The 132,736-nt window shown below is 36.3% G+C and overlaps 9 protein-coding genes and 1 long non-coding RNA gene across 21 annotated transcripts; 4 read left to right on the top strand and 6 right to left on the bottom strand.

Annotated features, from left to right (window-relative positions):
- Nucleotides 1–5,112: 5,112 nt before the first annotated feature.
- Nucleotides 5,113–9,302, bottom strand: Miox (Myo-inositol oxygenase). Of its 2 annotated transcripts, none has more exons than XM_070307280.1 (6): nucleotides 9,171–9,302; nucleotides 7,347–7,530; nucleotides 6,928–7,136; nucleotides 6,283–6,419; nucleotides 5,668–5,898; nucleotides 5,113–5,419 (listed from the first exon to the last, which is right to left on the bottom strand). In XM_070307280.1, exons 1-6 carry the CDS (start codon nucleotides 9,186–9,188, stop codon nucleotides 5,311–5,313), a joined length of 888 nt encoding a protein of 295 aa, XP_070163381.1. In that variant the 5' UTR covers nucleotides 9,189–9,302; the 3' UTR covers nucleotides 5,113–5,310. The 2 variants fall into 2 exon arrangements, with proteins under 2 accessions (XP_070163381.1, XP_070163371.1); XM_070307270.1 differs by having other exon boundaries at nucleotides 7,347–7,533.
- A 1,577-nt stretch (nucleotides 9,303–10,879) lies between these two features.
- On the bottom strand, nucleotides 10,880–16,400 carry Su(w[a]) (suppressor of white-apricot). 3 transcript variants are annotated; one of them, XM_070307306.1, is made up of 8 exons: nucleotides 16,096–16,400; nucleotides 14,958–15,127; nucleotides 14,664–14,866; nucleotides 14,360–14,582; nucleotides 13,987–14,066; nucleotides 12,868–13,035; nucleotides 11,443–12,743; nucleotides 10,880–11,354 (listed from the first exon to the last, which is right to left on the bottom strand). In XM_070307306.1, the coding sequence occupies exons 1-8, from the start codon at nucleotides 16,290–16,292 to the stop codon at nucleotides 11,195–11,197; spliced, it is 2,502 nt and encodes an 833-aa protein (XP_070163407.1). In that variant the 5' UTR covers nucleotides 16,293–16,400; the 3' UTR covers nucleotides 10,880–11,194. The 3 variants fall into 3 exon arrangements, with proteins under 3 accessions (XP_070163407.1, XP_070163396.1, XP_070163414.1); XM_070307295.1 differs by having other exon boundaries at nucleotides 10,880–11,351; nucleotides 16,096–16,369; XM_070307313.1 differs by lacking the exon at nucleotides 16,096–16,400 and adding an exon at nucleotides 15,702–15,798.
- A 419-nt stretch (nucleotides 16,401–16,819) lies between these two features.
- Nucleotides 16,820–21,708, top strand: Lin (protein lines homolog). The gene is made up of 2 exons (XM_070307328.1): nucleotides 16,820–17,728; nucleotides 18,038–21,708. The coding sequence occupies exon 2, from the start codon at nucleotides 18,214–18,216 to the stop codon at nucleotides 19,987–19,989; it is 1,776 nt and encodes a 591-aa protein (XP_070163429.1). The 5' UTR covers nucleotides 16,820–17,728; nucleotides 18,038–18,213; the 3' UTR covers nucleotides 19,990–21,708.
- A 1,512-nt stretch (nucleotides 21,709–23,220) lies between these two features.
- On the bottom strand, nucleotides 23,221–24,668 carry Rnf11 (Ring finger protein 11). Its single transcript, XM_070307336.1, has 2 exons — nucleotides 24,177–24,668; nucleotides 23,221–23,682 (listed from the first exon to the last, which is right to left on the bottom strand). Exons 1-2 carry the CDS (start codon nucleotides 24,306–24,308, stop codon nucleotides 23,299–23,301), a joined length of 516 nt encoding a protein of 171 aa, XP_070163437.1. The 5' UTR covers nucleotides 24,309–24,668; the 3' UTR covers nucleotides 23,221–23,298.
- A 625-nt stretch (nucleotides 24,669–25,293) lies between these two features.
- On the top strand, nucleotides 25,294–41,502 carry Nak (Numb-associated kinase). 5 transcript variants are annotated; one of them, XM_070307373.1, is made up of 15 exons: nucleotides 25,918–26,003; nucleotides 26,479–26,579; nucleotides 26,856–26,971; nucleotides 27,091–27,224; nucleotides 27,403–27,514; nucleotides 27,592–27,795; nucleotides 27,890–27,993; nucleotides 28,221–28,353; nucleotides 28,436–28,699; nucleotides 28,860–29,076; nucleotides 29,171–29,513; nucleotides 29,743–29,905; nucleotides 30,343–30,592; nucleotides 30,706–30,753; nucleotides 35,855–41,502. In XM_070307373.1, exons 3-15 carry the CDS (start codon nucleotides 26,915–26,917, stop codon nucleotides 38,101–38,103), a joined length of 4,278 nt encoding a protein of 1,425 aa, XP_070163474.1. In that variant the 5' UTR covers nucleotides 25,918–26,003; nucleotides 26,479–26,579; nucleotides 26,856–26,914; the 3' UTR covers nucleotides 38,104–41,502. The 5 variants fall into 5 exon arrangements, with proteins under 5 accessions (XP_070163446.1, XP_070163450.1, XP_070163456.1 ...); XM_070307345.1 differs by lacking the exon at nucleotides 26,479–26,579 and having other exon boundaries at nucleotides 25,294–26,003; XM_070307349.1 differs by lacking the exon at nucleotides 26,479–26,579 and having other exon boundaries at nucleotides 25,294–26,003; nucleotides 30,709–30,753.
- LOC138939540 (uncharacterized) lies at nucleotides 38,087–45,561 on the bottom strand. Of its 2 annotated transcripts, XM_070307415.1 has the most exons (5): nucleotides 45,355–45,561; nucleotides 42,500–43,025; nucleotides 41,988–42,195; nucleotides 41,622–41,868; nucleotides 38,087–38,150 (listed from the first exon to the last, which is right to left on the bottom strand). In XM_070307415.1, the coding sequence occupies exons 2-4, from the start codon at nucleotides 42,841–42,843 to the stop codon at nucleotides 41,635–41,637; spliced, it is 786 nt and encodes a 261-aa protein (XP_070163516.1). In that variant the 5' UTR covers nucleotides 42,844–43,025; nucleotides 45,355–45,561; the 3' UTR covers nucleotides 38,087–38,150; nucleotides 41,622–41,634. The 2 variants fall into 2 exon arrangements, with proteins under 2 accessions (XP_070163516.1, XP_070163511.1); XM_070307410.1 differs by lacking the exon at nucleotides 38,087–38,150 and having other exon boundaries at nucleotides 40,334–41,868; nucleotides 45,355–45,559.
- Nucleotides 45,562–46,802: 1,241 nt separating this feature from the next.
- On the bottom strand, nucleotides 46,803–49,843 carry Tim23 (translocase of inner mitochondrial membrane 23). Of its 2 annotated transcripts, none has more exons than XM_070307419.1 (5): nucleotides 49,695–49,843; nucleotides 48,925–49,174; nucleotides 48,682–48,851; nucleotides 48,485–48,602; nucleotides 46,803–46,974 (listed from the first exon to the last, which is right to left on the bottom strand). In XM_070307419.1, the coding sequence occupies exons 1-5, from the start codon at nucleotides 49,765–49,767 to the stop codon at nucleotides 46,965–46,967; spliced, it is 621 nt and encodes a 206-aa protein (XP_070163520.1). In that variant the 5' UTR covers nucleotides 49,768–49,843; the 3' UTR covers nucleotides 46,803–46,964. The 2 variants fall into 2 exon arrangements, with proteins under 2 accessions (XP_070163520.1, XP_070163521.1); XM_070307420.1 differs by having other exon boundaries at nucleotides 48,465–48,602.
- Nucleotides 49,844–50,576: 733 nt separating this feature from the next.
- Nucleotides 50,577–56,962, top strand: Rad50 (DNA repair protein rad50). Of its 3 annotated transcripts, none has more exons than XM_070307390.1 (18): nucleotides 50,577–50,668; nucleotides 50,815–51,050; nucleotides 51,412–51,555; nucleotides 51,651–52,092; nucleotides 52,153–52,307; nucleotides 52,387–52,585; nucleotides 52,682–52,905; nucleotides 52,993–53,358; nucleotides 53,427–53,547; nucleotides 53,647–54,028; nucleotides 54,158–54,363; nucleotides 54,458–54,795; nucleotides 54,893–55,312; nucleotides 55,410–55,535; nucleotides 55,618–55,896; nucleotides 55,985–56,118; nucleotides 56,226–56,357; nucleotides 56,436–56,962. In XM_070307390.1, exons 2-18 carry the CDS (start codon nucleotides 50,820–50,822, stop codon nucleotides 56,656–56,658), a joined length of 4,122 nt encoding a protein of 1,373 aa, XP_070163491.1. In that variant the 5' UTR covers nucleotides 50,577–50,668; nucleotides 50,815–50,819; the 3' UTR covers nucleotides 56,659–56,962. The 3 variants fall into 3 exon arrangements, with proteins under 3 accessions (XP_070163491.1, XP_070163499.1, XP_070163483.1); XM_070307398.1 differs by having other exon boundaries at nucleotides 50,820–51,050; XM_070307382.1 differs by lacking the exon at nucleotides 50,577–50,668 and having other exon boundaries at nucleotides 50,681–51,050.
- Nucleotides 56,963–73,606: 16,644 nt separating this feature from the next.
- LOC138942290 (uncharacterized) lies at nucleotides 73,607–120,026 on the bottom strand. The gene is made up of 3 exons (XR_011448286.1): nucleotides 119,574–120,026; nucleotides 119,020–119,047; nucleotides 73,607–73,700 (listed from the first exon to the last, which is right to left on the bottom strand). It is a non-coding gene; the product is annotated as an uncharacterized lncRNA (long non-coding RNA).
- Drgx (Dorsal root ganglia homeobox) lies at nucleotides 89,681–106,479 on the top strand. Its single transcript, XM_070312421.1, has 4 exons — nucleotides 89,681–89,775; nucleotides 95,060–95,265; nucleotides 99,990–100,435; nucleotides 105,580–106,479. Exons 1-4 carry the CDS (start codon nucleotides 89,691–89,693, stop codon nucleotides 106,085–106,087), a joined length of 1,245 nt encoding a protein of 414 aa, XP_070168522.1. The 5' UTR covers nucleotides 89,681–89,690; the 3' UTR covers nucleotides 106,088–106,479.
- Nucleotides 120,027–132,736: the final 12,710 nt, after the last annotated feature.

The following is a 132,736-nucleotide window of genomic DNA, read 5'->3' on the forward strand; positions in this document are numbered from 1 at the left end:
TAGTAGTAGTTTAATTTTTCTCATTATTCATTACTTAACTCAAACTGGAACTTAGATGCGAATCTGAATTTCTCCGCAACGAATTAAGATCCTACGAATCCCTGTTTCATGAACTTTGTCCTGCCAATTTCCATGAACTTTAATCCCCATGATAGCAAGCACCCGAGCATCTGTTACATTGCATCTCATTAGCATCTGCATCTCGTTGTACTTGAGACCTTCGCGATTTTCGGCGTGAGTCGACTATCTGGAGGTTGTTGGACACTGCGAGAAAGAAAGAGAGAGAAAAGACATGAGAGAATGTATCGAGAATCGAGCGCCCCGTGTGTGGGTCTCGGTTACGTGAGTTCGCGTGGGCGTCCATGTTTGCGCATGTAGACTCGATATTTCCCAGAAGTCGCAATCGCTTACGAGGTAAAGGTAAGGTTGCATGATTCATGAGCTACGTGACCTACAGTGCTTCCCCGCTCTTTCTTTTTCTATCATAAGCCACACACACACACACACACACACACAAACGCGCGGATAGGGCTCGATACGTACGTGGATGACGCGAGCTGATGCTGCCACAATAATGTCCCGTTAATGTTCCGTAATGCCCTGTAATGCGACCGCTGACTAAGCCAATTTCGTCGACACGCAGCTCCAACGTTACTTAGCGGGGGTTCCCTTCGCGATCGTAATCACGCGCGCCTCGCGTATTATGCGCACTCGCGGCCGCGCTCGCTCGTTCTCCGTTGCGGAATCGCCGCTAATTGGAGTTCCAGGTAAGTCACCTGCGTCCATAGGAGCGCCACGGGAACGATTTATCGCTTCGTCACGATTCCTATCTCCCTGCTCGCTTGATCAATTCCGAACGCGAATGTAAATTCCGGCGAAAGAGAGGCACGAGAGTTTAAAAGATTATATTTTTAAGCCCTGTTAACATTACGATAATTGTATATTTTTATCACTTGCAATTGGAATTACAAGTCAATATAATTATTAATACATGATAGTATAAAAAAAATATAGAAAATTAAAAATATTCTTTAATTATTATATATATAATTTTATCTTAATATATATAGTTTATATTATATATATATATATATATATATATATATATATATATATATATATATATATAGTATATATGATAAATTAATAGACATCATCAATATTTTAGATATCGCTACTTTTTTATAAGAATATTGTTTTAGGCGCATTTTAAAAACGAAACGATGGAAGAGTTGTTCGAGCTCGAACGAGATCAGGGTCGTCGAGAAATCTCGGAGAGGACGAATTACACCGGCGATCCTGACGAAAGGAAGTAACGCCGTGGCGAAGTCACGAGGCGGAAATTATACGGAGTTGCGTAAAGGCGAATATCGGAGTCACATGAGATGGAGAAGACGAGGAACGCCGGCAGCGAATGCCGATGGATCACTAAAAATAAAGAAGCCCCTTCTCGGCGAGGAACGGTAACGAACTCGACCGGCCTGATCGCATCTGCGAAGTAAGGGACCGCCGTGAGAAGACACGAGAATACATTTCGTTGAAACGAGCTTTGCATTCCTCCCTAATCGGAAAGATTACTTGAATATTTGAAAAAATTACACGCGTAAAATTGAAACTTCTAATTTCGTGTATATTATTTCTCTGTATTATGTTTACGTATACACATTTTCCTTTCGTTTATAAATTTATAAAATTTTTATTCTTCGATTAATTTCATCTCAGAATTTATTTTACTTTTGTATAAGTCTAGTTTCTTAATAAATTCTTCGTATTGTCAATCTTTTTTTCTCTCTCTCTTTCGCAAGGAAATAGAGACAAGCAATGAACAGTGATCACTTATTATACTAATTTTTTATAAAACATAAAGAGGGAGTATCTCTTTGCAAACGCGTTAATAATTATGTCACAGAATTATTTCAACTTTTGTTAAATTTCTACGCAATAAGAAAGTTTAACAAAATTAAAATTAAGGAAAAAAATTTAGATATGTACATAGTGATAGAGTAATATAGAAATATATATATATATATATATAGTAATACAAATTTGAAATTTAAAAAGATAGCGAAATATATAACCAAATGTGTCAACGCGATTCCAGGATTACACGCCTCCACGCATTGGAAGATCGATGTATTAACCTTATTTCAGGTTGAATAACTACATGGCTACATACGCAACTTATACACATGTCTCAGATTGGTGAAGGGACCCCATCCCTTCTCCCTTTGCGACCACTACGAAAGTGCACATCGCGATGCAGAACAGAAAACCGACAATTACTCTCGAGGCGGGTCGATTCATTAATAAGCGCCGCGATATACCGGAATAAATTCATCTCGTTAACGAGACACACAATCGTTAATTAGACAATATAACTGCCTTTCCGCAGCGACCAGAGATCGATGAGACTGTATAAGAATATCAGCAGAATCGAAATTCATAATTCTATAATATTACGCGCAATAAATATCAGAAGTGTCTTTAAAACGAAATCATTTTTCTCATTACTCCTATTATAATAGACGATTAACAAAGATAAACTTTTTAATTCGGGATTTTTTAAGCAAATTCATGAATCACATATCTCATCCAATTAATCAATAAATATAATTATTACGCCCACATAGCTAGATTTCTCACGATCAAATATTTCTGACATTTATTAATTACAGATTCGACATCCAAATAGGGCGATGACATTAAGATAGATGAAAATTTTACACACATACGTGTGTTAAACGGCTCGCGAGATCGGCAACGGCATATAATTGCGAAATAATAAAATTAGAATGCACGTTTCGCGTGTATCTCATGTGTGCACAACTCGCTTGTTAAACATAACCGACAATTATCCCATACAAAACAACGGTTTACGATCGATCAATTCGCTCGTTAACAAGATTCGCATACAGGTATCCTACGAAAGAATTCTTGGATTAACTCCTCTTATAACTTTTATCGAAAGGTTATCGTGCATTAAACCTATTTTTTACATAGAAAATCGTCCAATAAAGGTTATCTCATATAGATTTAAATGGATAGAATACTTATATGAATGATTCAAAGACATTTGCAAGAATTGTGCCTTGCAATTGGAGTGGCGCGTTTAATAAGGCTTCTCTCTTTCCCCTTCTCATCAAATAAAAATAAGTCTCAAAAATACGCACTTTAAAAAATTTAAAACTATATTGAGAAATAAACTAAACTAGTATAATAAAAATAATAAAAAAAGTAAATTAAAACTAAAAAAATAATACGAAGAGTTGATAATAAAAAATAAATAAAAGAATTGAATTAAACCGTTTAAACTATAAAACTAGAAATAACGGAATTACTAAAATTAAATTAACAAATTATATTATTTAACTAAATATTTATTTAAATAAATAATCAAAATTATCTTCCTTTAGGAAGTAGCGAGATGTAAGTTTCTTCGTAATATAAGGCCTTAAGTTATAGTTCTTTTAATTTATACGATAATTTCAACTTTATATAATTATCTCTGCAATCTCTTGGTATAAAACATTATCTACAAACTCCTTTACTTCTGCGTTATTGCTTTCATGCTATTCTCCATGTTGCTTTCACGCATTTTACAATTATGCGTGTACATACAAGGACATATCGCGCAATTCGAAAATTCCTCGAGTCTCAGTATGCGAAAGCAAATATCGCGAAAATATAACTGCAAGACGAGATGTTATTGTATGACCACGCGAAACATACAATAAAGAGGCTGCGCCCTATTATGGTAGCGCGCGACACTGTCAGTGGCGTCTAGCACAGTAGATTGTGTCCGGTTTATTGAAAACTTCCTAGGCACTTTCATACATCGATGGACGCGTATGCCAAAACTTTAGCTTCTATCGCATTCATAATATGTGATAAGTGTGACAACGCGGGGAGAAGCTCGTGTCACTAACTATGTACCACCCTTGAGCGAGACTTTACTAACTGTAACGCTCTAGATTACGCTCTCGTGATTGTAATTATAATAAGAATAAACTGTAAAATCGTATATAAATATTGCAAATAACGCATATATAATTATAAATAATGCAAATATTACAAAATATTATTTATAATAATATATTCAAAGAGAGAGTATAATATAATTAGCTCGTTTTTATACGCGGAAAATAAAACATAATTAAAGAGTTACTTAATTTAAAATCTAAAACTATAAAATATCTTATTATGAAAAAATATTATTTCACAGATTTTTCAAGATGTGTCATTATTTTCGCCAAATGCTTTTATTATGGCCACTATTAAAACAAACGATCAGTGTACTAATATACAATAAAACAATTTATATTGCCCCATATCGAATTAATTAATTATGTATTTTCAAATAAATTCGTTTAATTCACAAATCGTTTAATTATATGATAATGAACAAATTATGTTATATTCTACACACAAACACGTGTGTGTGTGTGTGACCTTACGCATAATTTATTTTCTGAGCGCGAATCTACTGATAAAAATTAATAAATCAGTCCTTGGAAAAAACGAATCCTTCGTTCGAAATAGAAATTGCTTGGCTCGCGTGAGTCAAGCTCCCCTTTGCACGTATCGTTTAACGGACGGATTACTCACCTAATCGAGACAACCGCGATCTTTATTATCGTGTTAGCCAGCGCGTAGGCCTAATCAATTTTATGCGCCTAAAAACTCGAACGTGTGTGTATTTTCGGAATGCGCGTGAGTTTTTCTGAGCGCTCCGCGAACTGCGTACCGGAATCTTGAAACTCATATCGCGCATGAAGAATTCCGCAGAAGAAAAATTAATTGTTATTGCACAATAACACATATACTCGCAATTAAAATATGTATCATGTTTCTTTGTAATCTCGCGCGCGCGCGCGCGAGTTATATATACATATATCGAGAAATTCAACAAACTCTATATTATTGAGAACTTTATTTTTATATATTCGTTTATATTTAATATTTGTTTAGATTTGCTTATATGTTTAACGTTGTTTACATTATACTTTAATTGCTCTTTCATTAAGAAAAATATTATATATATACAAATATATATATATATAACACCAGTATAATTAAATATATATATATATATATATATATATATATATATATATATATATTAATTTCTCATTAAAATATATTATAAAATTTATAAAGAGTTCTCTTCTCTTTTTATCATATATATTATATACACGCACATACCTATGCGTCCAACAATAAAATAATTATATCGTATGTGCATAACATCCTCATTTAAAATATTATATAAATGTTAAATATATAAAAATCGAAACAAGAAGCTCTAACTGTTTACCACTCGATCACACCGGGAATGTATTCATCGATTAATTTCTCATAGTATGGCCACAGTTTCTCAATGTCGGGTAAGGCGTCGCTCTTAGTATAAAGATCGAATTTGCTGCAAAATTTTTCATAACATTAAATTAATCATTCCAATATTTTTTTCAGATTTCGTATAATTATCTGTAATTTAAATTAAATATATAGATAAAGTAATTTTTAATTATAACAACCTCTTTTGTTTCCTATATTTCACTACATTTAAATCTATAATTATATATGTAGGTAGACATTTTTTAATTAATAACTTTTTTTATGTTTCTTATATTTTATTACGTTAAAATAGTCGTGATATTTGATACTTACTTAAATTCCACAATCCATTTTAACATCTGAATATCTTCCGGAGTACAGAAGTACATGTAGTCACCGCCGGCGTGCCAAGGATAAAAGGAATGATAACGGATCATAGTCAAAGCCTTTTTCGGTAATTTACTCTTGTTATGTACAAGTAATCGATACAAGTACTCGTCATGGCCCCACGACATCATTAAATTAGATATTCCGCATTTGGGTTTGTACATACCGTATTTCGTACTGCGCAATAAAAAATAATATCAATATAATAGTCGTGATATATATTTGCAATTATTAAATTTTTATATATTCAAATTATCCCATATTTCCCATATTTCCTACATTTTCTTTTGATACTTAAAAATCTGAATTCTGGAGTTATTTTGGTATCCAAAATTTTCATCTGAAACGCTCTATTATAAAAGTACAATATTTCTCTTACTCATATACGCCCTTTTTAATAAAAAAGAATATTTTAATAAATAAAAAGTAAATAAAAGAAACATTTCACAAATCATTTAACTATTTTTACTTTTCGCTATTTTTAACTAGATATGATTCGTGTTTGTGATTTTACCTTACACAATAAAGTTCAGAATTGACATATACATTATTGAGACATACTTATAACGAGAGTCTTTGCCGTCAGGATTATTGTCGAAACTCGTCGCTCTGTATACGATTGAATCACCCCAGGCGCAACCGACAGGGAACGTGTCACCCACTACAGCCCATTGAGGTTCTCCGTAAAACGCCATCACCTGCAATGCACGATCAACCTTGCTATCCGATTGTATGCTGATAGAATGGTAACCTGACGCATACGCGTATATTATTCTAAATTTATAAAACAGAGAAAGAGAGAGAGAGGGAGAGTGTGTGTTTCATTTTTCGCGCATTAATTTTTAATGATGAGACTCTTCAATCGATCTGAATTGTTCATCATTTATCGCAACTTTTCATAGTAATTATTTTTCAGATTAAAATTTAAAATTCTATTAATAAAATAAAATACACACCTGAGATTAGTTGAATAATATCATTTTGTTATTTATTTGCATCTCAAGAGAAAGAATTTGGTTCTTGAAACGATTTATCTTTTCAATCGTTTATAATTCAAAAACTTCAGCTAAGGAAAGATCGACTTCATATTTAAAAGTTGTCGTTAAAAGAATACTTTTTTGTGTCTTTTTAAGATATCTATTTTATTATGGCAAATTATATATTTGTCATAGAACGTGCATTCTCTAATTTTATATTCTACATTACTTTTCCAAGATCGTGAATTAAGCCGGTGAGATGAAACCAATCTAGATCTGGATGCGTCTTCCTGATAGACTCTGCAGTTTGAAACGCGTGGACGATATTAGGCATATTAGTATCTGGATCGCTTTCGTCAATGAGGTCGTTCAGTTTGAGCAAAGCGTCCTTTACCGTCATCTTGAATTTATTAAATTGCAGCCAATCTTTCATGCGAGCTGTAAAAGGAACAGCAATTTTGCCATTTTTCTACCTTGTGTCTTCGTTTTCATGACTATATTTGGAGCAATAAAGAATTACAAGACATTAATGCATTAATCAATTGTTCAAACTATTTAGAGGCGAGCATTCATTAATTAACATTCAAGGAAAATAAAGTGTGCAATTTATAATATAAAGATGATGTATATAATCTCTTTTTTACTAACATTTCACGAACTCGACGGTTTGGTTGGAATGCATCAGCTGGTAAGTTTTGCGAACGCGTTCCTTGATAGGATCTTCATAATCTTCCTCGTAATTGCGAAATTCTCTCTGCAATTTTCCAGCATATATCGGTTCGGGCCGCAATTTTTCCGATGGATCCAACAACATGGCATGATCACGGTTTTGCTGCTGCGGCAAATCAATCGCTCTTAATAATCCATCAAACAATTTGCATCTTTAATTATTTATTACATAAATTATTGCCCACTAAGAAATTATTCAAGAATTTGACACAAAATTTGTTTACACTTGTATTATTTATTCAACTCGTAATACGAAGAAATCCTTGAAATATGTGAATGTGAAATATATGTATATAATGACGGAATTTATATTATAAATTAATTTGTCATTTGTTCTGCAATATTTATATATACATTATACACATGTGTGTATATATAGTTTGGCTATTCGGCAAAATTTAAGTGTTAAAATGCAGGATACTTTATTATGACTTATAACAACATTTTTTTTCTTTTTTATGATTACATTTTAAAAATTGATTTTTCATGTATTTAGTTTATTTTTATATATGTAAAAAATAGATCTATATTTTAAAATCTATATTATAAAAAAATATACTGTAATTTATAACTATATTAGCTACTACAAACGAGAACTTATTTGCATACAACGTCATTTAAAGTATGTACTTTTCCTGTTCTTTAAACAAGATAATAAGCATTGATTAGACTAGAATTCGATAAACTGATAGCTGTCAAATATTTTCAAATGACATAAAACAAATATTCTTATCTTTCCCAAAGCTTTATAATCATTTAATAGTTTCGGTTTGCAACAAAAATCATAAAAATTATGTCGCAAAATCAAGTGTTATAATTTATGTAAATACAATAATTATATATAAATATGCAGAATAAAACGCGAAATTACCTTTCGCTTTGCTATGTGTGCTCATCCTATTCTATTCACAAATAAATAATTCAGAAAGCGAGACTCTTCTCGGATATTTTATGATCACTTCTTTTTTATCTTTAATTATGTAAAATTCTAAAATCTGACTTATTCAAAAACATTCCATATGTATCTGTATGTATCTAATTCTAATCTCAGCGAGGATCTGGCTTAACATACGATGAAAGGATCGAAAAAAAAGATCTGCTTAGATTAGATTATATACTGCGTCAGTACTTAGCTATTTACTACATACGTAATAAAATAAATATAGATATATGCGTTTAAATACTACGTATCTATGAAAATTTTACGTGCAATCAAATGTAGACGTAACGATTTGTGACGTCAACGAATGACGCGAGCGATGTTGAATAAAAATCATATTGTGCGTTGCATAATTAATATTATGAGCTTCTTCTTCTTTTTTATTATTAGAGCCATAAAGTATATGCTATATGAATTTCATGCGATGTTTATATAGATAAATTACATCCAAAAAAAGAGATAAATTTTATCAATCGATGTATTTTAAGAGAGCATCAAGTAATAGAGCCGTTCAAAGTCTTATAAATATTTAACAATAACTCCAATTAATTTTTATTCAAAATTTTTAGTGCAACATAAAATCTTTAGAAATGAAATAATAATTACGATAATTGTGTATAATAGTATATATATTCGTTATATACACATCGAAATTATTCAGAAAATCTAAAAAGTTAATTTATAAAATAATCAATATATCTAGAAGAAAGTAGTTTTTTTTTTTATATCGCGATATTACATAATTGCAATCTTGAATTTTTGTCGTAAAGTACCATCGAATGTGTAAGTGTTGGGGTACTTACAATTATCGTAGCGGACATCCTGTAGATGTTGATCGATTACTAATGAAAATACAACTGCCGCCTATTCTATCCTGCGTACAAGTGACTTATATAAAGTCGAAGACAGTTCACCCTTGATCCTCTTATCGTCTGACTGGTGGTCATACGCACAAATGTCGTATATACATACTATATCGTATATACACACAATTCTTCCCCTTTCCCATCTCTCTTTATGCCATAAATCCTAAAACTATTTACATATATTTTATCGTAGACGCAAATAAGATGACTTATTACAAAATTGTTATTAATTTTATCTGACATACAGAATTTTTGCAACTTATGTGTTATATAAATTAATTTTATGCATAAATGCAGCTTATATTTATAATATGCATATATATATATATATATATATATATATATATATATATTATGCGTAGTGAATAAAAAGACATCTTTTAAAATTTTTACAAAATTTTTTGTACAGTTCTTGGCCAATATAGCATGAAATTAAAATCGAAGTTAATTTTTTAAATAAGAAAAACATCATCATCATGTTAAAAGCAAAATAATGATAATTATTGTGATAATGCAGAAATTGCATTGGAATTGACACAAGAGGTTATCACATATATCGTTGCGTTATGAATGACACTCTCTTTATATAAAGAAAGAAATTGTGACGCGTATCTCTCTCTATGAGCGCTTTGAAAAAAATTTTCGATTGAAATTTTTTTGGATTTAGTGATCTATATCAATGAAAGCCTTGTGTATTCTCGTTCACTCATTCATTAATAGCGAAAAATCGCAAATCTCATACAATGATGAAACAATCTATTCTAAAAACAAAAATATTCTAATAAAAAATATTATCAAAAGCTTGATAATGTTGAAGGAACGATTGCAGTTATTTGTTTTTAAATGACTATAAAAGAAGATACAAATACAAATAGAGATGCCGAGAATAATAGCATATCCAAAAATAGGCTTCTAAATCGTCCATCCATAAATCTGCAATTTATTACAGCAATATTGTTCACTTAACTGTGTTAAATCGGATCAATTTGCTATGATGATCGATTGAGACTTAATACACGATAAAAACATGTGAAAAAAAATGATGTCAAATATATAATATAATTGACGTCGTTTCGCTGCAAATGGATTCAATTGCCACATATTGTGGGTTACGTATAGTACGCGCGTTGTAATGTTTAGAGATTTTGTTTTTGGCGATTTGATGCTGCTGCGATATCGCACATAAATATTACAGTAAATGCACACGTAAATAAAACGTTATTTGCATGATAAACATAACACTTACAGAGTGCGTGGAAATATCCAATTTGATAATTCTTTTGACATTGCATAATCGCTCTATACTATAATCAGAAAGCTTTTACATTTGTACGTGTACGATCGGAATTTCTGCAAAATTCATCTTTTAATACTTTTCCACACATATCAGATGCAGAACAGCAATTCTGAATACACATAATTTTTATTTTATTATATCTTTTTATCACAATCTCTCTTCTTATTCTAATAGATTAATTTACTCATGATATATCAATCATGTAAAGCGTTAAATATTAAAATCATTGATTTTGGAAAATAAATAAAATAAACAATCTCTGTACATATTAAGCAAATCAAAAATTTGGAGAAATTTGGAGATGGAAAATAGATAAAAAGTTGATTTAAGACATAGATAAATGCATTAATTGTTAAAATCGTTCGTATAATATCGAAAAATGATATTATCGTTAGAAGGGTACACTACAAAAGATATAACCGATGGAAAGATGTACATATGTATAAATGGCGTAAGAGATGTAATCTGTAACAAACACGATGAATGGCAATCAAGGAGCAATCAAGTAAATTTTCTTGTGTTACTTTGTGACAAAAACTGTATCAAATTTGTCGTCACACAATATACACACAATTATAATATATGTTACGTATATTCATTTTGTGTACGTATATACAACATTGCTTGACACAAATTTATTTGAATCAAACGAAAAAAAATGTCATTAAGGCGAGCTCGAATCCGAGTAGCTCGTATTGCTCCCTCTCCGTCGTGGATTGTGTCGGTGTCTATGCGAGGGACTACGCGAGCGCGATCTATGCAAGGACGATTTCTTGTTTTTCTTAGATCGATGCGAGCGTGAGGAGCTGGAGCTATCGTAACTGCTGAAATCATACACGCGTACACATTTCTATAAAATTAAAACATTTTTAAAAATATTTTAGAATAAAAAAATCAAACAATTTGAAATACCTTCGATGAGAACTTTTCTTTTTCTTGTGTTTTTTATGCAATTTGTGCCTGTCCGTGCGACTTCCGCTTCGACTCCTGGAACGTTGCCGCGATCTCTTGCCGCTCAAGTCTGCGCTCTTCAATCGATCCATCAAGGAATTTCCGCATGTTTTTGTATCTTGCGAGGATCTATCTTTATTTTCTTCAGCAAGAAGCGGCGATGGCACAGAGTGCACTTCATCTGAGTCATCTTTTCGGGAGTTTTGATTCACCGTGATAGTGGTAGAACCAGTCTTGGATATCGGTGCCTGGATATGACTGAGAAAGATGGCAGCTTTCTTTTTCCTCTCAAGTTGCAATTGCCGTTCCTTGGACAGTATCTTATCTCGTGCGGCCGCCATCAACTTGTCCTTGAGTCTGTTTTCTTGCGCCTGTTTGTGCCTGATCTCCTTCTGACAATCTTCGAGGATATCATCGGTCAAATCAACCAATTCTTTGTCGTCGCTCTTCGGTTTCTTGTCCGATTTCGGCGGATCCTTGTCCTCGATTACGGGAGTCGAAGAATTCGCGTCGGAAATGCTATTCTGAGGTGAACCGGGTTTAGAATTCGAGTCCTTTTTGTCGTCGTCCATCTCTTCGTCGCTCTCCTCCAACGGTAACGCGTTTCTCTTCTCGATCACCGTGCTCTCCCCGTCTTTCGGCTTTTTGATGGAGAACGATACGGTAGTGATCTGTTTTGCGGATCCCATACTCTGCTTCGTCTTTGTGTCACTACCATTCTTCTTCTTCGCCTGTATCATTTTCACCCTTTTCTGCACCTCCTCCATTCGCTGCTGCTTCTTCTGCAGTTCTTCTAGCTTTTTTTGTTTCTCCTCTTGCGGTTCTTGCTTCTGCAGTAGTTTTTCCTCTGTCAACACCTTCGGATTTATCGCACCCTCATATATTGTCAGTTTGTGCGCATAGTAACCGTGATACTGATGCGACAATTCCAAGAAGTTAAATCTCGGATCTCCCTTGTTTTTAACAATTGTCTCAAAATCACGACCGTTTTTCGCGACGTAACTTGCCATCTTATCAATGATGATTTGGACGTCCGCCGGTGGTACAATAAAGGAGGGTCTGCTAAGTGGCTTTTGCGCAGGTATCCCATAAGGTACCAAGGGCGATGGTGTTTCCTTAGGTGATGTGGTTTGCGTCATAGTCGCATCGTTTGACATGGTTGGCATGCTGACGAGTTGCGAAGACGATTGCATCTGTCCGTTTGGCCCATATATTACTGGACCGTGCGAATATTGCATGGGCGTAGGATAAGGAGGATAACTCTAGAAAAAAAATTTAATAATATAATGAAAAAATAACGATAAAAATAATAATAATTAATGAATAATTTCCGTTAAATTTTATCAATGTATTATGCTATTAAGATGATGTCAAAACTATATGTACCTGTAGTGGCATTGGATGATAGTATCCAGCGGACGGAATCGGCTGCATTGTCGAGTCTAATACCTGCGGTATCTTGGACGGCGGTGGTTTTCCCGTAATCTTATTCACGAGCATGGAGTACGCGCAATCCGCTGATGGTTTATATTGTATGCTCGGTATGCTAGGCGCCTATAAAAATGAAGAGTTTTTTTGTATTAACTCTGCATTTAGAGTTCTTAGGCTTTTATTTTCCTATATTTATCAAAATAAAAACTGTAAATACATAATTCACATTTTCAATTCACATTTTATATTTAAATTATACATTTATAAATATATATTTTTAGCTTTTAAAATAGTTTATATATAGACAGTAGAAGATAGCAAAACCTATTTTAAAAAACGCCTATTTCTAAATATACAAAATTACAAACGGTAATTACAATAATTATATTATTATAAACTATTAATAAATATTTTTCAGCTATATAAAGCTGAAAGTTAATCAAAAAATAAGTTGCCTATTTTACTTATATTATTAGTTTATATTTTAATACAATAATTCCAATTTGTGCATAAATTGTAAGTAAAGATCATAGTAAAATATTGAGAACCTAATTTTTATAATAATTATAATTATTAATATTACATACTGTATAAATAAAATCTTAATTTTGTTTGATTAAATTTTATTCGTTTTACTATTCCTTTGTTAAAACAACAGAATTACAAAATACTAATCATATATGCATTTACTGTATTTTTGATATATTGTCATTGACATATTATATGTGCACGAAATGAAAGGATTAACATTAAAAAAAATAGTATTATAAGTGAATAAATGAAAATGTATGAAAATACATATGTCCACAATGCATACCAGAATCAGCCCTGGAAGCAGAAATATTTGACACATAAATTAGTGTTGCAGAATACTATTAACATTTCATCCTATTTTGATCCATGAATTTCGAGAGCATCATTCTAAAAGTAATTCAGTGTGGTCCAGCAAAGGTTTTCCACATTTCGAACTACTCCGAACGCAAAATTCTTCTGCATGAGAGATTGCTTTTGCATTTTTAAGAACAGATTAATGTACAGCGTGCAAATAACCTGCGCATGTGTATAGAAACTTACCGCTTCAATCTTGGTAAATGATGGCGCAAGACTTGGATGCAGGTACGATTCGTCATCTTGGTCTGACTCTCCCTCAGATTCTACCAGTGAAAAAGAAAGATAGCAATAAGACATGTACATCTTTCAGAAATCATTAAAATACATTAATATATATATATATATATATATATATATATATATATATAGCGATTACCAATTAAAATATTAACAAAAATTTATGGCAATACTTACGGCAAGAAAAACTAAGTAGAATCAAAGTAGGTGTGGGTAATCAAATCCTGCTTTATGTCGCTTCAATTACTTCAACTCAATAATGTCAACTTCAATGTAATTACTATAAGACACTGCTTGTTATAAAAAATAAAATGCATACCGGTTTCTTCTTTCTCAGGTTGCTTTTCGGGATTATATTTTCCATTCTTGATTGCATCGAGAAGAAATTTGTAATATTGATGAAGCGGCTCGTCTATCGATAGGAAGGCAAACTGCGGATTATTTGCCTGTTTCGTTTTTATCAAGATTTCCAATTGGCTTCCATGTTGACTTATAAATAGCGCCGTTTTCGTTATAATGGCACTTAATTTCTGTGTTTCCGGCTATACACATGAAATTAAAATAGCTTTATCTAAATATATTATGTTGACAAAAAATAATCGATAAATAAAATAGTATCTTACCAGAATCATTCCTTCAGGAATTTCCAGCTCGGGAGGAGGCACAAACGCTTGATCTTCCTCTTGCGAGCCCTCCGATTGTTTTGGACTCTGAGAGTCTTCGCCGGAAGCCTTTTGATTGCTTTCATCTTCATTATAATTATATCCTACTTGATTGTATGAAGATTCAGAATCCAATGCTTGATGTAATCTTTTTATTTCCTCTTCTGCAATAGATATATTTTTATGATATAAATATATAAAACTATTATAACAATTAACATATAATCAGAACGTTTTTAGGAAAAAAGATATTACCATGATACATGGATTCTTCCACGTCATTGTTGTAGAGGGATCGATAGCGCTCCTCGTCACAGAGTTGCTCTACTTTCAATTCTTCCTCGGTAAGTATCGTCCGCTGATCAAAACCACCTGGTGGTGGTTCGTGAATCCGTAAGTCAGCAAGTGCCCCTCGTCCATCGTATCTATACACATACAATACAATCATTAGAGATGGAAGATGATATTGTTTTAGATTGATGTACACAGTTGGCCACGGCATCTGCAAATTTAAATCAAGAAGTAAACCCCACCAAAGTAATTTCTCTGAAATAAAACAGAGTTGTAGAGGACACCTTTCGCAATTTTTATCTCCGTTGTCGCGTTTCATTCTTTAAAATAACTATTAACATGAATATATTCGCGATATATAATACATAAAAATATCTCATATTGTTTCTGATATATATTTATTTATATTTATCTTTAAATTTCTAAGATCTTTGAACACATGAAACAGATTTTTTTCTAATTTACATTTGTTAAAAATCAATATGGTAAAACATGAATATCTAGTATTATGTCCAGTATTATTCTAGTATTACAGTATCGATATAAATAAATTTGGATACATATACATATATGTGTACATAGCGTAAGAATGACCTATGCGCTTCCTGAGACAAAGCCGAGTCTAATGTGCTAATACATACCATGCTGAGCGGTCGTATAATACCTACAACCGTCAGCTGCCATTTGTCTCTCTACGCTGTGTCTCACCTTGCTGTTGCATAGACGGCCAGCCATAAACGCCGCGTCACGAGAGCACCTGATTCTGCGCCCGTGTAGAGCGCATAAATCGCGCTGCCACACTGCGCGTTTCACAGCCAAGATAACACCTGCGGAAGCCTTAAACAGTCTCCAGTTTGCTTATCCAGAGATTAATGATGCAAGAGAGAGAGAGAAAGAGGGACCTTTGGTTTTTTTTTTTTTTTTGGCTTTTAAATGTAGCACTTGGTGTTGATTATTGTCTCAAATTGATTTTTTTTGTGTTTTGTTTAGGTCAATCATTTTCATCGGAGAAACGTGACATTATGTACGATGCATAATCTTATATGCAGGAGGAGAAACAAATATCCTAGATGAGAAATTTGTCTAGGTTAGAGAAACGGACCTGTCTATCTTCAATGTGCTATCGCCCATCCATGGTATCAAATGTTTTCCCTGATCAATCATTTTCGCCTTGTCATCATCGCGAAATAATTTGCAGCTATATCCAAACACCAACAGCTCCTGCGGTTCCTCGTCGGTATTCTTTTTACGCAAAATGCCTGAGTCCACTATCCACCGTTGGTTTTTCGACGACGCCATTTCCCGATTACAATTGACCTGCGACCTGTGACCGTATACCGAATACCGAGAGACTTTTATTTCCGATAAACGTCGCGCGTTACAGGAAAACGTCGCAGCGCCAGCGTCGCTTCTATCCCGGAAATGCCCCCATACACGTGCGTTATAAATGTCCACGCGCGTGTCCTTAAAAATTGTATATGCGCAAATGCTTCTTGATAATATAATATTGACTCGCACACGTAATTATGTAATTATGAAACAAATTTTTTTCTTTGAATAAAGACCTCAAGAATATCAATTTTAAATTAGAGTTTAGAAAAAAATAACTTATGTACTCATATTTTTACCAGTAATATTATTCTCTATTCATGTTATATACAGAAATAATTTACATATACAATCATCATATATATATATATACATATAATAAAAATTTATGAAAGAGTAGAAAATTTAAATAATAAGAAAACTTAATAAAAGTTACAAGGTGAATAAATCAAATTACCCGCCTCGATGTTGATAACGCCCGCGGCGGGTCGCCCCGATCGGATGCTGAGTTGCCGATGATCGCGCGCTTATTTATCGCACGACATTTCAATCCGACGGACTTTTATCCGCGATAACGGCGTATTATAAACGCCGACGGATTATCTCGCCGATCGGCGGTCGCGTCCGCGCGCCTTTGCTCGCGCGGAGACCCGCGTACCGCCCCCTCAGTACGTTATGGAATGCGCGACGGGTAGCTACCGTGTTACGCGGCTCCGCACGATGCCCGGCCGAGAATGCACGCTAACAGACCGGAATACCGTGCGACGCGGCCGTGGACTTGACGTCTCGCCGCCCGACATCGGTCACGGTGCGCACGTCGACCGTTGGTCGCCCACACCGTTCCCCGATCGCACGAGCTTCCGTATTTTTCGTCGCCGTCGGTAGCACGTCGTATACGTGGCAACAGCGTGTTTGGCTGCTGGCGTGTGCTGCCCGTGCGAACGTAGTGTGTGCGCGCTGCTCTGTCATTTCTCCTAGTCGAGAGGAATTTCGTCGGCTTTCGGTAGCGGACTGGCCGATTGAGTAACGTTACACTCGCCGTTGTCGTCCGCTCTCCAAGATCATCGCCGAACGGAACGAGGCCCCACTCGACGACATCGGATCCCACCTCGGAGCACGTATAGCAACGACAACGCTCTCGCTTCATCAGCGTTGCATCCGCTCGTCATCCCGCGATTTTCATACCCACCGACTTGTGTTAAAGTTGACTCGCTCCGAATTTCGTTCCGATTCTGATCTGATCGGCAAGAGCGTGCTTTCGAGCCTATAGCGTTATAGCCTTCGTCGAAGAATGCATACGTGAACGCGCGAATGCGGAAATCATTTACTTGTACATCGCATTGGAACTAGGAAACGTTCTTGTTTGTATCCCCCGGTGTGGATAGCCTCGGTGGGAATTAAATGCTGTAAGTTTATCCACTGACTGTTGGCCAGCTTCTGGTATTACGCAGAGAGTTATCGTATACTATATTTTACTGTATTAAATCAATTATATACTTGTATAAGAACATTTAGACAATTCTTTAAGCGTGTACTGTAATATATGTATATAATAGAATAGTGTTGTATAAAGAAACATAGAAAAAAGTTTATTTCAATACTATTGCAGATTATGATAAATTCTCATTTTTCTTCTTGTTTACATTATAATCTTACTCACAAAAGCATTCACGTTTTATTTACATACATAATACACAATATATTTTTTATAACAGGTATTTCCGATGGCCTTACATACCTGGTAACTGCAATGGGCTGACGCAGAATGCGATTTGTTTATCGTTCCTCAGATACTTCTCTCTCTGCGGCGTCATCTACATGAGAGAGTTAACTTGATGAAAGAGTTAATGGTGCTTCCGCACATTATTATCCTTATCTTTCTGTTGATACAATGGAGGAACCGGTTAAGAAGAAGCAGCGTATTGAGAATTGTGAGGATGCCAAGAACAGGCTTGCTGAAATTGAACAACTGCAAAGTAGCCTGCTTACGCGATGTTTGTGCTACATGCCAGAGAGCAGTTTGCGCAAACCATTTATCAATACCACGGTGGAGGAAGCTGATGGCAGTATCCGTTCCGCCGTTCTGTCCGAGTGGCATACGGATCAGATCCTGGAGTTTCTGAGTGCTCTGCAGTTGCTGTTCGACTTGGCGATCAAGCAGAATATGCGAGGTGTGATGTGTAAGAGAGTAACGGACGTTTGCGACGCGCTGGCGCGAAACGAGCACGGCATTATTGATCAAATCATCGATCTATCTTATACGTCCAACAAATTCGTATCGTTCGCCGGGAGTCGCGTGCTCGCATCGTTTTTCATCCTCACGAGAGATAACGTAGAGATTGCTTGGTTGGAGAGGCTCATGCAATCTCTAGTGAACACGCACTCGCCTAGCCAAATGCTTTTTACCCTGGACGTGGTCAAGAGGGTAGTCGAGCACAGGGACTGCAGTATACATCCACTGGAAGATGCGGATGCGTCCGTGTCACCAGCCGGCTGCAACACGCACATCATCTCCGATACCGAGAGCTTTGACAGCACGGCGATCAAGGCGATGTGCGTGAAGGCATTGGAATCCAAGTGGACCATCCTCGTATCCAAGTTCAAAATCATTCTCAGGACTTATACGCCGCAACACGCGTCCGTCGTCATCACGTTCCTGCATCTGTGGGAGACCATCATCTCTGTCAAAGCTAATCTATCCATCATTGATACCAAGCCCTTCTATTCTAAGCTGAACGATCTCGTGTGGTTGCTCAACAGCAATCTGCCGGGTATAATCTGGCGACATCTGCTCGGTCTGTTCAATGAGGTACTGTGCTACGGTAGCACGTTAGCGCTGCAAGATGTATTGCCGGACGAACCATGTTCCTTGGCGACCCTGATCGTGCGCGTCGTCAAGGATCATCGGTTGCTCGACGCGTTACCGTATCGTCATGGTTCAGGCAACTTCGGTGGCGGCACCGCTGACGGTGATCGTCCGCTGTTGCAAAAGATGGTTTTGCTGGTGTTGAAAAGCGCCGCCGTAACAGTGCGGGAAACGCGCAGTGATTCCAGTGACTCGTCTCTGGGCTCCGAAGCCGAAGATCTCGACGAGGATATGGCGGTAATTGATAGGAGCATCCGCGAAGTGCTGCGCCAGCTGGACCAATGCGTAAAGGCGCTGATGCCTTTCCATCCAGAGATGCCGCTGTCTCAGTGGGTCGTGCAGATGTTTCACGATCAAGACGATTTTCTGATCGAAGGTATGGTCTGTTGCCTGGACGTCGCCGTGGGCCTTTTCTATCGCGGATCACCGCAGAACGGTCCGGTATCGAGACCGGTGCTCAGTCCTCTCAGACCAACGCTGACCTTTGTGCAATTTATCCACGTCGTATCACATGATCCAGATGTGCTGCTGGATCTATTGGTTAGCAACGAGACCTGCTTTCTGCTGTACCTGTTGCGATTCCTTAAGTATATCAGACGCAATTGGGGCGAGTTCGTCGAGTGCTGCGGTCGCGAGCTGGACGATACTATGACGGTACTGATAAGACTACGGTTGGCTATCGATCGATTAGTATCCAAGGCGTTATTCCCGTACAACATTAGTCCGGTTCTCCGTCTACTCGAGAAATGCGAGTCCTTCTACGAGGGTAACGTGGAGAACGGTAACGCGTCCGTCATGTAAGATAGACGAGAGATTCGATTAGCCGCCAGGTCGATCAAACATGTACAAATTGTACGAATCTCTTTCCGAACGTTAGCTAGTTTTTGTCATCTGTAAAATATCGCGTGTAATTATACAGATCGCTGCATTTCGTCTCATAATAAAAAAGCGACTGATTTGACTCGCCGTCAATCGTCTTTGAAACCTTAGAGAAGATCAGAAAGACGAGCGCGTTTCTATTTATTAGTCCTTAGCGAAATTTTCAAACGTAGCTAAAATTGCGAGACGGAGGTACTTTCATCTGTTCACGAATCAGTGAAGTTTTGAGAGAAGTAACGTAATCATAGATCCAATCGGACTAGTATAAAAAAGGGAATTAACAAAATTCGTATCCATTATCTCAAAATGAAACTGGATTTGTGTGGTGCTAATGAAGTACACCTCTGCCAAAACACCACTGCGAAGACTCACGTTGATGTATACCACTAGAATAATATTTATATGTACACTTCGAACTATTTGTACAGTTTGCCAGTCACATCTGTAAATGTAATTTTTATTATCGTATTTCGGTAATGATACCTGAGAAATATGTACATATCTCGTAATCACGTCTTTGCCAACTTTGTAATACAAATCTTATTGAATAAAATTTGATTTCTTTTTTGTCAAATTTCGAAGAAATTAAAGAAAAGAAAAATGTAATTTATACAATATTAAATATAGGAAAGGAAATCTTATAATTAATATTATATGAAGTATAACGCACAACAAATAGGATATAAACATAATACACAGAATGTGTTTTATCGTTGTAAGATCATGTCTTGTGTAGCTATGAAAATTACATTTTGCAACTTCTAAATCTAAACTGATCAAAAAATCACGAGAGCATTATATAATTCGTAAAATTTAATTGGCAAACATTTGATGATATTAAGAATACTCTTCGTTAGCAATTACTTTATTGCAGATGAGAAACTAATTTTTTTTTTGCTGCTATTAGATCAACTTCTTTTAAATGGAAGAAAATAACGGTGGAATTATCAGAAATTGTTTTTGAGATTCCTGATACACCAATAATTGTGTGTAAATATAATAAATATATTAACAACGATTAACGCGCGTGGCGTATTCAGATAATATTTCCTTCTATAAGGATTACATACACTAAAATTCTCATATCTTTACTTTTATAATTGTGATGTTGTTTAATTCAATTTCCTTCCGACTGAGTATATGATTTATTCTCAAAACATTGTATGTGTGCGACATCATTTTATAGATGTAAAAGATTTTTTTTCTAACTAAAAATTTATTATCTCTCAACGTAAATTGAATACAATTGTAAACTATCGAGACTTGCGATTATAATATAGTCACTGATGCCCCGCGATTAATCGTGCAAATAATGTTTGATACATTAATTAGAGCGATGTAACGCGCTTGTCTTATCGGGACAAACCGTTCGGATTTTTAGAAAGACCAGATATAGAATTTAAGTTTGTAATATTAGCGTTTTTTTGGCGTATCTTCATTATAAAATTACGCTACTCTCTATTTAGAATTTGCAAATATAGCTCTAATTATTTAAATACGCTCGATCAAAGTACGATCGAGAAATTTTGTGTGTCAAGATATGGATAATTTTTTAAAACGCAAAATTTTTTTTACTAAATATTTATATTTGCATATTAAATCATTATTTATATATTTCTGTACTTCGTCAATAAATCACTATTTCACAGCATTTTATTTTTTTCACATTTAAAACGAAAACTTAGCGGTACCATATTGTTAAGCTTCCTTTTTATATAAATTAAACATTTATTTGCGTTTCCCCATGATTCACAAAATGTGTTGCTTTGCTCCAAGTCTATTAAAATTATTTATCATATTTTTTTATACACTGACTGATGTACGAAACTACACGCGAAACTGTACATACATATCTGTAAACAGTGGTATTCAGCGACACAGGAAATATCCAACTGCTTTCCAGCTATAGCAGAAGTTAGTTTAACAAGCTCTATTAAATCAACAACAGAATCTAAATTACATAACCCATTGTTAGCGGCGAGTTCAAAAGTCTGTTTTTTCTCTTCTTCTTTTCGCCGATTTATTCGTTGCTATACATGTTACCAGATTATTAATACAATAAACCGCTAATTGTCCGTAGCGTACAATGAAGCATTTTTTCTCTGTACATATTATTTAAATGAAAATGTTCAATGTTGATCGCGCAACAGTGACAGAGAAGCGGTTCAAGCGATTTTCATTATGCGAGACATAAAGAAATCAAAATATCGCGAATATTGTTAAAAAGACACCCTCTTTTTTGTCATAAAAATATATCGGACTGTCGTTCCTTCGATAATTTCACGGTTTGTTAAATAAGAAACGTAGTACGTTTGCAGTGCTTTCAGGCGCACGTAATCTACAGGGTATCCATAAAGTTTTACATAGAGCTTAAAATTATTACAACGACTAATTTCACTTTACCTGAGAATAGAGATGCGGGAATTTGATCAAGTGATTAAAAAAATTAATTAAAAGAAGAGAATTTGCACGAATTCGTCGAACATTCGCGCCAAAATGTACACAAAAATCTAGCATCATACAAACTGCATAAGAAATACAAAGATATTTATAATTTCCACATACATATGTGTCGCACTTTTTATTTTGTTAATACGCATACATACATATGTAAATATGTATATATATAAGTTTATATGTACGTATACATATATTATATATATATATATATATATGCGTATATGCGTGTACCTTATTTCAATATATATATATATTGGTGTACATGAGGCTTACTGAACTCCTTTATTGCACTATTACATCGAGCCGCCTTCTCTATTTCTCTCTCCCTCTCTTTCTCTCTTTGCTTTGTCTAATATAAGAAATCAATGTACAAGCAATTAACTCACTACAAGGAAAAGGATTTTGCGGATATGATGTGTTTCATAGAATTTAATTGAAATAAAATCTTTTTGCTTTCCTTTGTTTATATCGTAGGAAACGATCTAAAAAATCCGCTTTTGCGAATGTAATAGGTGTGTTGAGATAAAGATTATTATTAAATAGCACGCACGTATAAATCGAGTGTAACGGCGAAATATAGTCAGGCCATTAACACACGATCCCTCTACTAACCTTGAAGCCTTTAATATGTTCTAGTAAAAGAAGCGAGTTTTTCCCCCCCCCCCCTCTCTTTTTCTCTCGCTTTCTCTTCAGTTGCTTCACATTTAGCTTGATAATTTAATTCCAATTTGCCGATCAGCCAAACCAAATAAAATTCCAGTTATTCTGATATTAAGTAGTCGGATGATATGAGCTAATTAGCGCCGCATCCACTGGCTCCATGCATGACGGACAGGTCAACGAGCGTAACAACCAGTCGTCGATGCAGATTGCATGATAAGTGTGCATACAGGGTAAATAGCGCACCTCTTCGCCCACCAGCAGCTCCATCATACATATAACACACTCGCCCTTCTTCGCACCATCATATTCTCGCATCGGCAAATGCTGTATCAGTCCTATGCGCTTAGCGATCCTCACCTGTTGTTCCTCTTCACTCAAACCAGACGAGCCACTAGTCTGTACTAAATTGACTCCGATTCCATGGCCAATGTTCAAGTTGGTGGACTGCAAATGACGTTCCCTCGTAGCGATTGATGGATAATAAGTTGCTTGCTGTAAAACATTGGAAAATCAATTAGTCTAATAATTGTACTTCCATCACTTATATGGAACTTCCTTGGAACTTTAATTTGCTCCAAAAACTGGTTATTTTACTCAATACGAAGGCTTCGATAAGAATTAGAGTGTAAATCTTCAACAATGTCTATTTCAAATCTTTGTTTCGGTTTGAAATCAAAATTGAAATCATTAGTATAAATGCAGCAGTAAAATCAAGAAGATATAAAGATTGAATTAACGTAATTAATACAACAAATGTCAAAGTACAAGAGACTTAATTCTTTAAGTGTGTTGCATTTTATCAAAATCTGTTTAAAATTAGGAAAACATGTTTTTCAAACTAGATAGAGAAATAAGGTGAACAAAGAAAGTGAGAAAAAAAAAGTCGCTAATGACAAAAAGCTCGAGAATCGCTCGTCTGAAAAAGAAACGACGCGATTTCCCAATTGATAAGAATGTAAAGTATACGCGAATGACGACGCTATTACGTTGTAGGGAATCGGAGGTCCAAGGCCCTCGTGCGAAGATCCGCTAGCGGACACGTTGGGCTCGGGATTGTTGCTCAGCAGAGTGGTATTGTCCTGTTGATTGCCGGCGGCGCGTTTCAGGCAATTGCCCATGTTCACTATCAGCTTTGCTCGTCGCTTTCGTGTCGCATTCGTGCGAGATCCTTCGATCTCGATCTCCCCACCGCGCGGATTACGGAAGCCTGTGCAGCGTAATGACGACGACGATGTCGACGTTTGACGCCCGTTTGCTCGTTTCCATTCTAATGGCTAAACCGTCGCGTATCGTAGCTCATTGTTTATTGTCGTGCGATGACATTCGTCACAAAATCAACACGGATATCAAGCTCGGCCAACGCGATCGAGATATCGGCCGTCATGCATCAGATGCGGCCGTCCGTCACATATCCCTTACTGGCTGCTATCATCAGCCGAGTCACTTCACTACCAGCAGTACCAGCTGAGCGCCGCCATCATGCGCAAGCGCAAGCACGATAGGTGAAGTGTTCGCGCATAATGGCGGCATGGAAATTGGTCGATTTATTTATATATATATATATATATATGATAATATTCTGATATCATATCGAGCTCATATATTATCCTGTAAAAAGTTAGGGCCAGAATTAGAAAGAAATATGTATATTCTAAGATGGATCTCTCTGTCTCTTTTTACACTATATAGTTTATCTGAATTAAAAAAAAACATTTCTTATCAAATATTTAGCAATATAAAAGAGATATAGCAGTACGCAAATTCTAGGAAATGTTTTTGTTTTATTCATCACTACTTAAGTAGTGAATTGCTAATGGTTGTGTGAAAATTATTTATATTTCTTTTAATTCCATAAACTATATAATATATATATATATATATATATATGAATAAGTAAATATTTTTGATTGCACATAGTGCGATTGGACTCAACCATTCATATCGACCGATGCCTAGGGTAACCAAAATGGTTGACCAATCAAAGGGCCTTATTTTCAACTGGTCAATAAGCATTGCGTCCAATTGATGTACAATATAACCGGCCATGAAAACTAGAGACAAAAAAGCGTCAACTCGCGTGGAGGGGATGTTTATTTCGTGCGGATGGTGAAAGATCGAAATACGGCGGCGAAAGAACCGCTGAGCGGGGCATCTCGACGCTCGACGGTAGCCGGTGTATCAACGGACAGTTTGACATTCGGCCGGAAGTCGTGCACATATGTTTCCGACGTCGCCGCTGCCAAGGCGCGGTTGCGCAGTCGACTTACGGGCCGAATATGTCGACCGGCCGTGGAGCGGCGAAGTGATGTATGATACGTCGACGGTTCTTATCATGATCGCCATCGTGGCGATTTTCTTCAGTTGAGCACACTACCAGGTCGATTTGCGACGAAACCGCGTAGTTCTCTCCCCGTAGGAGGAGGAGGAGGAGGAGGAGGAGGAAGAGGAGGAGGAGGAGAAGGAGGAAGAAAAGAAGTATCCTCGCGCGCGAGACAGAGAATAAGAAGGAGAGAGAGAGAGAGAGAGAGAGAGAGAGAACACCGTGCCAGATCGCCGTGTGCCGCCGTACCGTATCGTATCGTAACCGTTTGGGGGTGGGGAGGGGGGTGGTGGCAGCGAGATCGTGCGGGGATCGCGGAGCGGAGCGCGAGGGCCTTATGTCAAGTCGACGACGACGACGAGGACGGAGCGCGTAAACATGAAGAAGCTATTCTCCAAGATCGACAACACGTCGAAGGAGCCTAACAGTTATTTGGGCAAGGTGTTCGTCGTGGGCAGCCACACGGTCACCGTCGAGGAGGTTCTGGCGGAAGGTATATATACACGACACGATTACCGCCTGATTAACATCCGCGTCATTTTCTCCTCTCGTTCTCGAACGCGGGCTATTATTTAGATCCTAACACGATACGCAACGGACTCTCCGCTCTACTTAGACCCTCCCGCCCCGTCCCGCTTTTTTCTCTTCGCTTTTTTCGCTTCGAACCGTCTGAAATCGTTGAAATATTTCGATCGCATGCGTAACCCGCGATATCGATAAGCGACGATGGTACAGGACAGTCGGTAAACATTATTAAGCTCATTAGCTCATTAGCTCTTTAAGAATTTTACGTGTTTATTATGAATTATATTTTACGCCGCAAAGGGTCGAGAAATTTGTATATAAATAGTTTTAGGAAAAGTTTCGGCCTTGCCACTTGAGAATGATATAATTAATTATTTCCGAACGTAAGTTGACGTTGCGAAATTCGCTCTAGAAAAATTCAAATATTATTCACATTGTTACAGAGTATTAGATGATATCATGGAGTTTTGCCTTACGTATATTAGAGCATGGTGCAGAGAAATTGATTGTCCAATCAGCGATTGTACTTTGAGAGAGATAATGTGTGAATACTAAAACCTATTTATTATCATGCTTTATTGATTAGTGTCTGTCGTAATTGTATCCGCATCATGTTACAATGTACAGCATGTTTCACGATGATCTAGTTGTCAGTTTTTATATACACTTTTTATCTCAATTTGCGCCTTGATTCGCATTTGAGTGTAAATGATTAATGATGAAATAAATTATGCGTAACTATATGATTTGCATTTTAACAAACATTACTCTTGTACGCTCTATTCTTGTTTTACATAATGCAATTATTTTATCTTTACAGGAGGATTTGCAATTGTATTTTTGGTTAAAGCCTCAGGTGGACGATATGCGCTTAAACGGATGTATGTCAACAATGAACATGATCTCAATGTATGCAAAAGGGAGATACAAATTGCCGTGAGTACTTGCATATATAATGAAATGTTAGTAAAACCAATCTTCTTTTACATTATATTGAAATGTATAATATTCTGTTTAAGAATCTAAAAGTATTGAATAGAATCTTTTATTTGTAGAGCAACTTGAATGGTCATAAAAATATCATAGGATATATAGATAGTAGTATAACTCATACTGGCAAAGGAGTACATGAACTTCTGCTTTTAATGCCTTATTGTAAATCCCAAGTTCTTCAAATGATGAATAACAGGTTAGGAAGGATATAACTTTATTACACTTTATATTTCTTTTTATAATAATATTCAGATAACATATAACATACAAATTGGTAGTATTTCTGTATGTAAAATATTACAGATCCATCGATTACTGTGATCTAAAAATATTGGAAAAATTTATGGCATACATTAGCATCTTCTTATTTCTAGGTTGCAAACAGGTTTCAGTGAATCAGAAGTTCTACAAATTTTTTGTGACATTTGCGAAGCCGTGTCTCGGTTGCATCATTGTCAAACTCCCATAATTCATAGAGATCTCAAGGTGAACTATTTAAGGAATATGTTATATAACGTATCATTATACCATGTACTAAACTGTATTTAATTGGTTTGCGATAGGTGGAAAATATACTGCTTGCTGACAGCGGTCATTATGTTCTATGTGATTTTGGATCTGCGACGGGAAAGGTTCTTAATCCCAGCGTTCACGGCGCCGCGGTTGTTGAGGAGGAGATAAAGAAATATACCACTTTAAGTTATAGAGCGCCTGAAATGGTTGATATGTACTGTGGAAAACCTATTACTACGAAGGCGGATATATGGGTAGCTTACATTATCTATCATATTGTCTAATTGTAATATAAATCAAGAACAAATCTAAGCGCGAGTGTTTTGACATCGATTTCTCGTCTTTCAGGCTTTAGGATGTCTGCTGTATAAACTTTGTTTCTTTACACTACCGTTTGGCGAAAGCACACTTGCTATACAATCTGGAAATTTCACTATACCGGATAATTCAAGGTATATAATTATATATTAGGTAATAAATTTATACAATTAAAAATTTTCTCAATTTTTAACCATTTAATGATCCAACAAAATGATGGAAATATATGAATTAGCTATGTATGTATGTATATTGAGAGAGAAAATGGTTTTATATAAAATATAAAACTTTTATACTTTTATATATATATATATATATATATATATATATAAATAGATATGTGTAAATATTTTTGTTACAGATATAGCAAGGTTCTTCATTGTTTGATTCGGTACATGCTTGAACCAGATCCCGATTTACGTCCTGACATTTATCAAATTTCTTCAATTGCTTTTCAAACTCAGGGTAAAGAGTGCCCTGTGCAGAATTTACATGTACGTGAGTCGCAATATTTATGCATGAAACTATATTGAATTTGATTTTATAATAATTTTATTTTTGTTTTTATTCTTATAGAAAGTCCCTACACCGACAATAGAGTCGTTACCGTGCCCGCTCATGGAATCTGAAAATATTAAAAGATCGTCATCTGTCAAAACTCCAAAGCCTGCGCCTATCGCGACGGCGGTCGAGGGCACATCTGTGACGCCAAGACAGAGACCGAAGGGACAAGCTGTTAGCACAGGACCGATCAATTTGAGCGGTCAAATTGTAGGACAAATATCAGGTCAAGGAAATCAGGCGCAAAGTACACTGGGAAATTCTATCTCTTATGTTCAAGTAAGGCTCTAATGCATGCAAATGACCCCTAATAATATAATTTATCTCGATTAATTCTTCCAATTACGTTTCACGTGGAAAAACGTTTAGATATTTTTTTCGACAAGTACTTATCTACAATAAATACAGTCTTTAATATAATTGTTTTATTTTGTGTCAGGTTTCGCCGCATGTTTGCACTCCCAATCAGAATGTTCCCTTTGTCCAACCATCGCAAGGACAGCCATCTCAAAGCCCAATGATTAGTCACTCTCCTCTAACTCAACAGTCACCTGTAACCGTTCAGGATAAGAATGCATTTTATTTTGATTCGCGGCAACACGATACTAGAACAAATGTCAATGAGAAGAATCTGGAAGCTCTATTTCCATCGTCAGGTAAACTCATAATACATGGATCTAAGTTATATATAAAGAGCAAAAAATAAAGATGACTAAGTAATCATTTATTCATACATCGTTATCTTTACAGGATATCCGGATCCGTTCAAAGACGACGCGACGGCAATGCCACCACCTACCAAAATTCCACCTCCCGTCGCTCCTAAACCTAGCAAAATCCTCCCAAAACTATCTAATCCTAGTTACTCGTCTAAATATCCGCCAGTCGCTGCACTACCGTCAAAGTTGTCTATTTCAACGGGGCCTAATAAAGCAACTCCACCGACACAGGTGACACCGCCAGCTTTACCGAAACCAGTTAATAAAACGGAAAGCTTGAGTCAAAACATAAGCTCAAGCACATCTCCTCCTGACAGTCCAACATTGTCTTCGCGGCATAGGAGGAATGTCAGCGATACGAGTGCTTTTAATAAGTAAGTAAGCCTATATATTTTACTATTTTAATATATATTTATTTACTTTTTTATATCATATTCACAGCTTTTATAAAGATCTGCAGAAATTATGAAATCTAATTATTCGGTAAATTTCTTTTAAACTAACGTCAGAAAAATTTTGAACATTTGGAATTTATGCTTGTAGAATTTTTTTTTTTTTTTTTTTGGTTTTTGTTTTGTCAAAACACTTTTATTTATATTACAGTGGCCATTTCGATGTTCACAGAGCGTTTGCGACTGAAACCAGTCAATTCTTAGCGCCGTACGAGGCTTCGGTTAAGCCTCGTTCCGATGATGCGACTACACCTCCCGAACTTCCAAGTGATACAAAGCCTTGTATAACAACTAGTGCCTCGCATGTACGTGTTGTAAGTAGACGAAGCGCACAATTTTATTTTTATTTTTATTAAAAAATTTTAATTTCCGCTTGAATCATATTCTATTTTGTATTATGTGTGATTTAAGTAAAATTATATTTTACTTTATGCAAGAAATGTAATGAGAGAGAAAAAAGTCTTTCTTGTATACATCAAGCAGTGATCTTAGAGCATAATAAAATATAAAAAATTTTTTTGGGCAAAATTACCATGTAAACATAAGATATAATACATAATATAAAATATAACATGGAAAATACTTAGTTTTATTTGTACACATATTTAGAATTTGATTTTTATATGTTTATATATTATTTTTTATGCACTGCACTGTCATTAATGACACTCGTACATATCTCCAAGTAAATTCGAAAATATTAAAAATTTGAAATAGTTAATACTTAAAAATTTGTCTGCACCTTTATCAGGGCGAACTCTCGAGCCTAATGGGATCGGAAGGACGATCATTGAGTGCGGATGTGGCTGCATGGAATCCGTTTGAAGACGTACAACCTTTTAATCAGTTAACAGAAGATCATATTTTCGGTGCTGAGTTTGACAAAATAAGAAGAGGGAGCAATACCAGTATCAGTGGAGTGAAAAGTCGTGAAAGCCTCGTTATGACATATACAGAATTACCAGAGGATCCCTTTGAATCTGCACCCTTTAGCCTGCCAAGTAAGTTTTCACACATTAAGATTCTAGTTATTAGTTGCAAAATTAATGCAAACATGAAATTGAATATTATAAGGCTAAAATGTATCTGTTGACCTTTTAATTCTTTCTTTAAGCAGGGAAGAAGAGTAAAATTGGATCAAAGACTGCTGCTATTGCTGGAGGTAATGCATAAAATCCTTTTTACATTGTCCTCACCATCTCTCTTCCACACTCTGCTCCTATATTAATCTATTAATCTATATATCTTGATTTAAAAATCACTCGTTCGCTGTTTTAATACTTGGTTTCTTACTTTCGCCAAATTATTGCTATATGAAATTTGAAGCTATAGTTACAATCATTGTCTTTTGTCGTTTTCGATGAGTCTCTGCAATGTATACCAAAGAACTTCAACAGCGAGAATTTAGCTTATTGAAGGATAAGTTTTGAAAAGAAACTGCTCATTTAAAAAAAGATGAGAAATAAGATTTATTTACTATTACTCTTTTTGTACATATTGTTGAGTATATATAGTTTTTTATATAAATCCAATAAAGTATATACGTTTTTTATATATTGATAAATATATAGAATTTATAGATATGATAGAACTTATGATATAAATATAATAATGCACTTAATCATATAATTAATTATGGAGTATATTTAACTTAACTCGAGGTGCCGAATTGTTTTATAAAGAATAAAATGCTAGAAGTAATCTTGGTATACAACTGAGACCATCTTTAAAAAAAAAAAAAAAACACACATTTTACCCCTAGTTTTACATATAAAAAAAAGTATAAAAATTTCTTAGAAAGATTAAATGTATTCTACAAGTATGGCTTTATAGAACATTATATTTTTCATTCAATAACAAGGTTGGACCTTTAATCATGTAATATAATTACTTTTTTAGTTTAATTTCATGCAATTGACAAAATTATTGTTAAGACTATATTACGATTGTAAGATATTCTCTTACAGCATTAGGAGACTTGTATAAAGATTATAGACATTCAGCACAACTTACAAAAGATATACAATTTTTAAACGTAATGTGTGCAAAAATGTGAGCTGATAATAGAAATATGAAATATGTTTCACTTAAAATTGGAGAAACATTTTCCTGTAAAATTAAAAAGTAATCTCTATTTCAATTAATTAAGTATCTCCTTTTCTTTCAATTTGCATAATTTTGCCGCAATAACTATCAGATAGAATTGTGTACAAATAACAGTGTATTTACATATAATGTTTGTGGACAATAGATGTAGATAAAAAAATGCTGAAATGATAAAACTATCAGCATGTTATGGTTTTATGCACTTTCATGTACATAAAAGAAAATCTTAATTTTTATATAGAGATAATTGACTAACGTGGCGAGAGGAATATAGTGTTTCAACGTAATATGTAAAATATAATGATGTTTCCTCTCTTAATTTAATTAGTATTACAATGCATAATTTGATTTGTGATACAATACATAATCACAGTTGATAATGTTGATCATATCATCGCATTGTTCTGTTAAAAATTTAATTAAAGAAACAAATTCCTTTTTAAATAATGTTTCTCTAAATAGATTAATTGAGGGATTCTCTATACTACCATTTATCAAACTTACCAAAGATGTATGATAAGTTACAATGTCTAAACGTTGCTATTTATACAAAAAATAAAAGTAAAAAACGTTCTTTGCTTAATTAATAATTTTCAAAAATACTATGCTTGTTAATTTGAAAACACACACATATATATATATATGTATAAATCATATCTATTAAATATAATAGGACAGACAATGGAGAGAAATGTAATCTATGAACAATTTTGACACGAAAAGAATTTGAAGGACATTATCTTTTTATTCATATATGCTCTCGTATAATATTATTTACAAAGGATGTTTGTGATCATTTAAACTTGTAATTTTTAATAATATATATGTGTTATATTTGTTAATCTAAAAATTAGTTTTGTTTATTAAGATTGTGTTCATAAATATCATGGAATATTTTTTTTACATAAATATGTTGATGACTGCAAAGCGTTTTATGACAATTTTTTTCTTGATAAAGATATAATTAATATTTTATTATCTTATACATCTGCGAAAAAGTGATTGTGATGCTCAGTTATGCTCAATTACGCGAAAGGAATGGTAAAATACATTTTGCTAGTAAATTACATATATTAACTTCTACTGACCTCAAATAGGAAGTTACAACGTAAGACTAATACATCGAATATTAGACTTGTGAAATATGGTATATATTAATTATTATGTTATAGCAATTATTAAATATTGTTGAAATTATGACGAGACATATACAACAAGAAATTTTATCTTTAACTTTACAATAGATGTTCCTACAGTATTTGTAGCGCATAAAGCGCAGGATTAGCTTTTATTTTTAGTGTTTTCGTATGAAATAGTTGATGTATCGATAAAAGGAAGGAACAAAATTACATATAAATATTACATACATATAAATATAAATGAACAAATATATATAAATTGAAAAATTATGTTATATATGATATACATAAAGTTTCGGTACACTATTTTGTCCTACTCAAGTACGTATATGCATATATACGTGCAAATATGTGTTATAATCGTTGTATTATATAAAAAGGTGGGAAGAATAGGTTTCAAGTATTTCCAACAGGATTACACAATGCAATTAATATAATACAAGGATCGCGTGTAAGTGTTAAAGCACATCAATGATTTATTTTTAAGAGTGGAAATATGGGGTATGCAGACCTTTCCTTCCCACAAAACAATTCTCTATGCAAAGCGTGAACACACATACAGATATGTGTGCATAAGGATTATAAAAATTGCAAAATTGTATCTGCTCGCGCGCGATGGTAATACTACAGTGACTGGCAAATAATATTTAGCAATTATTTTTTATTTCTCTTTCTCTTCATCTTCACTTGCACTTCGACTGTTTCTTTTCTTCCTTTCTCTCTATTTTTCGTCTCTTCCTATAGCATCTCATTTACACCGTGTTTACATGAAATCACTATTTTTTACTATTTGTGGGTTTCTCTTTAATATAACTAACATTTCTTTATTTATATTTCTTTAGCTCACATCACAAAGCTTAAGATAAAATGATGTAATTTAGTTTCTTAAAATATCTCTATCCGTAGAAGTAATCGGAAATCATCAATAATTACATCACTTTATCTATCTAAAAATGTAAAAATCACGATTTGTGCGTATTGTGTGTATTATTTCTTTCACATATTTGTGTCAGATATTAGTGATGAATGTGATAATTATTTGTGTTGAAAACTTATTTACGATGTAAAGAATACTACAGATATTATCGAATATTGTACATACTTGTTATACATATAATTGTTATTTCTTTTAATGGAATTTCCATATAGGAAGCGAAATAATAATTTAGATTTTTAGATATAAAGATAGATTGACAAACTATTTTTTTTTTTTAATTATATTACAGATTTAATATTGTGCAATATGTAAAGTGAAGTGAAATTAGAATATCTTTTTTTCACTAGCACTAGTAGTATTACCACAAAACCGCTATGATATTATTTCTTCTTCCTGAACGTGTATCATAAATTGTTCAGGGTATGTGATAAAAGGCAGAGACGATGAAAATTGATGATAAATGTGTTTGTTTCTCTATGAGAGAAAAAAAAAATTATGTTTATCTGTCCAATGTCTGGAACAACCTAATGAGTTTGGGAGGCATATAGACACACTAAGTTTCGTTTTATGTTTATGAAATTCTTTTTCTTTTTATCTTTAGTCCTGCTTTGTTTGCCTCCCATGGTGTCTCTGATCATAATAATAATAATAATAATACACATGTGTGCCATCTCGGAGATGCGACATCGTAAAAAAGAAACTTGTTATCTATCCATCACCATCGAACATATAAGCATGCTTTTCTCCTTGTAGCCTCCATAGCGATACTTATATGAAAATAAAAGAAAAATAATTTTGAACGAATCTCGAGAGCACTATAGGGGGCTGACAAATCTATCTCGGACAGTATATCTTTCTCGGCTGTATTAAGACAAATAATGTTGCAGCAATAAAAATGTAAATTAGCATACGAAGTATTTGTTTCTTCTAAATGCTACTGTGGTATAGTAAAACGCAGCAATACTTTGTTTCTTTTGCACGAATGATCTAGGCCTAGGCATAATTTGACGAAAGATACGTCTATTTTCGCGATAGTTTTGAACCAATTTGTTATCTCTATTTATTCAGAGCATTACTGCGTTTTTCGGCACATTTATCCTCAACCCCCTGAATCTGATTAGGACTGTTCCAGACCTATTGGTGGCGGTACTAACTTAGTTTAAATTAAAGAAAAAAGTATTTGTTGTGTATCATCTTTCTTCATGTTGAGAAGATCTAACATTATTTTTTCCCGAAAACTCATTACATAGAGTAAGATTGTAAAATATCAATGCACATTGTATTTCGGCAGAGCACATAGACCTGCAGCAGACCTAATCAGACATTTCCTGTTTCTTCTGGGTCTTTTTCTTCTGTAGATATATATTACGCCTTATCAATACTATATCTATAAATATTTAGGAGATTAAAATATTTAATATTTTTATTTATAATAATCAAAAGTAAAATTTGTAGGGGGATGTTACATTTTACAAAAATTATTATATACGTAATGTATATTATATATAGCAAATTGACTAAACTAAAAGATTTTATTATGAAAATAACTTCTTTTATATTGATTATATATTGCAAAAATATGCATTAATATTATATATTAATGTAATGTTATTTATTAACAAGAGCGACTTGTATAAAATATCTTTTGCGAATATTTCGTATATACGGAGTGTCCTATTGACAATCTTTTTATAAATTTGCGATTTATATTTCTCCGCTATAAAATAGACATTATATCGTAGTTTTTGTATATTTATACATCATAAATTTATATGACAAATTTTATATTTTATGGATCATAAATTTGATATATTTTGCATAGTATTTAAGAAAATTTTCGAAAACTTTTCGCGGCAATCGATTAATATAAAATTATATTGTTGCGCGAATTATTTTTCTTTAACGAGATTTGACAAAATAAAACATGATATAGGTAAGTACGATATGTGCTTTGGTAATAACAGAGATTTCATGCTGATCTAGTTTTAAATTTTATAAGAAGAAAATTATCGATATATGTAAAGAATTCAATTTCTTTGTGCAATTGGACGATAATCGTTTTGCAATGTTCTGTTTTGCAGGAAAATCGGCGAGAGTGCCTCTAACGCAGTGGAACAATTCGGGGCTCGAACACGGCGGCGGCGTGGATGATGAGGCGTCCTTGATCACGGAATCCAGTCCGGTCTCACCGCCGTTTGTTCGCGCACCGACCGAGGATCGTTCCAAGTACGAGAAGCTGGCGTTCAACGCTGACGAAGTGTCTAGCGACAGCGACAGAAAGACAGGCACCAAGGAACGAGCGAGGAAGACGAGGCGGCGAGTGAAGAACGTGTTGAGCCGCGGCAAGAGAAGAGTGACGGCTCAACACGATACGAACGCGGACAATAGTAACGCGACAAACGTGGATTACGAATCGGACGATTCGATCGGCTCGGCCAGCGATCTGCGTGCGATGAACGACGAGGAAGAGGGAAACGATGAGGATGGCAAGGAGAACGACGACAATGACGGCGACAAGCACGGCAAGCATGACGAGACCATATCCGAGAGCGTGCGTACATGCGGCAGTTCTGCGTATCACGCGGAATGCGAGTCCGTGGCGACGCACGAGGATGATTATAGGATAAAGAGACCGAGGAGACAGCACCACTATCGGCAGCAACAGGTGCAACAGCTGCCGACCATCGACGCGGATCCCATTGTCGGTCACCAGTACGGCGAGAAACCGCTGCTCTTGGACGACGAATTAGATCCTGAGTCCAAACCGGAACAATCGCACGGGGATCCCTTCGTGCGACATCAGTACAGCTCTAAGCCATTGCTATTCAACAACGGCGACAGCTCGTCTGATGACAACAACGACGACAAGTCCAAATCGTTGATTCAAAACGGCATCTGGAAGGTGGAGAACGATGTGTTCGCTTTGGCACCATTTCCACGATCCAGCAGCTCCAGAAAGAGTAGCGATAGTCGCGAGAGCGAGCCCAAAAATGATCCGAGCAGCAGCGCAAGGAATTCGCCTCGTAATTCGAATTTAGTGACGCCGATTTCCAGTTCACCCTTACCGGCTGAAGTGGTGTTTGCGGATGTAACAGAGAGCAAAGCGACTGCACTTCTACCGCCCAGGCCTGCTACTTTATCCTGCAAATATCCGAAGAGCATCGCAAATAACAAGACTATTTATTATGAGGAACCATCATCCTTTTCTCGTCAATCGGACGTTCAAACATCACCAGTCAAGAGTAATCCTCACGTCGGCATCGCTGAAGAGGAAGAGGGGCAGGAAGAAGAGCAGGAAAATGCCGAAAAGGATCTCTTTGGTTCCTCACCGTTCAGTCCCGGATTCAGCGGATTCACCAATCCCTTCAACAATGTTCAGTCCAGTTTTGTCGCGAACATCGACTCAACTCAGCCGACGATATCGACGATTTTGAGTCCGGCAGGCTCTTCCTCTTCCTACATCGATTATGGTAACCGCGTCCCTCAGCTGCAATCATCTCACAACAACGTAATATCAGATAATTATTACACAAGTCATTCTAGTAGCGCTGTCGCTTCAACATCGAAATATGGGAAAGTGACGGTGAATTCCGGTGAACTTGCAGCGGAACCTTCCAAAGATCTCTTCGGGTCAATCCCATTCGACGAGTTCGCTTCGTTGAAGATCAATGAGCAACAGCAGCGTCCAACATCTCTATCGCTGTCGCAATCACCCAACTACGTGGATAATGTTGCGTTATCCACTACGTCGGCATTACCCGTCGTCAGCAGCGTCATGCAATCTCCGAAAAATACTATTATTCACTTGATGCCGACACCATTATCGCAATCACAGCCGCCACCGCTACCCACGCCCACTTATACGATTCAACCAACCGCGCACACCGCCAGGATCACCGTGCACGCGGTCAACAGCGTCTCCAAGGTGGACATTACATGCGACATGATATCGCCCATGTCGCCCGAGCCTCTGGTCGTCGTAGACGATGACACGCCCAAGCATAACAAGAGGGAGAGATCAAAATCGGACAAATCCAAGTATCATCTGATCGACGAGAATCACGGTGACATTGTCAACGTGTTACAGACGGCGCACAAGGTTTCTCACAAGATCAAATCGACGAGTCATCACAAAAAAACACCCAAAAGCAAGAAGAGTAGTACGGCTGCAACTGCGGGTTTCAGCAACATGAGCTTCGAGGATTTTCCCAGTGACGAGAATGAAGAAAGACAAGCGGGACGGACGAAGGTTGCGCCCTTTGAGGTAATCCGCGAAGTGTCGGAGAAACGATTCGGATCGTTGAAGAGGCGGAGCAATCCGTTCACCTGAGATGAGACGGTCCCGGGTAGTTGGCATAGAGCCGCTTATCAAAAACGCTGGAACAGGTAAAAAATTAGCACGCGATACAATTGATCAACATGATATTGTAGAGAGATTATCAATTACTCGGATAAATATCATCGGCACCGGTTTTTTTTTTTTTTTAATTATTATTATTATTATTAACCGGTATTTCATTACGTGCATTACGAATACAAAAATACAGCTAAAACAAGATATTAATCTCGTAAAAAACGATGTAGTAAAATCTCTAATTGGAAAACCAGTCGACATACAGATTGTATTTATAATATATACATATATATTACGGAAAATGCTTTTATGACAATTTGCCTTTCGAATGCATGAAAATTTGTCAGCAGAGAGAGAGAGAGAGAGAGAATGAATATATAAAATTATTTTGCATTATCCGTTTTCGACATGCTGCGTTTGTGAAAAAATATGAAACGAAGAGTAAAATATAATTTATTTAACATTTTAATAATTTATTAAATATTCTATTAATTTGGAATGTCTGGATTCCTTGATAAATAGTTACACAAAACGATTATATATAAAATATGTATATCTTATTTATTATAAATATTTTATATATTACATATTAATATTTACATATTAATATTATATTACGTTTTATATTAATTATACCAAGAAAAATACATTTCATTTTTTTAACATTTAATACGCCTTTCAATTAAAAATTAAAATTGTGTAAAAAAAACTCAATCATTCTTCATTCTCTTTTTTTCAATATTAAATCAAGAAATATAAAAATATACACTTAAAAAGCATCTAAATGTATAAACATGAATACTATAATTTCTCAATAGTTACATATTTTTTTCACAAACGATAATGTAATGTGATAGCAACAATTAGCTGCATACGTTTATATCAGAAAGCATATAGCGTGAACAAATATATTTATACATGCTTAACTGATAAACGTGTGTGGATAGATCGTATAAAATCGAATGATTTACACTAAAGTCGGAAAGTATTAATTCATATATACTGTCACTTTTTTTAATTGCTTTTTGCATTTTTAGAAGATTTACACACAGACAGGACAGGTGACAATGAGAAAAAAGACATTGCGTTATAAAAAGTAAAATATTGATCTTTGAGAGAAAGCGCAAGAGCTACTTTCCAATGTACGTGTATTTTAATATGAAACCAGGTTGTGGAACTTGGCAGCTCGATACCAAAAAATGACAAAAATATGTAAAGAGAGAAAGAGGGAGAGGAGAGAGAGAGAGAGAGAGAGAGAGAGAGAGAGAGAGAGAGAGAGAGAGAGAGAGAGAGAGAGAGAGAGAACGCGTGCATCTATTTTTGCAGCTAAGTCTTTTCACTACGTTTGTACTTTAAAATTTGTAGATTTCGATAGTACGATCTATATAATAGTTCTTATAAAACAATTTTTCTAAGAGAGTTATCTGAACTATATATACATATATATACCTGTAAACGCAATTCGTAAAGGGCAAATTTCTCGATGAGAAAGAGAAAAAATTTTTACCGCGTATTTACAGTTTCTTGAAGAAAAAAAAAAGAGAATATAACACACAGAGTACTCCCCATGAAAATTAACATAATGCATAATTTACTGAATTCGATATTACAAAGGCGCAGATAATAGCATCGAAGTGATTTGTAATATTTATCATAAAAGAGCGAGCAGGTTTGCCTAAAGTATTGGCCTTATCGTGTAAGACTGACTTATTATTTAATAGTCTCGATTAATGTTTAAATCGTATATAAGATAGCTATATTTCTTTGTTTCTAATTCGACAATTTGCTGACGATTTATAGCAACAGACATATAGGGAAATTATTCAAAACAAATACTGGGATTCTTTTGTGTCCTTCTTGATCGAGACTGTTAAGTAAAGCATATGAGCAGTAGAAACGACACTAGTATTTGGTATACTTGACGTAATACGATGCGATACTAATAGGATTAAATACTTATATTGATCTTCATTTCATTTCTCGCATTGAATCTGTATATGTTAAAGCTGTTCTCTAAACTATTCTCGATTCTCTAGCGAGTAAATTTAATACACACGGGATTTTGTAATTTTGGAAATCTATTCGAACTAAACTTTCTGCTAATATACTGCGCCTTTTATAATCGAGGATCTGCAATCTAGTTTAGTGTAAAAAGATATGACAATATTATAAAAAAAGAAATGTTTATAATCTCGTGTTTTTATGCATGCATGCATGCATATATATATATATATATATATATATATATATATATAAAGTTGTAATATAATTTGTAGATATTTTAGCTTGTATGATTAGGTGCCTTCCTTCATTAAGTAGCATTCAATCTTTTGCAGTCTTTGCTGTCGTGTAGTATAAAAGCTGATTAGTATTATATAAAATAAACAGAGTCAATTGTATTTATACATGTAAGAGATAGTGTATATCTGAAAAAAATTGTCTTCAGTTTAGTTCCTATACATAACCAGATGAGAGATATGTATAATCTATAGGGAATTAAAAGCGATTTCTTCATGCCGCTAGCACACATGTTCATACACACAGACATACAAAACTAAGAATGATTTATGCGAATAGAATTAAATATTAAAATTTGATGAACCAATTCGGTGAATTTGATAAGAATGATTTGAATGTATTTACTGAACAATGAGGGAAATGTTTCGTTATTCCAAGTCTTAAAATACTCTGTCATTCTGTGTACACCGTGTATAAAATAGTACGAACTAGGTGCTAAGAAACACCAAGCATTTTAACGTCCTAAGGCGATGTAATTCGATTGTATAAAGTCTCTATTACGGCTACGTATATATAATGTAGATACACACGTGATACATTCCTTCTTTGAATTTTCATATACTGTTATTTATTATCGTTGGTTTATATAGATTTCTTCATGTACACATAGCAAGAGAAATAAATGTCTCGAAAAGTTTTACGGATACTTTACTAGTTTAGATTTCAATTTTGTCACTGCCTACGGTAACACAGTATTTCCGTCTTCATATTTCGTTAATTGTAATAATATAATAATAGCAGCATTATAAATCGTGTTTCAAACAAAAAAAGAGTTAATATATAAAAAAACGCGTTTGTTTACATTGTTAAGTTAACAATGCGAATTCTATTCTTAGGACGATCAAAAATATTGTTCCAATGTGTGTATACACAATGTATAATATAGTAACGCAAATTGTATAAAAATGTATAAAGAGAAGGCAATTATATTCGAATATGAGAGAGGGATGCTATTATTTTCCACGGCAACGGAAATGAGCATTTAATTTTTTGATATATAAAAAGAAAAGAGCTACTGAAAGCACTCTGTCTCTGTATAAAATTGCATAAATAAAATGTCAATACTATCAATTATACACGCGATATCCTGTCCATGTATTTCTTTAGAGGGGGAAAAGAGATTTCCATTTCTATCAAATTTGACAAAAAATATCAAAGCGTAACGCGACGTTTCGTGAACTGGCAATTAAGTGTACCAGAAAATGTCACTCAGCAACAACAGCAGAATTTTTCTTCTAAATCGTGCAGCCTCTTTCTCGCCATGATGAAGTTTATCAAACATGCGACGAGCCAAGCGAAGAAATTCAACCAACTTGTGGATATCGCAAGCTGGAGCGCTATTCCTGTGTTGATCTCGCTGCCGCGTCTCCAGTTGTTGGCATCCGGATGAAGATAATCCATAAAATCGAAAATCGCGCCGCACGATAGCCTATTATGAATCGCCTGCGATAATAAAAAATTGATAGAGAGATTTTTATAATTTCAAAAAATTACGTTTCATTTATGGGGAGAGATATTGATCATTAAGCGTAAAATTAGTCGAGATAAAATGCTCGTCTTACTTGAATTTCGCGGCCTCTTGAACCCAAAAGTTGAATGAGATATCTTTTGTATTGTTCGCAACTTTTATAATAGCCATCGGTTATCACGACTGCGTGGACGAGAGACAGGCAGCAGATAAATACTGCAAAGAAAGCGATAGGCATCCATTGTTTAAAAACGGCTCTTCTTTTCACGTGGATCACGACGACTTGTCCATTAAGATTGTTTCTAAAAGAAAGATTAAAAAAAAAAACGATCTTATATAATTGCAAATTATATAAAAATAAAAGATAACATGTAATAATAGAGTTTTCAAAATTTTACTCTGAAACTTAATATGAAACGTTAAAAGATTTTAACGAAATAAATGCCCGAAATCTACGTTTGTGTTTTAAATATATAAAATATAAATTTTTATTTACTTGGGTTTTTCATCAAGATAGAAAATATATATCCTTATACAGTCACACAATTGATCTTATATAATTTGCATGCAATATGAACGCGAAGAATTGATTCTCAAATACACTACCTGTCGTTGTCGTACGTTTGTTTGCGGGTAATTTGTTTAGGATTATCCAGATTCTTATGTATGCAACATCTGTATCCGTGAAAACCGCCGAGGCACATGGCAATCACGATTATGGGTGTGAGACCGTACGAGCCGAATTGGCACAGCTTGACATCGCCACCGATGAAAGTGCGAAACGTGTTAATGCCGTATAATATGCAGCCGCAATCGATATCGATGCAGCTGTCCAATGTCCATGTCCAATGCTGCCAGGCAGTCACCAACGATATGATGGACGTGATGCAAAATACCATGGATCCGGTGTATAACATCGCCAGCCATAACTCCGCTTCTCTCGCCTTCATGATTACGCCTCGCGATTTATTCAAATTAGAAAAGAATTCTCAATACATCCGCACGGCGTAAAAAGGAATCAGCAGAACAATTTCACACGCGATATATTTATCTTGCGAAATTTTCTCTACGAATATTTTCTTTTTATTCATATTTCAACGATTATTAATTTGTTAACGAAATAAGAATTTACCTGAAAGATTAAAAAAACAGGTTTTTATGAGATTTTGAAATTAGAGTTCAGTTTTTTATTTATAGATTTATAAATCTATCTCACGGTTAATTCGTTTTCTTCATTTTAATCTCGAATTATTCATATGGAATGAATTTTTATTCTAAAAGCATAGGGTAATAATGCATACACATTTTTGACAAGAAAAAAATTAACTAATAATTTTCGCGAATAATTAATGATTATATAAGATGATAAAGAAGAAATAAAAATTGACAAAATATTAAAATCGACAATTATGTATTGTTAAAAAAAAGTAAACAAAATTGTAATTTTTTTATTAAAATTTTCTATATTATTATTAAAATATACTTCTATTAATTACATACTGCTCTATTATTTATATTACTATTAACACCCTAGCGTTTTTTCTAAAGGGATCTGCCAAAAATACTGACTTTGGAGGTCGATTTTAAATAATATTTTTCTGGTTAATTATGTAAATCGAGCCTTGATTTAATTGACTTTCGGGACCGATAAAAATTAATCGTGACAGTTTATTGCCACTGCGGGTAGACAGGAAATACGTGGCATGGGATTGTGAAATACAACGCGCGAAGCGATTCTGCAAAAGGTCATAACATAAATATTTTCGTATTTGAAGCTACTATTTCTCCTTGTTCGACGCATCATCGACAGATCTATTTTCGGCGGATTAAACGCTGATTTCCGCTCTTCGCCATCGCTCTACGTACGATCTTCACTATATAAGTCTCGCAATATCATCACAGCTGTAGATACACGTACACGTAAAATTTGACGTATTTCTCTGGCGCGTGTTTGTTACACATCCGTAGCTTTCCACAAATTTTTTCTTTAAATTAATTTTGATTTTAAATGTTAAATTAGCCTTATGTGTCTCTTAATAATAATCCTTTACTTTTTCACTAAATGATATAATATGCATTTTATTTCACGGATAAGTAGATATTTTATGATTTGATATAGTAACAAAAGAATTGGCGGTATTTCCAACATCCAATTAAAGATAATTTAGTTTTAAGATAGTCTAATTAATTGAGTTAAATCTCAGAGAGAGAGAGAGAGAGAGAGACAACAAATATTATAAATACAGAGAAAAAAAAACAAAATCAATTAAGTAGAGTTAAGCGAGATTAAAACCAATGTTGTTAAAACTCATACGAAATTATAAAACTGTTTGCGTGTATGTGTTAAAAACTAAATTATCTTAAATTTATCTTTCGTGCGTTTTAGTAAAAAGATATTTTAAAAGAGAAACACGATTTACAGAACTGCACCGCAAAGATTTCAGCGAAGTTATAAAATCAAGAATAAAAAAATCTCTTAGCGAAAGCTCGCGTGCCCTAATTCTCGATAGAAATAATTGTTATGATAAGCGAATGACGAAAGCTCTTGGGAAGTGTACTTCGTCGAGTTATTAATCAGACTCAAGCTACGTATAACTGGAATAAACAACTGGAACGCGACGTGTAGAAGATATAAGAGCAATTATGACACAATCCGAATAATTTGCATATACACCTGTACGAGAATTGAAGATGGCTGACTGATTGACAATGAAAGGACGACTGCACTCATATTGATAATAAAACTCTCATCGTGTTCTTTACCTAGCCAGTATTAGCCAGAGTTAGAGAGAAACTCAGACGTGCTAATTAAAATTAATTATCGCTATCTGCTTTTTTATGGGAAGGAGTTATATATATTGACATTTAGACGACGGAGAGGAATACGAATGCAAATAATATGCAATATATGTGCAATTCGAAAATAGCGTGCGTAATGATTTTTGGAGAATTGACGAAAGAGAGAAAGATGATAAAATAATAATTTATTCTTCTTTTTCTCTCGGGAAAAAAAAATTGAATTTTTACTTTTTATAATTCTTTCCACGATTTTATAAATAGAAATAAAAAAACAATACAATTTTCAGAATTTTTTTCTGAGACAAGAGAAAAATATATTATAAAACAAAGAATGGTATTTTTTTTTCGAAATTAAATTTCTTTACGATCCTCTTGCAAACGAATAGAAATATTTAAAATTTTTTAAATTAAATTCGCGAGGAAGATTAAAAGACAAATAGAAATGTTTAAAAAAATTTTCGTCGATTCTCTTCTCTATATTTCCTATCTTTTATTCTCATAATACAAATAAAATTTTTTCCAACTTTATCCGCTTTTTCAAAGCACTGCTATGCACGCTGACGATAAACAGATAACTGTCCAGAGATAACCGTAAGAGATATAGGAAATCTTGTTGAATATAGAGAAGACTATAGCCTATCGTTAATAGTATAAGACTTAACTGCATATCACGTCCGCTATCGTTGGAAGATCCGAAGCGACTACTTCCGTGACTTTCGCTGGTCTTTTGCGCCTCGTGCAATATCGCGATATGTACGCAAAAATTACGTGCACATATATGTGTCTTGTTTAAATAAACCATATACTTTCGTAAATATTCTTTGCAGCCTACGACAACGATCGTAGATTCCCGCAGACCAAATATTAATTTAACGCTCATGAGCATCTCGATCTCACATAGGCTCGTGGCATATATTTTGACACTAACATCAATAAATAAAACCCTTAATTAATAAAAATTATTTACAAAATTGTAATTTTTACAATGCATTAACTATTTAAATAAAAAAGATTCTGGTTGTTTAACATTCTTATCTATCGACAATGTTGTTGCCGAATACATTTATCGATTCTAATGTAGTCAATGATATACAAGTGTTCGGATTTTCCAGATAATGCATGATACATGCCTCTTTATTTATTCTATAAATAAATATCATCATTTAGAAAATTTTGAAAATTAAAGTTGCAATAATTTTTTTAGTATTTATCTCTCATCTTGCATCAAACTTTGTTGTTTTAAATAAATATCTATTTCTAGAATTCTGAATTATATTGTACTTATATATATATATATATGTATATATATACTCATTTAAGATAAGACAAAAATAGCAATTTATGTCATCTATTAAACGTATTTTATATAAAAATTATTTATGTATATCTTAAACGAGTAAATAAAATCTCATAATTAAAAATTTTAGAAATAAATATTTATTTAAACAAGAATCTACAAGTGAGATGAGAAAAATAAACATTAAGAAAATTATTGCAATTGCATTAATTTTTTTAACTGCACACAAAATATTCAGCCATCTAAATATATATCGGTCACGTATACATTTCACAAAATCTGTTAAAAATTCAACAATTATTCATTAAACTTACATCATATTTTTCCCAGTTGTTGAGATATGATGCAACACGCTTTATTTCTCGCACAATGAAGTGAATGTAAGTATCGCGCACACGAATAATTTTCTCGAATTGTGTTTTATCGGCGAATAGATTTTTTTTACACAGATCGTATACGCAATTACTGGATAAAACATACACGTACAAAAACGTTCTGACCTGTGGAGAATCTATTCATTCCCGTAACGTATGTGAAACCTGATAATGAGATAAACTTTGATAAGATTAATGCGTCTCTTTCTGGCACTCGGACACATAAAGAAAATTCCAATTGTGTATTATCGAAATAAAGTGTATTATATCTGGGATTACACAATATATTTACATTTACGTTTACAAATAAGATTTTTCTTGTTAGTTGATAAATATGTCATTAAATAAATTAGAATATTAAATTAAACGAATATATATTACTAGAAGACAAATATAATATTAAATTGCAAATATACAACGTGTAATGTCAGTATGTTTATTTGAAAGTACATACATTGGTGGTTTCGATAATTAATTTTTTTATCCTAACATATTTTTAAAAATTTATTTGCATCATTTGATGTGAGATTTTCTATATACAAGGTAACATGAGAATATGAGAATGCATTGAAAATTTTTTCATAGTATAGATGTCAATTTGTTACATCAATCTGCAAAAACAGAAACAAAGAATTACATTAGAATATTCAGAATATTAAATTTAATCTCGTAATTTACTTTATCATATACCATTTCATAATTTTGTATATTTATTTAATTAGCTATATGTGGTTCATAGTTCAATAGAAATAATTTGCAAAAGAAAAAAATTCAGTTAATTACTATGAAAATTTATTTGCGAAAGTGCCATATTAATCAAATTAGACATATAGAAAAAAAGAACTTTAAATTTTTACAAGTAAATAAAATTTTTTAAATACTCCAAATTTTATTATATAATCCTATATGTTGCATTATATAAATTTTTATGAAATAACGGTATTTCTTTATTTCTTTACTATATATGATAATTCTAGCATAGATTTCGATAATATAACAAAATTAAATTTTTGTATTTACAGTTATAACATCTTATTGCATATATATGAAACAAAATTTATTCTTATTACATACTTTAAATTGCATTAAAGAAATTACATACAAGGAACATTAAATATGCAATAAACTGTATTTACACACAAATTGATAGCAATATTCTTTAATTAATCAGTTTAATTTATAGTCCTGTATATAAAACCTTATTAACTTTAATAAATATTTATTTTTGCAATTCAATTATAAGATCCTATTTACTTGTTTCAGATATCCATAGAATAAAAATAACTTTAAACTGTTTAAAATGTGTAATATATATAAATAATAATATATATTACTTAATAAAATTAATAATATATATAAATATACAATTTTGAAACTATATTTTAATGACCAGCAGAGAGTGTGTGTTTGTATATATATATATATGCATACATGTAAACACATACACGCGCGCGCGCGCGTGTTTATATGTATGTATGTATGTATGTGTATATTACCGCATTTACCGCATATTAGCCACCCGCTACTTTTTTTTAAATATTGGAATTTGAAGTATGCAATAAGGATAAATTATAATTTAAGGATTATATAATATATATATATATATATATATATATATATATATATATATATATATATATATATATATATAAAATCCTAAAATTTAATATATATAGTGGCACTAATACCAATAAATAAAACTCTTATTGAATGAAAATTCTTTACAAAATTATAATTTTACAGTGCATAAATTATTTAAATATAATAAAAAAACATTTTGTAAACTATACTTTATTTTGTACAATTTTGATCTAAATTGTAACATTTGCTGAGTAATATACATACACACATATTTCTAATATGTGTATATATATCTCATTATTTCTTTAAATATATAATTATATTTTTGCTTGTTACACATACTTTAATTTACTTTTCTCTCTAATTAAAGTAATTTATATATAATTATAGCTCGCTCACATAAACTTGTTGAATTTACAAACTATTGCAATGGTAACAAAAATGAAATGTGCGATAAAAATATTTGGCAAGCATATAATTTATCTAAATTTTTTGCTAAAACATATACACACACACTCACTAAACTATATGCACTCTTACGCTGGATGTTTCCATCCATTCATACGCTGTAATGAGAAGCCTCCGTTATTCCATGCACAGTACATTACTGCAACTCCCGCCGCAATAGCGCCCGCAATACCGGCTTTTCTGACTCCGGCTGAAATTTAATATTATCATTTTGTTATAATAAATATAATTTATAACGAATATATATACATATAGATCATGCTTCGTACCAGGAGATCTAAACACCATGGCACTTGTAGCAGCTGCGGCAACTGTATTAAAACTATCGTCGGTTCCTCTAAGCCAAGTTAAGCCTATTCCAGCACAAGTGTACATTATTGTTATTACACCAAGCGAGTTTGCCATACTAGCACCACCCTTCATAACATAATTAATCAATCTGAAAAGAAAAGATGAAATATGCTTTTTCAAGTATTAAAAATTAAAAACATGAATGACACATAAATACATACTGTGTTCTTCTAAGCTTGCCAGTTTCACCAGCGATAGAGGTTGCTTTGATGCCTCTGTATAAACCTGATGTCCCACCGATCCCAGCACCTGTTATACAAGCAGCTCCAATCTGACTGAAAGCTAATTCAAAACGACCTCTCTGCTTTAAAGCACCATCGGGAAATATGAATTCTGGTTGACTAACGGGAAGATACGACGGATCAAAATTCAAGAATGGACTAAGTGGAGCTAAACTTGGTTGTGAAGTAACTGAAAAATAAAGTTAAAGTATTTTATAATATATGTCATATATTAGCTAAATTTTTTTGCTTATAATTCACTTCAATTCATTACAATCATTATTTGGTTGACTCGAACATGCCTTTTATATAAGAGTTATTTTCATTTCTCAACTCAAGTAATCAGAGTTAGATTTTTTATCAACTTAAATAGATACAATCTCTATATCTCTCAACTTATAAATTACACATATTTATATTTACCGTATCTATATTTAAAAAGAGGACTATAATTATGTTTGACCGATTAATAAATCAGGTTAGAGATACGATTTGACATGAATTTAAATCAAATAAGCAAATAATTATTTGTAACAACATAATTTTAAGAAATATGTAACCGACAATATCCGATTTAATCGATAATATTCAAAAAGAAACTCCGTTATTTATAAAAAATTGAAAGAAACCGCAATTGTAATTCTAAAAAAAAAATAGTTTAGAGTAACTTCAAAAAAATATTCATGTAGTACAAATATCTTTATTTTTACCAGGTATATTAATGTTGTTATATTTTCCATTATCGGCATCGACGTTTCCAGAATTATTGCGAAAGTCTATCATTTTCTCAAGACAATTTGAACCCTGTGCTTTTGATCGGACCACGAGACTCGGATCGGATAATCACGGACAATAGAACGATACATTGAATCGAACTGAATATGCCGAGAAAGCCGGGTTGGAAATGACGTAATCCTCTATTGTGATTAGCTAATCGTAAGTTTGTTCGTTTTGCCCGTACTTCCCTAGAATAAGGTAAGATTTTCGAACGCACTCCCGCCAAATCAGTCAAAAGAAATATAGGCTGCGATCGAGAAGACGCTAGAGATGTTTCGAAGCATTGCATTAACCAATCAGAATAAAGAAATCTTTACTCTTTTTGTCCTGATTGGTCAATCAAACGCTTCGAAGCATTTCTAGCGTCTTCCTGACAATATAGCCATAGACATAGAACACATCTAACTTTTCCTCTTTTAGGCCGATATTACATTTGTCGTACGACAAACTTTTTAAGCGCATTGATTAGTTAATTTCTAGAGACTCCAGAAAGTTTCTATTTTGCAGCCAATCAATATGCTTAAAAAGTTTGTCGTACGACAAATGTAATATCGGCCTAAAGGTACAATTTCATGTGCTGCAAATTCGTGCAGCAGAGAGGTCACGTGATCGAAATGGACGAATGAGTGACGACGGTCTGACCGCTGATTCGTCCATTTCGATCACGTGACCTCTCTGCTGCACGAGTTGCATACATAAAATTGTACTTTTACACTTCTACGCAGTATTTGTGATTTGTGACTGTTGGATATTTGGCGCGTTTATCCAGTTTATGACATCATCGAATATCTCTTCAAAAGCCTATCAAAGTAGTGTCCTTCTTCCACATAAATAAATAATATTACGTCGTTTATTACCTCTCAAGAAATATAAAGGGAACATCGGTTATTTATAATCGTATAAACAAGTAATTAGTATATATATATCGTAATTTATTCGATAAGGAAACTTGTTGAATCACGTTGAATTACGTTGAATTAAGATAACATTAATAACATCGTCGATAAGAACGTACTTGTGTATTTGTTACAATTAATGATTTGATTATATGAGGCAAGATGTCGAAAATACGCCGGCTATCGCTTCGCGGCATTCGTAATTTCGGTGATGACAACGAGGACTCGTTAATACGTTTCTCCTGTCCGTTAACGCTCATTTTGGGACCGAATGGCACGGGAAAGACGACGATAATTGAAGCGTTGAAATATGCCACGACCGGTGTATTTCCACCAGATTGTGATAAAGGAAGATCCTTCATACATGATCCCATACTAGCAACAACCGGCTCGGTATGACAGCAATAATTTATATTAATTTATTATAATTTTATATTGTGTGTTATATATTTATATTAATGTGTGTATTTACATTAATAATCTGCAAAACATCAGTCTTCTTAAAGGGCCAAATTATAGGATGGATATATATTTATAAAAAGACTGATCTTGCAAAGAGTTTACAACATGCAGGCACATATATGTTATTTATAATTGTCTATCACCCTTTCACCTTTTAAATATTTATGATTTTATGATCGTCACAAAAATTTTTTTTTATTTTAATTTTTGAAAACTTTAACGTACAACAAGATAAAAATAAATATTGTTAATTATAATTTTTGCTTTCTATGTATGATATTTATTGTTATAGGTAAGAGGTGTTGTCAAAGCTGAGATAATTGATTCCATGGGTAATACTTATACAGTATCAAGAACAATTGAGTCATTGAAAGCAGTAAAAAAATTTAAGACTCTTGACAGTACTGTAACCAGAGTAAGCAAGGATAAAAGAGAAGTGAGTGTCTAATATTTTCTTTTTTTTTTTTTGTATTTCTTAATTGTTTAATTTATTCAATTATTTATTCTGATTATTTTGATTTTCTGATATAGAAAGCATCAATAACCAATCGATGCGCTGATGTTGACGCAGAACTCAGTGTAGCATTAGGTGTTTCAAAGTCAATTCTAAATTATGTAATATTTTGCCATCAAGATGAGCTTAATTGGCCGTTTGACCAAGGAAAAACCTTAAAAGACAGATTTGATGAAATATTTGATAGTACTAAATTTAATAAAGCTTTAGAAACTATCTCAAAACTTTATAAAGAGTTACAAGGGGATATTCGAACTTTAAATGCGGAGAAACAGACTTTCAAAGTACTTGTATCTGAAGTAGAAGATAAAGAGACTAAACTCGAGGAACATAAGAAAAGATTGAATACCACAAAGGAAAAAATTAATGATATCGATAAACAACTTACACCTTTAAAACAGAAGATCGAAGAGGTGCAACAATCTCATTCTGAATATAAAAATATTCAAGCTGAAGAAGGTAAATCGAGATTTCACAAAAGTATTAAATAGATAAAGAAGAAATTATTATTATTTTCAGAGAAAAAGAAAATGGAATATGATGTGAATAAGGAACGATACCAAAAATTGAAAGAAACAATAAAGAATATCTTTGAAGGAACAACAGATGAATTAAATACGCGCATAGAATCATATGATACTATATTGAAAGAAAAAAATAATGAAATAGCAGAGGTATAAATATAAATATGCTTATAATAATTATATTATTACATCTCTGTGTATCCATCACATATTGATTTGGTGGTTTTAGAATGAAAATGAAATCAAAGGAATTTCTGAGAAAGAAGCTAGGATCTCGAAAATCTTAGCAATACGAAGGGAAACTGTAGGTACATTTAAACAGCAAGTAAAAGATCAGGAGAAAAGAATAATTCTCCGTAATCAATTATTAAATGATGCATTGCAAGCATGGGATTTTGATACAGTGCAAGAAGATGTAACTGAAATAGGTATAAAAAAAAACTAAGAGTAACCAGTTTCATACAATTCTTTTCAATATTAAATATTTTTTTATTGCTAAAATGACGCAAAAATTCTATACATAGAGGTAAAGGCTTTTACAAAAAGATTAGAACAAAAGATGCGGGCGTTGGAACGAGAAGTAGAAGAAAATAGACTAGCCATGCAAAAAAAAGAAAGAGAGTCGCAAAAGGAAGTTGATTTGCTGCGTAGCAATTATTCAAAGATAGAATCAGAAAAGATTCTCAAAGAGAAGGAAATAACAGAAATAAGAAATGAAATTGCCACGATTCGAAACCAGATAGTGCAGGTTGATGTATTTTCATTAAGTATTATATTTTTATGATAGAAATATCCGGTTTATAATAAAGCAATTATTTTAATTTTTCTAATGTAGATTGGTGCAGCAGGAAATAAATTAAAGTCAATCGAACAAAAACTTCAAGCGGCAAAACAAAAAACTGAAGAACTTAACAATGCACTAGATGTTGATACTGTTAAAGTTGATATCGAAAACAAAGTAAAATCTAGAGATAAGATTGAAGCAAGTTTAAGTGTGATTGATGACGAGATTTCTTCTTTACATAAATTAAGCACGTTAAGGACAGAATTCGATATGAAAAGATTAGCATTGCTAACTAAAGAAGAAGAATTGGAAAATTTAAAGAGGAAACATGGAGATAGCATCAAAACATTGTTAAATATTCATGAATTACAACAGACGAAATTGAAAACTACTTTGGAACATGTTCACCAGCAATTGGTATGTGATTAATTTTTTATTTATGTATATTCACATGCTTGTAAAATTTCATTAATTATGAACTTCAGGAAAATGAAACAAGTTCTTTGACAAGAGAGATTCAAACACAAGAACGTAAAACTACCGCTTTTCAAACCACATTACAATATATAGAGTCAGACATTGGGAAAAAGAGGCTAGAGCTACATCGTAAGAATATTTTATTTTTTCTAAAGTTCTATATATAATCTTTAAAATATTATTTTACATAGGTTTTTTTTTCCATTTTGGGTCTTTTTATCTTTCTAGGCGATAAAGAAAAAATATCTACAGTGTGTGATTACAAAGAGTTTGATGAGACTTTGTTAATGCAATCAAAAATGGTAAAGGATCTTCAGGACAAGCGAGGAATTTATGCTTATCAAGCCACAGCCTACAAAGAATATATTAAAAAGTTATCTGTAAAAGATCCTTGCTGCCCCTTGTGTCACAGAAATTTTCAGAAACAAGATAAAGTTGCAGATTTAATAAAAGAAATGGAAAACGATATAATTAGTAATCAACCTCATCGTTTAAAAATGTGTGAAGAGGAATTAAAAATACAACAAGAAAAATATGATAACATGTTGCAATTGAAACCTATTGTTGAAAAAGTCATTCAATGTGAAGAGAATGATTTGAAAAAATTAGAGTGAGTGAACTTTATTGCATGTATATTATACTACTATTGGTATTATTTAGGACTTAAGACTTGTGTTTTTACTCTATATTATTATATGAATGTATTAAACTTATAATACTTTTTTTTTTTTTTAATTAGAGAGAGATTAGAGAAAACCAAGAGTAGTGTAAAGTTGTCCAAAACAGCTATTAAAGATCTAGAAATGTCAAAGGCAGAACCTGAAAAGAAGTTATTATTATATAAAGATATGATCGGTGATATCAAATTTTGGGATCGATGCATAGACGAAATACAGCAATTAAAGAAAACTGTTGGTAACTTGGAAACTCAAATGGCCAATGCTGGTAAAATTATTGACAATCACAATAATTTATGGTTATTAATTAGTGTTTCCCTTTTCTCTTTTTAATACATGATATATTATATATATTTTCATAGGAATTAACACCAAAAAAACTATAGAAGATCTGCAGGTGCAGCGAGAATCCTTGAAAATATCTTTTAGAGAAACTCGTAATCATATTGAAGCACTGCAACTCAAATTGAATAAGCATAATGAAAGATTGCATGAGGCTAGAGAGACATATAACAAGTTGCACGAGGAACAATTAAAAATACATTCGGATATGCAAAAATTGAAACATTTAAAAGATAAGCAGGAGGATTTGTATACAAGGGAAGTTACTGTAGGAGAGAAAGTGGAAAAACTGCGAGAAGATTTGGCAGATGCTGAAAATCAACTGGATTCTGGAGTTCAGCAGTTGGAAAAGATAAAGGTTTGTAATTTATAATTAAATAATTATAATTAATGGGGATGTAAGAAGAGTACTACATAGAGTGAAGGCAAAAAGATTCTGAGACATTCTTTTGCAGCTAAAAAACTGGCAAAAGCAAGAAGCTGATAGAAAATCGATGATGGAAAGTGTTAAACGTTTATCTGACTTGCATAAAATAATAGACGAAGTCGATTCATTTATTAGCAGCGATGTACCTAGGAAACTTGCGAACTATGAGAGTGAGATAGAGACTTATCAACAATCACTAATGGAACTTATGAACAAGAAAAAGGTCATCGAGCAAGCCATAAATAAGTTGAAGGAGGACGTTGCTTCTGAAGAAATTGGAAAGAGAGAGTTACATGATAATATAATGTTACGTAAAACTAAGGATATAATAGAGGCTTTGAAGGAACAATATCAGAAGTTGAATGAAAAACTGAAAAATATGAATTACAATGAACTGACGAAGAAATGGGATCAGTTAGAAAACGAAAAACAGGCATTATTTCGTCAAGTAAATATAGTTATATTGTAACTTGTTCACATGTTTTATATATATATATTTATTTATAATTAATTTCATTGTATATTTTTTTTAATAATTTGTTTAGAGAAATGTAGCACTGGGAAATCAGGAGGAGTTGGAAAGAGTAATTAAACAGTACATGCAGGAATTGCGAAAAGAGGAATATCGATTAGCTCGTCGAAATTATACTAACAAGAGTATTGAACTAATAGTGAAGTATTATAAATATTATCAAATTAGTATACATTTATATTGCAATAGAGTATTATTTGGCTTTTATATTTATTTATTAGGTTCAGGAAGACTCCATAGCCAATTTGAAAGCTTACAGTAAAATATTGGATACCGCCATGATTGAGTACCACGAGGAACGCATGTCGACAGTCAATAAGATAATGAAGAAGCTATGGAAACATATTTACAAGGGTACAGATACTAGTAGCATAGAGATTTGTACAGAACCTACAGAATGGTGTGCGGGCAGCAATAGAAGAAGCTACAATTACAAACTAATTCAAACTAAGCATGGCTGTAAGATGGATATGAAAGGACGTTGTAGCGCTGGACAGAAAGTAATTAGTATTAATAGTGTTGACGAGTAATTCACGCGTAATCGTGAAACGCGCTATATCTATTTGAGACATACAATTCTTTTTACAGGTATTGGCATCTTTAATTATAAGACTTGCTTTGGCAGAAACATTCTGCAAGGAGTGTGGTATTCTCGCATTAGACGAACCAACGACAAATCTGGATGAAGAAAATGCTAATAGTCTAGCAGATACGCTAACTAAGTACGTTTCTTTTTATGCGAGCCATAATATCGTAATTTTAAGCAATCATATAAATAAAATTATAAATTATATATGACGTAATGTAATGCGAAAAATATATATTGCAGAGTTGTTGAACTAAGATCGAGATATCAAAAAAATTTCCAGCTGATTATCATCAGCCACGATGAAAAATTCCTACAGAAGCTGGCTGATTTGAATAATCATAAGCAATTCCACGAGCTTTATCGCAAACAAAAGTACGTTATATAAAAAAATACGTTTTATGGTAAAATATTAGATCGTTGCAAATAATAAACTCTGATTGTTCTTTACAGTGGAATGACTGCAGTGAAAATTTCCGACTTCAACGAACCTACGAGTTCTCTGGTGCAAATTAAAAGCGAGGACGAATCCGATGAAGAAGAAAGGCGTCATCAGTTTCGGGATCCAACTAGTAGTTCATCTACAGATAGGCCAAATAAAAAGAGATACAATTGGGATGATTTCAATGAACATGATAGGCCACCAACTAAAAGGAAATATCATTTCGCCGAGTGATTCGTCTAAAATATATATGCGCTAAGCTTATATATATTATTTATATATGCATTATATTTTTTCCAACATATATATATGCATTTGACTTTTTACAAGATTTCTATAATTGTTTCAGTGTATTCTCGTAATATGTTGATGTATATTCTTTCAAAGAAAAGTTTTATTTAGGCAAAAGTTACATACATATTATCCACTTCTGAAAATACTTCAAGTATATGATAACTAAACGCGCGAAGATTATCTTGTACTTACTCCGAAAGGAGTACGCTAGAGTTGGTTATCAATAAATTTATTTTTAAACTTACGATATATCGAATTATGTATCATATATTTTATAGATGTATAGAACGCTTGTTTTAAATCATTCCTCTATCGTTTCTCAAATATCGACTATTATTTGATCATCTGCTAATATCTGGTAACATTCAAGTTTTTATATAAAAATTTTGATTAAAAAAAATCTCAAAGATAATTGCCAGTACTTATCGATACCGAGCATTTATCTCTTGTATTTCTTTCAAAATAGTGTATATAACTACAATCAAATAATTTAAATATTATCAGTATTTACAGAGATGTTAAATCTTACAAATGCAATTATATGATGGCTATCTCGCGATTCGCCAATCGAGGCGAGAGAATCAATCGGGAAGTCAGCCGTGAGCGGGCATTCCAACGGTATTGTCTCTCTCTCTCCGGTGAGTCTCGATGACCGCTATAGTTAGCGAATTATCGCGAATCGAACGCCTGGAGGGAGTCGGCATCGTACGTAATAGGCTGCTGCTGCTCGGGGAGCCGTAACGTCATAATAGGATAGTGATGTTAGTAATACCATCGCGCGGTACCGCCGCCCGCGACTGGAGGCAATCGGCCGGGCGATTGACTGGCCCGACGCTGCATACTGAGTCTAACCAATTTGCATCGCATTGTGTACTCGTTACGCTTCCATCTGCGCCAGCACACGCGCGCATATCACGTCGAGGTGACGGCGACAGCGTTGTTTTTAATCGTCTCGACATCCTAGACGACGCGACGCGTCTCTATTAACATCTTTAATATATGAATAAAACATTTACATTTTTGATGATTATTTTTAATTATTCCTCTATTTTTCTCGCAATATTTTCGTTATTTATAACAATAATTCCTTTGGAATATAAATTTAAAACAATTATACCAAAGATAGTTAAATTTGTAATATTATTAAAAAAAAATAAAAAGTATTCTGATTCTCTTTGTAAATCTGCATCGCTTCAGTTAGGAGTTGTAGAAGAGGCGGAAGAAAGAAAGAGAAGATGTGTTATTTACGTATAAGCCAAATTCTATATATAAAGTAAAAATTGACTTGAAATTGATCTAATCAGAATGGAGTACATCGTGTATTTAAATTAATGCATAAGGGTTGCGTTTCGGCGCGCGGTAACGATTGTCGGGATCGGCATCACCATCGTGCTGAGCATCCCGACAGCGAAACCGACCGCCGTTTCAGCAATCAGCGTCCTGGGAGAGCCGTGGAAACCGCGGAAACCCCCAACTCTATTATCGTTTCTGGCGTCGTTATCGTTATTAGCCGCTCCATCGCCCGGCCATCGTCACGTTACGGAGAGAGCGAAACTCTATCCGCACACAGTTACCCAAGTCCTGGCGCGTGTTCGTCGTGAGGTCCCGAGGCCCGTCAATCGATAATTTTATAGAGAAATACTTTGGAGTTTGAAAAACTCTGTGTATTTCTCAGAAACTTTTCTTTTAATATCCTTATCCGAGACCGAAAGAGGAAAATATTTTTCTGACTGTTCTATTCTATTTTTATTAATCGCAATTTTTAATTATCAGTGATTTAGTAAAGTAAAAGGGTTGAATAAAGGTACAGTTGAAGACACGCGTTTCGGTTTTATACTAAAGTAAAATCAATTAATGCGTTTTGCAATTCTTTATATATATATACACTTTGTTCGATTAGTTTCACGCATCTTTAATGATTCGGTTCAATGCAATTTGCTATTTTAGATATCGTCGAAATTCTTTAATTGTTCTCCGTCTTATCATTTTTTTTTTTCTCGCGATTCATATTATTTTCCGCGATACACGCATTCAATGCGATTATATGCTCGAAGCTCGGGATAAATTCAATTGACAATTGATTGATCGCGTTCTGTTGTGCTATCGATGCGATGTGATTCGCGGTTGGGCTATCTCGAGCAATTGGAGAATAGAAACGGAGCGAGAGAGAATCTCTCCCCTTCATCTCCGCGATCCGCTTTGATCTCTTTCTCGCTCCGATCCTTCGACGAGGAGGGGGATTTTTGCGTCCGCGCCCCCTCTTCAAAATATCAACTAAACGATAACCGTATTTATTATTCATTCGGCCGCCTCCCTTCTCGTACTACGCGTCCCCAATTTTACAAAGTAGTTTTTCAAAGAATTCCGCGAGCGGCCTGCATCGCCCATGAGACAACCAAGAATGTGTGTGTGTGTGTGTGTGTGTGTGTGTATGGTAAAAAGTGCTCGTGGATCGGTGTTCTATCGCCCTCACCTCCTCGGAATTATCATATTTTTGATGCGTATCTTTAAAACTACGAGATATAAATAATCTATCATAAATACAAGAGAGAGAAAGAAAGAGAGAGAGAGAGAGAGGGGGGGAGGGAGGGGATGCATATAAAATATAACAATTATAAATTATACTTAAAATATTTAGGCCTATACTTTTAGCAAATATGCGAGATTTAGATTAAGATCACCAATAGGATCTTTAAGAAAGAAATCTAGTTAGCTATTATTACTGTAGAATTTATTCACTTTTTACATAAAGTATAGATTTTCGATACATATTAATATAAGATTGCTCTATTTTTTAGACGTCTCGCGTGAAGAAACGGAAATTAATTGAAGGATTCGTGCGCAATAAATTTTTATCGTGGCGAAAAAGAGAAAGAAATACACAGAAATACAATATATATATACTGACGGATCGAACCGAAGCGTACGCGTTATTTCGACGGAAATCGAGTCTCGAACAATCCCCGACAGACAACAAGCAAAAAAGAAAGACATCCGACGGATGCCGGGTTATCGAGATTAACGCGAATCCATCGAACCCGTGCGCGCTTTCCTTTCTCCGAAAATCGAAAGCGAGCTCGTCCACACAATCCAACGATATCAATTGCTCTGCCCGACATTGTGTTTCGTCGTCAGAGCGGATTAGACGCGCTCAATGAACTTTGAGAATCTCCATTTAGATCTGATCCAAGATCGCTTCAGCTTAAAATAAGATTTGCGTAATACTTGTTTTGGCGATGATAATATGGTATATCTTATTGTTCGTTAGAGATTTCGATTTATTTTAGCGTATGAGAATCGAACTCAAAATATTGAACAAAGATAACTAAAGATAAAGCGAATTAAAAGATAATTAATTTGAATTTTAATAAGATTAATATTTAATTATTTTAATTTTTTTTTTATTTCTAATAAAAAAATAATTATTTATTTTAATTCTTTTATTTCTAATGAAAAAAAAAATTAAAATAAATAATACTTATTAATCTTATTAAAGTTCAAATTAATTATCTTATAGGTATGTGTGTGAAATTATATCTTATTTATTTAATTTCAGGAATTCTTCATAAAATCGAATCAAATTTAATGAAGGAAAGTAAAGCCAATATCGATGACATCTGCCTGGTTTTTCAAGAGCAAATATATATATATATATATATATATATCTGCTCTTGACTCTTCATCCTTCACACGATCTTGCTACTCCTCGCGCGGGTTACATTCTTCCCCGAGATCAGACGCCACTTTTCTTTTCCGTTTCCTACGCTCATTCTCCCGCCTATGATCAAGTCCCCGAGGATAAAGGGATCAGAAGAAAAAGGGGATATGGATTGACATTCGAATTCCGCCGGTAAAGGATCTCTTTTTCTCGTCCGGTCATTTTTCTTACCCTCATCACACTCCACGCGAGCCACCCCCGCGCCGGCGAATCCGGCTTGCAGTTTAACAAACTAGATTCATCAAATTCGACACCGATCGTCCATCCGTCGGTCGGTCGATTTTTCGTTCTGGATTTGGCGCACATAAGGTTTCATACGACGCGATAAGAATTGAATATTAGTATCTTGTCAGCATAATGCCGCGCTTATAATCTTTACGTTATAATACTTTCGATCACTTCCTAATTCATATTGTTAGTATCATTTATGTTTCGAGAATAATATATTATAAAGACCGAGAAAAAAGAAAATTTTAAATTTCAGAAATATCTATTAGCTTTATTATATTAATTTCTTCAAACTCGATTCTTCTTCTATCTTTTATAATTTTACGTAAAGTTTAATTTTATATAATATCAAAGAAAGAAATATACATAAGATTCACGGATAATAAATGGAAGCACATTTACGATAAAATAAAAAAAAAATATATATATATATGTATATAAAGAGAGAGACAATATATATATATAATGACTAAAAGTGAATTCAAATAATTCTTCAAATATATATTTATAACGTTCATATATCTGAAAAGGTTTGTCTTATCTGGCATTCTTAAGAGTATTTATACGCACATTATTTGATTACAACGTGCATAAAATTACATAAAAAGATATCAATTCAATTTTGATTCAATTATTGCATTTAATTTTTGCATCGCTTTTATATATCTGATTATCTTAGATTATACATATGTAGGGCGGGACGGAGGAAAAACGAGGACATTGGTATACGACACACTTAGAGCGAGTAACTCCCTCCACACGGTTGTTGGTATATTGACACGAGGAATACTGCGCTAAATCATCTGTCACCCCCAAGTTCACCCTCGTAGCATCATCCGGGAAACTCTGAAGTATCTAGCTGTCTATCTGCTGTCACTCACGAGAGCTTCTCTGCCGTGTTACGAGGCGACCCCTCCTGTGCTCTTCCTCCCTTAAAATGGGGTGTTTACACCTAATCGCATTTCAAGGGTCCAATTTATTAAAAAGACACCGTCCGACTTGACGAGCCGTTCTAATATTGACTTTTCCTTAATATGTTTCGAACGCGTCAAAGTTCAAACCGACTTGGCGGCGATGTCAAATAAACAGTTGCTTTAAAACGATCTATGTATCTCGTCGTCTCGTTCAAGTTGTAACGTCCTATATTACTTTTTTCTTCATTTTCTTCATAAAAGCGTTCGATGTAATTCAATTTGTTCGAAAGGATTAACAGGTAATCTGGATTTATCGGTACCTGAAACGCGCGAGTTCACGAATTTCAGAACTTATTGAATTATTGGATATATTGTCAGGTCACGCAAATTTATCAAGACACTTAAACGCGATCATTAAAGCATAAAAAAGTTAAAATTCAATACACGTGAATAAAAATTGCTTTTGCATAAATTTCCTAATTCGATCTTTAGAAAAAACATCTAGAATAAAAATGCCGTTTCACTCGAAATTCTCAATCGTTTCAATCCTTTTTAAGACGTTTTGAATTTATCGATTAAAAGATGAATAATTTAATGTTTTTGTTTTTTTTTCCTAAAAAGATTATATATCATTCAAAGTACGAAGTTCCCGATTTTCTGACAGTTCTCTATGTCGCTCTATTAAATCAAGTCTACATCCCAAGGAGATGACAAAGCGTTTGAGCACAGATCTTTTAGCGAAGATCGAGTTTACGCAAACAAGAATCCTCGCCTTCGCGATACAGCGACGAAATCACGAGGTAAAAGAGATCGCTATTGGCAGAAACGAGCGGGAGGGTTGACCTAATAAGGGATTATTGCGCCTCCGCCTCTGAAAGGGACGAGACATCGGTGTCGTCGGAAGAAAAATGGAAAGAGCAACGACAAAGTAGACGTCGGAGAATCAAAAGTCTCGATGCGGCACGTTGCAGAATCGTTCGCGAAAGAATTTCATCCCCTTCTACACCGGGAGCCCTCTCCTTGTGGATGCGGCAGCTTTTATAGCGTCGGTGGGCACCACTACCACCATCATCGCCGCCGACGCTACCACCTTCTACTCTTCTTCGTTCTCTTCCTCATCCGTCCCCGCCATCCCCCTGCGCTGTCCCCCTCCGTTCCTCGCAGGAGGAACATGGCTCCCAGGCAGGAGATCCGTCCGTCCACACCCTCGCTCCCGAACAACCCCCGCGGCCCCGACGTTTTCTCCGACACCACCCCGCCTGCCCCCGGAACACTTCCCTTCCCCCTCGCTCCTTTTTCCTCCCTCCCTCGGCGTCAGCTCCCCCCGTTGCATTTTAAATCAAAGCCTCGGAGGTAACGCAATCACCAGGCATCACGACGCTTCCACAATTTTCTACTTTAAGCTACTTTATGTATTAGTACCCCCGCCGTGTCTCTCTCTCTCTCTCCCCCCCCCCTCCACCCCTCTATTCCCTGACTCGCGTATCTCGTCGACGGCGCGCAGCCCGCTCCTCCGCTACGACAGTGCTCGTCACACCCTCCGCAGTGTTGCTCTTCTGTCTCGGATCCTCTCGCGCCCTCTCCCGTTTCGTCATCTCCCGGCTACCGCCACCCATCTCCCTCTCCCTCTAGCACACGAGCTGGTAACAAGGTTATTTTATTAAACGAACCTCCGCGCACCGCCCGCTCGCCAACATCGCCGGAATTCGAGATGCGCAGCAGCTCGTCTAACCGCGAACGAGAAACACCGTCGTCCTTGCAAACAAAATGGGAATGGGAGAAAGCGTTGCCTTGCAGGGTGTTAAGCAACGTGGATACTAAATAAGGTTGCAGAAAAGATAGGAGAGCAAAAAAATCGATTTAACCGAATCATTCCGCATACTTGCAGCGTGTTAAGCGAAATATTTAAATGTGTAATTGTAAAAAAACATTAAGTTAAAGAAGAATGCACAAATTTATTCATTAATATTAATCCATCCATTTTAAAAGAAATTTGTGACAAATCTGTCGAAAAAATTTTTTTTGGAAAAGAACGTTATTTTTTTTTTTACTTATATATATATAACAGAATTTAAAAATTTATTACTTATTATTAGTTTCTTGATCTTTAAGAAACTAATGATGCTCTTAACTAATGATGCTGATAACGATGCTCTTTGTGTGTAAAAAAAATTTACGAGAACAGAATTTATCTCTCACCTAAACGAATGTAACGTGTTCTTTTTCCCCCGTCATCGCTACTTTCCTTTTTTCCCTTTTACAAGTCGCATCATTCCCTTCTCTGCAGGAGTTCTAGTCACGGTTCGAGCCGTCTAAAACGACGAAAACTCGCTTAATGCGTTTCGCGCGAAAACACGCGATAGTCCCTTCATAGTCGCGTGAAAAAGTGCGGCCCGTCTAATCACGATAAACGAGAGACGTACCGGGACCGTGATGATATTTTTAGTATTCCGTTAGGCCCTTTTTTCCTATATCAAATCGACTGAACACCCGAGAATGATGTCCCAGGATGGTTACTTATAATAGGGATTGGTACGTGTGTTCGCGGTATGCAGTTCGCAACGTGGCGCGGTGTAATCCAGTCACCACGTAACGTGATTACATTCCTAACTCGGTCTCTCGTTTTCTCTCTCTCTCTCTCTCTTTCTCTTTCGGTGTTTCTCTCCCCCGTTCGGTTTTTCAGAATTTCTGTTTCTCTTCTTCTCACAGTTCGTATATTTTCATCTTCTATTGCTCTCGTGGCTGAAACTCGACCATCCTTGGAGGCCAAGTAGAGCCCGAACCAAATATAGTTATGTGACATTAATAACAATTTGGAAAAAATCTATGATACACGGCTATCGTTATTTTTCAATATAGCGAAAATGTCTGCTATCACTAGTATTCGTAATGTGATAGGGACAAAATTAATAATTTGAAATTAGTATTAAAGAACTCGATTAATATATATATATATATATATTTAATATTTTATTATCCTTATGTTTTTTTCTAGAGAAAGATCGTTCCGCTACTTATGATGGAAAAATTTATCGTAACTTTCCATTAGCGCGTTAAATCTGTTTTTCAAGCAGGCTGTTCCTGTAATAATATTTAAGCTTTAACTAATGGAGTAATTAATCATTCTTTTTTCAAAATTGTAATCTTAAAATATGCGTGCCGCATACCGCGTGAAAAGTGAAATGTTTCAAATTAAAAAAGAATAAAAGAAAGCAAACTACTCGAACTTCTCAGCTCGAAAAAGACAATGGTGTTCATTCGAAAAAAATGTAGGTAACGTGAGAAGGCCGATAATTATTATCGGTGCTTGCAGCGATTTGCCGTTAAGTGACAATCTTCATAAATTATCGAATCCTGAAAGAAACGAGCTGCCAGTAAAAAAAAAAAGGATACAATAACGCGCGCTGATATCGAAACTGATAATGAAGAGACGAAGAAAAAAAGACACGAGCTGACGAAAGTAGTTGTACGGGTAATGAAAATTCTCGGGTATACATCGTCTATATAAATAATTGTATGTCGGACACATTGGCCGTTTGGATTTCTAAATTATTAATCGCGCGATATTTCTCAATTTTTATCAATATATTCAAATATTGTGTAATAATATCTATAAAATAGAATGTGATATTCTACAAATTATATTTTCCTTTGACTTTCGGCTTGAATTTTGAAGAAAAATCTACGAAAATAAAAAAATCTTATTAACTATTTATTTTATATGTAACGCTAAGTTTCCCGTAGTCAGAGAGTTTGCGAGCGTAAAAAAGGAAACGTCCTGAGCCTAAATCCGTGCTGCTTGCATTTTGATATCGCGGCATGTTAAAGGACGTCGTCGAGGGGATGACGAAGGACTCGCGCGGATGCGCGGAGAACGAGGAACCGCGACTATACAAGCGCTACTCCACGTAGGATCGTCATAGACCTCCCGAGGGGAAAAGGGGAAAGGGGTAAACACGATTTACACCATAACGATTGTCTCTCTCTTTCTCTCTCTCTCTCTTTCTTCTCGTGCAAAGTGCTTATGTGCGGCCACGAAAGGACGCAAAGAAGAGGGAGGAGGGAGGAGGGCGAGTTGTTACGACACACCGAGAAACAGAAGATTCTGCGAGCGCGATATATGGAGAGGAAGGGGAGGGAGGGGGGGGAGGAGGAGTAGTAGAAGAAAAGCAGGGGATGTTTGTCCTACGCGTTATTTGGCCAATAAAACCACGTGGCGGCGCACGGTTCACCCCCGCGTCGTCGTTCGGTGATAGATGTTCGTCGTCGGGAAGAGTGCGAGCTAGCCGCGAGGCGCGTACGCGGTGAGAAGGAAAGGGAGCGAAAAGCGTATAGGCGAGAGAGATGGATAGAGATGTATAGGCCACGCCTCGTCATACGCATTACGCACGCGCGGTTCCGCCTATCGCCGAGCACGCTTCCCGTCGTGACGGAACGGCGGCTACCGTCCGCGATTCCGCCGCGGCTGCGACACGTCGTCGTACGCGACACACTATCGGTTTAGAAATCCTGTCGCCTTGCGGCTCGAGTGTCGGTATTCGGAGTAGGCAGAGATAAAGATAAAAGAAGCGAAAGAGAGAGAGAGAGAGAGGAAAAAGAGAGGAGCTGCCGTCCCGCAGGCCGCTGTGCTCGTCGCGTGCTCGTATCCACGAAAAACAACGAGATCAAGTATCATGTGTGAAGCAGGTTGTTCTATTTGACTGGACTGATGTTTCGGACTTTGGATTCAAGCTTTAACCGCGTGAATATTGAGCTGCTGTTTCAAAGAGGATTTCGTGGAGATTCAAGTCTCGCTTTATCTTAACATAGGAATCTCACAGGAATCGATCCGGAGGACTGTCCTGGCACGCCACGCGGTGTCTATGTCACTGATAAATATCACCGATGTAAAAGTGCTACTTGAAGAGAGAGAGAATATCCTACAAGTGTCTTTGATTTCTATCGCATCTAACATTTGACTCGAGATTTGTACGATAACCGATCGTTTTTAAATCCGTCGCGCCGACTGACACAGTTTTCTCTGTCATGTTAACAACATTGGAATAGCGTGATCTCCAATTTAGGCGGATGTTAAATCCTAATTCGCGTGTGATTGCCGATTGATGTAAAACGGAATTCTTGGCCGTTACTCGCAGAGAAGAAGAGACCATCGCGTAATTCGCACGCGACGGATCGCTTTATTCTGGTCTCGCGGTCGAGAATTTCTCAATCTTCTCAGTCCTCATGAATTTCATAACACGCGCGTGATCGTACAATCGTTTTGGATCGATAAGAATGCGCTGAACTCGCTCTTCTCTCTTATTAAAAGCCAATTATTGATCGCGACAAACGCAGAACCAGGTAGATCCCACGGTACGCTATCGAGATCCATCGGATTAACGCGATAGTTTACAAATCGAACTTGGAGGACTGGAACGATATTCCGGAAACACGCATGCGGAGTTAAGGACAAAGTTAGAAGCGAATACGTTTACGAGGTCGAGGAAAGTGTGGCGGAAAGTGTAGTGGGATCGATATCATCGATCGGAGATCGTACGAGCACCCTGAGGAACGTCCGTCGATCAGCTGATATTCGCGAAGAGAAGAGGTCCGCGGCGGTGCGGAGGAGATCGGGAAGGTGTTGTTCAGCCACGAGTCCAGGATTCTCACCCCCGGAGGCGGTACCATCTCGCCGGGGGGCGCGGGGCCACCCGCGAGCCCATCGCCGGGACATTATCATCCCCCTGCGCATAGTCCGCCCCTGGTCAAGGTAAGTTGATCATCTTATATTTTAATTGGAGATGTTTTTCTTTCAAGATATATTCCTCGCTTTTTTAAATAAAACTGACTTTTCCATATGCAAAATACGTTGGAACTAATATAGGTGGTCGATTGAAGAAATTTTTGTGTGTGTATATATATTGTATATGTGCGTGTACATGTATATATACATATAAAATAATTAAAATCATTATCTATTTATTATCAATTAATTATTTAATTATTATTAATTTATTATCAATTTATTATTAATTTATTATTAATATATCAATACGTTATTATAAGCAAATAGACATTTTGATTTGATAATTTTAATAATAAATTTGGCAATAACTTTTCGATCGATGGATAATGTTTGATTAATGTTTATTCTTACAACAGTAATTTGCAGTTTTTCTGCTCAAAATATGTTTTATATAATTTTGCGATTTTATAAGAGAAAGATAAAAATATTATAATTTAATACTCTTTCAACCTAATAATTTTCTATGATAAAGTAATACAGCAAAAGTTGTCCTTTTTTATATAAGGAGTACCTATTCTTTAAAAATATTTTTTTTTTTATATATCAAGTATACATTATATTTGATCTCTCAGCCCTCTGAATAAATAAGATATACTTCAAATAAATAAAGGAAACGCGAATGCTATTTACGTGCTGTCAACGTGACAGATAACGAAGAGATTGAAACAATTGAATAATTATAGTATCATTACAAGCAAGAGCACTATTTTATCTGTAACTAATACATTTCGGACATCCGGCTTTTGAAACAATATACATAATTCAACTCCCGTTCAGAATTACATCGGCAAAGTTTTTAATAAATGTCATTCAATATAACAATGCGAAAGACGTATCGAAAAATCTATTAAAACTTTAAAAAGGAATTTTAATTTAGAAAGAAAACAAAATACAAATATATATTCAAATAATATAAATATATATATAAATTAAATATTTCAATATTAAAAACGCATCTCGATTATTTTAGCACATCATATATATGTTTGCATTATTGTATTTCATAATATTTACTAATATCTTATGATATAATCGCACTGAGAAATTATTAATATATATGTACGCCCATAATTTAAATTTTGTCACTATATTTCAAACTCGATCGGAATTATGCTGTCACACTTAAGTGGTATACTAGGGTAGAGCGGATGAATGTAATGAGTACCATAAAATGCATTTATGCACTCATCGTGTTAAATAATGGAAATGAATGATATCGAAAGAGATTTCTCTTACGCTTTTTGTTTTACTTAAAATAATCTTTCATCGCTGATTTATTGTATTTTTCATCGTATTGCCAGTTTACATATCATTTTATGTTTTATTGTAAACTTTCAATTATATAAGGAGAATTTTTTTCAATAAAAAATTTTGTTATTGTCATGTGATCTGAAATCTTACTCTTCTAAAGGATCCACATTGCATTTGACGACACGGTGAGGAAATTATGTTAAAAATAACTTTTGACTATCATCATAAATTATTTTGAAATTAACTATTAACTGTCGTATGCGAACTAGTACATGACGTAATAATAACGTATAGTAATAAAGCGCTTTGAGTAGAAAATTGAAGCGATTTGGGCCCTGTTCTATTTCCATAAATAATTCGCAACGCAATTAACTTGGGTGCCAATACATCGGACCAATAATCAATATATAAAGATTATTGAATTATTATAATTATTGAAAGTGATTAAATATATATATATATATATATACATATGTATATAATAAAAAGTATTGTGTGTATACATTAAAAATAAAATAAAAGTCAGTAATAATAATAATATTTTACTGATTTATTTTTATAAATGAAGGAAAAGATATATCTATTATTTCTAGTTGCAATATCTTTTTCTAATTTATTAAAGACGTTGAAAATTATTAAAAAAATATATAAGTATTAATAAAATGCATATTAATGTTAAACAGATTATTCCGATATTTGGCGACAAAGTTAATCTAATTGTAGAGAAATAGAATAACTGTTTAAGTTCGACATTATCATGCATTAATTTTGGTCGAAACATATTGGCAGCATCATTTTATTGGAAAGATTTCAATTGTTATAATTGTCTATCACGATATCATTTTTATATTTATTTGACGACGGCAATAATATTATTTACAAAATACCATGATAATTGTGTTGAAAGTTAGATATTTAAATAATGTATTGTCGTGGCGGAAACTCATGTCAGCGATCATGTTATATAATCCAGCGATACATGGCTATTATGGCATTAGACCCGGGTAACCGATAATTCCGTTTTAGGTTCAAACTTGACTTTGCGATAATAGGATTAGAATTTGCGACGCGTTCGGATGACCGTCTATTCTAAGTGTGCTATCCATCCAAGCTACCATGCGAACCGACAGTGATATCACATTTAATCGAATTAGTTGCTCCAATTAGTATGATAATTAATATGACATTTATATGAAAATGAATATAACATGCAGTTATCATTATAGGAAATTAATAACAATCTATGTTAGTTAGTATCATTATATCTTAATATATCATTTTAGTTTCGTGTATATCTCAGTATATATAATGTGTCACTTATATTATCTTTTAATGAAAAAATCTTTGGTCAATTTAAAATTAATTTTTCTTTAAAATAATAATACTCCTTTACTCAGCGAAAGAGAATTTAATTATCCAAAAATATCTCTTATTTAATCGATTACAATCACTGTATCGTTATACATTATTGTTACGGTGAAAGATTAGACGGTAAAGTGACATAAGTCATACGAATTAAAGTTTCATATATTTGTATTGCGTTTACGCGCGCGATATATAATAAATGTCTCAGAATATAAGGGAAAAAAACCTGGGCCTTCGTTAACCCTTTAAATACATCTAAACGAAATATCAACTTTCGTCGAGCCGAACGGCAGACCGGGGTTCTCTCCTTGATTTTATCGGCGAGTTTACCCGACATGTGTCCCGGATTCTCCCTCTCCGCGTTACTTCCGGAATCAAGCGCGATCCCGAAATTTGACGCGACAAGCGCAATACGATATCGTCCTCGGGAAAAGCGGTTGCTCTTCATGGTCACGTAATAACTGCGTGGGACTGTCACCGAGCGGGGAGAGATGACGAGAGACGGAACCGGGGGAGGGGGGGAGGGAGAAGGGTGGCTTTGCGAATCGCGAGGGAGGGAAAGGGGAGAGACTGGGACGGCCGGTGAGGGTGGACGATGAGAAAGAGGCCGACGATGATGATGGGTATAAGGGCGGTTGTCCGAGCTCGTTTTCGTCGTAGACGTAGCCGCGAATGCCTTCGGGGACCGCGCGCGCAGCCAACAACTGTCTATCCGGACTTTCCGTTGAAGAGAATCTCCTGTCGAAACTTAACGTCAAATTCGATTCTTGCATCACGTATCGCTGCCGATGTGTGTTTCACAATATATCGTTTCTCAGAATAGATGATAAAAAAAAAAAAAAAAAAAAAAAGACGCGAATAAGGTATATCCAACGTTAAGAGGAGATAATATGGTATACATAAGTCCGTAACTTTTGTACGTGAGGAGCCACTTGCTGGTATACGACAGTGCATCTTACGAGTTGTAAACTTATATATATTCATCGTTAAACGTTTCGTTGTCTACAGCATTTAGAAATGACCTTGTACTATTATAATAATAATAATAATAATAATTATTATTATTATTATGGATGATGAACTTGCGGAGTATTATGTTAGCAAGATTAGCTACTCTGCTTCCGCGATATATCGACTCGAGATGCGCACAGTCTTAAAACTCGATATAGATCTGTTAGTCCGAAATACTAAGAAGGGAGAAGGGCCCTGCGAGGACGCTCGCACACGCGCCCGACACTCTCGCTCCGATTAAGCTTAATTCATTCCGCCGACGAGAAGCGGCAGAAGACGTTCACGCTAAACTTCTCGAAGAGCGCGTCGGCTCGCGCTGTCTGCCGTCCAATCCTGCCAACTTAACCTCATTAATAAATTAATTAGATATTATTGTGTTGGCAGTCAGGGCGGCAGCTGCGGGTACGCTCTCCTTGTTCTTCGCTCTCTCTCTCTCTCTCTCTCTCTTTCCTTCTTTATCATCTTGCCGTCACACCCGCAGATCAGGGAAGAGAGGGTGAGAGGGTCACCAGTGACGTCACTTCTTACGATGATAAAATATGTGTTATAACCGCTCGCTTGCTACCCGCACATTTTTTTTTCAACTCGAAATTTTCAAACGACCATTCGATGATCGCGTGTCGTGGTGACTCTCCTCCAGTTCTGATAAACTTTAATAAGCTCCGTAAACGGAGATTTTTTTATCTTCGGTTTCTGACAAATAGTTCGGAATTTTCTCAGATTTGAATTTCAAAATATCGAATTTTAGAATATCCGAAGCGCTTCATATATTACAATGATGGTAATAATCGGAAAGATGCGATAATTAATTGAAACGATATTTTCGTTAAGAAAGTTTATCTTAATTAATCGAAGAGGAGCGATTAATTGAAAAGATATAAAGGACAATATGCGCTTCTAAGAATTAATATCATATTATATTCCTAATATCTAATTTCGCGAAGATAATTTCTAAAAGATAATTTCTATACGATACGATATCGAATCGTGTACATAAAATCTTATCCCGAATTTTATCGCGAATTATATTTTAAGACTAACAATCGCACGAAATATAAAACTTTAAGATCTCGTGGCGCGGGAGCGCCGTAATCTCGCATGCGCTTTCAGCGCGCTGTCCAAGGAGCCATGTAGTCGCGGCGCTCATTACGGGATAGCCATGGCTCTTGGCACTGGTAATGACAAAAAGCACACGCAGCATTATCATTGCGGAGTGTATGGCATTAAGCAGTAGGGGGCCAGGATTAGGATGTCGGCCATTACCGCGCGTCACTGACCGTTTATTCTACGCCGTGCACGGTGCGGTGACTTCCTCTAGACGCGCGTATATATGCCTACCATAACCGGAGGATGAGGAGGTCGCTCGCGAGGCCAGCCGGCCGGATCATGCATTCTCCGTACGCGTGATTCACCTTTCGATATCAATGTCAATCTAACTTAATTGTTCATCTTTATTTTCGCCGCCTCTCTATCCACGATGCGACAAAAGGATAATAGTCATCTTTCTTAGGAATATAATTATGATTATCCTTAATACATTAAAATCAATTCATTTTCGACGCTTTCTTATTTTTTTGCATTATATCTTTGTCAATCGATTATTCGATGAGAGTCGTCGATAAATAAAACCTTTAAATTGTTAAGTATGTAATATTTTTACATATTCGCATTTCTATTCCACGCGTTGCCTCTTGTAATTTTTTGAATAAACATATATATTTTTTTTAAATACATGACAATATAATCTATTAAACTTATTAAATATCGTTAATTAAAGGAACAATTATTATTCTTTATATCTATAGTTAAATAAATCTTTTTCTCATTATCTGACAATCCTTTCTAAATATATAACGCACTGATTTCTCTCTCAAGGATATTGTTATCATGTTAAGATCTCCTCTCTATTCTCGATTCTTTATAACGAACGGTATTTTTCTCGCCGGTTGCAATTATGTCTACAACACATTTAATATGTACGCAATGAATAAAGCACGCCACAAATTAAATTCATAGCGAACGTTTCCTCCCCCCCACCCCAAGATATTTGATCGCAATTGAATCGCGATTAATCGCAATCGCATGCGCGAATCAACCGACCGTCGACGTGACATATAATAAAGCGCGAGCGGAAAGGAAGACAGAGAGAGAGAGAGAGAGAAGAAAGATCTAATTTACAGCCGCGAATCGCAACATGACGGTCCCGTCGCCGTCGCTGTTTCGAATCCGGCGATTTAATGGGAGGAATGTTTGCGCGAGAGGAGAGTCTCTCGCGCGTAGCGCGCGCGCACAAACGTCGGGATCGAAATTGACCTTTAATCGCTGTGGCGCCACGCGAGCATGAATAATTGGCCGCGTCAGGAGCGAATTCGACGACGGATAATGCCGCAATAGGCCGAATCGGCGCGTATCATTTATTCATTCGGCCGGGGGTAGCGGGCGGGCGGGCTGGCCCGCCGCGATGGCCGAGCCGCGAATTTGCAAATCGTATTAAGCCGTGCGCACAAGCGAGGGAACTCGAGGGGGGGGGGGGGAGGCGGAGGGGGAGAAAAAAATCGTCAAAGAGAGGACTCGTTCGCGAGGATCAAAGTGGCCGCAATTTTCACTTACCGCCAATCCGGCATTCCGCCGCCGCCGCCGCCGCCGCTGACTCGTGCTGAATCCGTGCTGCTTGAATCCGCCATTTTTCGACCCGATGTTTTCCGTGTGTCTGAAAATTACATGAAAGAAATGACAATAGATTAATATATACGTGACTATAGATATATTTCATAAGAATATACATGTTTACTATAACAATAAGAGTATACAGGTCATAAGGATGTTTAAAACTTTGTGAGCGTGTTCCTGGATAAAAAGTATGAAGAAATGTTCCTTTGAACTTGGGCTGAAATAGCTTCAAATGCGTTATCGAAATAATGGACACGAATAGATATTGTATTTCATCATACGTGAGATGAATATCATTAATTTCTTCAAATGAAAACATTGTTTCTATTGTTACAGTAAATTAATGAATCGAATAATAATAATATTGCTCGGTTGAACTGCCTCAAGCATACTGACTTGATTGTAGGTACATTACTGTACTCATACTGTACTCAAGAACAGAGGCCAAATTACGCATTAAAACTCCCTTCTTTTTTCTTTCAGTAGATCGTGCGCTGGTAAACAAACACTATCTCAGAATCAAAACATTAAGAGACACAACACCGTGGAAACAAAGAATCTGATCTGAAATTCAGTCATTATGAAATCTATTTATTCATACTTTTTATTCATCCAAGAACACGAAGTTTTAAAATATATTTACGATTTACCCTGTATATATTCATAGATATATCTCATAAGTTTCTGATAATTATATTATAGATAATGTGTAACTAATACGAATGGATTTAAGAAATATGAAAAAAAGAACGTTTCTTTTTCTTTTCTTTTTTTTAAATAAACTCTTCGCGATTGATTGTAGGATCCGGAAATAAAAATGATCTGATAGAGATGTTGGGATGTGCATCAATTTGATTTAATCTCGTAAGAATTAGCAAGGAAATAAGATCGCAAAGAAATTCGGATCGTCTTTGAAAATTCACGCGCCGATAAGCCTGATAACGTCGCCATGGATGTAAACGTATGTAAACGAATACCGTGGATAACTCTCACGATGAAAGCGAATTTTCTGCGGGGAGTGGGGGGGGGGGGCGGGAGAGAGAGCGTAGAAGAGTAGAAAGAGAAGGAATGAGCGTAAGCGCCGTTTCGGAGAAGCGTTTACACGGCGAAATGCACACACGTCGCTTTTCGCGCGCGCGGACACGCCCCCTTTTCCTCCTTTCCTGAGATGCACGGGGGTAGAAAACGACTGATTGTGAGAGAAAGAAGAAGCGGAACACACGGTGGCGCGGAACGAACGTAGAGATAAGAGAAAAAAGGAGGGAGGGAGAGAGGGAAAAGGAAACTGCAAGGGGTGAACGTGCAGGGGAGCCGCTGCAGTGGCGAGGTAAGAAGACAGCAAAAAGATCACGGGAAGGGGGGGGGGGGATTACACGGTATATATATATATATATATATATATATATATCGAAGTAAGAAGGCTCCTCTCTTCATACCCTCTTGCTCTTTTGCCATTCCATGCACTTCCTCCCCCCCCCCCCCGTCCCTGATGCAGCTCCCGGCTGTGGTGCTCCTGTTTTACGCTTTTCGACTTTTTCAAGATTTATCTTTACCGTTTCCTCGCTAAATCGCTTTCCGGGCGAAATTTACGGTTGGGCAATATAATACAGGAGGAGCGAGCCCGGGCGAGTTGTACACACACACACACACGCACGCACGCGCGCGCGCGCACGTACAGTCCGTGTGGCGGTATAAGGACTGAGGAGAAGGAGGAGGACGTCGGCAGGAAAGAGCGAAGAGCCCGAGTTCTCTATACGGCCGACCAGCCGAGTAACGGGGAGCCTACATACATTCCCAGCACGTTCCCGGCTTCTTCTCTACCTGACTGACTGCTTCCACCCCTCTTTGGTTGCCTCGCGCGCGCATTTTCTTTACGAGCTTCCTCTTTACCTATCTATCCCCTTACACGCGTACCACTCGCTCCTCGGCCGGATCCATTCTGCGCCCCCTGGGGGTGGCTATGATCGCTCCGTGTATCGTCGCCGCAATCTCCGTGATTTTGTAAAAGATTTAACATACAGCATTTGTGTGTCATAGAAAATAATATCAGACATCATTAATCTTCTCAAAAGTGTCGAGTGTATGTCGGTAAAATTTCACATGCTGCGTGATATCTTTGTAAAATTTAAACGGAATTTTTATTACAGATACTCTTATCAAATACATCGTATTTAACATTTATGATATTTGATGTAATATAATTATGTGCGACAGCATCAATGTATCATGAAGCTGCACATCTGACAATGAGATATCAAGGAAGGTAAGAGAATAACGATATGAATTTTGCACTCTTGGAAGAAAAAATATGCAGGAAAAATACAAATATTTATATCATGTAACGATCATCTCTTTCTAAGCGAACTCTCGCGAGTTTGTGGAAGTTCGCGAAAAATGAAATTACCCGAAACGAGGTTCATGCGTTATATGATAAAGTTGTAAAGCGCGTCGCGAATTTGGCAACTCGACCGCGTTGCACGACGTGTCATTGTTACGGTGCAGCGTATTGTATTAGTTTCTCGCCGCCATGTAACTTCATCATTTATCCGTTCGCGGGATTGATAACGTCCGATAACGTGTCCGGGACAGACGCCGGATCCGTAGTGGCCTGTAATAAGATGCGAGTGTACGCGAGAAACAAGTGGATGATCGCGCGTTATTCCGCACAGTTGAGCGAACAAGTATATAATTCCATATGCTTCTCCCTGCTCTTCTGCGCCGCGGATTCGTAAAAATGGAACTCGTGGAAATGGCGAGGTTCGATCCTGTTGAATAATGTATGCACGACAATGGTATATCTAATATATGATTCACGAAAGCTATTAGCGAATATGTATCGGCATATATTTACTTGTTTTTACGGTTACCCGGGTCCTTTTTTTTTTCGACAATCTCATGGCAAAACTGTATTGAAAAATACACTTCAAATTTTATCATACTAAAGGAGTCTCTCTTTTACGAAAATACGTAACAAAATAAATACATAATAAAAATTTTAAAATTTAATTTTTTTTGAATATTGTTACTTTATGAAGAGGGAGGAAAAAGAAAATAATCGCAAGAACAAGTCCTGAAAAATTTATAAATATATATTGGAATAATTAAAAAAATTGCACGATTTAAATAATGTGAAGAGATGTGTCTTATAAGATGCGAAAATGTAGGATTAATAATTTATCTCAAACGTCCTCCCTGTCATATATTGTATATACGCAATCGGATCAACGGTCACCCCGCAATCATCCGTTTACGTTAGCGAGCACGTAAGTAAACACGCGCCGGACATCTCGCCAAATGCCTTTCTCCGGACCTTTCCCGCGCGGAAAAGCCGGGTGATAAATAATATAAATGGACCTTTCAAACGTGACAACGCGTCGAGTATCATTGAGGAAGAGAGCGAGTAGTCACTCGGCGACACGTGACCACGCCGGGGATTCCCTCGCGTACAGCAGGCCGGAAATACCATCCATAAGTAAGGGTGCGATCATACCGGAACGAAATGGAAGTAGAGGAACAAAAAAGGAGTAAATTAGATATTTTATAAAAAAATTATATATATGTATATATATAAATTTTCAGTTTGTATATAATGATATATAAGGAGATAAAAAAGTCGGAAAAAGTAATTAAAAATTTATAAAACAAAGATTTTAAATATCTGATGAGATTTTTATATATGAATTTACCGATGAAAGAACAAGGGGAACATATTTAGAATTTCTTACACATTTAATTTTGTCGATTACATTTAGATCGACAGATCCACAAAAGCGTAATGGGAGATACATCTCGTGGATATTGTCATTTTTTTTTTACTCTAGGATTACTTGCACTGGCGGAGGAGAAAGAGGGAGGCAAGTTCTCTCGCTGGGTGAATCGTGTCGTCTAAGGGGCGCGACATATTGGACGAAATTGGCGCATATCAAACAGGGAAGCAATTGGAATAGCGGCGGGATCCGGGGATCCCCGCATCCCGGTTCGCGCGCGCTCTCGGTTCCGCTGGAAATGGTGCCCTCGGGGCTCGGAGCCGAGCACGGGAACGAAACCCTCGACTGCGCATCCCTTATTCCCTCTCGCAGCCCGCGGCCTCAGCCTCTCCTCCTCCCTCCTTTTCTCTCCGCACTCACATCAACGAGTGATATTACACCGCCTAGGAGTCTATCCGCTCCTCTCCTCTCTCTCTCTCTCTCTCTCTTCTTTCTTTCTCAGACAGGCGCGAGTCCGACAGTACTCTCTCGCGCGTCTCGGGGAACAAACCTAACTTTGGCTTGATATATAACTTCACCACGGCGAATACAATAATGCCGTGTGCTCGCGTGCAACGACCTACAATAGAATTCGCGGCATCTTGATATTTGTGATATATATATTAGAGAGGGAGATTGAGAGAAAAATATTAAAATTTGTATATTGTATATTCTAATATACAAATTTTGTTATATTGTCTTAAAGTTTTGAATTTTCTTTAAACTTGTCAATTTATTTTGAAAGTATTCTATTTTATTAAACGTATATACTTTTATGAAATTTCGTAACCGAGGATTTTTAGAATCATTGGTTGCGAAATTATTTTCAAATTTGTGACATTTAAGATGGCGGATATGCAATTTGATAGCTTCTAATTTTTTTAATGTTTCTTGGAAAATCGATAATATATATGTTATTGATACAGCTCATTATTGCTTTAGGATTAAAATTTAAAAATTGAAAAAATATCGGGTTTCGAAAAATATAATAGATAAAAATGTGCTTTATATAATTTTCTCCTTTTATATCAATTTTTGTAATATAAATATATTAAAATTTTGATGACATATATTATATAAGTTATATATAATTATATGTTATATACTATATGTATATGTACAAATTTCTATCCAGCAGACATAATGTATAAGATACAGAATCATACTGCAATCATAACTTGAAAGATTAAGAAAAATTAAAGAATATAAATTTTACTTTCTCACACACACACACACACACACACACACACATGCATCTTCGACGCATAATCGGGACGGTTATGAAAGCTATATTTTTCGCACAACGCGTCTCGCAGAGATTGACTCTCGCTCCAGGCAAGAAGTCAAGCTCGTCGTACATACCTCTCTCTGTACGTGACGGGTCTCTGTAACCGGAGAATCAATACGATCTTCCGCCTCCTCTGTACGGGTACGGTGCACCAATTCAGCTCGTTGAATCTGTGCACCGAGCCTGTGCACGCGGTTGTAGCGCGCGAGTGTACGCGCGAGCGTGCACATGCGCACGTAGGGATGCGATGCACGCACGTGCGTTGCACGTCGCGCGTCGCGATTTCACGCACACGCGTGGAGAACATCGTGCATGAGAGACAACCGACCGCCGATCCGGTTGCGATCGATGAACGGAGAGAGACACGCGGCCACCAAACAAACTCATCCGTATAATTGGCAAATTGACAGATTAATTCAATCACATCGTCGATGCTCCTTCTTCGTCGTTTCCATTCTCTCTCTTTCTCTCGTTCACGTTAATGTATTCCGCCGACGAGGAGACGGCCTTGATTTCTACCCGAGTATAGGGACGGGCATTATACAATATTTTTGCCAGATTATCAATTACGTTTTCTTTTTATATAACGCGCAGCATGATAAAATCTTTGTTCCTCCCAAATCAAAATTTTTCTCCTTCATTTGACTATAACATTTTCAATCTATTTCGATATCTTAAGCAGTCAAATCTTTTTTTTTTTTTAAACCTCTAAATGGAAAATTGTTCGTTTATCGTCTATTTAAAATATAAAAGGAGCTCAATTGTTGTATAAATCAAATCTATCGAAATCTTGTAGAGTTAATAAAACGTGAGAAAATTGAGGCGCAAAATTTTGACTCGATAAGATAGATAATATATCAGCTGTTTTATATTTGTATTTTATCATAATACACTTTTTCTCTATGAGTTTAGAGCGTAATTTTCATAACAGAACAGATTACGCGAGTTTAACAGAGTAATCGAGGAAATTATTAGAACTATTATTTTATTATTTTATTTTGTCTATTTGCCCAAACGTAATCTAATCACGTTTCACTGCCAGCGCGTTTCCTTCCATAACCGGGCGACAGTCCATAGTGTGATAATCGAGGTGTACCACCCGCAGAGCGCGGTGCGCGATAGACGGAATAAATCAAATGTCGAATGGATAAGCGGGAAATAAACCGAAAACCACGCTGGTCGTTCTGTAAATCGAGAATAAGCGAGACAGAGGTAACGAGGATGCGCGAGCAAAGGATATAAACAAGCGCGCGGGTCGCTTCTCTCCCTTTTTTTTTTTTTACAAAAAGGGCGACAGAAAGAGAGATGAAGGGATATGAGGGAAAGGGAGAGGGGAGAGTGTTCTCTCGAGTGTACACGTCGGAAAGGGCGTGTGCAATGCGGTGGAATCGAGTGGAGCGAAAAGTCAAATGGAGTCGACCCGCGTCACGTTATATGTGTATATGTGTCGAAAGACACGAGAGTGAGTGCGTGCGAAGAAAAGTGCTATCGGATCAAGTGGTTGTCTGTGCGATATTTTGAATTAGCTACCCTTTTCAACATCTCTCTCTCTCTCTCTCTCTCTCTCTCTCTCTCTCTCTCTCTCTCTCTCTCTCTCTCTCTCTCTCTCTCTCTTCCGCTGCTTGCAACCTCGGTGATTGTTTCTCGTATCGGGATATGTCGTTATTTTGCGACGAAATCGATGGAAACAAATGCAATTCTTGCGCGTCATTATTTGGAATAATAATTATAAAAAATATTAAATATATATATATATATATCTTTCATGATAGAATAATTATAATGAAATAATCGTAAATATTTATAAGAGATAATTATGAATAAAATAATTTTTAATTGATGATTATGAAATATTATATTCTCTCCATAATTATCCGTATTTATGTATTGTTACGTATAGATATCCCGACTTCACGCGATGAGTAATCTGTACACTCTTCTTGTACGGGGAAAGGATGTCCGAATGTGATTTTTTACTTGACAAGGTTCCGGAATACGTTTATTATCCTTAAATGTCACTATAGAAACCCCTACACAAAGACCTTATCTTCGAGATTGATCGCTATCGATTGATATCACATAAAAATACAGTAGCATTAATGTTGTGAAGTGTTCCTCTCTCCCTTCCCTCAATATAACATATAGTTACGTGTGTATTTATTTTCTTTTAAAATAAATTTTTACATTTTTCATATTAAAACACCGATATTTTTTTAGAAAAATATTTTCTTAAAGTGCTTTATTTCTTATACCATAAATGTCAGAAATAAATTAGAGTTAATTTGTCTTTTTTATTTTTATGAGATTTATAAAAGTATACTATTATATATTTCTGAAAAAAGGTTAAACTTAGAGAATCGACAATTGCCCTAAATAAAGAGATTCGGTTACGCGATCTTGAGATCACAGGCTAAGCTAAGACTGTAACTTATAGTACAGCGGACTCTTAATCAACTTTCAATTAAAACTTGTCTTTAGACAGCGCTCGGAGAGAAAGGGAGGCGGTAATAAAGCAGAGCCTATATAAATCAATAATCAGTTGAAATTCAATCGCGGCAAAAGTTCTATTTTCTTACTCGATAACGAGAGAATCTCTTCTTGACTTTATGCTTACATCATATAATGAAGTCGTCGTACTTCGTTGTTGTAATTTTGAAGTGGATCAATTCGCAAACTTTTTCGTTCTTATTTTATTTCCATCGTCATTTTTTTATTAAATAATAAGATTTAGAAAATCCGGTAAAAAAGAAATATTTCAAAAATATTTTCATTTGTATATTATAAAACGTACAATATTTTATTAATTAATATTGCGATATTATGTAAATTATATATATATGTGTGTGTGTGTAATTTTAATTTCATTCTCTACAGCAAGATATATTTGTGATATATTTAGCTGATATATTTGCTTTCACAAGATATCTACAGAGATTATAATAACTATTTTTTTTTAGAAGAGTGTTTTTTACGAATCTCCGCGTAATGTACGATCTAATGATTGCTGTTTAACGGCCGTATTTATTATTTAATGCTGTTGTTGTTGATTTCACATAACCGCTCGCAATTCCAAATGGCATAGGGACCCGCCTCGTATACGGTTCGCTCGTTACATGCTATTAATTTATAATTAGTCATTCAATTCGGTCGAATTAATTTATATATGCATTTAATAGAGGGGTTATAACGATACCCGGATTCTATATTTGCGGCTTTCACGCTTCAGCCTTGCCGAAAACGATTTTACATCGCCGATACGCGCGCGTAGCATAATTTTATCGCATATATAATTTAAATACAAAATTTATTAAGAGCTAGCCCATCTGTACTTCTCCTCCCTTCTTTTACCCCGGTCCAGTTACTTTCAACTTCGTTTGAAAGTTACGTAACAAACTCTCATCTCAATCATTTGAAAACTTCATCTTTTTATAGATAGATAAATGATGAAGCAATAATTTTATCAACGTGACTCTCACTATTATATTGCCAGTATTATTTGAACGGATTAAATCAACGCGCACAATTTGATAGTACAATAATATCACGTCGCTTGATAATCCGCTTAACCCTTCCCGGCCCAACGATTTCAATTGTAATCACATACAATACACTATATCTTATGCAAGCGCAGATCCGTTTAATTTGAAAGCAGTCGCAAACATTTTCTTTCAATTTGCTTCAATGATTGCAATTTTTAAAGCTTCAGAAAAGTATGCTATCCGATTGATCTCTCGTAAAGAAAACAATTATTTAAATTTTCAACACACTCAAGGAAGAGATAGAGGCGATAATCAATTTTATTGTAATAGATTCTCTCTCTGTTCGTAGAACACGAAACGCTTCGAAAAGCATCGTGTTGTACGCAATGTTTTTCGACGTTAAGCATGCGCGTCTCTTCGCGAGGAGGAGCATGTCTGCCTCGATATTCGCAAAATGATATACCCAAGGAGCTCTATCTTTACGGAGGAAGAGAAGGAGAAGAGGAGGTGGAGCAAGCTCAGAGCGCACTTACGTAAAGTTTACGTACAGTGGCGCAAATAGTTTTACATTATTACGTGCGTGGGAGCGTGGAGACTGCAGTGTGGTGATGGGAAAGAGGGGGGGGGGGGAGAGAGAGAGAGAGAGAGAGGAAAGGGGCAGATGTAAGATCGATCAAGCCGCCTCGTAATTATCCGCTTTGTATCGCAGCATAATTCCTGGTTAGTTCGGACGCCGGCGTTGCGCGCGTTCGATACTGTCGAGCGCACCGCGCCAGTAAAGGGGTTACGGCACGGGGGAGCAATACCATATGCAAAGTTAACCTCCATTAAATGCGTTAACTCGGCGACGAGCATGCTCCGATGCGCTTAACCAAAGTATATTACACCGATGCTCGGATGCGAGAGCGATCCCGCCGCGTGTGTTGAGAGCCGGGTTCGCTCTCTATACAGGATGTCCCGTAATGTCTCGGCCTCGCGTCGGATTCTCCAATCGATGGACTCGGAGCCGATATCGTTTTTACGAATAAATTTTTGCCGTTACACTGACTTTGGAGTTATAGACGAAATTCGCATAATATTTTTTTGTACGTAAAATTTGTGACGTGTATACGTCAAGTAGATATATATATATATATATATATATATATATATATGTTGGGTTAGCGAAATTTTCGTTATTTATTATTAATTGATTGACGGATATGGTTTTTAATTACGTATACGTGATCGAGAAGAGACACTTCTCCCGATATCGACATGCGTATATTGAACGACTATTAACCTGGGACACCGTGTATATCGCGCGCCTCTAATTGCTCTCGCCAAGGCGGCTTGCGACGTACTTACCCACAGTTCGTTTTGTCCTCGATTTCTTTTCGACGAGACGGCAATGCGGCCCGTTAACCCCGCGACCGTCCATGCCATAATATTATCGAAGGAGCCAATGTACAATCATATATATTGTGGACGACACAATATTACATTCTAGACCACGCTCTTTCCTCTTGACCCGTGACAATCGGCGCATTGTTGCTCTGTTGTATGGGCGTTAACGTTCATCTCGTTAAAGGCGATTCGCTGATGCGCAAACGAAAACGATATATATATATATATATATATATATATATATATATATATACAATAGATAGAGAAAGAGAAGGGAGACGCGCAACTTTGAGACATCGCTTGTTTCTTAAAATCCACAAGCACTTTACCATTTCTCTAATATAAAAATTAATATTATAATCAAACTTTATAAATTATACTTTTTATATGTATGTTAGTATATTTTTTAATACATATATATATATATATATATATTCTCTTATATATATATATATATATTGTTACAATGCGAAAATTATATAAAGAAATTGATATATATTTTTTAATAATTGTTTCATTAAATTTCATTGAATGTGTATATATTAATGCTACATGATACTGTTACAAAAAATTGGCTCAATCTCGATGACGTCAGATTCGTCATCTTTTACATTACAATATCTTCGCCCCGCATACTCGAGCTTATTCGACTAGTGAAGAGCTATTCCTCTCTCTTTCTCTCCATGCATCTCAGTTTACGTTACAAGATGCTTATTAAATTGTGTCATCCACGAATAAGGGCTAACGCGCTGCATCCAATTTGTGCCGCTTAATTAATTCCCTCCAATTTATTCCCCGAGACCGGCCAATAAAGAAACCGGGACCCGCGCCCGCTCGACGGTCAACAAGTGCCGCCGATGCCACCGCAATATATTGTCCCTAATGAAATCTTCGTTTAATCGCGAGCTTTTCCGACGTATGTACGCGACGTCAATTGCGGCAGCTTGACGAATTTCTCGCGTCCCTCTATGCAGCCGCCATCGTTGCACGCGATGCACAATGATGCACACGCATACTATGTATATTGCATTGATACGGTCATCCATCGTTTCTCTTTTCGAGAAAAAGAGGAGGAAAGAACTGCACGTTACAACATAATTAACACATTTTACTCTTGTTAAAGCTGAAAGTTATTTATTTTTACTGTTTTTATTTTTCTCTCTATTATTTTTTACAAAATATATAATTAAAATACCAAAATATTATAATTTTATACTATGATTCCTATAAATCTTACTCACTGTCTATTTGTCATAAAAATAATATAATTAGGAATATTAATTTTTTTTTATTGTTGCAAAAATTCTTTTTTATTAGTACCGGTCGTACTAGTATTATTGTACCAGTAATATTGTATAACTCTTTTTCTCTATCTATTACAAACGCGCGAGTAGCGTTCAAAGTAAAAAATGCTGTGCAAAGTAATGATTTCAGAAAAGAATGTAAAACACATATGTTCGTTTTATTTGATATTAATATTTTATTAATATTCTTGATATTAATATTTGTGTGTGGGAATGCAAATATTTGTAATATAAATTCTATTAAATTCAGGCATACCTGAATATCATGTGTGGGGAATTTGTGACGTCGCATTCGCATTGAAATGGAAGCGCGAAGAGCGGGAAGAAGAATGGGAAGAGGAAGGGAGGGGGAGCGCGACGGAAGTTAATTACAAAATTATCGCTTTTAATTGCGATTCCTGATATTTGCGCAATGGCGCGGCGGTGCTGCAAGCGCGCGATTGTCGTCGCGTGCCGAATTATTGGATGTTGACGTCACCGCCGTTGCCGAAGCCCCTCCGACATGCGGCATCGCTTTGCTCATAATTGCCGGCACCAATTATGCAATTAGCGCCGTGCTCTAATGAGCGCGCAGTGTCATATACAAACGGAATCTAAACACCCGGCTATCCGACACGCATTGTTCGCGCGCAGTGTGCTGAACCCCGTGTCTTTATTCGTCTCCAAGACATACGCCCCCATCTGTTTTAGCTTTCATTAACCGCATTATATGCGTGTATTTTCAACGATATATCAACTTATAAGATTATTCCTTTGATTATTTCCCCCGCGCGGTTAATGTTCTCTACCAGCAGAAATATATAAATTTAACATCTAAATTGTTTAGCAGCGTCTATTGGACTATAAAATATTTCAAGCAATAATGGGCATATATGTAAAAAAAATATTGAAATTAATTATTTATAATTAATCATTAATTTTTGTTTAAATAAAATATATGAATATACATCTATGTATGTGTTTGAAATATAATAATTGGAATAAAGAATTTATTAATCAACATGATAATTTTAAAGGAATTATCAAAGAAAGAGATGCTTGTGTGCGTGATTGAAAGAACAATTGAAATAATTAAATAATTAAATTTATTAATAATAAAAATTTCAAACTTTTATTGATTATTAATTATTATTTTTAATGCCTTTAAATCGCTTATAGAATTTTTAAATGATATCGAGTTATACTTTTCTCTATGAAACTACATATAGGTACAAGATGTCTATTCAAATCTCGTAAAAAAATTCTCTGAATATTCCCTGATGTCCCAGATATTTTTATTCAAAATTCCAGATAAAGAGAATATTTTAAAGATTTTTTTTGCTGCAATTTCCTAAAATAAGTTTTTTTATTGTACGCGTTTTCTAGTGCTTCGTACTTACCCGAAAAAAAAAAAAAAAAAAAAAAAAAAAAAAAAAAAAAACCACTTAAGTTTCAAGTGTTAAATTTACAAATATAATTTACAAATGTAAAAAAAAGAAAACTGAATAGCTATCGTTAAGATAAAAATTTTTAATTTGCGTAACATTTTCATTTTTTATCACTAAAAATTAAAATAAAGAATATATATTGTATATTCGATATTTTGTTGAGATATTGAATATATAAACAATAAAAATATATTTTCAATACATAATATACACAACTTAGCTTATCGGCAGATTGCAAACTGCTTACAGTATAAGAGGAAAGTTATTAAAAAGAAAATTTTTTAGGAAAATTCCCCGAGTCCCAATAAAATTCCACGAGAAAATTGCCTGATTTTTTCAAATATAAAAAGTTCCCTGAGATTTCCAAGTTTTCCATGTTTTTTTAAAGGAGTAGACACCTTGATATAAATTTTTCAATCCTACGTTACGTATGATATAAATATTTAGATAAAATTCGGGATAAGATCCACGATGAATTTTTTTTTACAATAAATTATGGTAAGAAAACTGAATAAAAAAAAAAATACTCTTCTCCACTACTGTTCGTAATTGCTCGCTCTTCATTTCGAATATCATCGCGGTCTCTTTTGTTAACGGCCTCGGTAAACGCCCGAGCACACCGTATAACGAGCGTGTAACAAATCCGATGGCGTGTGCCAACGTGTAAACACACTCCGCAACACTCGAAGCCGCAATCCCTTCGCCCTCGCACGCAGTAGGGCGCCACCGCATCGGGATGATCGCACAATAAAACACTGGCATAATATTTCGCCCGGCTGGTTGAACACCGCAAATATACTCTAGGACCACATGCCGGCCCTATTTTGCAGAGGGTGAGAAGGATATAGCAAGGAGAGAGAGGGGGCGGGGGAGAGAAGGGAGCAAGGGGCGAGAGAGACGCGTATGCTGGCGCGCGAGAGTGGAATCTACGAGCAGCCCCCGCGATGGCCCCCTTCCTCCCCCTCTCGTGTGCCGCAGGGACACCCGCGGGCCTCACGTTCCCCCTTCGCGGATTAGCTTCGCTACATTTCGTCCCTTCTGTCGGTGCGTATGTCCCATCATTATGCGCCTAACTCTCTGCAAACGCAAAACCAATAGCACCGTCATCCACAGTGGATGAATTTATGGGAACCGGAGGATGAGTGGATTGCGATTGTTGCCTAGAGTTTCCTGGATCGCGATAAATCGGCTGCTTGTTTCCGCGATTAATCATCGGATATTCGATAGCTATTTGATAAAATGTATGGGAGATATATATGTTTATAATTTCTTAAAAATTAATCTCTCTCTTAAAGTATAGTGTGTGTATGTGTTGTGTATATATGAGAATTAAAATAAATAATATTCACTTCTTCTAACGTTTAGAATGTTCTCGATTCAATATGTGTGAAGAGATATGTGAGCTCTGTTTTATTAATATTAGAATCGGTAATTGGAAATATTATAGCAATAATAAATTATATTTTTTATAAAATAAATCTCTATATATGTGCGCATACAATCTCAGGTGCTCTTTAGAATATCTAAAATTTAACAAAATAAGATGAAGATGCATAATGGAATACGTATTTTTAAAACTATATACGCGTTGAATAATTTAATTAACTTTAAGATATTAAGAATATATTTTTGTTTTTTTGTTTCACGGACAAGGGAGGCTACTCTCTTGTGCGGACAAAGTAACACAATTTAATATCATGTTAAATGTATATTCCGTAAAAGTACATTTAAGTACGTAAGGGAGAGAGGGGAGTGAGACTCTCTTTCTCTCTATATATATATAGCCGACGAGCCGTTTTCGCCGTAGGTCAGACGGCTGAAACGAGAATTGCTCGAATTTTGTTAAGTTTGGCAGCAATTACTTTTGATACCCGACACGCGGGCGCCGTAATTGCGTTGGGCCAAGCAGAACGCGCGACGGGAGAGGGGTAATAATTCGCTAATATCAATTTCAAATTTCAATTAGTATCATCTCGACGTCCGCCTCTGCGCTTCTCCCGCTTTCTCTCTCTCTCTCTCTCTTTCACTCTGTCCCTCTCTATTCGCGGACCCCACAGGAACACGGCATGATCTAAAATTCAATTTGTCCCTTCGTACCGGAGAGCCGCAAAGAGAGAAGGAGAGACACAGCGCAACGGCGACCGATAGAGGGAGACGCGAGAGACGAAGGGGAGACATCGCGATGGAGCGAGCGAGATAAACAGCCGCATAGAGTGATAAGGGCGACGACGGGGAAGGGAAAAGGGGATCGAGTATAGTTAGCGTGTACACCGGTTCTGTAAAGCCACTCGCGTGCACGCCGTTATATAACGAGAGAGAAACGATGGGCGACGGCGGCCGGGCCCCGTAGGCACGCGCATGCGCGACATGCCGACCCATTATAAATTGATAACTTCGCCGTTTATTAAGTTCCACGACCGATGCCTGCTTAGGCAAAGAGCCTTCTCTACGCGCCGTACTACTCGCTCTTTCTCTCTCTCTCTCTCCCTCCCCCCCTCTCCTTCTCTTACTCTCTTCCTCTCTCGCCTCGTATGCAGCTCTCTTCTCTCGCCGATACATACATTATTTATTTACACGAGTTTACAATCCCTCTAATGGGGATTGGCGTAATCGGCCACCCATCCGCTTTCCTCTCCCCGCCACCCTCTCCCCCTCGTATAACCGCCAACCCCGCTGCAGCACGCCGCTATCACGCTCCCTCTTAATCATATTTCACCCCGCTTTCGAAAATCCGCGCGTCGCACGACGAAATCGGAAGTGGCTCCGATTCTCTGCTCTCCACGAGGGATCATCGCGGTACCCCTCCCCCAGCACAACATTAGGATTAAAAAAATCTGTAGATACGTAAGGCGATTAGACGTATATCTATTATTTAATTTCATAAGAAAAAGTCCAAGTTTTCTTGCCGATAATTCTCCGACGATAATCATGACAGAAGTTTTGTCTTTAGTACTTCAAAAAACTCAAATTTCTAGTGTTTTTAAGTAAATCTGATATCTATATTTTCACAAATTACTTATGATAAAAAGCTATATATTTATTGTCGGATTTTATTTATCTATTAAGCAAGATAAAGAGGATTAATATCTCGCCTATACATACTTTTATCCTAAAATTATTTTATAACGCAAGGAATCTCGTGTCGCTCGCTCGAACCACTGGTCGTGGAAATCTTTTTTTTTTTTTTTCGCGCGAAAGAGATTATGAAATCAATTGACATTGACGCGTGTGGTTGCAGATTGGCGCGGTCCACGCCCACCAGCCGAACAATAACCACCACCAGCACCATCAGCAGCAACAGCAGCAACAGCAACCGTCGAGTCAACCGCAGGTGCCGGGTGCTGGCGCGGGGGGGGCCGGCGGGCCGGGGGGCGGCGCGGCGGTGGCCAGGGCCGGAAGCATGTTCTGCTACCACTGCCCCCCGGGCCTCCCGGCGCCGCGATTACCGCCGTCCCTGGAGTATCCTTTCGCCCCGACTCACCCCTGTAAGTAAAAATTCGATTCTTCCTCCTGCGGGCGCGCAACGATATTTTTTACCCTCCCTGGTGATCCCCCTCGTCGATTTTCGATCGGCGTCAAGTCGACCGTATAGGTTTTTCATACTGATAAAAATAGATATTACGCGAAGTTTTTGGATTTATTCGCGCGGTTATTCGAGAGAAGGGAATAATTTTCAATAATAACATCTTTTTTACGCTCATCGAAAAATGATGTGAAACTCTCGCGGAAAATTTTAACAGAGAAACAGATGGAGCGTAAAAAAACCGCATATACGGAGAGAATACATTTGCAAATCGAATCGTTTACAAATCTTGATCCCTCCATTCGCAAGTTCAACTTTTTCAATCTCAAACCGATACGTTTCCTCATTAAATAGGCGATATTGTTTTTCGTGAGAAGAGTCCCAACGTTTTCGAGATAATTTCCAGGAGAGAGATGACAATAGGCAAAACGGAAGAAAGAATAGATATGAGCGACACGGAGAAAGAACGAGACACTGGGTATACAACGGGGAGTGTGGCGAGGGAAAAGGGGGAAGGGACGAAGGGAGGGCAGACTGATTGTACCGGCACTTGCGCTCTAGCGGAACACATCGATGAAGTTACATTACTGACTAGACCGAGTTACGCAAAGTGGACGCTACAAACTGGACGGCCGCTAAACTTAATTTGCACTTGGAGCCAACTTCCAGTTAAACCGCGTCCCGCCGGCAGTCGAATCGAGTCACACTATCCGAGAACTTTGAACGCCAGTTTGTCTATTCACAGATCGTTTTTCAAGTCGCGTCCCATTCCCGGTAATAAATTTCCGGACCGCAATCTATCAAACCAACGACAATCAATGATAATAATCAACCTATTCTCTCATCGTCTTTCATTAGCAATGATGGTTTATTAAGTTACAACATAATCGTACGCGATAACACGTGAGATTATCAATTTTTCGAATTATATTAATTTTATTCGAGAGAGAGAGAGAGAGAGAGAGAGAGAGAGAGATTAACCCAGTTTCGAAAATCTTTCGTCGCTTTCGATTATAATAAATATGATCATTTTATTGCGATTTTTAAAGCGCATAAAAGTGCTTAGTAACAGACAAATTAAATAAATAAAAAAAATATGTAACGTGTAAATATTATAGATTTATATTAATATAATAAAATAAAAGAAAAGAAACTTTACACTAGCCTTGTGTATCTTTTAATGCTTAGTTATAAACGATAACTAGTTATATAAATAACTTTTATATTCATGAAAATATTAAAATTATTTCAACTGAATAACAAAGCGGCGTATACATCACAATATTAATTTCGACAAGATTTAGATCAAGTTTAACGAAGGCAAAAAATTAGGAAATTTGCGTTAGTCTATCCTTTTTTTAGCCTTTGCCATAAAATATATGTCAAATATACATTACGTCAAATGAAAAGAAAATAATCCGTCGCTTATTTTACGGGATATAAATTCGCGGGAAATTCAAGAACGTGGGAAGTGTATATACGCGCGCTATTCTTTATATTCTCTTTAAAACACAACGCCCATTGAGGCTCATAAATGTGGGAGAGACGGCGATCTCTCCTCTCCGGTAGATGATCGAACAGGGCGTCGAGGTGGACGCGGGGGCACAGGGGAAGGGTGGGGGGGGGGCGGGGGGAACGGGTGTCCTCAGGGACGTCCGGGCACCCTTCCAGCTACCAATTGCCCCCTTCTTCCCCTCGTCTACTTTCCTCCCACCCTCCCTCCCACCCTCTATTCCACGCCGGCTCGTAGCCTTCTCCCTGGTCTCCTCTACCCCCCGTTGGGATAAACAGATTAGGTAACTACGTGATAAGTCGGTAAGTGGGTTCACTCGGCCCACGGTCCAGACCCACCGACATTCGCTCTAACATCTAACTACCTCGTTAGTGTCATTAGTAACGGTCGGGGTGTCATTAGATTTCGTTCTCTACGTGTAGTTTTTCCACGGGTCTCCACCACGAGTCCCCTCCCTCACGGGGACTGCCACCGAGGACGAGACCTGCAGTTCGCAAATGCAACGGATACGGACAATTATGGAGGGCGCGTGTGATGCGCGTTGGAAATAATTTTGAATTGTTCATCCCCTCCGATATGATGTGTCTGCCCGTGTGAAAACGTGAAACCAGCAAATAAATTGCAGAATTCGAATAACATGAAATTCGAGTTGAATTTTATATTAATTTAGTAGTTTTAATTTTATTGAAGATGGAACTTCGCCCGAAAGAATTTTGATTTTGATTTTGATTCTGAAGGATCTAATTTTTCATATTGATCTCAAATTTCGATCTGCAATATTTCACAGCTTATGTGAAATTAATTTATTTAAAACAGGGTATATATATACACACGTTATGTCAAGGAATCGAAATTTAATAGCTTGAGGCAATAATTTCTAAATTAAGGGCTTATTAAATTTTATCTGAGAACAAGTATAAATAATATATATCTCAGTTATATTGATAATGTGATTTTACGTTTCGTCAGGAAACGAACACACGCGGATTAACGAGACTCTTCTCGCTCCCCGTGCGCGAAAAATTAATCACCTCGCTTTGTGTTTTCTGCCGGCTGGTAGACAAAGCGTCGATGACGACGAAGCGTGTCGTGAAAGAAAGCCGCGCGTGCGTCCTGAGCGCAAAAGTCACCGGATCTCTCTATCTTTCTCTGTCTCTATCTCTCTTTCTTTCGTGTACCCGAGGCACTACTAATAAATTGGATCAGACCGACTCCCGATGAGTTGTACGAGTTGTCTGGATCCGGGCTTTACTTCGGCCCGACTCTAATCTAAGATCTTGAGTGGATTTCAGTTTGGGGCACCGGCAAATTTATTTAGCCGCCGCGGTCGTCGCCCGATTCGCTTCTCTGTTTTCGTTTCGAAGACAACGACGGTTGTTACTTATCAATACGAGAACGTGAAAAAAGTCTTTCGCGCTTTGCCGAATAACGTTACACGTGTATTGTCATTATATATATTTTATATATCGTAGTTCACCATAAATTTGAGAGAGAAAGAGTTTCTCTTGCGTTTATTTATAAATTTAAAAATATTAAAAGATTCAGAGAGAGAGAGAGAGAGAGAGAGAGAGAGAGAGAGAGAGAGAGAGAGAGAGAGAGAAACGTATATCGAATCCTGTTATCGATAAAATTACATTACTTTATACATTCGTCGTTTTACGCCTTATTGTTAGACCATCGAAGGCATCTGCCTATATAAATTTTGCTTCACGATTAGATTTATATTAAAGTTTTCTGAATGGTAACGAACAAGGGATAACGCATTTGCGTATTAAATCAATATAATTCCTAAGACAAAGAAATTCATAATTGGCATGATAATTATATATAGACAACGGGGCACGAAAATCAAGTTTCAAGTGCATCCGCAAGTCCGCGATATCGTTAAACGCGCTGATAAAATATCGGCGGCCTGAAAATCTACGTATCGTTTATTTTCGCGTGCGGCTTAGAACGAAAATCCTCGCGCGGATCCTCGTTGATATTAATTTTGCAAACGATACGAGAGAACGTGGCGACTATAGCGTATAATTGCACGTCCGCGACAGTTATGAAAGTTCAGTGGCATCGAGGCGAACTATCTCGTCCCTGTGGATGCAACTATATGGATAAATCGGCTGCATTGTGATGGCGCAACACCATCACGTTATCCTCATCTCGCTTACTCCCCTTGTTACTGTTATCATTCTCTGTCGAGAGGGAGAAAAAGTGAAAGAGAAAGAGAGACGCGGAGAAAGAGAGACGCGGAGAGAGAGAGAGGGAGAGGGAGGAGGAGGAGGAGGAAGAGACATTGTGCGAGCAAGCGAGAGACAGCCGGGCGGCGGAGAGAAGAGAGTGGCATGAATTTTTATGAGCTTAGGAAATTAATTTGTGTTTTTCGCTAAGCCCCGGCTTAGCGCCGCGGTAATTAATTGCGCTGATTGCTCTGCATCATTGATGAGCGGTTCCGGCCGCTTCGTAACGTCTGCTCCCACTTCGCGGTCTCGTTGTATGCGCGCATATCCGACCAATGCCTTTATATCGACGCATCACTTTTCGACGCTTTGCGTAAATGTATGCGTACATACATACACGCGACCGCAGTTAACCACGCTTTTCCGAATACTTTTAATTAACATGTCTCGTCTGGCCATGTAATTACAAAATGCATATAGTAGAAACGTGAAAAAAAAAAAATATATATATATATAAAGAAAGAAAATTGGTGTAATTATATATGTATATACTGAAGAGTTTTTGTGTTAAAATGTTATGAAATCACAGAGCATACTACACCGAGAAAAAAAAATTGTTAACTTGACTAAATTCGTCCGACTAATTACTATTTCTTTAATTGAAATATTTTAATGTTTTAAGTCAAATACGACATATTAAATAATTAAATCTAACATGAGGTATATTTGATTTAAATACTTAAATATTTCAATTAAAGAAATACAAAGAAGTAGTAATTAGTTGGACGAATTTAGTCAAATTAACAACTTTTTTTTCTCAACGTACACATCTTTTAATGAAATACTTGAATTTGTATACCGGTGAACTTTCGGAAAACAGAAAGGTGTAGAGAGAGTATACTGAAAACCCATTACGAAGAGAATCCATTGCAAGAATTCAAGAATTGCCCTCGCAAATTTCTAAATTGCATTCAATCAAATTAGATTAATCAGGAAGATATAAGTATATATGTATGTGTATGCGAATGTGATTCTTCTTACAATGAGATATTTAAACTTACATTAATAATAAACTTTAATCGATATATCTTGTCGTGAGAATGCCTTATGTTGATCATTTTATTTTGTGCAATAACGCTTACCGTAATAAATTTGAAAACTCTGCAAGATTGTGAGTAACTCACAAGTTTCTTCAAGTTATCGAGTTTCTCCGATCCTAGTCAAGCGCAGTGAAATATGCGAAGTACCGAACTAACAATAAGTAAGTTCCATTGGAACTTTGCAAATTCTCGAATCTGTCAAGAATTAAAAGGCGAAACTTTATCGAATTAATTCGTCTAAAATAGATCGGGAAAGAAATGGATTTTTTTTTTTTATATATATATATATATATTTTCATAATAACGTCTATTATATAGTTTACTATGGTTTACTATGGTTGCACTTTCAACAATTAAAAAAAAAATGGATTCTTACATTTTTCATGATCTTTGAAAAAAAATTTACCGCGTTTTATTTAAAAAACAGTTACTTTTTATTCCTCCCGACCTTCGTTGCAGATACTAGTTACTCCGCCTATCATCCGGCGCTACACGGAGTTGGCGAGGATTCCTTCGTGAGGAGGAAACAACGGCGGAATAGGACTACTTTCACCCTTCAGCAACTGGAGGAACTCGAGTCCGCCTTCGCGCAAACTCACTACCCGGATGTCTTTACGAGGGAAGATTTGGCTATGAAGATTAATCTTACGGAGGCTAGAGTGCAGGTGAATATCAAAAGCTCCTCAATTTACAACCTGATTATATTTCTCTCGAATAATAAATATATATTTTAAACATGTCCAGAGAGTAGCTGAATATTGTTAAATTATTATAATTTTATTGTAATACAATGATTATATAAAATTTTCTTCTAATAAAGTTATAAGAAAATTTATATATAATTATGTATGTATAATAAAATATTTTTATTCGCTATTTTTCATTTTGTCACTGCAAATGCTCGTACATATCTTACTACATACAACATGTAACAGTATGTTTGTAATCCGATTAAATTATAAAAAGATCTATTGGTATAAGAGAGATGAATAAATTCACGATAAGAGGCTGTATATTATATTTAAGGATACATTAAAACAGGTTACTTGAAAATATGTTAATCACGTTGTATAATCACGTTTATTCGATAACGTGAAAGCGCGTGTATTAAAACTTCACAGAATATTCGCGTCTGAGAGCATTGGCAGTTTAATCTTTTAATGCGTCTCAGCGCATTGAGATTGGATTTCGCGTTTTAATGCGATGAGAAAATTACGCGCGGCAACCCGGTAATTTTTTGTCCGCCTCTGTAGCGTTAAAAGTAGAGAAATTCCGAGAGCATTTTTCACTGTACGCGTTTTTGTATAATATTTCGCAAAACGCATAATAGAACGTATTATCTGCGCCTACATATACATCCATTAATATTCACAAATATTTCGTAATTTCGTAAAAATATGTTAAAGCATGCTTTGAACAAGCCTTTTTCAATTTTTATTTATCTATTTGTTTTATTATTTAAAACACCTATTTTATATATATATATATATATATATATATATATATATATATATATATATACATAATAAAGATTTTAAAATATAAGGTATATTTTGCATATAACGTGTTATGAATAGATAAAGAGAATACAGAACAGCTGAAATAAAAGCGCATGTTAGATTTAACAACTAATTGAATAAAAAGGATCTCTGTAAAAAAGATTGGCAATAATGATCGATTGTTTTGGTTGTACGGCGGTAATACCGCCGCAAAAGCGAGAATATATATACAGAAGGGCGGAAAGATGAAGGAGAGGGGGAGGGGGAAGGGGCCCGGACCCCAAGGGGCGAGCTGACACCCTCGACCTGACGTAATCTTCTGACAGAGTAAGCCGGTAATCTCCGGGATTACTTTGTACTTCTGGCCTCACGTCCTCACGGCCATATTTACTCACGCCGCTGTAATTCGCGCTGAGAATCCCTGCAGTAACGGCGATTCCCTAAAATCCATTCGGAACATTTGCGGAGGATATCTGATTACCAATGGCGGCTTTTGATTTCTCAACGACGGACGTGAGTCTTCGTCGAATTACAAACTGTAGTTTTCGACAAAGTTTGAAAATTCAGAGTTAAATGGTATCTCGATACTAAATATAATCTCCCTCTTGCTTTTCAATCATGTATTATTGCCATGAATTAATTACCATTGTTATTTTACGAAATGTAATATCCGTCGCACATTACCGGAAGAGTCATAAATATCCCGACACACTTCGCCCTCTCGTCGCTAATATCTTGACTTGTGAAGGATCCTCGATCACAAAGTGATAAGAGGCTGTTCTAAGAGACAGCGCATTGCGCGGATTGTGAAGCTGAGGAGAAGGCTGCGATATCTCTCTATGAGAGAGAGGGTGGGAGGGAGAGAGGGAGAAAGACGTTAAAGCATATGTACATATTACAATGAAAGAGACAGAAGGGTGACGGCGAAGAAGGTGGGGAGAGGGGTGGAGAGAGTTGGTCTGGCTGTGACGCAATTACGGCGCAGACTCATTGTTTCATTAGCGAAGACAAAGGGAATCTGGAATAATGGACAAATAGGCGCGTTTATGTAGCGCCCGTCCTCTCTTCTCCAGATTCCAATTAGAATCTCTTAGAGGGGTGGGGGGGGGGGGAGGGAGGCAGCGGCGGGGTCGCGGATGGCGGGGGTTGAAGGAGGGTTCGCTATGTATCGTCGAGGCACGTACCGCGCGCGTCGTCTCGTCACCCACACGACGGGCGTGCATATATTTCCTCGCACATACGTATTATTCGCTTGCGAGTCGTGCGTTTTCGGCAGTACGAGGTGCACATGTGCCAAGCGGCAATTACTGTCATGCGTGAATTAGACGCGACGCGAGGCGCCGCGTCAAACGCCACTCCGGCGCCGCACCGCTCGCACCTGCGTTCGCCCTGGACCAGGGATGCTGGGCGCTATTACACCCACAGAAAAGATTTCCGGATCTAATGCTATTACTCTTCAATCTATCATAAAATAGGATCGATATAGCGACAATCATATTTATTATCGAAAAAGGAATATTTTAATCTTAAATGGAAAATTCTTAAATCTAGAATAAAATGCCTAGTAACGTCACCGCATATCGGTTTCGCGCCGACTATTGTGGCGCTAACATCAAGTTATTCTAAATGCGAGAATATATAAGCTTAGATTTGTATATGTTACTCTTGTCTCAAGATAGTAAGACAATCTTATTTAATTTGAGAGAGAAGAAAAGGAATTATTGATTTAATTTTAAAATTGTTTTATTTTTATACCGCGTAAGGTTGCGATAGGATTAAATATGTCAAGAATATTTTTTGTCTCGTTATCAGAAATCCTTTCTGAGAGTGTACACATCAGCTCTCCCATTCTCGACGATTGAATTTTACAAATCGTCTCTCTCTCTCTATTCGTCACACTTTCTTTTTTAAAATTGTGAAATGTAAAAAATTTTAGATAACGGAAAAAAGATAACGTGGAATATTATTGCATACTCTTCTATCAAGACAATTAATGAAAATATTTAAAATTTCGGATTGTCAAGAATTAAAAAATGAAAAAAAGGATATTTGTAAACACATTTGTGATTAAAAAGTCTCTATTTATGATGGAAAAACTGTTGAAAAAAAGAACAGCTTTTCGTGAATTATCATCAATTATCGTTTTCATTGTTTCTAAAAAGCGTAATGCAGCGATACGTGCGATCGGTAATCCCATAACAAACAGCAATACATTAACAAGGGTGCGGCCGATCAAAAATGTTTTACCAGCGACGAGGTCGAGTCATGCCATTATCAACGAATTTCGGATTAAATTCATATTGAAAAAGGAAAAAAAATGGAGAGGAGAGAGAGAGAGAGAGAGAGATCGCGCGAGGGTGGAAAGGAAAACGACGACGGTCCCTACGGAACCATGGCTTTGTTCCCAGCTATTACTCGCCCCCCTGTAACCCTTAGGATATTATTATATCTCCCCGTCTGCCATCATCTTTCACTTCCTCGCGATGTTCGAGGCGGTAGAGAGAGTCGTGCCTATCGTATTTATTTTATTAAACCATTTTCCGAGCTTCTCTCCTCCCGCGAAAATTCCGCGCTCGAATGTAAGATAATCATTTTCCAGACCTATTATACAAGATGTGCCGATGCCAGCTTTCTGCTAAAGATTTTTTTCCTTTTAACTTTCAAACATACAGTTTGTATGTCTCTCTAAAAATGTTGCACACATAGTCTTTTATTTTTAAAATAATTTTTCTCGAGTATTATATGCGAAATTATTTTAAAATGAAAATTAATATTACATTTTTTTTCTTTCCTTCGTGAAACAGTACTTTGTGTATTGTAAAACGGACTCTGTCCGTATATAATAAATTTTCTTAATTGATTTTTCGATATTTAGATAGAGAGTGATATCTCTGATTATAAGTAACGTTCTTTCATTAATATGCTATATGAAGATTTGTCCGCGTGAAAACTCGGTTATTACACATACGTTGTCGCGGGACAGAAGTCGACGTTAGCGGCGGAGAACCGCTGGATATAATAAAGTCTATTTCAGCCGGTATTATGTCAAGTTAGCCTCGTTAGCGGAACTCGAGCTTTTTAAAAAACACTCGGCCGCCGTGGTTGCTGTCGGCTCGTTGAACATGCACGGCGGAAAGTGCCCCCGGTCCCCTCCCTTCAATCCTCCCTCGTCCAACCTCTCGGACACCCTCGTGCTTTCCTCTGCCTCAGAATATCACCCCTCCGTGCATGCAATTATTCTTGCATATTTGCGGAAATTGCGAAGTGCCGTAGGTAGATACGACCGACCGTCTCATTTTTCTCCTCTCCTTCTGTCTCTCGTCGTTTTTCGTCGTGCATAGTCATATTCGATTGAAACGTTGGAAGTATTGAATCAACGAATTATGCAAACTTCCGCAAAGTTGGCTTTTGAGAAATTTAACTTCTCCGTGAATGTATATATCGCGGTACGATCCATTCGCATTTAGTTTATAATTCGGAAATTATATTGTAGAATAGACATATGAAATATATATTAAAAGCGTGCAATATAAAATAAAGGAGCAAAATATGCTACTGCATATTATACTGGATGTTAAATGAATGAAAAGTATTTTTGCGACATTTATATATATATATATTGATATATCGATATTAATAATGAGAGAGTTGGACAACACCCATCAACGGATTAAATATTAGTAGGATGTATTAATTTTCTATGTAGAAAAAGAAAGTCTTTAGAAAAATTAATTCACTAACTTGATTGAAAAAGCACAGACACTTTTACATAAAAAATAATACCTTCCCGATCCTCCAAAGTTTAAAAGCATCAATCTCTGCTCTAACACGTTATCTCTATTCTTAAATATTAATTTGTTTTCTAACCGTAGCCACATTATAATTTCCAGGTATGGTTCCAAAATCGACGAGCGAAATGGCGTAAGAGCGAGCGACTGAAGGAGGAGCAACGCAAACGCGAGGGCGGGGGTGGCAGTGGCGGCGGCGGCGGCGGCGGTAACGTGGAATCCTCCGCTTTGAGCGCGCCGACGTCATCGTCGGCGGGCCCGAGCCCCACGGGGAACGATCCGGAGGGCACCACAACGAGCAGCAGCGCCGCCGACATGGAGGACGCCGTGGCGGAAGGCATCGGAGGTAGCGGTGGCGGTGGCGGTAGCGGCGGCGGGGTCGGCGGTGGCGGCTCCAGGAGTCCCAGCACGACTTCCGCCTCGGTCAGCCCCCGTCCTCAGCCGAGTCAGCCGTCCCTAGGTGGCGTCTCGACGCCACCGCCGACCCCCATAAGGGCGCCACCGCCGCCACCGAGCGCCGTAGGGGGTCTCGGACCGCCCGCCGAGAGGTGAGCTCTTAAGCTTCGTTTGTATTTACGTCTTTAGGAAATATCCTCCTCCTTCTTTCTCAACTTCCCTCCCTCTCTCTTTTATCTTCCTCTCCTTTTCCCCTTATAAACTCCCGGGCGATTTCAGCGAGCAAACGGGTGCAAGCGCCGCTGAACATGCCGGCCGGATGCTCGATACGCGCCATTAAACCACTTCTCGTGACGGCGCGTCGTCCACCGGTAAAGCCGCATGTAGACCTCCCTTCCCTTTTCCTCCCCCGCTAGCCTCTTCCGCGAGTGTCGTCGTCATCATAGCCACTCGTATAATCGCGATAATCGTCGCCTCGTTAAACTTCCACTCCTATGACGAAGCAAAGAGAGAAGGAGAGAGAGAGAGAGAGAGAGAGAGAGAGAGAGAGAGAGAGAGAGAGAGAGAGAGAGAGAGAGAGAGAGAAGAGGGGAGCAGTTTTCCCTCTGAAGCTTTGTCTCGTGAAACTGGATGGCATCTCGCATTTACGACTCGCATGTCGAGAGGAAGCGTCGAGACGCGATGAGGGGGCTAAAGAGTTTGCGACGGATAAAAAGGTTAAAAGGGCTGGCGATGTTTTCCAGCGGGCATGGTTGATGTCGCAATTCTGGGAGCAAGTGAATTAAAGTTGGACGAAGTTATCGACAATTGTAGGAAAATCGGTATATCATACTAGTATGATATCGCGCGCGTTATCAAGAATGAACGCCGTTTTGTCCACAGACTCGCGTCACAATCAATAGACTTAACTGCGAATATAATCTTTTATCCCCCGATAAAGCGGAAATTTTTTTTCCTTATATTTCTCATTACAAAACAAATATATTCATTTGCTTAATATTATATGCGCAATTTATTTATCATAACACCAATGTTTGAGAAATTTATATATTTAGTACGTACGTACGTACATCGAAAAAGTTTCTGCCGCATGAAATATTTCGCGACATCGGATAAAGGCAGATGGGGAGAAGAGATAGAAGAGGAGCTGGGCACGTTCGAGGAATCAAAAAGGGGGCGATCTATCCCGCCCGCGATTCTCTCTTTCCGCGAGGACGTAGCATTCGTTTATAATCCTCGAGACGATGGGCTCTCTCTCTCTCTTTCTCTCTCTTTCTCTCTCTCTCTCTCTCTCTCTCTCTCTCTCTCTCTCTCTACGGATTGAGGCAGAAACAAAAAAAATGCCGAAAAACATTGCGGAGACGCGTAATACAGCGGCAGGCGCGTTAGACGGCGGGGATGACGAAGAGGATAGCGTGTCGGGGCGGGAAGGAGGGGAGGGGAGGGAGGGAGGCAGGGGACGACGACGAAGAGGATCGAGGGAGAAGGTGAAGAAGAAACGGCAGGAAGAAGATATCCCGTCGCCGTCTCCCCGCAGTTGTAATTTATTTAAAACTGCTCGCCGTAAATATATCCCCATCATTTATTCAAAGGCACGGCGAAGCTCCTGTCGGGGGTAACGGGAGGGGGAGAGGGTAAGCTCCGTGTTCCTTCTTTCCTTAGCTTTACCTTAAGAGCGGCTTCGCGGTGTGTGCTGTACAGGAGCGGATTCGCGTCGCGAAGATGTTATCTCCGTCGCTAGATATCGCCTCTTTGTCTCGCCGCATACTCTCGAAAAGCTGAGCGAGAGCGTAAAGCTAGGCGCTAGACTATACGCGTATTCGCGATTCGTTTATAATTCGTGAATAACGTGGATGGATGATTCGTCAAATTCAACCAATCAGATTTCTTTATACCGTTCACGAATCGCGAATTACGAATTGCGAATACGCGCATAGTCTGGCGGTAGCTTAAGAATTGATTACGCGCTACTCGGGGAAAAGTTTTCGTCTCTTGTTAGTTGAACCCAAACGCGATTTTTCAGGTAGGAAAGAGTCAGGTAGGAAAAATGATAACGTAAATTATCGTTGTATATATATATCGATTGGCATTTGCGCGTTGTAGAAATTATCAATATTCGCAGAGTATTGCATAAACGGTTTTTTGCGCGATAACACATCCATTTCCAAATCGTTTCCTGTCACTTTTATTACTCGCTTTAGCTTCATCCGTTATATCCGCTATATCCGGCGGGACTGAAAGCGTTTAATGTTATTGAATTTTAAATAAAGATTTTAATGGAGTCTTATTACGCGAAAAATACTATCTCGTCTAGGTAATATCATAGTTATCGATTACGCCGAGAAGCGATTACAGGATAAAAAACTAAATAGAAGTAAAATAGAGCGGTGGAATGTTAAATAGAACAATTAAAGTGATCATAATGTACACATCTGTAAATGAAATAATGACCTCTAACGCGAATTTGCAGCGATAAAAAAACACAGATGAAAAAATATCAAATAATAAAAACAGCAGAAAAAAAAATTCAAAATTAAAGCTGCATAATTTTTTTTTTTTTTTTTCAGAAAAATATAAAAAAATGGAATTTGCAATGGGGGAGACGCTCCCGTACATAAATCACATGTTAGTAAATGCGCACATAAAAAATTGTAGAGAGAAACGAATAAGATTAAATCAAAGAATTAACACAAAGTTAATCGGCTAAAGAAATCTCATCTCGTCTCATGTTATTTTATCATCTTATTTAGGGAAACCGCTATCTATAATATTTCTTTTCTCCCAAATCCTAACTTTTCCTCTCTCCGAACACGCGCACGCGAGAGAATTATTAATCATCTCGCTTCTGCAAGAGATGCTTCTGCAGAATCTGTGTTTAAGCCGTCACATCCCTTGTACAACGTAACTCGACACCGTAACTCTGTGCCGAGCAACGCTCCGTGTCGATAAGACGCGTACCGATAAGTCGCAACTTCGTCCAAGCAAGCTTCGTTAAAGCGATTTGCGATGCGGATTAATACGCGTGTGTGCACGGAAGACGCGTGCATATATATATATATATATATATATATATATATATATATATATATCTGTGCGGTCGTGTACGCGCGGAAGGCAAACGAGCGCACGTAAGCAAGATGCACGGTAGATTACGCGGCTAATTGCCGCTAATTATCGCGCTTACCGCTTACCGCGGCTCGGATCTTCCCCTTCCGCCGCCGCCTCCGCGCGTCGCGGTTTTCCACCTCCTCGCTCCCACCCCGCTTTACCTCCCTTCCTCGGGAGGCAACCATCTGAAATCCGCTACTCTGCCGACGAACTGCAACGTCTTTTCTATCCTACCCCGCTACCTTTCCCCAGTAACGACCTAAACGCCGTGGGCTGTCTACCCTAACTCCTACCCGTTCCCATGCGTCCTTCCCTTCTACTCCTCTCCTTCCCCGATCCCCGACTCCGACTCGAGCTCGTTACATTAATTAAACAATATTTGTGATTAATATTTGAGATAATCATCAGCGCCTCAAAGCAGCCCCCTCTCCTCTCGGAGGATGCGGAACATCGCGCGTGCTAATCGGATTAGCGTTGCGAGACTGTGGCTCCTCTCTCTCTCTCTCAATCTCAATCTCAATCTCTGCCCGTCTCTATCTGTCTCGGTCTCTCGCTTTCTCTACGCTGAAACGCCGGTAGTTGGAATCGCGCGAAATTGCGACGTCCTTTTGGCGATAATCGCTGGTGCCTGAAATAGCGTTAATTCGCGGTCGAGTTAAGGATCGTTTCCAGCATGATGATTGAAATCTTTGTGTACTCGTGTGAAGCAATAGGCTTTAATTACGCTATTAATTTAAGAATAATTAAATAAGTAAGACGGAAAAAAGGATTTAATATCATTTAGGGACAATAAATAAAAATCGTATTTTTTAGAAATATATAGAATCGTGGAGATGAAATATTTTCGTTTTATCTGTCGAGAATTCAAGCTCTTATCATAGAAATTTTTGATATATATAATATTTATTTTTATATATACATATAATAATAATTTGTAATTGTATTGTAATTGCATATAATCACGCGCGTCTCCCGATATCTTTTATCTAATTATATTTTGAAATATGACAGCACGTAGAGCGTCTAGCATTACTAAATATCCTAATAAAACAATAATTTATAATCTTCTTCCTCTTCAATTTCTATTTTCTAAATGAATATGTGAGAAATACGTATTGGTACGGTATTTTAACGAGTCATCAATCGCGAAAATTAATTTATAGTGCCGGCTAATAATCTCTAAATGCTCCTAAAGAATGATCGCTTTTGGCGTTTTTTAATACTTATCCCAATCGTATTTCGAGAAATAATGCCACGATAAATGAAGCAGTTGCGTCGTTTATCTTCCCGATCGAATGACAAGACGAATGTGCACGTATAAACAACAGCGCGTTAAAAACGAGCGCCGAAATTTTCGACGTATAACATGCTGTTTTTTTGCGTACGCAATCCTCTTGTTATCGGGGATACTGTTCTTACAATTGCAGTAATATTCTTCAATGTTATCTGTGCTCTTACTTTACCGTTATGATTTTTTACAATGTAAACGTAGTATCGTCATCATTTGCTCGCCACCAGATATAAGCCGTTACCAAGAGGAATCTAGCTAGAATTTTTTCAACGATGCTGAAATCGTCTCGTAAATGCAACATAAAGCCTATGAAAGGGATATATAATTATGAGTGCAATGGTGTTTTATTAACACGCGAATCTAACATTTTCATTGTTAGAAGGGAATAATATCTATTTTGATAATATTTGATATATTCACGGAGAGAATTGATTTTTACATTTGAATAGATTTCTTGAGTGTTACTTTCCCAAAAAAGTGAACTTAATAATTGGAGGTATAAATATCAAAATATCATAATATATACTTATATCTATCAAACTAATGTATTATAAGATTCTTAAACGAGGTTCATTGCCTAAAATTGTTAATATTTCACTGATGATCCGTCTACAATTTGAAATATCCACTCAGCGAATCTTCTTTGCGCGCGAATAGTTAAAAATCTATATTATAATTTATAATAAGTCAAATTCCTTATACTTTTTTTAAACATCTACATCATACGTCTTTCATATAAATTATGTTTTTAATTTTAATTTTTAAAATTTGATTTAATTTTCTTCTTATTTATATTAATCTCTCTTTCATCTCTCTCTCTCTCTCTCTCTCTCTCTCTCTCTCTCTCTCTCTCTCTCTTGTTTATATTAATCTCTCTTTTTCTCGTAAAACTCTTAGCACCACGGGAATTGGCGCTGGGTTTAGGCCGGTGGAACCACCGACATCCCTCTTCTTTTCACCCCATCTGGCCGCACAATTCTCGCCGCCGCTCTTCGCTAACAAAATAGTCAGCAGCGCGTCAACATCACTGACCTCGACGACGCCGTCTCTGTGGACCACCAGCGACCAGCATCGGCCGAGTAGCCTCCAGGAGATGCTGTCTTGGTCGCCGACCGGATGGCCCGGTTCTATCTGCGGTTGCTGCAAACCAGGCACCACCGGCACCGGCACTGATCTCCATCGGAGTAACAGCCTGGCCGAGTTGCGAAGAAAAGCTCAGGAACATTCGACCGCCTCGGCCCTCCTCGGCGGTCTTGCCGGTTTTCCCGGCGGTCTACCCTTGCCTCTGCCCCTGCCGCTACTGCCGCCCCTGCTGGGTCTCTCCAGGCGACCGGAACATCATCATCATCATCATTTGCCCAGCGTAGTACACCAGATACAGCCAACTACCAAGGAGGATCCATAGGAACGCCTCGACGAATGCCGAAATCGTCTTGTAAACGTGGCGTAAATCCCGTCAAGGGCAGATTAAACCATCGGGTGATTACAAAAAGTCAGGAGCGGTATAATGATCTCGGTGAGTTCGAATCTCGATGCTGTAGCGACAGGGATAATATCTCTATGCATATTTTCATAACGAGAATATTGAGAATCCCTTTTCTTTATGCTATATTTTCCAAGCAGATATTATTGGTGGAAATGATGTTTCCTGTTACTTTTGATTGTAGAATTTATAATTTCTTTCGAACCGTAGATTTTATCGGATTTAATGATTCAGCATCGAAAATTGTACTTTTTGAGATTATATACTGCTCTTCAATCTTTACAAGTGCTTTCTTCATTATGATTATATTTGAATCTTATCGTTTTTTTTTTTTTTTTTTTTTTTTTTTTTTTTTTTTTTTTTTTAACGGAGAAAACTTTCTTGCATTTTTCGGCGTTGTAATAGACGAGTTTTTGAGTTTCAATTCCGGCAGGCAATGATGATTTAACGAACCACAGTGCCGCGAGTTGGTAACTTCGCTCGATAAGACGGTTCGTGCAAGAAACATTGCAAACTGTATTCATACTATCTTCGATTTTGTAACTTGTTAAAATAAATTATGATGCGCCATTAGGAACTTGCGCATTCTTGATAGAGAAAATCTTGTTTTAAATTATATAAAGCGCTGCTTTTTAGAAGTATGAGATTTCCGTTTGAAGAAAATTCGACAATCAACTCCATTTTTATTTATTTATAAGCCAGAATCGATTTTATAAAGTTTTGTAAAACATTTTTGAGCCTAAACTATTTTCTTTATAAACATTACTAATGCTTACATTTTTTAAATAATATACGACAATTTTTTTGAATCATTCTTGATTTTTTTTTTTTTTTTTTTTTTTTTTTGACACTTTCTATCTTTTTCGCTTTAATAAAAATGGGAAAGAAATAAGATTACATTTTAATACTTGTTAAATATGCAATAAATTGTTGAATAATGCAGCATTATCAATTTGCAAATTACTTTGTTATAATTGCGGATGAGATGTAAATAGGCGACGTCTATCACAATAATCTTCAGTAGAGAATGTATTCACACAGACATAAACGTTCTTCTCACATATATAATCAACAATAATGTCCAAATCTTTATTCTAAGCTACCGAGTGATATTTTATTTATTGCCTTAACTTGCGACGCAAGCATATTTATATCACCGCTACTACTTCCAATGAATATTGTTATGCAAAATATTGAGTTCCAGACACAACAAGTTTGACGAATTTCTTATTTACAAGTGAAGACAATTACCGAAAAAAAAAAAAAAATCTACGAGAAGAGGAGGAGACTAGATTTCGATTTGACATGTTGAATTTAAAACGTCGCGATTTGTATATAATGGAAATAACAGCGGCGAGAGAAAATGGAAGCGAATAAATGACACAATAAGATCGATTCATATTATACAAGACAACGACGAAATATTCTTCCATAATACAAAATGTATTTATCTTTACATGTCGTTGTAGATTTAATATGTGAATGTGAATACGTTGTTATAGAAGAATTTTTCATCGTGTCGTATTGTATACATACAATACGAACCAGTCTTAAAATATGTCGAAACTTATATATACATATATAGTTGAATTCGATTGGATACACCAGTGCGCGCTGATATATAAAAATTATCGTGCAAAAGTTTACAATGGCATAAGAAATTAAAATAATTAAAATAATAATTAAAGTAATTTAAAAAAAAAAAAAAAAATTAATATTAAGAGCTATTATTATTGTTGCTCAATAATGATAATAACTCATACTGTTATCTTAATGTTTTTATTACTTATGCTTATATTGTAAAAATTTGTGTACAATCTTTAAAAAATATTTGCTAGTGCGCACTAGTGTGCATCCAAAGAAATTCGCTGTTATACGAAGATGTATAGCAAAGTGTTTGCGAAAATATGGTTTCGTTTCCTTCCACGCGAGTAAGAAGACGCGACGGACCAACACGTGCCTGATGCGCTGTATATTCAATCGCTGGATATGCTCGACCAGTCGATTCGTTCAAGCTACGCGGATATAGGCTCGAGCGTGTGCATTCATTCAAACATTTCTATAGGAGCGGGATTTGAAACCGGTAAATTTTCAATTCAGATTTCGATCTTGTTAAATCGAAAGAAGAAAAATTACAAGATCGGATGTTTCTCTATAATCATATTGATTTCATTCATTGATTACATCGGTTTCAATTTCCGACTACAAGTAACGCGAAGAAATCGCTCTCGTCTCGAGTCGGCTACTACTCTTATATGCCTTAAAAAAAGAAAAGAAAATGTTCGACGACATGGATCGATTTCAGATTTTTGTCAGGTAACGTAGCGATTAATGTAATCATCAAATAAGATCGATCTTTCTTTCTCTCTCTCTCTCTCTCTCTCTCATTTCTTCTTAATTTTCTTCGATTAAGAAGAAACGATCGTACATGAAAGTGAGGATGAGTGTACGGTACAGATTTGATTTGATTTAATGTTATACGTGAATATGACGAGAGAGAGAGAGAGAGAGAGAGAGAGAGAGAGAGAGAGAGAGAACGGGAAAGAGATATAATTCCGTTTATGCTGTAATTTCATTGCATTTTCGCGAAGCGAGAGGCATAGAAGCGAGAACGGATGTAGTTGTTTGTAGAAACCTGTATATTACCTCTCGATAAATAGTCATTGCTAATCAAAGATAGTCTAATAAAAAGTATATTATAAGGTAGCGATTACACACTATGTAGTCAGAATTGTGGTAGCGATATAACGAATAAATTTGTTCTCTCATGAATCCGGTGTACAAATCATTTCCTCGCATGATTACTTCAATTACCCAGTAGAGCTCGGAAAAAGAGTACTCGAACCTAGTTATCTTAGTTATCGTATATTTTGCACCGAGATCTTCCGGTTTTTCGTCCATCCTGAAAATTCCGATTCCGTAATTTATTTTACCGTTACCGCGAGATTACATATCGCAGATATCATTCCGTGATTTGATCTCAATGCAATAAGTTTTCCATCTTCGTATCCGCCAATGGCATTCTAGCATCGCGAGAAGTACTCGTTTGACCCCATATAGACGAATAATTGTACCATAACTGAGAAGAATCGAGACCGAGTTGCCGAATACAACACCGGTAAAAACACACATAGGAGTTAGAAGAAATAATGCAACATCGCGAAGAAAAGAGAAAGACAGAAGAGACGTTAGCCTCAGGAATAGAAGCGGAACGCGGTGAAGGGTAAGAGGAGAAAGAGAAGAAGCGACGGGACGCAAGTCGGTGAAGAGGGCGGAGAGGGTGTTGGCAATCAATGCTTCTCATAAGAAAAGCTCGCCCTCTCTTATGGGATCAACCCTCCTCGGGGATACGCGGCGAGTCTTCTTCGCGGGATAAAAAGGAAGGAGAGAAAGAGCACGCGGAGGGGTAGATAGGAAGAGACGGGGGAAAGAAGGGTGATGCGGGGGAGGGCGAGAAGGAGAAGCGAGCGAGGGGGTTGTTCCCGGCTCGACCAACCAGCAGCAAGACGCCATTGATCGGCACGTGGCTCCCGGTTGGTGCAACGGATTCCACGCCGAGGGTGGAAGGGAGGGCAGCTTTTGTGCCTCCACGGCGGCGACGGCGGCTGGAGGTGATAGTGGTGGTGGCGATGGCGAAGAAGACGGAGGTGGTGGTAAGAGAGAGGAAAGGAGGCAACCACCCCGATGGAAGACGGAGGAGCTGCAGGGAGGGCGACGGAGGGGGAGGCGGACGCGCGCGGGGGCGAACGTTCTGCACACTCCGTTACACTTACTGGTAAACCGTATTAATCAACGACATCATGGTTTATCCCCCATCCCTCTCCGTCCCGCATCTACCTTCCTTAACCTCCTCCTCTCCCACTTTCACCTTCTCCTCTCGCTTCCGCTCCTTCCTCGTTTCCTCCCTCTTCTTATCCCGCTTCGCCGCCGCCACCTCGACGTGCTCCTCTGCTCCATCGCGATCTATAGCACCGACGTAACCTTACAGCTTACAGCACCCTTGCCCGGCGTGGTGCGAGATGGAAGGCGAGACGGGGAAAGCGGCGGGTTTGAAAGACGCGAAGGGGGAAAGGGAGGTTGAATCACGGGCCACTTTGGGAGAGGTGATCGACACTTAACGATGTCTCTCGATACCCATTACGTGGCTAGCCGGGATTCAACGAGCCGGTACCGTCGACAATCTATCGCGTCATTGTACGCCGAGAGCGGACTCGGGTAGAAAAATCCGATTGATCCCGCCGTATCTTATCCCGATAACATTCCTTCCTCGTAGCTCGCCGGAACCGGTGGGCGGATTTTGCGGATACTCTCTCTTCTATCTTCACTGCCGCGTCGTTGGTTAGCGGTCCTTTACAATTCAAGCAACGTGCGTGGAGTATCCTTTTTACGACAAACGCGATCTCCGCGGCAATACGGATAAAATAACCGCGATAGCTGGTGCCATTTCCTGCAGAAGCGAGTTTTACAAGGATTCTACGGAGCAGCGGCTTTTTTTATGTTGAATGACGAAAATTGAATTCCCTTTTTTCCTTTTAGAAGTAGATTAGTTAAACAACATGTGTATGAGAAATATTTGACAAAATATAGAAAGCTCCTGGAACATACTTTTTCTTAAAGATTTTGTTTTTATAATATATAAGCAGAATACGCATGGAAATACTTAATAGAAAATTAGTCGAGAGAAACGTTCAATCTTTTTTTTTTTACATTTTTAAATATAGTTTTCTTGTCAAACATCCGATCCAGTTACGACAATCTATTATAATAGATATACATATATAAGTATTAATGCCGAGATTATTAATTGAGAATAACATTTGTTATTTCCCGTCATCCTAAAAAACTGGATATTTATATAATTTTCTGTCTTCAGTATTAAATAACTCTTTAAAAGATTACACATAATACAATAGATTAGAGTTAATTCTTTTCTCTTATTCTCTCAACAATCGGTATCTTCGATAAAACGCGCGAGATTGAAATCAATCTCAATCCAGTCGCGAAAGGAAAGGAGAGGGGGTGGGGTCGTTTTAATCGGGCTCGAGTAACTGATTTTCGAGTATCACGAGATTCGCGCTTCACGGAGAGAAGATGGTTGAGGCTGCCTGACGCCAGTAGACAGTGATTAATATCGCGACGTCGTCTGGCGTCTCTCTTCCCGAGCCTCCTGCCTGTTCCCTCTCCCTCCCCCTCGCGCAAATGCATGCGTAGGGTCGTGCGCGAGAGGGCGTGCTCTGTTTCACCTTTCTCTCTCTCTCTCTCTCTCTCTCTCTCCCTTTCCGTCAACCCGCCGTTCCCTCGCTCGCGCCATCTCCCCCTTCACCCCTCCGTCGCGAAGCGCACTCCGCGGTAAAAGGTTTTACGAAATTCATTGTCAGGCAATTTGCATGTCAAAGCCGCTGAGAAACGCGGCGCTCCAGGACCCGGCAACGGCGGCGGCAGTAGCAGCCAGCCAGCTTCACGCTTTACCGTCCCGAGAAGAGGAACGGAAGAGAGACCGAGAAGCAAGAGAGCATGGTGTCTGTCTCTACCCTTCTCGGGCTTCGTTCGCGACGCGTCGCCACTTTCAGCCCTGATGGAATTAGGGGAAAAATAAGGCCACTTTGCGCGCGCGATGCCGCGAACGAAGGCAATTGTTTATTAGACGGCCCGACGTCTCACTTTCGCCACCCGTCATATCACTGTATTAACGATGGTGCTGTTCGGCCCTTTCAATTATTAAGAGACGTATTCTCTACTACTAAAGTATAATTACTCAAAGTAATTGAAATAGTAAATATAATAATGATAATGCTAACAATTTATAATAATAATAGATTATAAATATACTTTAGTAGGACATATATATGTTAGATTATATAATTTCTGAATATCCATTAATTGCGTACTTTTGTCTCTCTATTATCTTAGATAAGTAGAAGAATATTAAAATATTTCAATTTTCATCTTAAAAGCTCTCCGGCATCTTTCTTAACTTTTCCGCAGACTCTCTTATTCCCTCTTATAAGAAAACGTTTTAATGTGATTAAAGCACTAAATTGAAAAAAAAAAAAGAGGAAAAACTTTATCGCAAGCCCGCAATGGATAACAAATATATTTTTATCTTATTGTTTTATTCATCATTCATGGCCCAACCCAACCGTTTAGCTTAATACTTTTTACTCTTGACAAGTTCTATTACTTATCTTGGTATAAATATAGAAAAAAAAAAATATTTGTAAAATTTGAAACTATGTGTATTAGCGTTCATACAATTTGCGACGTTAATAGTATATGCGTCGTTAAAACGAGGGATGGGAAGGTTTCGCGCTAGACAAAGAGAAGAACGAGAGAGGAAAGAAAGAAGGAGATAGCCGGCAGAGATCCTGGGATCTCCTCTTCTCTCCGATATAACGCCTTATAAAGAATAAAGCCACGGGCGCGAGGGCGAGCGGAGAATTTATTGAGGTTGTCTGGCGAAACTAAGGGGATCAGAAGCAGCAATGATTTTCAATTTTCGAATCCACTTCGCGGCCGTTCCTTCGTTCTCCTTCGACTCGGCGGGAAGAGATCAGATCGACATATCTGGTTCACGTGTAACGTATACAGGATAGACGTAATCCCGCCCGCGGGAAAAACCCCTTCTCTCGCTTCTCTCCGTTTCGTTTTATCCTATCGGTCGGATTTCGGATTCCGCGCGCGCTTGTTAGAAGATAAAGACATCGCTTCGACGATCTCATTTACTTCGTTGGTCTAATTTAAATAATTCTTGCACTCTGATTGCAAGATTAGGGACTCATTTCCGAAATCCATAATAATCGTATTAAGAAATGCGAATCGTAACAAAGTTATCAAATGACAAATCTAAGATTGATCTCCTCAAATAAGGCATTATATATTTCCGCATTATAATTGTAAGTTTATTCTTTTTCAATAAAGATTCAATAATGATTACAAATATTTCACGCACATTACGAAATATTAACATAGAGATAAAAACATAATAAATAAAAGAAATACAAATAGATACTTGTTGTACGAGAAAAATCATATGTTAAGCATTTAATTGGAATAGGACGGAAAGATAGAAAAAGAAATAAGGAATGAAAGAACTGGATCAAGTTTAATTGTAAAATGATCGTCTAATAATTGTCAAGTTTAACGCTATCTCGCAAGTTGAGTTAATTTCCGAGGGATTATATATCCCAAAAATTTTTTCTCATTGTATTTGCCAGAAATAAATGACAATAACTATTATAGTCTTTTTCTCATTTCTGTATATATTCATAAAATTTTAATTACTACGCATTTTTTGAAATGCGTTTATTGCATACTATCGAATTAAAAAGTAATTAAATCGAGCTATTAAATTGTGCAAAGATAAAGAGTAAAGAAATTATAATAAAAAATTGTAGAATCTCTATATACAAGCTTTAAGATCTGACAAAAACAAATTTATTTCGATGCGTGTATACTTTTTATTACTGTTGAATCAACAGACCAGAATCACACATATTTATATAAAGTTAAAGATATATTTAATGAGCAATATTATTCGCGAGAAAAGGTGTATATAATGGTGAAAGTTAAATTTTCCAATTGTTATTTCTCTTTCGTTTGTCGTGAGACATTACCATGTACACTTTTCATCAAGCTTCAGACAAAGGAGCTTACCACTTGGGAAAACCGCAAAAATTTCGGGAAATTTCCGTTTTGGGAATTCTGCTTGTGTAGCGAGCCCGAAAATAGAGCGAAATGCTAAACGACGATTCGATCGGTGGCACGTGGCGGCCGGTGCCGTGAAAGGCGAAGACGCGAAAATGATCGGGGAGCGGCGCGGTCCCTAATGGAATTATAAATTCAATACCGGCCGGCGCGGCGCACCTGAGTCTGTTTCCTGGTATCCGGGTAGATTTTCTCGCTCTGGATGCTCGTGTATGTGTGTGTGCGCGCGCGCGTGTGTGTGCGTGTGGATAGCGCGTTCCGTTAGTAGTATTCGTAGGCAGATAGTGACTCGCGTACTCGTGTATCGCTGCCGCCGTCGTAATTGCCATCCTAATAATTGTCATGGTGCACGCGCAGCATACCGCAGTCTGTGTCCTGCACCGCGTGTGTTTCCAGGGTAAATGATGGCCCGCTATCCAATCTACGTTCATCGAACGAAACCGCGTAACCGGCCGAAGATTAGTCGCATATGTGGCAGCGTATGTGTGTATGCGTATAAGCGCTCGCATGAATCACCCGCGGCGCGTTTCTAATTGCGGATATTATTACCGCGCGAGAGAGAATCGATCGTTGATGAAAATGAGAGAAAGCGGGAGAGAGAAAGAGGAATGAAAACTGTCAAACTTTGTAATTTAATCTGAGATTTTTTAGAAGCACTTTATTTATTTTAGACTAGTCTTAATTATATATATATATATATATATATATATATATTGCTTCTTTATATGCATATATATTTTATAATAAAGATAAGTTTATCATATATGTTAAAGATAGAGAAAAAAAGGAAATTTATTGCTTCTTTTGCCATGTAAAGGAATCATGTTGGTGTAATAGTATTATATGTCAGATAATTGAATACTTATTATATGATTACGTGGCGATGCGAGTGAAGAAGAAAATTAGCGAATTTGTTGACTCACTACATTATACTGCATATTCATTACTATTACATATTATTACATAAAATCACGTGAATTATTAGATACTTGATAAACTCGTTGGATGTAACGAATATGGGAATATGAATATTATTAGAGTTACTAGAGCAAATAAACATCGGTAAACCCCTAAAATAATTTAATCAAATTAACAATTTTGTCAATTAAAGATTTAAGAGAGATCATTTATGTTCACAATAATTTGATAAAACGCATCACACAAGTACAAAAAAATGTCTATAAAATTGTCTATAAAATATAACATAAAATCTTATAAAATTTTCTCTTCATTAATTGCATTTTAAATATTGTTTGCGTGTAAATGATGGAATTATGTCCGACATCATCATCTTTATATCCAACATATGTCCTTGATATAATCGTGCATTTCAGTGTATTTAACAAACGCAGCCCTCGATGCGTTCCAATACTACACTGTCTGGTTAAATCGAACAAATTGCTAGATCTCTATTTTTTTTGTTGCTTCAAAATCAACGCCGCGTATAGATATTTCTATCTTCAAATAGCTCGTGTGCGTCAGGTCATATCCTTTACTACAGTCGTATTATCGGGATTGGGCTCGCCTCCTTCTGCTCTCCCCGCTCACCCTCTTTGCCAACCGGCCATCAGCCCCACCCCCCCCCTCCCCGCGCCACCTCTCCTCTCTCCCTCTCTACGGTTCTGTAGCCCCAATCACACCGGCAGCCGCTAAGTGCGATCCATTACGCGTAATGGAATGCGCCAATTATAACATTTGCTGAATAATTGGCGGACGCTCGGCTGCGCCTGCCGATGGTTACAGGCCGGCACACAGGGTATATACGCAGAGGTGGCTGAAAGGGATAACGCGGGTGAGTGGGATGGAAGTAGCCGATGGGTGGGTGGTTGTGTGGCGGCCGCGCTCGATACTCGCGCGCATATATGTATACGTACACGTATACACGCGGGTTGCACGGCAAACATCAAATAAATCATTTAATAAATTTTGCGGAAGTGGTGGTGGTGGTGATGGTGGCGGCGGCGGTGCTGGTGGTGGTAATGATAAACTCTAAAAGGCTAGTCCGTTATTTTGTAGCGACGTCCACGAGGGCCGTCAATGACGGTTAATTTTTTGTTTTCTGTTTTTCTTCTTCTCCCAATTTATTGATGCGACATATAATAATGACGATTAAATAATTATATTTATTATTATTTATTTTTTTTTTTTTAATTTTTATTCGAGAAATAGGATATAATAAATATCAATATTTCTCTCCCGATACTTTCTAAGAGAATACATTGCAGAAGAGGATTAGTAGAAATATAGAAAATAAAGAAAATGGAAAAAGACTCGAGAACGAGGGACGCTTGACATAAGATCAATATCGTAGCAACACGATTAAGATAATTTATAAAAAATAGTATAATTTGCAATAAAGTGTGAATAATGATGTCTTACGAGACAGAAGCAGAAAAATAATATAAAAATAAAACAGACAAGCTATATTAAAAAAAAATATAAGGCTAGACAATAACGAAAATTATTCTTTATAAATATTTCTTTGAAATGTAACTTATATTTCCACGAAATATTATATATATATATATATAGATAAAGCAATTAACAAGGCAAAAAAAAAATAAAAAATTATGGTAAATATGACTCATTTAAAAAAAAAAAACTATATTAAAAATCTATGTTACAACTACAGTATTCCTGTCATATTTCTGCAGTATTAAATAAAAAAACATATTTTTTATATACACACGATTCTATAATGAATATTTTTATAGAACGCGCGCATCGTTCAATTTCCCGCTCTGACTCTGAAAATATTACGCGTGTTTTAAAACATACACGCTCCACTAGTAACGCAATTTTTCAATTATATCAATTAACTCTTCAAACATTTACATTGCTCTCTCTCTCTCTCTCTCTCTCTCTCTCTCTCTCTCTCTTTCTCTTTCTCTTTCTCTCGAGCATCCGCGCAGGTTTTTTTTTTCGTCTCCACTTCTACAGATTTCGCGTCGCGACAGCGCGTAGATAAACTTAATCTACAAAAAAAAAAAAAAAAAAAAAGGAAAATGAAACGAGCCGCGTGTTACAACAAATCCGATCTGAGAACGTCAAAGAGCGCGGCGCGATTAGGATCCTCATGCGAAATTGATGCTAACTGGTTAATCCGGCTGTATTTACGAAGAGTAAATGAAGCGTCGGTGTATTTTCACTTCCCCTCTCTCTCTCTCTCTCTCCCCCGTAACGTCAGATATCCGGTATAATATCCCGCCCTCCGTCCGCGCGCGGCGAACACACACAACATCGGCACCGTCGTTGGGGATGCGTAAAAACGGACGCTTGTGTACACGCTGACGTATGTGCAGTCTGTAATCGAGTTATGCACGCCGCATTTTTCCATCAGCCCAGGCTCTCCCGTCGATCAAAGTGCACGCGGGAGCGAGGAGAAAAGGGGGAGGGGAGGGGTATACATAAAATGTCAGTAATGCATCCCAGTGTGTATAAAATGCGCTACTCGCGTTCGCGCAACGTGATACATCAAACGGTTTATAAATCAAAACTTATAAAAAATTTTTGCGTATATGATATTACGTGCGATATAACGCCGCGCGTTTTCAGCGTTTACTATGCCGGGGCGCGCAATTAACGCTCTCGATATACGTATAACTCGTTCCCACCCGAAAATATTTTCGATAGTATAAGTAATCGAGCCGATCGTTCGCTTCATTTGTGTCGCCCGTCTATATAAAATGTCGAGAGTTTTTGAAAGTGTTATAATAAACACCATTGTGCTTGTTATGCGTAGCATTTTTAGATATTTATAGATAGAGGACGTTCTATTGTTGGTAAATTTATTTTTATTGACGTTTCGGACATAAGATTAAAGAATTAATTCTCTCGATTTTAACTTTAATGATTCCTCGAATATATAAAGAGTCTATTTATTATTTATTATATTTATATATTATTATAATTTTCTATATAAATATAAAGTCAATGAGTTGTATAATTGACATTATGATACAACAAAGTTGGCATTATAATTATATCTCTCACAAGCGTTTTTTATTAAATAAATTATTTCGGAATATGCACTATGTAACCGTCTATGTATAAAATATTTCTTGACTTTCTTTATAATGTATGTTTGTAATTTATGTATATTAAAAGATCTCTTTGAATATTGCTTTTTTACATTAGTTTACATAATCCATGGAAAATGATATATAAAAAGGAAGCCAAAGCAGATCTGAAATCGTATTAAAAAATATTTGGGATGGTAAAAGAAGAGAATATTAGTAAATATATATCTAAATTAATTAATAATCTTTCCTACACCCTGTTCTCTATAAATGCAAATTTATTTTCATTTTATATTATTACAATGCATCTGTGTATTATCAATGTATCTGTGCAATTATTTAAAAGTTTATATTCTCTCAAAATAATTTTGATTTTTATATTATAGAAAGCATATATAGGCTTCTGAGTTACATTTTTAATTACGTAGAAGTTGCTTTTAATTCGAGAAATGTCATGTTAAAGTGTAAAATTTTTTTTAAGTATAAAAGTATAAAAAATTTTAAGGTATCAAAACTTGTCATATAATTTGAAATTCAGGCGATTCAGAAACCTATATTTTATAATACAAATTGTAAAAATCAAACCAAATCATGCTTTTATAAATTATTATCAAAACTGTTATAAATAAAATAGCAACAATTTTAGAATACAAAGTTTCTATTTAACTTTCTTTGTAATGTTCATATCTCTTGGACAAAGATTGAATACAAGAATTCGTGCAATCTGTATGTATTCATATGTATAAATATTTTAACTACATTAATGTGTATATTATCCATATAATATTTTTATGCTCTTACACACATAATTCAAATTTTTTAAGTTTGTTAAAATATACGATAATAACTATATATACGAGAATAGAAAATGAAATTAAATCTCAAACAATAAAATCTTAACAACAAGAATACAAATGATATGAGATATTTTACTATTGCATTTTTTTATCACTGCAAATTTAAAGTTTCATATAATAATCGAGAAAAAAGATTTTATCCTTTTTAAATTCTTTTCTAATATGTATTCCGTTACTTATATGCACACATTAATATATCTGATATAATTTTTACTGATCCATTAAAGAAGCTGATCCAGCCTTTAAGTGAAATAGAAAATAATTTGGTACTCACCGATACGATGCGCGATGAAAAGATTGGTCTGTAAAATACAAATATCCACATTATTGTATATATATAAATTATATAAAAAAGCAGTGATTAAAAAGTGATCAATATTTTAAAAAAATATTTATTATGCATAAATTAAATGTTTTATTTAAATAATATTTTTTTTAACACAAGTTTAATAAAAGAAAGATAACAAAATTTCCCCGATAAATTTGATTAGATACAAATTTTTATAAAGTTTTATTGTATATATAAACAAAAATTTCTAATTGATATTCTAAATAATATAAATAACATAATAATAATATAAATAAAATATAAATATATAAATAATATAATATAATTAATACATATAAAATATATATTTTTTATACTTTATTTTGTGAATAATTGCCGTATACCTTAAAAGAGTATATCCCAAGATTATAATAATAAACCATTCTTTTATTTATTCTCTCTCTCTCTCTCTCTCTCTCTCTCTCTCTCTCTCTCTCTTTCTTTTACACTCTTCAAGTAACAAATATTATAATAAATTAAGTATGATGTTAATTACTCACCCGCACGCGATTGCTTCGCCGTCATGTCCGATGCTTTTCCTTCCTCTGAGCTTTCTCCTCCTTTCTCTTTATTGTCCCTTCACTTTGTCAACACTCACTCGCAGAAGCACCACATATATTGCGATCGCGCGTACAATAATACGACGATCGCGTGACACTTTGTACTAATTTGTACGACACTTCAAACGTTAATCACGCGCGACGCGCCCTTTATTACATCGAGGCGAAAGAATAATGTGAAAAAAGGATAACGGAAAAAGATTGCGCGAAGCTATGCGCGCCACCTGTACGACTAATTGAACGAACGGCGCAGGGAATTCGAAAATTGCGCGACCAATTTCACGCGTCACCCGCCGCGGCGACCTGTTGCTCCTAGTACTGGCACTTTCGTAGACTATCTGCACTTTAAATAAATAGGTCTTTAAATAAATACGCGTTCGCGTGTTTTACAGACTGATTACTGTCTTGTATTATAATATAAGAGAATATATGCAAGTCAAAATTCGTGGTAAATATCCGCGGAGGGTACAATATGAGAAATATGATCATCACTTCACTCGAATTGCTCGTACGATATAGATTTCGATTGAATTAATTACATATTCTATCTAATTGTCGATATATAAATACTGAATGTATGCTACGTGATTGATAAATGTTATAATATATAAGATTAATTTGAAAATACAGCACCCCAACTCTTGTTCCAAGTCTTACTCCTGATCGAATAAATTGCCGAGATACCCGATTCGATAAATGACATCCTCTCGATATGCTTGTAAATCGTGAGAACCAATTTCAATCGTGCAGGCTCATAAGGAATAATCGAATTTCGCGAAGTAATAATAAAACGCGACAAAGTATGAAGCCCATCGCGCCGCTACTTGTCCGCTCGAGTGTTGCCGCTCGACTAAACAACAAGGTTACCACGACAACAACATAAATACGCCGCAAGGAACGACGTTCACGCGTAAGTGACATCATCAAAATATTTAATTCGAAATTTCTTATTTTCGATTGAACAAATCACTGAGATATCTACATCGATAAATGTACAGTTTGAAAATTTATGTTTTCTTGTTAAAAAAATATGACGGTTAAAATTTTTGCATTAAACAATTAACAAATTCACGTGTTAATTAATAAATATTGCGTTAATTAAACTCGAATGTTAAATTATTGAAACAATTGATGAAAGTGTAAAAATAACGTAATGTGTACTTATTTTTAATTTTATACAATAGATATGTTCCGTATTATTAGTAAACAGGATCTTATCTGTTAAAATTTACAGAAAAAAAATGTTGATTTTATTCTACAATAGGAGTATCTATAATAGAGTGTCGATAACATTTTTCCAAGTTAATTTTATCATTAAAAATATGTTGATTTTGCACACAATTTATTTAAAATTACCGATATAAAATTTGCATTCATTTTGTATTAAAATATTACCAGAGTATTAATATCTCATCATTTAACATATGTTTATAAATCGTGAGAATCAATCTCTCTCTCAATCGTGCAGACTCAGAAGAAATAATCGCGTTTCGAGAAATAATAATAACGCGACAAAGTTATGAGAAGCATCTTGCGCCGCTTCTTGCCCGCTCGAATCTCATCGCCTGACTAATCACAAGGTGACAACAGTATGACAACGCGTACACGTATACGGAGTAAGTCAGGAGGAGGGGGAAGTATTTTGGGAGACGATAGTACGGAGCATTGCAAAAAACAAAAGTTTATATAAACATGATTATTATTCTCATACAGTTTCGGAGATAGCTGTTTGAATTTTATTGCGAGTACAATAATAATGAATAATACATGTGTTACGTTTCGTAACAAATGCTGAAAAATTGAACCGTGAACGTCGATGCATTTTACAAAATTGTCTTAGGATTGTATGTCGTATCTCTGAGTGCAGCGTGCCATTCTTTTATACGAATAGCAGCATCCAAAATGCGAGCGATCAATTCTTCTTGCGTGCTCGGTTTCGTTTGGCAAAATTTCCGTTTTCAACCATCCCCGTTAACAATAATCTAACAGGGTCAAATCCGAATGGAGACCGTGTATCATTCATTATCATTCACATGTATCATTCATTATTATTGTACAAAATTCAAACAGCAGTATCTCTGAAATTATTCAGAATAATAACCATGTTTATAAAAATTTTTCTCTTCTCCTGACTCACCCTGTACATGTGTATAAATAATGTCACGCCAACCAAATATATATCATGTCGATATATATAATTATTATTACATATAATATAGTATATTCAACACATTAAGTAAATGTACGCCAAGAAGATTTTCCGTTCTTCGTATTTTAAATCAATCTCGACGAACTGTTGGTTATTATAGGCACATTGTATACTCCGTTTTCCATATAATAATTCCAACACATTCTCGTCGATTTAATCTTGAAATAGTAATTGAGAGATTTAATATTTTCATCACGATTACGTGATCAAAAATAAATAGAATAGTTTGATAAAACTTAGATATTTTCTTAACGAATAAAACATATTGCCATAAAAATTTATCTCACAAATTTATCTCATATATAATATTATAACATATTTTTGAAATATCACTGATTGGGATTAGCTACTATTACCAATTGATTCTTTCAGTGAGATTTCTCGATGATATCTCGAATGATATAGCTTTTTGCAAACAGCGCGATTTTTGAGCCCGTTGAATCTCGAGAAAGTGGGGACAGAATCGGATGAAGAGAGCACCGGCATCATCGACTCGAAGAGTAACGAGGTTTTTCCCGGTTGGTTAATCCGCCGCGGATTGGATCGCGCGAAAACACGCGCACTAACGCGGTTTTCGGCGGGCTCTCGGCCCTTCGCCCTCTCGCCGCCGGAAGTAGCGAAATCGATCTGTGTCGGTGAAATTCCGATCGTGTATCGTTGCACTTTCAAAAAATACGTATATCGCGTATACGTATGCTATACGCAGTCGTCGCTTTAGATACGCAAATCTAATCGAGAAAAATCCGTCCGGAAAGTCTGCCGTTATTTTAGTTTCTTGAAACGCATATCTTCGACATATAATTTAATTTCATCCAGAGAATTAATGTTAAATGAAATATTTTGTATCGTCGGTAATTTACAAACGGTTTAATATGTCCAGTATTATATTTTACTTTCGCTTTTTTAATCTTTATTTGTGTCCAAATTTAAATATTATTAAATTTTGTGCTTTATTTATCTCGTCTTAAAATGCACATGTTTATATGGAAATATTTAAAATTAAATAGTTTTCACGAGAGATAATATCGTTTAGTAAAATTTTGATAAAAAAAAAAAAATTATTTCTCAATTTCCACTATTAAATAAATACATCTATTAATAACTTCTATTAAAATCTAATATAATACTAATTATAAAATTATAAATAAAAAAAAAATTAATATTAATCAGTAAATAGTACAATATTAATCAAGTTATATTTAGTATTTGTTGTCCGGGGATATTATCTTTTTCATGTAATCCATGAGAGAGATAAATATATTATCTATTTTATAAATAATTCCGACGGATGGCTTTCTTATGCAAATGAATAGGACGGTCTTTATATTATGGGTGCAACGGATCGTCGACGGCAACCGGAAATGTATACAGGATGTTCTTTGACGCCGCCCTATCATTATCGGCCGCTTTGCCAGATTTATCGAAAGTGATTCGGCACGTGCCAAATGATCATTACGCCCCGATCATTAAGAGCGAGCGCGCGTTTGTTTGGAATTGCATTTCCGCATTACTCTCGTTTCTCTCATAACTTTTTACTCTTCGAGTATGTAATTACTTAATTACTTACAACTTTTAACATATCAAGCATTAATTTAAAAACATCTTTCTTCAAATCACGTTCTGAGAAACTTTGAAAATGTTATTACGATATTTACGTTACATTATTTACATGATATTAAAATTACAATAACTTTTTCGTCTAATCTGATACGCGGCTTAGATCTTGGATAGATCTGTCGAAAGCTCAGCACGAGCAACCGAAAATTCTCCTCTATCGACTGACACGGGTCCACAGTATAAGTACATACGGACGAATGGCTTGTGCCAGCTGATGAGGCGGAAGGCACCTAAAGAGATAAAGCAACGAAACGGAGGGACGAGACATAGAGAAATGCTTAAGATGAAAGTAAGGCGGACGGTAAGAAACGCAGGGTAGACGAGAGACGCGGGCGTGGGAAGGGGGGGAAGAGAGAAATCAACTTTTATTTGCCCGGAACGTCGTTAGGGGTAAGTGGAGGATCGTGAAGGGTGGCCGGACGTAATGGCGCCCTCAACCCAACCTCGACTCTTGCCTTCCGGTATCCGTAGCGTGTCTATCGTTGCCTCTTCATCCCGCTCACCCGATCTCCTCTTCCCCGTGTCCAACCCCCTTTTTATCCCTCGATCCGTGAAGCTCCCGGCGTTTCTCCGTCTATCCACCTATCTATATGGACGAGTGTTCGTCCGTTATCGAATTGGCGCTGGTCTCGGCCAAGACTTTCACCGGAAGTGAAGCGTCGCCGGACTTTGATAGATGAAGTTGTAGAATCGAAAGATTTTACGCGCGCTGTTAAATTTTTTAACTTTAAATAGCTGCGATAAATATTAAAATTTATTCTTTTCTTTTCTCGCTATTGTATATTATATAGTCAAGAGGTATGCTTGTAATAAATTTTAAATTGTCTACGTACACAAACTGTGATGAGTTCATTTACATATTGGGGCACAAGGTTTATATTACTCTGCGAAAAATATTATTCTAATGTAAGTTTTATTGAAAAACACGAGCCACGATGCTTGCGGTCACAATTTAATAGACCGTGGAAGAAGCGATTAATTCTCGAATGACAATGCGATAACTCCGATCCTGATTCCCGACCAGACATATTACCATCACAATGGCGCACGTCGAGTGCCACAAAAAGAAGGGTGGGCGGGACGACGGGATTGCGACGTCCGGCGTCCCGACGCCCCGAAATGCCACCACTTCTCTCATCCGCGACGCCCAGTCGATTACACGTATCCCCCAAATACATTTGACTTAACTGTATCTATTGGCGAAATGGACTTCGTATTTTATATTTATTTGTGCGTCGTATAATCTGCGAAGATTCCCAGCATCCTGCGTTGCCAGAAAAGGTGAAACATAAAAGACTCGTCAAATTTTCGATGAATAAAGTAAAAAAAGATTTCTTTTTCACATAGCAAATGGATTCGTTTGGGCAAATTTAATATCATAATATTGGATCTTTTTAAATTTGATATATAATATTTTAATGATACGAAGAGTAAAAAGAGTGAGAAAGAGAGACAATTTCTATATATGCACAATTTTTCTATGATTTTTCAAGATATTTTAAATCTGTAAAATAATAAAAAAATGCTATGAATTAAATATGTCTGATCAAAGATAAATTCATTTCTTAGTAGTTTTATTTAACGTAAAAAAAAAATGTACGTTAAAATAAATTTAAAAAAAAAAGAAAAATATATTGGTGACATTTTAGAAAATTAAGAGTGCATTTACATACAAACGCATTTCAATTTTAGAGAAATATAGATTTTTTCTTGCAAGCGATAATCAATTAATCGCGATGCCTCTTCTCGACGCTGTCCACAATCTTACGATCCGTAAGCTTAACACGGTAAATTTAGCGCGTTAGACACACTCGGTAAAAGCTACCGGGTTGCCGGTCGGCAGTGTCTTCCACCCGTCATCCGTATGGTCACGTGCCGTCTGCTTCGCGTTCATATACACATTTAATAGCTGTCGGGACATTACGCTCTAGCGGGGGCTTTTGTGTATAAAATAAGACGTTCCCTTCTCTCGCGCGTCCGTGAAGGAAGAACGGGAGGGGCGAGGAGGGACGGAACTCGTTCGCAGGGGACGAGAAAGAGAGATGGCTCGGCAGATATTACGACGAGTAGCTCCAACCCCAGACTTCCGTCGTGATAAATTAACAGGAGCTTACGACGCTTCGTGCCTCTTTGTCAAAGAGCGAGAGCGTCGTAGAGACGCTCAATCGGCACTGATGATAATCAGCCATTGTTTCTTATCTAGATAATTTATATCGTGGATATGTGAGTTTGCAGAAGTTAGTGCTATACCGAGTGTTCGATAATATTTTCTAATTAGTAATCTTACATTTTTTTTCTTCTTCCGCGCTTTTTCTTATTCGCGGATTCAATTACCATATTTTTTATCTTGTATATGAAAAACATTTAAAAAATATCATATTTCAGTTATATTCACTTATTTGTATTTCTAAAGAAATTATAATACATTAATTTTATTATAGATATTATTATACATTATATATATATATATAAAACAGTATAATTAAAATGTACGAGTCGTTTACAAAAGATAAATGTACAAAGTTTGAAAATACGTTGCGAAATTAAAAAAGAAAAAGCAAGGAAAATAATGTCCAATTTACGTCACGTAATCGCTAAATGAAATTTAACAGAAACGTATAAAAATATATTCGTTAACGTTACATAATCGTTTAGCTGAGGTGATTAATTTCTGGACAATCTGACCGCGGGAACGATGTAAAGTAACGAGATTTCACCCGAGGGAAAACGAAAAACAGTATACCGAGCCCCGCAGCGAGTAACGTAAGTAAGCGGCTTCGCAACGTGTGTAACAAGCGATTATTTATTTAACGTGGGGTAAGACGTAGCCTTACCGTATACGCGCACAGCGATACGAAATTTCAATAGACCACACGCGAGAATTCGCGGTAATGTAACCTCATCGGAAAATGTAGCGGAGCAAGCCAGCCGCGCGCGAATAGATAATAATAAACGCGCGTTAATAATAAACGGGGGTTAGAGGAACGAGGGACCTGTATGGTCTCGAATATATGTGTATAATCGCCCCTCTGTTAATGGGATTCTAATTCCAGCCGTTATCATCGACTTTGGGCTTCTTAGAGCGAGTGATTCGGTTTTAAAGAGCTTTCACAATGCTCTGCAAATTCAATCGTTAATAACAATGTCATTGGCCGATTTCGATTAATTGAATTAAATATTTTAACGTCATTTTTGTTACAATTAATTATACCTCAATTAGGTTTAAAACACACGTTTGTCATTTAGTAAACAAAACGAGATTTGTATTTTTTTTTTTTTTTCATAGAATTTATAAAAATTTATTTTGTATAAGAAAAAGAAAATAATTTCTATATAAAACAAATGCTATACTTTTACATTAACAAATATATATTATTGTCTGTTATTTAAAATTTATATTTTACTTTTATACAATATATTTAAATATTTTTCTATCTGTCAAAGCTATATATTGAGCTATTTAAGCTGTAATAATCTGTGTTTCGAAAAAAGCTTTTCTCCACGTCGCAGCTAAAAGGTTAAACGACTGCATTGCGCTGCTTCTGTAAGGGTACCTTACCACCAGTAACCATCAACGATCAGTAGTGTACGGCCGCGTGTCGTGTAGAGTGGCAATAGCAACGAGGGTAACGAAAGACGGGGGGGAGGAGAGGGGGGGGGAGAACTAGCACAACCCCGGAGGTCGGGCTATCATAATATAGATTAGCTCATATGGTTCCTCCCTTGTGTTAGCTCGGATCTGGCTCATAGCCTCGAGTGCTCCGGGATTCACTATTCATACACGCGACAATTAGATAGGCATTACTCCGTACACACAGTATTCCCCGGTGCGCGCGTATGTGTGTGTGTGTGTGTGTGTGTGTGTGTGTGTGTATGCGTATAAGGGTGGCATCACGAAGCTCCGAGTTGGCTGAAACCAAGGACCGGCGCGGGAGGGGGCAGTGGATAAGGGGCGCAAGGGGAGATGCGCGCTGCCTGAGTCAACCCCTAAGCCAGTGTAAACACGTTTTAATAGAGATTCGCTCGAGCGGTTATAATAGCTTCGCGGATGTAGCGCGCGGCCCGACCGCCTCTCTTTCGTTCCCCCTCTCTTCCTCCTCATCCCCGTTCCACATCCCAACGAGTGATTCCCCTCCGATCCGCGGCTCCTCGTCCTGGCCCTTTTCCGCAAGCGCCAACGTCTCCTTAACCGTGGCGTTTCGTCGGTTACGTCTTCCGATTACGTCCCGCTCTTCGATTATACACGCACTTTGCGTTTCGCTATCTATTTCCTGTCGCGATCCTGAAACGGGACAATCTCATATTATCCAAGAGACGATCGGAAAGTCTATTTACGATATTGCAAACTGTTCATATACTTACGCAATTGGAGAAGACAATTGGATAGGATGTATCCATGCGTGATCTATGATTTAAATTTTTTTAGCAACAGATTTTTCGATAAATTTATAAAGAATTAATTTTACATATATCAAAGTTTTTGTATATAAATAATGTGAAAATTTAATTAATATTTTTTTTTTATATACGTGCACGTATTTTCCCTGACGATAAAAAATTTCGCGAAAGCTCTTATATGCAATAGTAAACGTATAAACAAGATACTACCCGTGATATTTCTAAAATACAAACTCGCGTACGAAATTAATCTATGAAATCGTATACTAAAAGAGAAGATAATTAGCTTTATATTCATTAATAATCATGCAAGAAATAATTACATACATCTATCTTTATAATATATTAAACCTTAAATCACACATTTTCAGACAAAAGAGCTATCTACGCACGTACTATCTTTTTAATTTAGTAAAAAAAAAAAAAAAAACCGCTATTTTTCTTAAGCGATATGGAACAAAGAAGGAGGAAAATCTCTTTTTTCACACGCCCGACTAAAAATACCGATACCTATTTTCTCGTCTGATTACGGTATATACATACAAGAAAATCTCGAAGGTGAGTAGTTGGCGGAAGCTTCATCAATTTGAAAAGTTTCCGGTGAACACCGCGGCAGTAACGTAAGCCGTCAACGTGTAAAGGAGCCGAATAACAGCCGCCGTTGCCGCCGCTCATTTCGTCCCGAAACTGCTCGTTGTCGCGTAAAAAAAAAAAGGACGATGTCACAGTGCAGTTATCTTGGGGAAAATGAGCTTTGCATATAGAGGTAGGCTGTGAATGCGGGCGCGAGATGCGACCCGAAAGAAGGTCGGCCGTCGCGCGGCACCGGTAAAAGCTCGTATTTAGACATTTCGCCGAGACTAAAACGACTTGCCGGGAGTGTTCAAGCGCGGGTGTAATATACGCTCCACTTTTGAAAACAACTCGGAAGTAGTTAATCACGAGAGTTTAGCCGGAGCTGTAAAATTCTTAAGAAATTGGTCGACAGCGCTCTTGCCGGCAGCTCGAAAGTACCTTAGATGGGAGTTGCTCGTTGCTGTCCGGAGTTTCAGCCTCGGCCACGTTCTGATTCGCGCGATTGCGCGTCTAGTTATATTATTAACACTATTAATCGGTATCTGTATTAAAAAAAAAAAAGAAACTTGAAATCAAAAAGGATGAGCGAATTACCGATATATGTGAGTTTATAATTTACTTATGTCTCCAAAAAAAAAAAAAAAAAAAAAAAAAAAAAAAAAAAAAAAAATATTTATAAAGTCTGAAAAAACTATAAAAAGCCAGAAAATGCATTCGAAAATATGTATGCATAATTTTAATCGTCGTCCATCAAGAACCTTATAATCGCTTAGACAAAAATGTAATATCTTGACAACATTTATATGATTATTAACGCTCATTAATGCACTTTACAGAGAAATTCCATCACATTAGTTTGATATCACATTTTCATTTGATTGCGTTTAATGTTTTGCCACCGTCAATACAAACGTACGAAATATTCGCCATTAAAAACGATATGTATACACATTTCAGCGTATAATGGATAAATTTAAATGGAATGAAGGAGTGAGACCCGCGCAAAAGTTATGCATATGAATTTCATACCACCCCTATATCGGTAACATTATGTTTGAGAGAGTTAAAAATATTCCGATAGATTTTGCGCGAAAATTCATGCATATGTTAATTATAATTAAAACGTCGCCTTTCACACACGAAAAATTCGATATTATAACAACGAGCGTCCTATATAACAAGCGTCATAATTTAAAAACATATATATATATATATATTTTTTTTTTTACGATAGTTATACAAAATTAATTATTTTCAATCCTACGATTTATACACATTATGGTTACTATAATTAAATGATAATTATTATTACTATACTTACACGTATGTAAGATATATGAAAGATGTTATTTAAACCTGTTTTTTTTTTAAACTTACTGGTTTTTTTCAATCCTAGTGTCTCATCGTTTTCGCGAGTTCGTCGCTAACCGGAAGAAGAGATGCATTAATGGCCTCTGTGTGTACGTATAGGAATGAACGACTCTTAAGTGTCGCGAGTGTGAGCGGGCCCCATATACGAGAGTCGTGGATGGGCGGGTGCCTCGGCGCGGAAGAAGGGAACCGACGTGTGGGGTGGATGGAGAAAGGGAGGGAGGGGGGTAGGGGCGAGGGAGAAAGGCCTTCAAGTTGAATAATTCAAGCTCTCATTAGGGCGACAAAAGCACCCTGATGGATAGCTGCTCGACTCCGCTGGTTGTCGTGAGTCCTCGCGCTCTTATCCGCCTCGCAAGTGCGCGGAACCAGCCGAAACGCGTACACAGAAGGGTTTCCCAGAATTGTGCCTCGTCCATTCGCGGATACTGCAGTTTAAGAATATCTGAATTATTTTTTCAAACGTCCACAACGAAACGAATAGTTATTTAATATAGAAAATTGATCATATAAAAAAAGAATTGTACATTGATTCCATTTTTTTTTTACGCGAGAAACTTCTCCTGCTTCCTTTGTAATTGTTGATAATAAATTGTTTACATTTATGTAATATAAAATTTCATAACGATTATTATAATTAAAAGTGCGAATGAAAACTTTTGCAGATGTACTGTAAATTATAATAGTCAGATATTATATAGTATTTGTTTCAATTAGAGAATATCGTGGAGAATTATTTTGCAGCTTATAGAGAAAAATGAAAATAAGAATTTACATATATATCCTTAAAGTAATTTTAAGCTGAATATTTATATTAAGAGACATTTCTATAAAAACTTGAGATATTGAATAACGAATCGTTCAAACATATGTGACGAATAATATTTCAATTCTATTTCGGATTCTTAATAAACGTCACGATTAAAACGACATACGCGGTGGTTCTTACGGGTTGTACCATGTAGAAATGCGGGCAGAGGTTTCGCGAAAACCTCCCTTCTTCTCGTTTCTCCTCCTTTCTTTTCAGTTCGTTTTCTTCCACCCCCTCTTGGTCTTCTTCGACGGTACCGACGTGTTCACCCTTCCGCCTTCCCTCCGCCGTCCTCCCTGTTTTATTTCGAATGTTCTTTCATTTCTTAAAAGGTTCTCTCGCTGATAATTAGCACAATGCGCGGCCGCATTAATTATTACCCCTGCTAATTACCCGAGGATAAATCGCTTGGCAAGGGGTGGCCGGCGAGGCGAGAGAGAGAAAGAGAGGACGGGTCGGGGCAGTGGTGGAGATGCGGGAAGGGTGCACGAGAGACTGGAGGCGGGGGAGGCCCATTACCGTTATTGCTGCAACAAACCGTCCAACAACAGCGATAAATACGAGCGAGAGGCTGGCGTTACAAATGTCTCTCTGAGTTATGATTATTTAGCCCGCTCGCGCGCTCTCGCTCGTTCGTTGGTTCGTTCGTTCGTTTCCGCAACGGTTACTTCCGCAGGTTTGTACAGAACGTTTCAGAAAGGGAGAATTCCATATTTATTGGCGAGAAATAACGGTATCGTTAATATTGTAATTTAAATCGAGCAATTCTCGTTTTTCGTAGCCATTGCACATATTAGTTTTGATCTCACATCAGAATAAAATCACGAGAAAAATCTTCTTTCCAATAGAGAAGAACTTCTTTGCATTCTTCGAATATATAAAATTAATGTATTTCGGATAATATTATTTTTAACTAATATGTATACGATAAAATTTCTTGAGAATTTTATCTTCGCTTTTAACACTATTCGTAGAATATAAAATGATTTGTCAGGCGCAATGAGCGATATTATACTACACAATACATATGCTAAAAAGAAACAATTCTGCATTTGATTAGATTAAATTATATGTTTTGCATTTCTCATGAATTATTATACATACAATCAATTATTAGTAACGTTGTAAATAATTTTTAAGAAGCTCTTTCTCGTACTTGTCGCACAAAAATTAGAAACTTTTCTTGCACCGATACACTGTCGCAATATTATTATTATAATGACAAAATAATGACTGTTCCTTTTGAAATATCTTTTATAAATACGCAAACATATTGAACGAGATTTCGTCATTCTTTTTTTTTCTTTTTCGTCGTTTTTTGAAATTTTTACAAAGACTTTGCTTGATATATAGGAAATGAAAAGCGCTGATTATCCGGTGTTATCGATATTGGCTCGTTTATGTATATTTAAATAGCTAATTAATTTGACTAACTTGTTTATTTATATATGTATTATAATATAACATGTAATGATAAATGGAATAATGCCATATATATATATATATATATATATATATATATATATATATATATAGAATTCGGAAAATTGTTTGTGAAATTGCAATGTATAACTGAAATAAATTTCCGATAATATCATCAACTTGTGAAACGATTATTAAACACAAATCGCTTGCAAAGCAATTCAAAAGGTATCATTTTACACCACCATAGATTTTAAATAATAAAGTTTACATATAGTGATACTTTTACAAATTATTAACATGCTCTCTTTATCAGATATTTCAGCAACAGTTTCTATTTCAAATTTTTATTCCAATCGAAAGTTATCATAAGTAGATTTGCCAGTTTTGTACGATACTTTATGATATTAATAAAGCTTGTAAATTTGAAATAACGAGTAGGTTTTATTTGTACGCGATGATTAATGAAAACATTTAGTTATTACATATATAGTGAATTCTGAAAGAGAAATTATTAGAAAATCAGTCATTAGTAAAGGAATTGTAACAATGACTACACTTTATTTTTAAATTTTAATTAATATTAATATAAAATATGATAATATTCTGTTGATTAAAAACTGTTGATATTTTAAAATTTTTTATAAAATAATTATTCGAATGCGTATGATTGTCATATGAGTAGTTCTCTCATTGCCG

The sequence above is a fragment of the Polyergus mexicanus genome, unplaced genomic scaffold, assembly GCF_030449975.1.
Source record: "Polyergus mexicanus isolate NDT 795.1 unplaced genomic scaffold, iyPolMexi1.0 SCAF_2, whole genome shotgun sequence".
NCBI classification, from domain to species: domain Eukaryota; kingdom Metazoa; phylum Arthropoda; class Insecta; order Hymenoptera; family Formicidae; genus Polyergus; species Polyergus mexicanus.

Excerpts from the sequence above, each read along its gene's own strand:
- Nak (XM_070307345.1), top strand. The coding sequence starts at position 25,889 with ATGAAGAAGCTATTCTCCAAGATCGACAACACGTCGAAGGAGCCTAAC. Across the intron at positions 26,004-26,855 it reads CGAGGAGGTTCTGGCGGAAG|GAGGATTTGCAATTGTATTT; the intron begins GTATATATACAC and ends TTATCTTTACAG. Across the intron at positions 27,515-27,591 it reads TAATTCATAGAGATCTCAAG|GTGGAAAATATACTGCTTGC; the intron begins GTGAACTATTTA and ends GGTTTGCGATAG.
- Miox (XM_070307270.1), bottom strand. Across the intron at positions 6,420-6,927 it reads TAATTCACGATCTTGGAAAA|GTGATGGCGTTTTACGGAGA; the intron begins GTAATGTAGAAT and ends CGTGCATTGCAG. Across the intron at positions 5,899-6,282 it reads GGCAAAGACTCTCGTTATAA|TACGAAATACGGTATGTACA; the intron begins GTATGTCTCAAT and ends TTTATTGCGCAG.
- Rnf11 (XM_070307336.1), bottom strand. The coding sequence starts at position 24,308 with ATGGGCAATTGCCTGAAACGCGCCGCCGGCAATCAACAGGACAATACC. Across the intron at positions 23,683-24,176 it reads GACCTCCGATTCCCTACAAC|CAAGCAACTTATTATCCATC; the intron begins GTAATAGCGTCG and ends AATGTTTTACAG.
- Drgx (XM_070312421.1), top strand. The coding sequence starts at position 89,691 with ATGTTCTGCTACCACTGCCCCCCGGGCCTCCCGGCGCCGCGATTACCG. Across the intron at positions 89,776-95,059 it reads TTTCGCCCCGACTCACCCCT|ATACTAGTTACTCCGCCTAT; the intron begins GTAAGTAAAAAT and ends CCTTCGTTGCAG. Across the intron at positions 100,436-105,579 it reads CTCGGACCGCCCGCCGAGAG|CACCACGGGAATTGGCGCTG; the intron begins GTGAGCTCTTAA and ends TAAAACTCTTAG.
- LOC138939540 (XM_070307415.1), bottom strand. The coding sequence starts at position 42,843 with ATGAAGGCGAGAGAAGCGGAGTTATGGCTGGCGATGTTATACACCGGA. Across the intron at positions 42,196-42,499 it reads CAAACGTACGACAACGACAG|AAACAATCTTAATGGACAAG; the intron begins GTAGTGTATTTG and ends TCTTTCTTTTAG. Across the intron at positions 41,869-41,987 it reads CAAGAGGCCGCGAAATTCAA|GCGATTCATAATAGGCTATC; the intron begins GTAAGACGAGCA and ends TTATTATCGCAG.
- Lin (XM_070307328.1), top strand. The coding sequence starts at position 18,214 with ATGGAGGAACCGGTTAAGAAGAAGCAGCGTATTGAGAATTGTGAGGAT.
- Tim23 (XM_070307419.1), bottom strand. The coding sequence starts at position 49,767 with ATGATAGACTTTCGCAATAATTCTGGAAACGTCGATGCCGATAATGGA. Across the intron at positions 48,852-48,924 it reads GGCAAGCTTAGAAGAACACA|ATTGATTAATTATGTTATGA; the intron begins GTATGTATTTAT and ends TTTTCTTTTCAG. Across the intron at positions 48,603-48,681 it reads CATGGTGTTTAGATCTCCTG|CCGGAGTCAGAAAAGCCGGT; the intron begins GTACGAAGCATG and ends ATTAAATTTCAG.
- Rad50 (XM_070307390.1), top strand. The coding sequence starts at position 50,820 with ATGTCGAAAATACGCCGGCTATCGCTTCGCGGCATTCGTAATTTCGGT. Across the intron at positions 53,359-53,426 it reads AACATGTTCACCAGCAATTG|GAAAATGAAACAAGTTCTTT; the intron begins GTATGTGATTAA and ends TATGAACTTCAG. Across the intron at positions 55,897-55,984 it reads GTTGTAGCGCTGGACAGAAA|GTATTGGCATCTTTAATTAT; the intron begins GTAATTAGTATT and ends TTCTTTTTACAG.